The sequence below is a fragment of the Gopherus flavomarginatus genome, chromosome 9 (genome assembly GCF_025201925.1).
Source record: "Gopherus flavomarginatus isolate rGopFla2 chromosome 9, rGopFla2.mat.asm, whole genome shotgun sequence".
Lineage (NCBI taxonomy): Eukaryota > Metazoa > Chordata > Testudines > Testudinidae > Gopherus > Gopherus flavomarginatus.
This window is the reverse complement of record NC_066625.1, coordinates 57,585,842-57,712,379: the sequence shown is the minus strand read 5'-3', so window position 1 is coordinate 57,712,379 and position 126,538 is coordinate 57,585,842. Positions and strand designations below refer to the sequence as shown.

Here is a 126,538-nt window from a genome sequence, read left to right as displayed (position 1 = left end):
ATCCCGCCATGTTAACCCCATTCCGCTCAAACAACATGCAAGCACAGACTTTTGGACAAAACACCCACAAAGCAGCAGCAGCTGTTACTTCCAAGCTGGTAAAGTCTAAATCATCCAGACTTCCACTTCCAGATCAGCTTTAACATACATTGAAAAGAAACACCTGAGGGTGGGGTGAGATGCAGGGGAGTGTGTGTAAAACCTTTGAAATGGAAGAGGACACAATAAAATCCCCTTCCTGTCTGAACACAGCAAAAGGAGGAGATATGGGACAGGTAACTTATTGCTGGCAAACTCTGAAAACTCCCCCATGGGCTCTTTACTCTCTTTTCCTCTCTCCATAGGATGCTCCCATTCATCACCATGGCTGGAACTACTCTCTGTACATTGGCTGCCAATGACTAGTGACCCTTATAGGCCATGCATTTTCACCACTCTGCCAGGCTGCACAAAGGCTGGAGCGATTGCCCTCCGCCAACCCTCTCTCCCCAACTTCTCCATCTCTCTGCTGCGGAAGGTAAAAGAACTCAATTCTGAGGAGGAAACCAGCTGTCTTGAAATCCCTGGAAAAGATTTCAGAAGTGGACTTTGAAAAGCAGCAAAGCTGCATTCACAGCTCTCCAGTTGAGACAACGGAAGCTGTTCGGGCACAACTGGCAATATTGTTCTGTGCAAGGAAAAGATGCCTCTTTTGAGGAGGAGAGACAGTGCAGTTGGGTCTGTCGTGGCTTACGAAGTCTGTGCCAACTTGTCTGAAAACCAAAATCTTCCAATGCTTAAATATGTGCCAGCACTAAACTTCTATGCTTAAAAAAATTATATATCCCATTTGTGGATTTCACTAGTGAAATGCATCACACAGCCTACCCACCTTGCCTTTCTCCCTCTCTCTCCCTCTCTCTCTCTCTCTCTCTCTCTCACACACACACACACACACACACACACACACACACACATAAAGCAGCTCTAATGAATACTTAGGATGTTTTCACCAATACTGAGAGGGAAAATACATAAGCACAATCAACCCCAGCTAGGTAGCTCAGCAACACATCCCAAAAGCGAAGGTTCTCTGAGCTGGAAGACCAGGTGGATAAAAATTACCCACCCAAAATAATAATAAAAAAAAATTAAAAGTTATATAATAAATATTTATATATCTTAACAGGCTGCTTAGAACATGGTCATGTTCACCACAAAACACACACATTGCCTCCACCTTCTCCCCTCAGATTGTGAAGCCAATAATAAAATGGTCAAATGCCCCTCTCCGCACTGCAAACTGCATGCTGCATGGTGCCTTTCAGAACAGGAACAGGGCCGTGAGTGAGCGAGTGTCTTCCTCAATAAGAACCAAGACGTATTTTTATTTACAAATGAAAGGAGAGAAAAGTTTCCACACAAAAGCACTACAATGATAATTCCCTTTGGAAAAAAGTGTAATAAACGTCTCCATAGGTCTGTTTGTAGGTACTAACTCTCAAGCCGCCTGGTACTATGGTACACAAGAAGGTGGTACAGTTATGCTAGCACATCAAGCAAACTTCCTTTAATAAAAAACAAAAAAAACTGACAATATGTACATTTATTTACAAAAAGGAAGGGGAACATGTTAAAATTGTGTTGTTTCTGCTGTGTGTGCGTATGTGTATGAAAAGCTGGCGCATGGCACTAGGAAAGACTAGGAAAGAAGCAGGTACAAAACAATCCCACTGGCACTAGAAAGGACAGATCAATCTGAACTGGCTGAATCAGGAGTCCAGCAGGGGGAAGAAGGGAGGAGTCGAGGGTCAGATCCAGGAGATGGTGTTCTCAACAGCTGGACTGCACAGATGGGTGACCCCGGGTGAGATCCTGGCAAACCTGCAGCAGCTTAACAGAGGAGAATCCAGTTGCGATAGGCACTTCTGGGTTTCACGACATATCTGAGTATGTAACTTTAAATGCACCACTCCGGTCAGGATGTGCGCAACATCCAGTTCTCTTCCCTTGAAGCTCAGGCCATTGAGGAGTTAGTCTCAAAACTGCTGGTGCATACGAGCTAGCTGCATTTCTCTAGGATCACTCAGTTCTGAAAAGGGTCCTTCCCTCCACAGTGCACGCTGAAGTCAGAGGCCTGTTGGCAACAGTTCGAGCTTAGGTTTGTAGAGATTTGTTTTCCTAAACCAAATCACGCTGGTGACAGACTGTACCAGTTTTGCACTAGTCAACTGGCCATGTTACGGAGATACACAGTGACGGGAGAAAGGCATCTTCCTTGTTTCCTTGATACACACACACACACACACACACACACACACACACACACGATCTTCCCTCTTTCAGGGACTTTACGGTGTCTTGAATACTGTGCTGTATTTGACATGGTACTTGTTAATGCTCACAAAGTGCAGGGTCTCTGTATCACAGGTAGTGGTACAGGGCACCAAACCCTCCAACCCTTCTCCAATTAGCCACTTGTTTGTCTCAGCTGCCATTTCACGGGTCACATGCTCCTTGGTCCATTTGTTCACCCAGGCTTGGAAACACTGGTGCAGCCGCTTGCTCACTCTTTCATAGGACTACAGAAACAGGAGAGACAAAAAAAAAAAAAAAAAGGGCTATAGCCACCAACATTCAAGATCACGAAACACTTAAAAAGCAAAAACAAATCCACTTCCCGGAGGCAGCGTATGAAGAAGCAGGCACAGCCATCCTTATTCCCCAACTGGAAATCCCCAAAAGCCTAGTGTTAATGAAAATTAAGTCTGTGAAATCAAGTGCTCAGAAGTCATCAAATTCAAAAATCATCAAATGTTTGTTGAACTCTGAACTATAATATTAACTCTGCCACAGTGTCTATCCTGTATATTTTATTACATGGATTCAATGCTGTGTTAATGAACAAAACAGGGACACACAAAAAATACATGTGCACCAGAGCAGAATTAAACACTCAATAGAACTAACTTCCAGAAGTTCCTGACTTGACTGCTTGATTATAACCCTAACACTGCAATAATGCTAAGCTTCTCCTATCTTTTCCTGATTAATGGCAGTGTCAGGTGATGCAAGACTGTAGTCAGCCTTCAATGCAGGTGTTTATAAAAAACAATACAGAAAAAGTCTCACATGCGTGCAAGAATTCCAGCTGGATTAGAAGAGAGGGATGCTGAGATGGATATATTTGTTCCCAACCTCTCACAGCACATGCGTGCATGCACACAGCACCCCACTAAAATAAAGTTATTTGTGGACTGAAACAGAGCCTAAGAAATTTCAAACTAAAAAGGAATCTCAGTAAAGTTATGAGTAATTGAATAAAGGGTTAGTTGAAGTTTAACACTGACTTAATTACAGTGGTCAGTCCCGGTAACTACTAAATGTAACCCTTCTGGCCCTCTGAGTTGGCAGCAACAAGGGCCAGGTTCAGTACCTAGGGGTTCCGTTTCAATAACTCAATGCAAAACCGGCTCGAGCCCCCACCCAGTGACCTGGCACAATTACATACCACCCACCGGCTGCCTCTAGGAGGCAATACTTCCCCTCTCGCAAGCACAGAGTCTGAGGGTACGTCTAGACTACCCGCCGTATCGGCGAGTAGCAATCAATTTCTCGGGGATCGATATATCGCATCTCATCTAGATGCAATATATCGATCCCCAAAAGCGCTCCCGTCGACTCCGGAACTCCACCAGTGTGAACGGTGGTAGCGGAGTCGACAGGGGGAGCCGCAGATGTCAATTCTGCACTGTGAGGACGAGAGGTAAATCAATCTAAGATTCTTTGACTTTAGCTACGCTATTCACATAGCTGAAGTTGCGTATCTTAGATAGATCCTCCCCCTCAGTGTAGACCAGCCCTGAGTGTAGCAAAATCCTTTTAATAAAGGAGGGAAACAATGTGGCATTATTTTGGAGAAACACTACAAACAGGATTTATAACACAAACCATAAGCAAAAGACCCACCCCCAAGTAAGTTTGGCAGTATCCTTTTCCCCTCAGGGTCTTAAGTCCAACCACCCAAAAGATCACCCTGAAGTCCCAAAAGTCTCTTGAGTCCAGCAACCCAAAAATCACCCAAAAGTCTCTGTCCCTGGTCAGTGCAGCCCCAGCATTCAAAAGTTTATCTGCAGAGTTCTACTCCACCCCACCTCCAGCTGGGTGGAAATGGGGGGGCGAGAAAGGGGCACACAGGTGTTAAGAGGCACCTGACGTGATCCGAGGCCGACTGGCCTGCCTCTCTGTGGGGTTCTGCTGCAGCCTTCATCATGAGCCGCTCCACTCCACCAGCCATCCCGTGAGCCACTCCAGCCGTCCCACGAACTGCTCCACTCTGCCCCACTTCACTCCACTCGCCATCCCATGGGCTGCTCCAACCATCCCACAAACCGCTCCACTCTGCCAGCTGCTTAGCAATATATCTTCAGGCTCCCCCACTAGTTAACACAGCACTCAGTGATCTCAGCTCTTAGTAATTTTAGCTCTTTAGTGACATCTATGTGACAAAGCGGGGTTTGTTCAGACCCCTTCTCCTGAACATAATTCTGCACTCCACAAGCTGTGACAGACATTTCAGAAGGTGAGGCAAGAGGATTTTAATGCATACAGACATATCAACCAAGGGTAGATCTATTTTTTAAAATACATTTTTGTATTGAAAAGAAAAGGTGAAAAAATTGTGCATAGAGGAGTCTGATTCCTATCTTATATACATATATTAACATCTGAAATAAAGATATAACCAAAAGATATGTTGTGTAATATGTTCAAAAAAGGGAGAGAAAAGGAAAAATAAATCCCAATAGTCAAAATAAGGTGGTGGGGGGGGAGCTCCTAGTTGCAACACATTTTGTCTCTGCTACAGCATATCTGCTGTTCTTCAGGGGCTAAAACTCCAAAATTACTATGACCAAGAAGATTAAAAGGCAATGGTCATTTGTTTCTTCTGATAAGCCAGTAATGGGATTCCAAACCCACAGCAAATCATCTGAGGTCCTAAAGATATAAAATGTCCAAAGACATGAATCTGAGTAGTGTGGAGATGGTGAAGTCCTTTAAGCAAGTGTCTGTTCAGACAGCCTAACAACGGAGTAGCTGGTACACAGTCTCCTGTGGGCCACCTTCCATAACTGAACGTGGAGGGACTTCGTTGACAAAAAGTTCACTGGGGGAAGATTGCAATGGTGCAAAGAATTCACACTCTTGCATACTCCCAAGGACCCAAAATGGCATGGGGGCAATGTTGGTCAGGGAGGATGTAATTTACATCTGCTATTCCAGGAAAAACAGATCTGTCCCAATCTTTTCTACCTGGAAGCTCAAATATTTGATTTTGGACATTGCACAGCTGTGGGGAGGACATGAATTATGAACTCTTTTTTTCTTCACTCTGAATTTCAGTTCTTATTGACCTTACAAGTAACACCTCCAACTACTTTAAATTTGTTTATTGACTTGATTTCAAGGTGACTGTGTCCCTTTATTAAAAAAAACCCCTTTCCTCTGCTGCATTACTAATCCACTTTATTAAATTATAGAATTAATGAAGCTTAATTTACTAATTATTATCTATTCTTTTTACTTTTCACAGTCAATTCAGCTTGGCCAATGAGAATGGACTAGTCAATTTCACTTGTATTTAGCATGAGCTCCAGATCTGGGATCTCAGGTGATTGGACCACATTGCAATAGTTTGTGCATCACTCTTCAAGCAGATAACAGCAGGGCACAGAGCTCTTTGGTTTGCTAACATGCTCAGTGCTGGAGGAACAATAGAACATCCAGTCGGAGGGACAAGGGAAACATAGACTCATTAAGACGGAAGGGACTTCAAGAGGTCATCTAGTTCAGTCCCCTGCTAACCTGCTCTTAAAAATCTCCAATGATGGGAATTCCACAACCTCCCTAGGCAATTTATTCTAGTGCATAACAACCCTGATAATTAGGAAGTTTTTCCTCGTATCCAACCTAAACTGCCCTTGCTGCAATTGTCCAATTGCTTTTTGTCCTATCCACAGAGGTTAGGGAGAACTATTTTTCTCTCTCTTCCTTGTAAGAACCTTTTATGTACTTGAAAAATGTTATCATGTCTCCTCTCAGTAGTCTTTTCTCCAGACTAAACAAACACAATTTTTTCAATCTTCCTTCATGGGTCATGTTTCCTAGACCTTTAATCCTTTTTGTTGCTCTACTCCAGATTTTCTCCAATTTGTCCACACCTTTCCTGAAATGTGGCACCTAGAACTGGGCACAATATTCCAGTTGAGGCCTAATCAATGCAGAATACAGTAGAATTATTTCTTGTGTCTTGCTTACAACACTCCTGCTAATACAGCCCAGAATGTTTGCTTTTTTTGGCAACACCATTACACTGTGGACTCATAGTCAGTTTGTGATCCATTACGACCCACATATTCCTTTCCTGTTCTCCTTCCTAGGCAGTCATTTCCCATTTTGTATGTGTGCAACTGATTGTTCCTTCCTAAGTGGAGTACTTTGCATCTGTCCTTATTGAATGTCAGCGTACTTTCTTCAGACTATTTATCCAGTTTGTCCAGATCATTTTGCATTTTAATCATGTCCTCTAAAAAACTTGCAACTCTTCCCAGCTTGTGTCCATCACAGATTTTATATGTTTACTCTCTATACCATTATCTAAATCTTCAATGAAGATACTGACCAGAACTAGACCCAGAATGGAAGGGTCACTAAAAAGCAGTTTCCCCAAGCTCCTGGCAGCACCCACGGACACATGAAATGAAGCCGAGCACCCACCCCGCCCTCTGTGAAACGCCCAGCTGGATGTGACCTGGAAGCCGCCCTCAGGGCCACCCCCTTTCACCCCCAATGCTCGCTGGCTGGGGCATAGCTCAGGGTTCCACGCCCCGTCAGCCCCTCCCGCTCCCGCGTAGCCCAGCACAACCCCGGGCTCGCCAGGGCCCCAGCGCACGGAACAAGCGAGTAGCCTGAAGCTGACTCACGCCCAGACTCAGGCTACCCTGACGGGGCACCTAAGCCACCAGTAAAGACACTTCCTCCAAGCAACCCCACCCCCTCCTTTATTGAGCCTGGAACTATCGCGAGAGCGGCCGGCACAGTATCTTCCCCTCCCCCCAGCTCATTCTCACGAGATCCCCGCTGTTTTTCCTTTATTGCCAGGACCCAAGGTCTCGCGCGAGCTGTGTCAACTAATCGGATGGGCAAAACTCATTTCCAGTCTCGCGATGTTTGGTGATGGCTCCGCCCCCACGGCCCCCTCCCCGAGTCTTCCTCTTCCCCCTCCCCACGTAGAGTTAATATGGTCGCTAGCGATGGACCCTGCAAGGCCAGGTCAGTGCGAGCCGATCTTGGCGGGGGAGGGGCGATTCAGCTCCCGAAGGGCCCCGCTTCAGCCTGGCGCCCCCGCGTTCCTGGTCTGGTGCGACCCTCCCCCTTGCAGTTCGCGGCCTGGCTTGTACCTCAGCCCCAGCTCCCCCGGCCTGGGCCCGCGGCCCCTGCTCGCAGATGCCCCCGGAGGGATGGTTATTGCCCCCGGTGCCTTTATCGTCTCATCACCCCCCCGCCCCCCGGACCGGCTCCGCTTTCGACGCCGTCGCTGCCACCCCCCCGCAGCCGCCTCCACTATCTCCCGTCCTTTGTTCGGCCCCTTTCCGCTCTCACCGGCTTGCACCGGCAGGCTCGCAGTCCCCGGGCGGGGGGGCTCGGCCGAGTGGGGGTGAGTCCCTTCTCCTCTGGGCAGGGCCCGAGGCAGAGCCTGAGGCGGCGTGGAGAGCCGCCCGTGGGCACCACTGAGCGGCACCGCGAGCAGCTGCCCCCTCGCTCCTGGCACCGCTCCCTATCGATCTAACGGTGCTGCGTAGCGGCCCCTGCTGCTGCCCCACACCCCATCCCAGGGGAGCTCTTAGCCTTCACCCCCCCCCCCGTGCCCCTCCTTGTCTGCACGCCTCTCAGCTGCCGATCAGGGGCCCGGTGCTGCTGACTTCTCCCCCCCCCCCCCCCCCACAGCGAAATGGCCAAAAAACTGTCCTGTGATTGGAGGGGGGATGGTGACAGCTATACTGGACCCTGAGCTGAGATGGGCCCTCGAAACACCTGTTATGAATGAGCTGGAGGAGTCCCAGCGAACATGATGTACTGGGCCCCAAATTTCTCAAGTCAGGCCTTTCTGTGACCCAAGTCTCTCAACCCTTATTGGGCTCTTTTCCAAGTCATGGATCAGAAATGGGTTGAAAACAATGGATCTCATACTTGTACTCTTCTTGGGTACCTTTTACAATAGAGAGGCACAGAGCAGACAGGGCTTTGTTTTTAAGTCTTTAATTGAAAAGCTCACCGTGTAGATAACAGAGTCCTGTGCAGTTCATTACTTCAAAAGGTTGAAGGGTGTACGTTCATGCTGTTACTATTTATTAAGCTGCCTCACTTTAAATATTTGTGAATAGATGCCCTATCTCACTAAGTGTCTTGCTCCCTTTTTTAAAACTAGTATCTCCAAATCCTTCAGTTATTTTTGTTGACCATTTCTGGTTCCTCTTTAAGTTCATTGTCCTGCAAACATTTAAGCACGTGAGTAACGTTTTGCCCATAAATGGATTATTTGAGCATGTTTGCAGATTCAGGGCCTTACCAGAGATCTTACTATCAAAGCAAAATAATGTGTAAAGTACCCATGATGCTGCATTTACATTACAATGAAAATGTAGCAAAGTAGGAGGTGAAAATGTGGCAACCTACTAAAAAAGAGAAGCTTCTATTGCTGATACAGTCTTTTAAAATCAACAAAGCCATCTGTCTGCAAAAACTTATGCATATACTTAACTTTACTCACTGGAGTTATTCCATTGATTTCAGTGTAAATGTTTGTAGGACTGTGAGTGGGGTGGTGTCACAGTTTTAACTTTTGTTTTAAAACCAAATTTGAATTTCTTAAACTATATTGAGTTCTTTAGGCCTTCCTAAGAGATATTACTGATGTTCATTTAATTTAATTTTATTTGAGTGGCAATAAATATTATTTCTGTAAATTCCATTCCTTCTGAAAACAATTTCAAATTAATTCGCAGTTCTTTTCTACAGATTTTTTATCTTCACTTTTTAAATAAGGTCTGTTATAAAGTGCATTTCTGTCCATTATCTTTAGGTACTTATATGGCTCTTGTTACCATAGTACTTATCCTCACAACTCCCCTGGGAGGCAGGGAACAATCATTTTGCAGATGGGGAACTGAGACTAGATGCCAGATTTTTAGGCATCTAAAGATGCAGATGAAGTGGGTTTTAGCCCATGAAAGCTTGTGCCTAAATACATTTGTTTGTCTCTAAGGTGCCACAAGTTCTTGTTGTTTTTGCAGATTTTTAGTGCTATTTAGGTACCTAGTGGGATTTACAAAGTTTCCTAGGTGTCTAATTCCCATCGAGTGCCTGACTCCCTAAGAGGTTTTGAAAATCCCACTAGGTACCTATCTGCAAATTTAAATGCCTAAATATCTGGCCCTGAGTGATTTGTCCAAGGTCACACAGGGATATCTGTGGTGAAACAGGGAATAGAACTGCATTCTGTTGAGCCCCAGGCTACTGCTTGAACCACTGCACCATCCTTTCTTTCCATGTAATAATTTGCTGCATTATTTTTCAGAATGCCCGTTCCAGTACTTAATTGAAACATTAAATGACAATCCAGAGAAGAAGTTCTACAATATCGCTAAACTTGGGGGCACCAAGTATGGTAATACTACTTTTTAATAGCCTTTTAGTAGTATGGTTCCACTAGTAAATATGCATCAGTTATGTGACTACATTGTCTTTAGTAGGTTTGTATGAAAGCGTGTAATTTTACCCTAAACATGCTGTTTTATTAAGTTGATTAATAATTTGCTTTAAGTGAGATAAAAGGAATGATACTTTTCCCTTAGTGGAAAAGTTTGGTTAAGCGAGGGATACTTCTTGGCCTTTTATAGGCATAATAGTTAATATAGTAATAAAAAAAACATTTTCATTACAGAAAATAATCATTTCTGTTATGGAATTAACAAGCGGTGACAAAAACATAAACTCTGTATTACCTCACATGTAAATAAAAGTTTTTACAGAAATGTATTCATCGTAGTCACATACACGCAGAAGAATTATGCATCATTGACTCATTTACTTTAATGACAATCTCATATTTCTTTTGAGGGTTTCTTTGTGTCACAGTTTAGGGCCCAAAGCATCTTTATTTCCGTGCATGGTCCAACAAGCGTACCTGCTGCCAGGTTTCTGGCTCCCTCACTGTTGTCTTTCCTGGGTGGAGACCCATCTCTTTCTCCCTCCTGACTGGGTATTTCCTGCCTGAAAAGTTCCTTGATTATACTGTGAATTCACTGTCAAAGTCAGACTGCCTGCTTTGCCTTTTTTCTCAGAGATGGTTAACAGTGCAATTGCCACAGTCATAAGTTACTAAACAGCACTTCCTATGCAAGAATATTTATTCTTTGGGTATAAACATTACAGAGAAAACATTAAAGAAATAAAAGAACCTACATGCATGCTAATAAGCTTACCAGAGATCAGTCCAGCTGTCTTTAGGATGAGCTCTGGCAAGTGAGTCCTTCAGCACCCCTCCAAAGAGGTTTCTTTTGTGGTCACAAGTTCATAACAGCCTTCGCTCAAAACTAGTGCACATGTGAAGAATTTAGGCTCTCTTTATACAGTTTGGAGGTATTTGAACTGAAGTAGACAATCAGTAGACAATTGGTTTCTCTCCCTAGGGCTTAGCTTCAAAAGGATGGATTCATAGTGGGTCATTTGCATTCCTCTGACCCTCCCGCACCCCCCAGGTATTTCGTAGGAAATCCACTTCATGTGTATTGTTCCAAAAAGTCCTTTGAAATTCCTAATATCTCTCAGAGATTGCAGTAATCCTTCCACCTCCTAAAGAATTTCCATACAATTCCACGATAGTGCACAAACAGCATTTTCAATACAGTGGATCCTAAAGGTGTGAAATGTAGTTCAGTAAGGTTTAATTCCATAAGATTTGCCCATGATATTCAGGGGGCCATTTAGGGATCTGAGGCAAAAATCTGTCTGGGGATTGGTCCTGCTTTGAGCAGGGGGTTGGACTCGATGACCTCCTGACGTCCCTTCCAACCCTGATATTCTCTGTCTAAGTGTCACATCTTGATTTTAATTTTTTGGGTGAACTTGTGTTCATGAAAATGATGAAACCAGCTAGAGCCAGACAGACTTTATGAAAGTTTTCTCATAGAGTTCTTCAAGTACACCTTTGTCCTGACACGCAGTTGACTTCTCTCTCACAAGGCTGTTCATCTAATAAGTAGAAAACTACACATACATCACTCAGGTTTCATGCATTTTGTGAGGTGAACTTTGTCAGGGGAGTGGGCTTCCTCCAAATAGTCTTGGTTGCTGATGACTTTCCTAAGCCCAGTTCTGTTCAGTAGGACTACTGCTGTTAGCCTTGTCTCTTTTGCACTGTTTCTTGCTATCCCATATCTCTCCTCTTCAGCAATTCCAAAAAAACCAAAAACCTCTAGTTCGAATGGCAGCAAAGATATGAAGATAAACGTAAATGTGAACAGCAGACAGACAGCTCCTCTGTCTCTACTCATAGCTTTTCAAGCAGTATCAGTAGAGAAGAATTAAGAAAACCAGTCAGTTTCACCGGTGCTTTTCAGAGTCTTAAGGACAGCAGTGAAATTGAACAGAATTATTTCACTTTCTGTCTGAATGCTTTGGAAAGCTATGAGAAGCCGCAGAAATCACTGGAGCAATTTAGGGCAAAGGACTGTGTAAATGGAGACTGTGGAGTAGACTAATAGTGACTCTCTCCAACAGTCAGAGTGTTGAGTTGGGAGAGGGAGAAGGAGATGTCCCTTCAGAGTTATCAAACACGCATTAAAACAGACAGAGACTGTTATGAAAGATAGAATTCCAAAGCCGAGCCCCGAGACAGCATTCTGGTAGGAATCCTAGCGCCTGCATCTTACCGGTCATACATCCTGGATCTCCTTTGTGACTCTCTGTCCTGCAGTTTAAAAGTTCAATTGAGTTCTTTGATTCCAAATTGCTATAGAGAGTCTGATTGTCTTAATATTTAAAGTGGGAGCAGAAGTATTCAGTTATGAAAAAAAATGTAGCTAGGTGACTAAGACTGAAAAACCTTTTCTGGACAGCTCTTGAATGAACACGAACACACACACTCTGTGTGTGTGTGTGTGTGTGTGTGTGTGTGTGTGTGTGTGTGTGTGTGTGTGTGTGTGTATGGTAGTGTATTGGAATGCCTTTATTCTTCATTAAAGGGAAGAACACAACTGACAGGGAAATAAGATCACTTTGTTCTGGTAGTTTGAATATTAAACGCACTTAGTGCTGACATTACACCACATTTATTTTAATCAGATTTCTGTACAATTTGCTTTTCATATGAATCATCTAATTAGAGAATTACAGTGAGTGCCTTGTAAAATGTATCTAATGTAGCATAAGCCACCAAACCCTGAAGCAATAGTTTGTAGGCAGGCAAAGTCCATGGACTTGGTTGAAACTGCCATTTCATGTGTTTGTTAACATTCAGATCTGAGCTTTGGTCTCTAGAGCTGAAACACTAATACGTGAACCTGTTCGACCAGTTACCTAGCATCCTTTATTTCCCCCTATTACTGTACTCTCATTTGACCACCTGAATTATTGCTGAATGGAATGATGTTTGTGAGTGAATGATCGTACCTAATTTAGTACCTAAGAGCTCCTTTACTGCCTTCAGTGGTGACTGGCAGCCCTTTCTTTTTTTTAATCTGTCCCTCCCCTGTGTTTTCTCTTCCTTGAAAGCTCCCAATTTTTTACTTTGCTGTTACTTTATATTAATCAGTTTAGGTCTAGATATCTCCCACTTTTAGAGCCCACACCGAGATTATTTCTTGTCTTACTGTCACCTTCTGTGAATGAAGAGGAAACTGCACATAGCGATCCATATTCTGGCATTAAATTCACCCTATACATGGAATATCATTGCTTCACTGTTCAATCAAGCCATTATTCTCTTCCATTCAAATCCTCCTTGAAAACTCACCTCTTCTGTAGTGCCTACAATAAGTGACTCACTATTCAGTGTTTGTTTTATATATTTAAAAACAAAATCCCCAACCCTCCCAGATGTGCACACTCCTAACCATACTGCTGTAGCCTCATCCTAACTTGACTGTTTGTCACCCTCACATATTTTGGTCCATCTCTAATAATGTCCTGACCCTGCAATGAGCTCTGTACAATTGGACCTCTACACTTGGGTGGTATCCCATTGACTTCTGTGGGGCTCTGCCTGGATTCACATATTCAAAGATCATTTTTGGATCAAGGCCATTTTTTTCATAAGCTTTTATACTAAGGACCAGGTCTTCCTCTCTTCCGTGAAACATTGTTGCACCCTTCTGAATGCTATAAAATAATAATAGAGAACAAATGCACATTGATTTAGTGTTTCCTTGTAACTGGATTGTATTCTTGTGCTCTGATGGGGTTGGAATTAATTTCACTGCATGATTTGTCAAATCTCTTTAGTATAGTAAGGTGCTATTTGTTAAAACATATATAGGTTAAAAGTGTTTCCTTGACTAATTCATTTACTTTCCCATAACCAGATATTCTGCCTTATTCCATACGGGTACTGTTGGAAACTGCTGTCCGTAACTGTGATGGCTTCTTAGTAAAAAAGGAAGATGCTATGAATATTTTAGACTGGAAAACAAAACAGAATAATGTTGAAGTGCCCTTCTATCCTGCCAGAGTTCTTCTTCAAGACTTTACGTAAGTGAAATATTTTCTTTTTTTAATTACATTTTTCTAACAAAAGTTTTCGAAATCTGTCTTGGTTCACCGTGCTCAGTGAGGTTACCAGTCTTTTCTCAGGGCTGAAAACAAAATGAAGTGGCCCTTGTGAAGTTTAAGCATTCCATCAGTGAATGGAAATCCATAGTTTTTGTTGTTAGTGCACTTTCAGTGATGTTCCTACATTGTAAATAAAGCCTCTGATTCTGCAAGTTGGTCCAAGAAGGCAGATGTGTGTGCCCACATAGAACTTTGCTGGGACTCCATATGGGTGAAGGTTTCTGTCTGCATGGAGTAACTTGCAGAATAAGGGCCAAAGAACCAGCTTAGTGGCACTTTAACTGTAGCAGGATTATGTGATGATGCAATGAAATATTTAGAAATCTTACTTGTGATAACTTAAGGTCAAGTCCTGCTTATTTTACTGAATAAATTGATAAGTCTACTGAAGTCAATGGGACTTCTTACATGAATAAGAAAAGCAAGATTTGTCCATTACAATGTTACCTATGGATTATTGAGACTTGTGGATGTGAGGTGGCTAAAAGGGTTATCCTTAAGCAGCTACAGAATATTAAACTTAGCACATTTAATTTTGCCAAGCTGGGCAGTCATTTATTTGCCAAGAAGCCATGCAGAATAGAGAAGAACTCTGTGTAAGCTCAAAGCTCATCTCTCTGACAAACAGAAGCTGGTCCAATAAGAGATATTAGTTCACCCAACTTATCTCTCTAAGAAATATCCTAGTAATATAAAAATATATGGAAGTGATTTAAGTGTTTAGTTAACAAATCAAATCATAAGACTTTCATAAAATTTCAGTTTATATCAGTATTCTTTTCCTTTCCTTTAGTTTTGTATGTTGTCCTTAAAGAGTGTTTTTTATCTGTAAAATGGGATAACAGTATTTAACCGCTTTTGTAATGTGCCTTTCGATCCTGAAATGAATACTGCTATAATATAAGTGAAAAACACATATGCGTTCATTTGTATAGCAAAGTGGTGGTGTACAGCTACCATACATCCAGAAGTGGCCATTATGCTAAGGTTTCCTTACAGTTCAGGAGCATAACAAGACAAAAGGGCAAATACCAAATATAATCAGTTGGCCAAGGAATTTGCATGTTCCTATTTGACTCAGTTTTGAAATGTGTTGGATGGTTATGCTTGGGCTTAGGATGGCGCACAGTTTTTATTTAGATATATTTAAACAAACACAGTACACGAATACTTAATATTCCTTAAAACATGTTAGCCAAAGTAAAACGAGCATTACGAGATGGTATTCAAATAGGCTGATATGGAGGGTGAATTAAAAACAAGCTTCTACAATTAGCTTTATTTTAGAGAATTGTCAGTGCATCATAATACACGTAAAGTGCTATTTCTTTGTTGTTCTTTTGTTAGTGGAATTCCTGCAATGGTGGATTTTGCCGCCATGAGGGAAGCAGTGAAAAATCTTGGAGGAGATCCTATGAAAGTCCATCCTGCCTGCCCAACTGATCTCACTGTTGACCATTCTTTGCAGATTGACTTCAGTAAATGGTATTTAATCTACATAATCCAGTTCTGTTTAATGATTAAATTTTACGGGTGGTCAGTGTTCTCAATAGTGCTTTATTCACTGCTCCTTTGGTAGCACAGAGGTAGCCCATGCAACCATCGTGGAGTTACTGTGTAATAATTCACGAATATCATATGCTCTCTACATTTGATGTAAGGGGGTTTGCTATATGATTATAAAGTGAATTCATGCAGGGGTCAGTTGCATATATGTAGGAAAGAGGTCTGAGAGAACCACTCATTTACCCACATTTGAGGGACAATATTAGACCCATTTGCTTCTAACCCCCTCTCAAACCCATATCGTGCTCCATGGCCCTGTTACAATCACAGATTGTAGATGCATGGAAACCTAAGACAAAGGGCTTCTTGGCGGATAAAACACATTCTCAAGCTGTGAGGACAGTAGTTGTCAGGAGCTGTTCAGGAGCAAAAGGCTGACAGACACATCCCTAAGGAGGACCTCTGAAGCCATTGGACCTTTTTAAGCTTCCAAGTGATGGTTAAGTTTAAACAGTACTTTGCTTTAAGAACATAAGGACGGCCATAATGGGTCAGACCAATGGTCCATCTAGCCCAGTATCCTGTCTTCTGGCAGTGGCCAATGCTAGATGCTTCAGAGGGAATGAACAGAACAGGTAGTCATCAAATGATCCATCCCCTGTCTCCCATTCCCAGCTTCTGGCAAACAGAGGCTAGGGATGCTTCAGAGCATGATTTTGCATCCCTGTCCATCCTGGCTAATAGCCATTGATGACCCTCTTCTCCATGAACTTACCTAGTTCGTTTTTGAACCATGTTACAGTCTTGGCCTTCACAAAATCCTGTGGCAAAGAGTTTCACAGGTGGACACTGCGCTGTATGAAGAAATACTGTCTGATCGCTCAGAAAGCCATCTAGTCCCTGTATTGACTGAGGGTCATACCTCCTGAAGGGCAGACTTACAGGTGCCGAGCCCAGTTGGGCCTGCTGAAAAATCACATTGGTACGCTGGGCTGTAGCCCAAGACTAGGCTGAGACTGGCAGAATTGCAAAATCCCAGCCCAGGCAGCTAGAGGCACAAGACCTCATACCTGAGGAGGTGCATGCAGAGGGACTAGAAAAGGGGTCAGAGGCAGTGTTATCATGAGATTGTGTCTGGAAGTTTTGACAGCGTGGAAAAGAAAAGCTTTAAATTATACTTACCTTTTGCCTCACACATGTAACAGTATGTCTACACAGTAAAAGCTGTGCATGTGCTAGCCTTCTCAAGCTAGCTTGAATCCAACTAGCATGACTAACAATAGTGGGGAAGACATCACTGTGAGGGATAGCAAGCAGAGTATGTACCATGGGGCTGTGCCAGGCTTGTGCTACCCATGCAGAAGTCTGTACTGCACTGTCTTCACTGCTTTTGTTACTCTGCTAGATGGAGTGAAGCTAGCTTGGGTAAGCTAGCCGTGCTGTGTAGACATACCCTATGTGATTACAGCTCCTTTTCTTCTTTCAAAGCATGTAGCCTCCCAAAGGGCATATTGACTGGTCTAAACTGGTTAATAGTGATTTCAGTCTCCGGTGAATTGAAAAAGTTCAGAACTGCTGTGAAAGACAGTCTTGTGCATATTTGGTTTTTGGGTGAACCTTTTAAATACATACACAACTCCAATTTTGGCAATAGTAATTTAGAAGAATGAAAAGCAAGAAAGTACAGTAGAATCAAGTTAACCAAGCCTCTCTTATCCAGCTCTCGGTATTAACCAAATCACCAGCCATCCCAGGCTGACAGTAGCTGGGCTCGGGCTGTTAGCTCCAGGTGGCTGGGACTTCTGCTGTCAGCCTGAGCCCCAGCTACCTGGAGCTGACAGCCCTAGCCACCCATTCTCCAGTTTATCCATATTTTTGGTTATCCGATCTGCCTGCGGTCCCAATTAGACCAGATAATCGGGTTTCCACTGTATAGCTGTGAAATGATGATTATTTTGTGATATTGCTTCTCCAGCAGACCAGTTCTTTTTTTAACCCTTCCTTGTGTTTGAAGGGGAAAAGCCCAAATTGTGATTAGTTAAGTCTGAAATTATCAGAAAGGCCAAATGTTGGCAGGAGATCTCAACGTGCTGCTTTCTACTGATATATCCAGTTCCACTAGTTCACTGTTGGAAAGTCCACAGAAGTCTGTCAGCATCTGCTAAAGTGTGATATGAGGCCCTTCCCCAGGGTGCTGCGTCTGCATAGCTTCCAGTTCCCGCTAGCCGAGAGATTGTGAACTGAGCTTAGATTCAGACAAAATGCCCTGTGAGGTGGTATGGTATCCTGCCAATAGAGAATGGAAATTTGTTCTTTTTATTTTAGAGCAGCAGAAACATTGATAGCCCTGTTTTTCAATGTGGCAAATTATTGAATGTAACCATTAGAGGTAAAAAGTCAATCATCTTTCACAGTGGGTTTTTTCAGTGTGTTCCTGTTAAGATTGAGTGTAGTGTAAATAGAGTGTAGTATGGTAAACGGATAGATGATTTTAAAAATGTTTACCTACAGTGTTTTATGTATGTACTTATATTATTTTCTTGAGCCTGAAGTATAATAATTGTATATTTGTAGTAATAAAATGTGTTTATTGCTTGAGCCCTTATTTCCAAAACACAATTAAATATAAAATATCACAACTGCTTCCTTGAGTAAACTGTAGCAAGAGACGATTCCCCAGGGATCTAACAAATGTCGACAGTGCTGCAATAGAGAGTAAAACCAAACACAATCCCCAACCCTTCCCTGAGACAAGACTTTCGTCACATCCCTTCCCTTCAGACCTTGAGTAAACAGTGTAAGGACCATCTGTGTCCTGTTAATAAATGTGGTGTTTGGCAGACCAATCAGGTGAGTAAGTAGTTTATATGGCAGATATTACAGTTCCTTTTAGAAAAGCTAAAGGTCAGTACAGTGTATTTTTGTGTGGTCACCATGATGTATTCTTTGGTTAACTAAACTTACCCAGTGACACTTTACTTTGCACCAGGGTTGTAATAAAATGGTGACCTTTTAGATACAGTTGGTCATTTGTTGGGGGTATTTTTTCAGTAGGAAAATGTTTTTATGCACTTGTTTCATTTTCTGTTTAAAATGACAGTGCAATACAGAATGCTCCGAATCCTGGAGGTGGTGACTTACAGAGGCCGTTGGCAAAGATTTCTCCACATAAAGCGCAGCCTCGGAAGGTACCTTGCAGGGGCCAAACTGGCTGCAAAGGGCCATGTGATGCTGGAGAATCAAGTCGTAACTCAGGAAAATTTTCTGCGCAGATTGAGAATACTCCTATCCTCTGTCCATTTCATCTTCAACCAGTGCCTGAGTATGAAATGCTTTTATTGCTAACATTTAATTGTCAAATCCTTCTTTTGCTGGAGGGAATTATGGTTGTGTTTTACCGACTGGAATGCAGGCCCTTTTTGTGTGCTGTCTCCTAGTTCAGCACTTCCTTTTAGTTTGCAGTGCTTTTGATTTAAATTTAAGGTTGAGCAGAAAAATTGTACCATGCTATCAGATGATGCAGGCTTGTCTCCAGAGCAATAGTACAGCTTTTAAAGTGTTTGCCTGCCTTGTGAAAGCCTGTTGGCTAATTTTAGCTAGCTTTTTGGAGTTAATTGTAAAATTTAAATATTGCTTACAAAATACAAAAATAAGCTGTCTGTCCTCCACAAAGCAGGCAGTGTGCCTTAAGCTGCACTGAAGGAGCCTCTTGGTTGTCATCCAGAATGCCTGCAACAACTGACAGAGATGCTGCTCTATGCTAAATATGCCTTTCTGCATCTCCGTCCACTCTACCCAGAAACAGGTCTGAGCATTTAGGATGGTGTCTAACACCACAGGTGTTTGAACTGACCTAAAACAGGAGAAGAACTTAGGTAAAGCATTCTGCAGAGGGTCATTTATCCTAGTGGTTTGATTGTCTTTTCAAATCTGAGCTGGAGACTTGCCTCATTTCCTTGTAAGGGCAGTGATACATAGGAACAGTGCTCTATAAATTAGTTAATGTAATAAGGCACAGTTGAAACTTTGGTTTAAATCTGAAAGTCCCTATTGTTTTATATTTCATGTAAATGATTTACAGAAGGTTTAAACTCCTTTCTTTCCTGATAAGAATTGGACATCCCCATACTAGCTAAGAAAGCAGTCTATATATCATCCCCAAGGCCACAAATAACCTCTAATCCATCTGTCACTGAGTTGAAATGCAGCATTACATCTTGGCTGTATGTGACACCCCACAAAGGCCTCATCTGCTTGCCTTTTCCCAAGATTCATTTATTTATAGGTCCTTTTGCAGCACTCCATCTGTGACAATTGCATGCAATAACCCTCATCTTTCAACTGCCACCTATCTTCTCTGATAGATTGGCTAGATCTGTCTTTCTGTGGCTGACATATCTAGAATTCCAATGCTATATCAAAGAGGAGACCCACAACAATACAGTATTTGGATTGTGTTGCAAATTTTATTTAAAAAATATTTCAAACTCTTTTGCTTTTTCCAGACAGAAACAGAAATGTGATAAGAAAAGTTAAATGTTTTCTGCAATCTGGATGTTGCTGATACCAGCACACCCTTTTCTACCAGCAGTGGCATTCATTAAGCTGCAATTTGAGTGATGATTATCCCTTAGACCTTTGTAAAACAATACACTATATGACCGTCCTCTGTTGCAGAAGAGAAAGGGGGAAAGGTCATGATGTAAAATGCAGCCCTAAAATATAATTTAGAGAAGGGCTTTTATTACTTTCTCTCACAAAAAAGCTCCCAGAGAAGCAGTAGCTATAAAAACACAATCCAGCAATGAATTTCAGTCATTTAATAAAATGATGCTTTTCATTACAAACACATAGGAAAGTTAGTCATCTGCGTTCATGTTTAGACACTGTGGTGATGAGCGCCTATATATAAGTAAATTAATACAGTTCCTGGAAGACATTTACAAATAAATTATACGGTATCTTATTGGTGTTCTAGTCAGCAGTTAGAGGACTAGAGTTGAAAATGAGCAATTCTCTTGCCAGCAATAACATAAATCAGACACCTTATTTCTTTCCCAACATCAAATTGCTTGAGGTAAGCAACTCCTACGAATATCAGTTAGAAGTACCTTCCTTGTTTGACAGTGCAGTTATTGTTGTCCCTCACGTGCTGGGAAGGTATATTTTTCTGATGAGTGTTTTTTGAGGTTACTTGTTTCAGGCAAATTAGAGCTAAAAACTCTCATTTATGCTGTGTGTGATGAGAAGACCAGTCCCTTTCTCTGCTGTTTTCAGAGGGCATCTTCTCCTTTCTTCACTTCCTTGTTTGGAAGAAATTGCCTCAGTCGTGTCTAAAAGGATTTTAAAGAATTCTGCTATTTGCAGTGATGAATGAGCAGTCCAGCAAATAAAAGCAACAAGCAAATCTCACTGTTTATCATTCAAAACATGCCATTGTTTATCATTTAATTTTAATTAATTTCTAGGCCTGAAACAGTGTTAAAAAACCAAGAGGTGGAATTTGGCAGAAATAGAGAGAGGCTTCAGTTTTTTAAGGTATGCCATTTTTTTCTACAGCCCTTTTATTATATTTTTTCATTTGATTTGATGTTTTGTCAAGCTTTCAAATGGCCGTGGCAGTTCATGATGGTAGAGGGGGATTTATTATATCGCTTTCAAAATGTCAGGTTTTCAAGTCAGAATTTTTGAGTGTATATTAGTACAGCTGATTAGTGCATAACATGATGATACAATTTTTTGGAAGAATGCCCAAGTAATTAATGACTCTTAGGTAGTGTAGAGCCCTAATTAAAGTGTGTGTGGGTTTTTTAAAGGAGGAAGGGTACAAAATATTAATAGAAATAGTAAATAAGTTAATATTAACTGAAATACTGGATTTATTTGGATTTAAACTTTTCCCAAGTGTTTGTAACCCAAATATCGATAGTATGGTGTTCGAGCCTGAGAACCGGAAGTGATGCTAACTGGAAACAAAAGTGAAACTGACCAGACACTAAGGACTTGATACTTTGGGGTGCAAAACATCCTAAATTTCCATTGAAATGAAAGTGTGTTGAGAGCTCTCAGCACCTCAGAATTATCTGCCGCAGATTATCTGTCTGCGTCTCTACAGCTTAACTGCTTCATCAGTCCAAAAGTGTTTTCATCTAAAGTGTCATAGGAATTTTTAGCTGGTAGACAATAGAGCCCATATACTTAAAAGTTGGTACTGTCTGTTGAATCAACAATCATCAGCCTTAAGAGGACTGGAAAGAGGTGCCATATATGAGAGATTTTAAAGCCTAAATACAGCTGAGTTTCGCACCAGCCTTATCCCTAGACAAAGCCCTGATCCTGCAAATCTCTGTTTAAGCCAATAGTCCCATTTAGATCAGTGGGACTACTTCTGAATGGGATTTGGGTACAAGTCATTGCCACTCTGATAACCAGCTAGCAGTTATGGTGGGGTTGCTTTACTGATGTAAGTCATTTCTCCCTTCCTCTGATTCAGTGTGTTTCTGTAGTGCTTGCTGCTAGCCTAGGAACTTGTGACCTGAATTCTGATCACTATAAGGCAGCATGATGTGCTGCTATTCAGTCAACAAACAGGATACCTAACTATGTATGTTGCTGATTAGCTAGGGCATTTTTCTTCTGTAGTACCATTACATATAATTACAGTAAAAGCTGTTTTATCCGGCACTTCACCAACCAGAAAGCTCTATAAATCGGCATTTCTGATCTTCATTGAAATTCTGGTTTATAGTCCGGTTAGCATGGGGCTGGTGCATAGGAAGGGGTGCGGAGTGTGGACTTTGGAGGAGGGAGTTTGGGTGCGGGAGGAGGTTCAGGGCAGTGGGGTGGGGTGCAGGCATGTCAGATCTGGGGGGATGGTCACCTTGGGCGGGTCCCCCCAAGCGGCAACTTGTCCTGGCTACTCCTAGGTGGAGGTGCAGCAGGCAGCTCCGCACTCTGCCCCGCACCGAGCACTAGCTCCACAGTTCCTGTTGGCTGGGAACCACAGCCAATGGGAGCTGCTGGGCCGGCGCCTGCAGGCGGAGGCAGCGGGCAGAACTACCTGCTGTGCCTTCACCTAGGAGCAGCCAGGACAGGTCGCCACTTGCGGGGAGCCGCCCAAGGTGACTGCCACCCGGATCCAGCACTCCGCACCCCAACCTGCTGCCCCAAGCCCCCTCCTGCACCCAAACTCCCTCCCTCTTAGTTAACCCACATTTTTCACTTACCGGCACCCCTTATTTCCCCAACATGCTTGATAAAACAGCTTTTAGTGTAATTTAACACATAACCAACCAAGAAAGAAAGAAATTAACAATTAAAGTGCAGTTCTACTCTGAAAAGTAACTCTGAAAATTGGCTTTCCATGTTTGTGATCTGAGTTTACAAGTAAACAGGTGACATGGTAAACAAGAAGCAGGCAGCATTATTTCCTGAAAATGTAAACAAACTTGTTTGCCTTCACGATTGGCTGATCAAGAAGTAGGATTAAGGGGATTTATAGTCTCTAAAGTTTTACATTGTTTTGTTTTTGAGTGCAGTTATGTCACAAAGAATTCTACATTTGTAAGTTGCACTTTCATGATAGAGATTGCACTACAGTACTTGTATGAGGTGAATTGAAAAATACTATTTCTTTATCATTTTTAGAGTGCAAATATTTGTAATAAAAATAATATAAAGTGAGCACTGTACACTTTGTATTCTGTGTTGTAACTAAAATCAGTATATTTGAAAATGTAGAAAACATCAAAAAATATTTAAATGGTATTCTATTATTAACAACACGATTAATCACGATTAATGTTTTTAATTGCTTGACAGCCCTAGTAAAAAGATGTTTTTCTAAGTGTCAGCTTTGCAATCTCAGCCAAGTTTGTGAGAATTAATCTGTATTTTTTGCAATCTCATAAAACATAATCAGTACCAATGGTTCTGCTGGCCAAGTATTACCCTTGGTTACACTTGTGCTTTCCCATTGTCTCAGTTCAGTGACATCTGTATGAGCCCATTGCTTTCATTAGGTTTGTATATATAAGTGATTATGAATTTAGTAGATAATTTTGTTGATGAACAGGAAGGAATAGAATCCAACTCATTCTCTCATAGCCGTAATGGCTTTGCAGTACTAACAGGGGGAATGAAAACCACAGCCAGGAATATCAGATGATGTGTGTTTATATACCCCCAGGAAGCAGATGTGTGGATTTTTACATAGTCACTTTTCAGAGTAGAACCATGTATAAATGCTGAAATTGTGTATATCCCAACTTACTTGAACAGCCAATTGTATGTGAAGAGCAAGTACAATGATGTTCATTTTTTTTATTCTTTATTATGTGTTCTTTAAAGTTATGTGGCTTTATGTCACTAAACAGAGTTTAGCTCACCTTCTTTACAAATGCAAAACATCCTGGTTGATTTAAATATAACACAATAACCTTTTTTTTTTATATTCTCTCAAAAATATTATAGTGGGGTTCAAAGGTTTTTAGGAATGTTGCTGTAATTCCACCTGGAACAGGAATGGCACACCAAATGAACTTGGAATATTTGTCAAGAGTTGTTTTTGAAGTTAAAGATTTCCTATATCCCGACAGTGTCGTTGGCACAGATTCTCATACAACTATGGTAAATGGTTTGGGGATCTTGGGATGGGGTAAGTATTTGGTACATGACTTGATAATTTCAATTGCATTTGTAAGTTTTTGGTTTTTTTACTATCTAAATAGAAAATAATTACTATTTAATACTTTTTTCATATTGGATATTTCTGTTTCAAGCCTAACAGCATTTCAGAACTTGAAATTTTATTTAGGGAAAACATATTTTGAAGATAGAGTTTCATGACATACAAATAATGGACTGAAATTGTTTGCAGTTCTTCTAAAAGAAACTAGAAAGATTCCGTATAGTAAGGCCAGTTTCATTCCCAGGATAATAGTGATTCACAACCTAAACAGTTGGGTTTTTAAGACATTTATATAATGCATAGATGAACGTTTTGATGTTGTCACTGGAAATCAGTCAAGAACTGTGTATCCTGAGAAGGGATTTGAAGGAAATCATAATATTGCAAAGCTCTTGTTACTGTAGTTAGACACACATTGGCATGGCAGTGTGGGGAAGCTTCCATGGCTATTGTCCATGCTGCATGTGTTCTCTGGATGAATAGAAAACTTCTATACAACACCTTTCACCAGCAATAAATTCCTTTTTTTTCTAATTTAAAGAAAAATAATTATAAGGAAATTAATTCAGTGTTCAGATAAATACTTCTTTTTGAATGTGAGTGTGAAATTCAGATAAATATTAGTATAGTTGTTATATAAAATCAGTAGTAGATAAGGTACACAAGGCCAGCAGGATTAAAATGTGATAATTTAAGCAGTAGTTTTGCAAGATTCTTTCATGTCCAATCTTTTTAGTAGAAGACATCTATATTGTACATATTGTCTTTCAGTTGGAGTCATATACAAGTAAGGATGTGTTATTTTACAGATTATTATAGCCTTTAACTTCATTAGACTTTAATATGCACTTCAAAATGTTTATTAGGTCAGTTACTTAGCAGAATAAAACCAGTTTAATATTCTCCCTCCAGGTGTTGGCGGTATTGAAACAGAAGCAGTAATGCTGGGAATGCCAGTTGCACTCACTTTGCCTGAGGTAGTTGGATGTGAGCTGACAGGCTTAGCCAGCCCACTTGCTACATCCATAGATGTTGTTCTAAGCATTACTAAGGTAATTTAGAATTCTGTTTAATCCTAAATCAAGCAGACTTTGTTATTGTGGGAGTTCTACCCAAGATGCTTGGAAAGTGAAATAAAAGACATGCGCAGTTTCTGATGCAGCATCATTAACTGTAGCTATATGAAATGGCAAGATCTCTATTAACCCCTAAGTACGCATCTGCTCATTTAAGTCCTATTTATTTCCTTTTTACCAGTGGTCCCTTAGAGGCCATACATATAACTATGTATTTACAGACATTTTATAAATGAAACTAATGTCAGTGTTCCTAGTGAGAGCCTTTACGCAGTCTCTGCAATGGAAAAACCCTCCTGTTTGACTTTTGGCTCCAAAGTGTTTCTTCAAAACCCTGCTTTTGCTCTCAACCTAGGGTAAATCAGGAGTAACTTCACTGAAGTCAGTAATTACAGCAGTGTAACGGAAATGTAGTGAAAGGAGAATGCGGCCCTGTCTCTCGGGATCTCCACTCCTGGGTTTTGTGGCCTTTGGTAAATGGTATCAGAGTGATTCATGTTGGTATGGTGAACGCTTCCTTTCAGGTCAGATCCTTAGCAAGATTTAATCAGTTTGTATTTTTCAGTTTTTCACTACACTTGGAGTTTTGTCTTTATAAATCAGAAATTGTAAGAGGGGGTAAATATCAATGAGTCCCTGCTCTCCAAGCCCAATGAACTAGTTACAGTGGATTGCAGCATCACACAGAAAAGCCTTGTTTGATTTCTGTTCCCAGGATACCCTAGCTGTGAATGCAGCATGCTTGGCTCCAAGAGATGAGGAGAGTGTAATAATTGGAGATATACCCATCTCCTAGAACTGGAAGGGACCTTGAAAGGTCATCGAGTCCAGCCCCCTGCCTTCACTAGCAGGACCAAGTACTGATTTTTGCCCCAGATCCCTAAGTGGCCCCCTCAAGGATTGAACTCACAACCCTGGGGTTTAGCAGGCCAATGCTCAAACCACTAAGCTATTTCCCCCTACCCCCTTCACAGTTTACCAGCAGCCATGCTAGCCTAAGGAGGACAGGTGTTGGCATCCTGGAAGGATTAGTGAGGCAGCGTACAGTGCCTCAAAATGAATGGGGGTTATCCCAGGAAAATTGGGGGACCATCAGGGATAAGGCAGCACTTAGGTTTCAGTGACTGCACCCAACACATCAGTAGTGTCGCTTTGCTTAACTATGTTAGTTCCAGTGTGGTGGTTTTATTTTCAGAGTTGTTCCAGCAACAAGTGTTGCTGCTTAGATATTTGTGATTAGTCCTCTCATCCTGACCTCTACAAATATATTTTCCCTCACGCAGTTATCTCATTCTTGTCATTGCCATCCACTGTTCTCTAAAATTTCACTGCCTTCACAGCTAGGGTACCTTGGGGAACAAGAGAGGGGGAATAGTGTCTAACTAGGCGTTCCTCATGACAGTACAAAACACTGTCACTAGTTCACTGGCCTTAGAGTAGAGCTTTAAATTCCTTCCTCTGAATCTTTACCACCTTGACTACCAAATGAAAAGCCACATGTTGCCTTGTGAATTCCTGACTCGTCCTAGCAACACTTTAAAAAGCACGGTACACTTACTGCTTGAAAATCTGCTGAACTGAGTCAATGCGGAGAGATATCGTGAGGGTTTTTACCTCTGTCAGAGTTCAGTCTAAGTGATAAAGTTTTGAAGTTTGTGGACACGATTTAGGTATAAAGAAGTTTTGCACTGTATTTCATTTTGTAAAATTAGTAATGGTTACTAATTTCAAACTGTTGCACCAAACATTCCTTGTAGTATATCTTCTATTCAGATGTTTTATAGTTCTGCATTTCATTTTTAACAGCAACTCAGGCAAGCAGGAGTGGCTGGAAAATTTGTTGAGTTTTTTGGAACTGGCGTTTCCCAGCTGTCTCTAGCTGACCGAACCACAATAGCAAATATGTGTCCTGAATATGGTGCTATTCTGAGCTTTTTCCCTGTTGATAATGTGACGCTAAAGCACTTAAAGCATACAGGTAAGGATGAAATTAAGGTAAAACACACATGATTCAGCATATTAGCATTTTAAACTCACATGGCAAGTATTTTTGTCTAAAATTGCATCATGCGTTCCATTTGGACAGTATTTTTCTTCAGGATTATAACCTGCTTGATGGAGATAATGTAATGAGTTCTGCTGTGCAGTAACATTCTGTGTCATGGGGAGCTACTCTGCAGATCCCTCCCATGAATAGCCGCATGGACACAATGGAATTTTAAATTTAATAAAAATTATATTGCTTTAATGAATATCAATTACCTTTTCTGTGAAAGTGGCCATTGGGTCTTGGAGATTATTAGCATGTAAATTTCCTTGTGGCACTAGATTTCATTAATTACGGTTTTTCTAGTTAAGCTAGGAAATAATTTTTTTAAATCTTGATGGATAGCTGGCATGCCTCTGAAGCTTGTACCAAATCTGGTTATATTATGTCTTCTTTGATCAGTCTGATCATTGCCATCACTGTTCAGGGTCAACTTATTCTTGAGCATGCAGAGGTCTTCTTTGTCAAGACAGGCCATTTTCCCGCCCCTCCATGAGTTATGCTATAAGGCCAGGTATGGCAACATGGTAAAGTGGTTCCTCTTGACAGTTAATTAAATCTTCCTTTTATATGATGGGAAAAGATTTGTGAGCATATATTTGAAAATGGTTTCTGCCAGGATGGATTAAATGTGATTTGCCTTGTCACTGTGGACCTCACAAACCATTACTTCATCTAACCAGTGTTTGAAACAGTGTTAGAGACTCAGATATATGTGGTTCAGACCAACCAAGTAAACCATGTTTAATACATATAATCAAAATTGGTTTTAACCCATGTTTAAAATGGTTTATAACAATTTGAAAACAAGTTCAGACAGAGTTTGGTGGCTGCCGGGAAACTAAGCCTGCCGAGAATGGTCTTTTGCAGGATTATTTTAGTGTGTCTCAGCTTAGTTGGTTTTTGAGTTATCTTTTGATTTCTCCCTTGTCACCTCCTATAAAAGTGAAATTCAGTCACTCCTCTTGCCTAATTTGGCTCAAAGGATCAAGAAGTGTTTGCTGATGCTTCCCATAGACCATGTCATAGTGAGAAGGGTATATGCTGAATGAATGTTCCTTTTCTGAGGTCCATCTTAGGCTGCAGTTAGGTGATCAGATGAAAATGAAAAGAGCTCTTAATTATGAACTAATAGTACATATGTTTTCCACAAGCTATTCAGTTTGTGTAGCTTGTCCGTCCTTGTTTCAAAGATTGAAGTACTGTATTTCACTTTTAGATTTTGTGTCTTCTCAACAAGCTGCTAATAGAACAGAGGTAGAATGTATATGGAAGATTATATGGCAAGAAGACATATTCAGGGCAGTTATTAAAATGCAAAATCATAATTGTTATGCTCTTCAATAGTGCTTGATTCATGGAATCCATGGGGCAGCACACACATTCTGTGTGAATTTGTCAAAATATTTATTTCTGAGAACCCGAGTTACAAGTAAGTTATGCCTTTTTTTCAGTAGCATGCCTTTTCCCATGTCTGGAAATATTTTCCATAGGTTTTGACAAGGCCAAGCTTGAGTCCATGGAAGCATATCTTAAAGCTGTGAAGTTATTTCGAAATAATCAGATTTCTTCAGAGGAACCTGAATATACCCAGGTATTTATAAAATGACTTTTGCTTTTGCAAATATTTGTATTCATTATTCATAAATTATTTTTATTGTATTGTAATTGTTGCCATTTTTAATTGACATTTGTACATGAATATCTTAACTCATAGCTTTGGATAGTTAGATACTTTACCAAAAAAACCAACAACCTTACACACCATAATAAGTATAGGAAAGGCTGATTAATTCCTTTCATCAACCAGCTCTTTTAGGGTATCATATAAGTCTGACTTCATGAGAAATTTTGGCAGCTGGCATCAAAGCTCACAGATTGTTCACGATAAAGGGTTATTAGTCATACTCCATCTTAAAAATGGAAGTCTCACTTTTCAATGGAAAAACATCACAGAACATTCAAATTTACTAAACTGAATAGGCCCAGTTACCTTGAAAAACTAGGGCTAAATGTGCTGTTACCTATCGGGCAGTGTCTCCTAGCATGCATTACTGTTTTGTTTTGTTTTTTCTTTTCCAGATAATACAAATAGATCTGAGTTCTATAACGCCATATGTCAGTGGTCCAAAAAGGCCACAGGATAGAGTGGCTATTACTAATATGAAGAGTGATTTCCAAGCCTGCTTAAATGAGAAGGTTTGTACAACTTTGCTTTTATTGGTTTGGTAGGTAGATGTATTGTAACTCATTTTTTGGCTTTCATACTGAACACAATAGTTTATAAAGTTATAGTCCGTAATCTGAAGCATTTATTTTACAAATATTCACTGCCTCAGTGAGTGTCCCTTGGGCATAGCTCTGTGTGCTAACCATCATAGGAATGTTACTGGGCCTCAAACAGTAGAAAATTTGAATAAAAATTGCAAAAAGCCTCAATTCATATTATGGACCTAAGAATCCACTAAGCAGAAAAGTGAAAAAGTTAAGCAATCAGGTGTTCCATACTTCTACAGTTTGTCCATTTAAGTCATTTTTAATTGCTAAATTAGTTAGGTATATGAGTGGGGTTTTTTTTTGAGAATTTCTATTTTAAAGCAAAATTGGGGCAAAAATTATTGTACAGTGCCATTTCTTATGAATGAGTTAAAAATACCTCCAAATCAGCCTCATTGTTTGAAATTGAAACGATGATTCTCAGTGGTTTTGGGAGGTAAATTCAGTTTACCCCAGCTTAATATAACTGTAAATTTAAAAAAAACAAAAAAAAAAAAAACGTGCCTTAACAACCATGAGCCTCAGATTTCCAGTGCTTTTGAATGAGAGCTGAATTTTCAATCCCAACATCCTATCAGGGATCAAGAAGGGCTGGATCAGCACTGAGTCAGAAGTAGAACTGCAAGTACTATACAGTCAGATTCAAAGGCCACTGAAATCTGTCTACTGCTTCAGTGGGCTTTGGATAAGACCCACAGTGTGTAGCAATCAGCTGTGGTGGACTTGCCTTATGTGGGAGAAAAATCAAAGACTCAGTAGTGAAAAAAAATAGATGATCGCAGGGAAGCTGTTTGAACTGACTGGGAATGGTGTCTCTGGATGGGCCATGAAGACTTCTGGGAGATTAAATGTTACAGGCCGAGGCCCAGTTTATCTTTAATCCTCTCCCAGTCAAACTTGGTTTGACAGCTTACTGTCTGACTAACTCATCTTTATTATATTTCAGACTGTTATAAAATAGTGCTGAAGAAATGTAATTAATTAGGTTTAGAGCAGGGGTGGGCAAATTTTTGGCCCAAGGGCCACATCTGGGAATAGAAATTGTATGGTGGGCTATGAATGCTCACAAAATTGGGGTTCGGGTGTGGGAGGGGGTGAGGGCTCTGGTTAGGGATGCAGGCTTGGGGGTGGGACTGGGGATGAGAGGTTTGAGGTGCAGGAGGGTGCTCCGGGCTGGGATTGAGGGGTTTGGAGAGTGGGAGGGGGATCCAGGCTAGGGCAGGGGGTTGGGGTGTGGAGAGAGACTCAGGGATGCAGGCTCCGAGCGGCGCTTACCTCAAGCAGCTCCTGGAAGCAGTGGCATGTCCCTTCTCCAGCTCCTGCGTGGAGGCGTGGCCAGGCAGCTCTGCACACTGTCCCATCCACAGGCACCGCCCCTGCAGCTCCCATCGGAGCACTGGAGGGAGCCATTGAAGCATGTAGGAGCCGGAGCGGGGCCGAGCCACGTGGTCCAGCCCCCGACCCAGCACCTCGGATGGAGTGGGACCAAGCCGCATGGTGCGGCCCCTGACCCTGCTCCCTGGCAGGAGCTCGCAAGCCAGCTTAAAATGGCTCGCAGGCCGGATTCAGCCTGCGGGCCATAGTTTGCCCACCCCTGGTTTAGTGAGTAGAATATCTTGTATATGGTGCTGGAGGAATTGTTTTTAATGGACCCATTATGGTTTATATTAAAATAGTCTTGAGCCTTGCCACATGATACATGCATTTCTACTTTTGCAAACTACATATACTTGAATGAATGTCCATTCCTTTAAATAAGGGAATTCCCTTAAAAGAAGAGGGAAAACACTCTAGGAATTTGATCCTGCTTTTGATGCATAGGCACTTACTGCCACACATTTTGTACTATTAACAATGGCAGTTATAAAGGTATATGGATGAGTGCATCACTGTTCATTTGAGGGAAATGAGTCCTTGCACTCATCTCTGAAGACTTATTTGAAAACCTGTTAGATTTCATTCCACTCATATGACTGAAAAACACTTTTACAGAGTACATGAGTCTTAAGTGACAGTTCACATAATCGTGCTATGATGAGGTACATATCTGTTCAAGTGTTGAATCTGTTATAGTTGTTGAATTGTCTCTGTTCTTGACTTGTTATATATTTTGTCATCTAGATTGGCTTTAAAGGGTTTCAAATTGCTACTGAGAAACAAAATGACATTGTGCCCGTTGAGTATGAAGGAAATGAGTACAGACTGTCTCATGGATCTGTTGTCATTGCTGCAGTAATTAGTTGTACAAATAACTGCAATCCATCTGTCATGCTTGCCGCAGGTATGTTGAGACTGGTGACAACTAACTTTGGTTCACTGTTGCAATCTGGTGTTTACATGGTCTTCGTCAGTTTTGACCCAATTCTGCAAATGCTCAGTGCAGGGAATTCCCAGTGTCCAGACCTTTTACCTCAAAGTTACACTGTTCATTGTACTTTTAGGCCTGAATTCCTGTTATATGTATTGAGAACTGTGTTAATGAGAAGTGGCCTTTATTGTACACAGTGCTGTGTAATTTCAAAATTTCTGTGGCCTTATCAGACATCTATAAAAACTAGGTGCCTCTGAAGGTAGTTCTGATAAGTTTGTATTTGGTTATGTCAGATCATAAAGTGAACAGTCTGTTTAGGGCTCCTTTCAAAAGGCTATGGATATCGACATAACCATTGATAGTGTCAAGAGGTTTTGATCCCTGAATGTAAGGGTGAAGTTTAGCCTATAGTCAGATGCTAGCTGAGCTTTAACAGCAGGAATTGAAAAGTCAGTGACAGAACTTGGAATAAAACCCAGGCAGATCATCCTTCCATGCTCTGACCGCTAGACCATCCATTAAAACATGGAGAAGAGATTTTCTGTCAGGTAAGGACAAGAAAATGGGCATCTGCTTGATCTGAATAAGAAAACGAGTATGACTTATTATTGATAAAACAACTTTGTTATATTACTTGTCTCAGGAATATTACAAATATATACAGTAAATTGTGATTTCCTTTATTTTCCCCTCATCACAGTAATTTACCTACCTGACACCATTTTGGTAGTTATAAATCCGATTGCTCTTCCAATAAATATGCACAAGTCTTATTTAACTATTGCTTTGTTTTGCTTTAGGTCTTTTAGCCAGAAAAGCTGTCGAAGCTGGACTGATGGTTAAACCTTATATAAGAACAAGTTTATCTCCGGGTAGTGGGATGGTTACACATTACCTCAGTTCAAGTGGAGTGTTACCATACCTCAGTAAACTTGGGTAAGTTTAACTTCTTTATTCATACTGACAGAGGGAAAAGTGGATTTATGTATAGTCCTTAGATTTGGCCCCAGTTCCGCAAGGTGCCTAACTTTAAGCATGTGACTAGTCCCATTGACTTTGGGACTACTTGCATGCTTAAAATTAATCATACACATAAGTGTATGTTGTATCAAGGCCTTGGCCCCTGCACATACAATTTACAAGTTGCAGGTGATCTCCTGTGCCTGAGCAGAGCCCTGTTTTCTTTAACAGAGCTCCACAGGACTGGAAGCTTGGATTGTAAATTTTTCAGGACAAGAACCATGTCCTGGCTTGCTTGTCTGAGACACCTACTATACTTTTGACTGCTCAGTAGCAATAATAATCAGACTCAAATCACACTGTGTATTACCTTGTTTTTATGCATGAGCTTTACTGCCCTTGCTTACATTTCACTAAGTAATAGCAATACATCAGGAGATATTCTGGAGACCTGACTTAATTTTTGTAATTCACCAAGACAAATGAAAAGTAATGGGATTTTTAGCTCTTTTCAGTGTACTCACTATAAAATGCCCCGCTACCAAAAAAAAAAAAAATTTTCCCTCAGCTTCAAATGTTTCACTAACACTTATTTTAAATAATTGAATCTGCTACTTACTCCAGTTTTTCAATGCAGGTTTGAGGTTGTTGGATATGGATGTTCAACATGTGTTGGAAACACTGCTCCCTTGCCAGAAGCCATTCGAAATGCGATAAAACAGGTACAGCTTAAAGATTCTGACAGTGCATATACAATGTAGCAGATTCTTTTATACTCAAATAGTCAGGAAATAAAAGAATCTGTATAAAATAATATACTTTGTCCGTGGCCGGAATTTTGCAGTGCATTTGGAGATGCATCTTTGCATGCCAAATGGAGTATATAAAGTGACTAATTTGGTGTCTATAATAATAAGAAAGTTGTAGTGAATACAACTTTATACTACGCAAATCTCAACTGTAAGATGAAGTTTGTGTATTCTTGCAAGAATTAGTCATTGTGTATGATATATACATATGCTAACCTGAGTTTCTGCTATTTTCTTGTCATTGGCAAAGCAAAGTTAATGGGATGTGATACAGAAATGAGCCACTTTACTGTATACCTAGTAATTCTGTGAAGCACAAATGGGTTTTGGAATATTAAAAAAAAGTCACAAGAGTGAGCAGCTTTTAGACAGCTAAATGGTAAGCTGCCTTTAGCCATGTCATTGCTATAAGCTGCTGAGTCCTTAAGGCTGCCGTTAGCAAAGAAGGAGTAATAGAGGCATCAGCCTGGGAAAAGGTGGTGATAAAAAGTAAGAGAAAAAAGGGGAGAACCAGTCTGACTGACTTAAGAGGAGACATGAGAGGACCAAGAGTGAGTTCTGTTACTGGGGAGACAGAGTGGGAATAATAGTGGTAGAGAGCAAATTACCTTTTCCTTTAGGGGCCTCCATAAGTAGTTAGGGTGCCTTTAACTTTTTTTAAGACAACAGAAATCTAAGCAAACTGTCATGAATGCACCTATAAGTTTGTGAGGAGTGCTGAGAAATGTATTTGTTTCTACCTTTCAGGGTGATTTAGTTGCTTGTGGAGTTTTGTCTGGAAACAAAAACTTTGAAGGCCGTCTCTGCGACTGTGTCCGTGCCAACTACCTTGCTTCTCCACCTTTAGTAGTTGCTTATGCTATAGCAGGCACTGTTAATATAGATTTCCAGACTGAGCCTTTAGGTAACTATTTCTTTATATCTAATATTTCAGAATAGTACCAGGTTTTCTTTGGGTGCTTTGGCTTAGAATGTCTGCCTTTTAAATGGCAGCAACTTTTGCATTTTCTGTTTTGAAACAGGACTATCAGCCTTAGACCACTTCATCTCCTTTTATTTATACTCAGATATTTTGTCTCATGAGAGAAGGGGGAAATTAGATATTTCCCCAGTTTTTCACAACGTTTGTTTCATTTAACTGGTATTTGAGCATGCAGGGAGCATTACATTATTATAGTACTAGACAAAGAATGACCATGCTTTTCATTCATAGCGGCTAAGAAATAAAAAATCAGCTGATAACTTTTTTTGGAATCAGCTTTCGCATCTTTGAATAAAGTCTCAACATATATGGGGTTTTTTGTTTGCTTTTGCTTACAAAATCCTTTTACATAGGCATTGATCCTAATGGCAAAAATATCTACCTGCATGATGTTTGGCCCACTCGAGAAGAACTTCAGCAAGTTGAGGAGGAGTATGTGATATCATCCATGTTTAAAGAACTGAAAGAAAAAATGGAGGTAAGATAGGTCTGTCATTTTAAATAGTTTAGAAAACAGTGCTTTTCTGGATAGCTTTATTGTATCTTCTGGTTGAAACAGCAGATGGTATGGAGGGTTCTAATACCATTATTAAGATTAAGTGACGAAGATATGGCCACCTGTATTCTATTATACTGGGGTTCTTAAACAGTGTATCATATATACTTGTTCATAAGCCGAATTATTTTTTGTGAAAAAGGGAAGCACCAGGGAAGGGGGTCAGCTTATGAACGGGTATAGAGAGGGAGAGGTGGGACACAGCCCCTCCCTGCCCCCCAACAGAGGGAGCAAGGAGAGGCAGCAGAGTCAGAAGGGAAGAGGCAGGGCCAGAGTCTCTCCACTTCTGGCCATGCTGCTCTCCCCCTAGCCTCCGAAGTAGCCCAGCCCAGCCCACTGGAACATGCTGCAGCCACGCCGCCCGATCTGGCCCGCCGGAGCAGCTCCAGCCAGGCCAGAGGCATCCTCCCCTGACCCTCTCCAGATAAGGTGGGAAGGGATGGGATGGGATGGGGAGAGTGGGGAGGAGGGGTCCTGGGCTAGTGATGGGGTCATGTGGGGGGTGGTCATGGGTTACTTTCCTGACCCCCAGCTTCTCCCCTCAAAAAAATTTCCCCACCAGTTGCTGTCCCGGCCCGTCAGGGTAAGCAGCTGGCGCGCTGAGACACTTTGTGTACTTAGATTTACCTCCGTGCCTGCAGATGCTCGAGGTAAACAAACCATCTCGGCCCACCAGTGGCTTATCCTGATGGCCTGGGAGCCAAAGTTTGCTGACCCCTGAATTATAGAGTCAGCTTATGAACGGGTCATAAAAATTTTCCATTTTTACTTATCCATCTTTGAGGGCGATTGGCTTATAAACGAACCGGCTTATGATCGAGTATATACATTACATTACGATGGTATCTCCCACAATATAGTATAACCTCAGAAAAAAAACAGTTAAAGTTTTTGCTTTAAGACTGTATAAGATAATTGTAAATCAGTTTCCCTGATAGTCTGATTGGCTAATATACTCTCTGTTTATAGAAAGGCAATAAGCGATGGAATTTTCTGGAAGCACCAGAGTCAGTTTTGTTTCCATGGGATTTGAAGTCCACATATATCCGATGTCCTTCTTTTTTTGATAAGCTTGTAAGTACAGTGGTTCCATCTAAAATAATATTTTGGGAAGTGTTGTATACTAAAGCAAGGGGAAAGTTGTGTTTCAATAAGCTTTGGTTGTATCTGATCAAGTTGTGTAGCATTAACCATATTTAAATGTCTCTAACTGGTGTTCACCCCATTGGAATGAATGGAGCTTGTGGATGGATGCTCCATTTTTGTCATGAACAAACCAGTTTAAATATGTTTTGTTCTAGGAATCCTGCGGGTAAAGTATGTATTTTCTTTTTTCTGTTTTCCTCCCCCTCCCCATAGGCCAAAGAGCCAGTTTCACTACAACCAATTGAAAATGCCCATGTCTTGCTGTATTTGGGAGATTCAGTAACTACAGATCACATATCACCTGCTGGAAGCATTGCAAGGAATAGCGCCGCTGCTAAGTATCTGACAAACAAAGGGTATGGATCTTAACATATATTTAAGCCCCTTCATTTTCAGTTTAAACCAGTTTTTACTCAAAATCTCCTGGGTTTTACAAAAAGTATTAATCATTTTTTTTCTGATTTTCATCCTGCTTTTGTATCTTCAAATATATTTTAAAAACCTTGTTTTATTTGGAAAATACAATACATTGCATGAGATATATGTATTACGATAATACATTAGTTTGTGTATATATGCAAAGCTGTCTGTTGAAGTAAGGCTATGTATTTGTCTAGAAGATACACACAATAAACAAACAGGCACTCACGCAAACTCTGAAGTGTGTGTGCATCTGAATATACTGATGAATCTCACACCCACGTACACATTTCAAGCTGTTAGCAGATAACAGTTTAAAGATTTGACACACTAAAATGGAAAGAAAACAAAAATCTATCAGAATATGTTTCAGAACACACACAAGTATTCAAAAGGAGAAAAGGATGAAGTCGAGTGCGTGTGCTGCAAATGGTGTGGCCCAATTATTAAATGTAAATATTTATAGGTAATAGTTCTAACCCTACAACAGTAAACTGTTTATTCAAATGAAAAGTTTTATTTGGGGATAAGAGATGTATTATTTTCTTAAACTCAGAGGTGACGTTGTGTTTTGGGTTGTTTTAGTTCTGCAGCAAACCATGTTGATGAACAGAATTCAAAGCATTATTCTACTGAATACTTTTTCCCCCATCTTTCTGTCCAGCAAAATAAACCGCTATATTTACCCAGAAAAATTAATAATATATTTGCACTGATTTTTCACCTGTTTTTGTTGTGCTAATAAACACCAATAAATTCCCAGGAAAAATTAAATAAAATAAAAACTGAAAACGAAGGGCCTTACATATATTTTATGAAGCAAATGAATCTATTTTATTTTTTGTCTCAGTGGGGAACTTAATTTACCATATAAACAGCTGATCATCAAAAATTGCTTTGTTCTGTAAATGCCATTATGCATTAGAGAAATTGTGTATGTCCTGGTTAAAGTGTCAACTGTCATTGCTGTGATTGTAGGCCATCATCAGAAATGTATTTGAAATTTCTTTTGCCATCTGAACAGCTGAAATCTATTTTAAAATATCCCATCAATAAGATAGACCATTGTAAAAGGATAATGGTCTGCTGCCAAATCCATCTCAAAACATAGATGAATTGTTAATTTACAAAGCAGATAGCACTAGTCTTGTGCTAATGTTCTATTCTATGTACATTGATTTTACATAAGAAATGATGATGATGCTTTCACTTGATGGGTGTTGAACACAGTATAGGGACAATTGCTTACTCCACTACTGTTGCAAAATTATTGTCCTTGGCAAAGAGAGCAGACTGGCAAACAGATGCACGGAACACATCAGAGACCAGCTTGTTCATAACATGCCTCGTTTAAAGACTGACTTGCCCCTGTAAGAATGTGAATTTGGCTGAAGGTTTGATGTTGAACACCCTTAACTCCCAGTGAAGTCTGAGGGTACCCAGCTTTTCACAGGAGGTGCAGAGCTCCTCACAGAATCAGACCTTCCATTTGGTAGCACTTTACACAGACTAATTGTACTGTACTGCACCAACAAACTCCAGTTTATCAGCCAAATATCTCAAAATAATGGCTTCCGGTGCCCACTGTTTGCCCATAACTATCTCCCTCAGTCTAAATGAAGGGTACTCTGTAGAATGAATTCACCTTCACTGCCAACTCAGCTATCTCACTCGTGAGACTAAACGTGCAGATACTGCTCATGTTGATTTCTTCTATAGACTGCTTAACCCATTTTTGTTAGAAAATTAGTCCTCTAGATTTTCATCAAAAAGCCACTTAAAACTCAGTTCAGTTACGGTTGTGATGTTCATTAGCTAGTGCTCTATACCACCTAATGGTAAAAACCCTCCAAAACAATAGAAGTAGACTTTCTGTTGAATATTAAATACTGTCTTACGATATTTGTAGCCTCACACCTCGTGAATTCAACTCTTACGGAGCTCGAAGAGGTAACGATGCTGTGATGACCAGAGGTACCTTTGCAAATATCAAGCTTTTGAATAAATTCATAGGAAAACCAGCTCCAAAAACAGTTCATTTGCCATCAGGACAAACGGTGAGCATGTATTCGTTCAAATGACTCAATTAAGGGTAATGGGTTAGAGCTTGTCTAATGATTTCACTTTCTTTTTTCTGCAGCTAGATGTGTTTGAAGCAGCAGAGTTGTACCAGAAAGAAGGCATTCCTTTGATTATTTTAGCAGGGAAGAAGTATGGACTGGGGAGCTCAAGAGACTGGACTGCAAAGGGGCCTTTTTTACTGGTACTGTTATTCTCATTAAGTTAGTTTCAAATGTATTGTTTTAAGACAGTCTTTAAGCATCAATTCATGTTAGAAGCTGTCTTCAGTTTAAATTTAAATATTTGCAAAATACTGTTTGCTTGAAAATCTATAATCTGTAATTTTTCCTTGGTAGGATCTGCATAGAAGAAAACAGGTGGTTACAGGGCCAGCCTATTAAATTTCAGAAATGTATAATTTATTGGGTTTGACCCACAAAATGGAGATCCAACATAAGAAATTCCAGACTTAGCTAGATAAATCACACACTCACTCACTCACTCACTCACTATTGGTCATGGGCCCCTGGTCCTGTGGAAGTGCTCTGTGTGCGCACACAGACAGACATACACACACACCCCCACCCACCCAGCTCTCATAGGGGTTAGTGGGAATGAAGGGCAGGTTTTGTAGTAGGTAAGGTAAGAACCAGGCAGTTATTTTTGTGTGCTTGCTTTGGCAGCAGTATAAGTAGCTAGGGTAAAAAGTACATTGAGGTTGTCTAGCTTATTAATTATCATTTACCTTTTATGTAGTTTCTTAAATTTAGTTTAAACTTTTTAAAGTTTCATTCTCTCTCGTCACTTCCCCAAAATCATCACTCTCACATTTTAGTCTCTGTTAATGTTTTTCAGGCAAAAGAGGAACTTCCTGCTCTCCTTTTTTTTCTTTCCTGGAAGCTTTATTTAAAAATTCTGTTCATATTTTTTAAACGTTCAATTTTCATTTTTAAATTCAATCCACATTTTGCAATCTTGTGAGTGGAAAGCTGCGCACCATTATTTGGAGTTGAATTTCCCTAGTGAGCTAGATCACGGCCCATTTTCAGCTGCTATTGTAAAAGTGCAGCTCTTCCTCAAGAAAGGAAGCATCTGGACAAACTAATGCTCTCGTTACCAATGTCTGCATTTTTTATGGTTTTCTCTGTTTAGTTTGTGCATGTGGTGGTGACAGCCATGGGATACATTGCAGACTATTCTGATAAACTGCATTTATCATAGACCTCTTTCTGTGTCACTTGCTCTCTGCCCATCTATATTCTCCATCTCTCTCTGGGAAAGCATCTAGAATTCCATGCACCTCAGCAGCTTCAGATAAACATTTTTTAAACTCTCAGAGAAATGTTTCCTTTTGTCTTCAACTGTCAGAAGATCCCCCTAATTCCTACAAAATAACAATGAACTCTGAAGCCCTTGGTGGATAGTGTTCGGTCCTGCACCACTAATAGATTTCAGTTTCAGTAATAGTCTGAAAAATAACTAAAAACAACACCACCTTATTGCATTGGTCTGCTTCCTGGGTTTATTCACTGGTGTCTGCTTGTTCTAAGGCCAAAAATAAGTTGTTACTGCATTTTACTCCTGCTAACATTGCAGAGCCAATAACAAGGCATGTCCAATAAACCAGACTTCCGCCAGTTTATGATACAGGAGTCTGGAAGTCGCTGCCTCTGGGTTGATCAGAAGAATATTTGGTGTTCATTTGAATGGTTGTTTTCATTAAACTTCATTATTATGCATACTGCTGGATTGAAATCGGAAACCAATTATTTTATTTACATTTTATAGGGGGTTAAGGCAGTCATAGCTGAAAGCTACGAGAAGATTCATAAAGGTCATTTGATTGGAATTGGCATAGCTCCACTTCAGTTCCTTCCGGGGGAAAATGCAAATGTTTTGGGCCTCACTGGCAAAGAACAGTTTTCTGTATCATTTCCTCAAGAGCTGTTTCCAGGAATCACATTGGATATTAAGGTATTTTAAAAATATTACATCTCTATCTCAAGGTGCACACAATTGGAATTATGAAGTAATATGCTGATTTACTTGAAAAAGCAAATATAGTCTTTCCTTCTGCTTAAACTGCTAGTGAACATAATTTGCCAGAATATCTTGAAAGTACATATAATTATAGTTGCCCTCTTGTTCTGTTACTTGTCTGCATGTGCAGCCCCTAATCACTTCTATTTTTCCCCGACACAGAAACTTTGTTAAAAGCCAATTAAAGTTGAATCAAATCCCACTCTCATAACCTGGATTAAAGCAACAGTCTGCATGATTCCTTTCCACCTAGACATCGTGTTCAATGCCAACAGTGACACACTTTACACAGGCACAGGAAAATCACTCCTACTTCTAGCAGAGAATGCAGCACAATATGCTCCCCAAAATTATCTAAAATTGTGCACTAATCTAAAACTTAATACTGGCTTTAGCGATGTGAACATCTGGAATGGATGGCATATGCAGATTGAGTTTTTGTCTCATTTATGGTTTGTGGGTAGAGTATGAGTTCAAAAATTGGAGACAAGTTTCTAAAAGTAACACTAATTGTTGTTTTTTTATTTTGAAGACTAACACTGGCAAAGTGTTCAGTGTGATTGCCTCGTTTGAAAATAATGTGGAAACAACAATTTATAAACATGGTGGAATTCTAAACTATGTGGCTCGAAGATTCTTATAGTAGCTACGGACTATATGGATACCTTGCATAACTGGTAATTCTGAAAATGCCTTGTGTGAACCCAGGAATCCATACTATGGAACTGCAAACAGTCCCAGTCCGCTCAAAGTTATTTCGTCCATGGATGTAGAAGATTGTGAATCATTGTAGTGACAGCAACAAGATCCTTCCTGATTTTAAATAATATTCGAATGGTGCTATTAACATTGCTAAAATCGACATACGTGTTTTGTGGCAGAAAGCTGTAAGTATGGGGAGATATTTTATCACACCATTTTGTAAATAAAGGATGTGAAATCCAAAACTGAATTGTGCTGAAGATTATTCTGTAAGAAGACTCTTCCTGCAGTTGTTTTCACTTAGTTTTGCACCTGTAAATCTGTGTACTGCTATTTGTTGGTTTAAGGGTAGCAGATGGTATGGAACGTTAAGAGGCAAGAGAGATGGATTCTTCCTCGTAGTAGCTAAGAATACAGATCCGAAGGTTTGAATTCATTATCCTTTAGGGTTGACCAAAGAAGGTCCATACAAAGCCCAAAGAGTTCTGTAACATAGGCCGTGGCTCTCTTTACCTTCACTGTGGAGATGGTATGCTCCATCTGAGCCACATCAAGCACCACTGAGAGTAAGATGAAATATTGCACGCTGGGGATATGAAGTCTCCATGGGCCACACCTCTGTATTTAAAAATGAGGATGGCTGCAATAAGTTCTATTTCATGGAAGTAAGATGCAGCTCTGAAACTTTGGGCGAGTTCCTATGTCCCTTTGCTGTAACTGGAGCAGCATGGTTGTCCCCCTTGTGTGACACTGGGAGTTAATGTGTACTGTTTGCAACGTCGCTAACCAAAGTACTAAAAAGCTGAGTTGTGAAAACCTACTTTTAAAAAATGTACTAGGCTTTTAGATTTTCTTCTTTGCTTTTAAGTGTGGCCAACAATTACTATGTTTTGTTCCTCTTAAATTACATTGTAAAGCATTACATGGCTGAGATAACCATATTGTCTTTTAAAACTTCTAATGTGTGCTTTGAATACTCTTCTCTTCCCATGACACCAGAACTCTGCTTAAGATCCCAGTTTTTGAACCAAAGCTAGCTGTTTTGGCATTGCCATTTGAGCTGCTGTAGTTTTGGTTGTCTCAGCACTTCTGTGGTAAAAGCCTATTTTCCATGAGTTTACAATTGGAAATATACTGTCTCAGCACAGGAACTTATGTGGTGTCATTAGTTTAAAAAAAACATTTTACAACTTTTAAATTAAACAATTTCTAAATCACTTGTATAAATCAGAATTTCAGATTTTTTTTCCCTCTTGAAGCTCTTTTCAAATTATATTTTAAAAATTGGCTTTGTGATTTATCTATTATGGTTTATAGTTCCTTTTGGGAGAGAAATAACATTTATTATCATTAAATATTCGCTAGTCCACTGCACGTGCCCAGTAAATTATTTCCATAATTATGCTTCAGGATTTCTACTGCAAATAACATGCATATCAAAACTCCTAAGAGAACAATTTCAGCTTTATTGCATAAATAGGGGGTTGTATTTTAATATAAAGTACTAATTTATACTCAGGCAATAGACTGTAGTGGTCTTTCAGTAAAAAAATATAGGGCATAAAAATACCTTTCAAGTTTTTACATGAAAATGTAATTTTTAAAAAAATCCTGTTTAAACCATGTTACAGTTTTGACAAAGTCCTGAAAAGACATGGTTAAAACTGGCAAACTTGTAGCACTTTCAGGTGGTGGTAATTTTCATGACATGAGATAACAGCTGTCAAACTGAACTTTGAATTCCTTGGCTATTTCATTTTATGTCACAACCCTACTGGCATTTAAACACCTTTGTGTGTAATATGCTTTCTGAAGAAGGAAAGTTCTATACAAATTCCAAAATCCTGAGTAATCTTTTACTACATTTTACCAGCTGAGCTGTGCTTTCTTTTAGCAGAGAAAAAAAGCATTGACAATTGCCACTGCTTAATAAATTAATTTAATACAAAGACAAAAAATACTCAGCTGTATGACTGCTGTGTTCATTAAGTATTCAAAGATTCATTTCTATCTTGGACATTTGTAATGACAGTTGTGATTGCGGAGCAAATCTTGTTTATTGTATAAAACTGGCCTATCTTAATCTCACTCTGTTTTTCGGCTGAGTGGTATATTTTCTCTGGGTTCAAGTGAAGGGGAATGTGTGTTCATTATTGGGGAGCAAGTGGAAATCCTGTTTGGCATAAGAGTTTAAACATCTCTCTTGTCCAACTACCATTGCTTCAGTTCCGCACACAACCTCCCAACGTCTGCAGTTTTTCAATAAAACGCTTGTTGCTGCAGCAGTAAAATACTCAAGAGAAGTGATATAAGACACACCAGAAGTAAATCAATATTGGGACAGAAAATGCAATTTAACGAGACATTTATCAGCTTACAGTTTTTCCAGCATTAAAACAAGTAAATTCTGTTGAGGCATTCCGATGTCAGTCCTGTAGTGACTACTTTAATTCTGCTGCTCCTATGCTTTAAAATCAATGAAAGAATATTATGAATGCCTCAAAGTAAGCTTTGTTTTCATAGTTCAGGTCCTGCCATTGCTATTTCACTAAGGCCGATCCAAAGCCCATTGAAGTCAATGGGAATCTTTTCATAGACTTCAGTTGACATTGGATCAGGTCCTCAGTGCCCACAAGTTTGAAGCATGGTGAATGCTGAGAGAAAGGGCACCATAAATGCACCAATCTGTTTTGCTTGTCACAAATTAGCAAACTGCTGTAGAAATGAAGGAACTTGCTTGGCTGTCTTCCCCTGTCCCCATGTCACGTGCATGTGATCACAGGCGTTACATAACCCTCAGCACAGCAGCAGGGAAAACAAATTAATTTTGACATAGTGCTAGGATCTAGTAGTTTGACATGCAATAGCCCGATTAAATGATATCCATCTCACAGCAGTGGCAGGATACGGTCCAATTAGAGGACTCCTTTGACCATAGAAAATACAATGTTCAATAAGCTCTCTCTTGTATTTTAAAGCATAGGAGGAAAAAAATACCAGTGTGACTCTTCAAGTGTTAGACATATTTAACTTAGAATTTTTTCTTCAGTTTGATTTGGAAAAGAACCTTATTCTGACTTTTCTAAATGTTTTCCCCTCAAACTTTGGGATAGTGTTGATGTTTATAAATTTTACACATGCATATAGGGACATGAAACAAAATGTATATTAATCACATTTAAGCAACTGCAAATCAGTGTCTGCTGTTTAAAGCCAACAAAACAGTATAACAGTTTTAAGTTCAATAATAAGTATTGTATAGAAATATTATCTTGAGACAAAGTTCATTTGCTGACAATTGTGCATAAAGTTACTGATGTTGTAAATTATTTTTAATAAAGAAAATTGTATCACACTACTTGTATGCAACCATCTGTTTTAAAACAAATCACATAGAATGTGTTTAAAATGCCAGCATAATTCCTTATAAAATGGAGGGAAGAATATTTCTCTTAAAATTTGGGAACTGTTATACATTATATCACTGGCAGTGCAAACTGCAACTTTCGTGTATGGAGTACTCTGTCTGCAGCGAACTGAACAGCTCAGAAGTAGTAAAAATTAGGCAAAGGACTGCTTCCCTCCCTCTCTAATGGCAAATACCTCTGAGATTCTGCTTTCCTTCTCCCTAAATTAAAGGGAGGGAATTCAGATTAAAAACTACATTTTAAAATAAATGCCCCTAGAAATAACACCCTAGAGTACCTAAGGAAAGAATTCTTAAAATCTGGTTGACTTCAGAAAATTCATGCTCTTAATTTGGAGGGGGTAGGGGGTGTTTGCATTTCTCCTTATGAGTCCTTTTCGCTTTTGTTTCTAATCACTTCACTTTCTTGTACTCACAAACTCAATGCTGCATCACTGAGGTTGTAAACATTGCAGGGAATGTTTTTTATTATTTTAAGTTTTTCTTTGAGATTTCAAAAGCAAAAACATACCCATCTTCAGGGAGAGAGTCTGGTATGTGAGTAATATTTTAAAATATTGTTAAAGCTTGTTTTCACAAAACCTATAAGTGGGGTCAAATTTGACCAGTCACTTGAACTAGACTAGATGTGTACTCTTCATTTGAACACTTTGGTACTCTAAAGGACATATCCCAGATATGAGATGCCTCAGATTTGTTATAGGGACACCATACCAATTCACAGAATTGTCTTTGGGACTTGTGTTAACCTCGTTCATAAAGAGTATGATTTTCAAGCACTCAGTGTTGGCATTTCTGCTTCCACTGTAGTCAGCGGGAGTGGTTGAGCACTTTTAAAAATCCTAACTACATTTTTTAGCCTTTTTTCATCCCGGGGTGGGGGGGATTTGAGACTATAAGAAATTACAGAAAGCAAAATAAAGATGATTAATGATGCTTACAAAGTTTTTAATACCCTGATTTAAATTCATTTTTATGTGCAAAGTGTAACAAAACTATAAAACAAATATATTTTAATACTTTTTAATTATCAATTGGGTATATGACCTTGATCACATTCCTATTGAAAATAGTATTATCCAAGCAACTTGAAACACATGGTAGTTTAAGGTTGCTTTGGCAATGAAACTTCTTCAAAATGTGAAAGGGCACAATTGTAGGTCACTTACTAGCTGGATCACATTTATTACATCTCTTTTTACCTGCTAATACATCATTATAATTTGAATCAAATATAACAATCTGCTTATTACACAGACCCTCAATTACTGAGCATATAATAAGAAAGAAAAAAAGTAACCATAGTGCTGCTTATCACATCATAGTAGTGTGGCTGGTTTATCTTCCTACCCATTTAATTAGCTCCTGGCTTGTTAGGGTTACTCTGCAAAATTCTCAGGATTCTGCCTGACATTTTTAGAAACTTGGGCCTCAAGTAGGCTCAAGATTACTGGAAAGTGCAGTTTTATTAATCACTTAAGTCCATATTCTGTGCTGTCAACATCACAAGTGACTGGTCTTAGCGTATACACAATGTGCCTCAGGTGGCACATGACCGGGACACACCACTGAATTTGATCCGCTGGTTGGATCATTAGCTTTCCCGGCCTCAGCTGGGTACTGATGGGGAGTGCGATGTGAACGCTGATCCATGCCCCCAGCTGGCTGGTGAAAGATTATTAAGGAAACAGCAGAGATTTGCAACAGACTTGAGTCCCCAGAGTCTTCAGTCTATTTAGAAAAGGGGATGAACCTGCAAGTGCCTCAGTCTGGCTGTTAGGTATATATCCCCCATTACTGTAGTATCATGATCGTTAATGTAGTTGTCCTCCTAATGCTGCTGGGTGGTAGGAAAGTGCTGTTATCCCCATTGTACAGAACGGAAACAGGCAGAAAGACACTTAAGTAGCTTGCCCGAGATTCTATTATAAGAAGTCTGTAGAGGCTTAGGAAACTGAACCCATCTCTCCCAAATCCGAGGCCTTCAGCCTCATATTGTTTTTAGTACAGACTAATTCAAAATTGGCCTGGGAATTTCCCCTGGATTCAACACAGGGAATTTGATATTCATAATCCCATACTGCCTGCCTGTATGTTGACATCCAGGAAATGAACTCAGAGCCTTTCAGGAATCTGATAACAGACAAAATTAGGAGACTCCAGACCCATGATGAGCTACTGATGTATGATGTCTGTGAGCAGGGTCCTAGTGGGAAGCCAACTATGGACACTCAAGGTGAACTGCAACGAATGGGGCAGACAATCGTGTTAAATCTGGTGGATATTCCAATACTTAGATTTACCAAGTCAGCACAAAACAGCTTCTTTATTACCTTACTGGTTACTCAGAAGTCCAAACAACACAGTTCCCTTAAAGCAGGGGTGCCTAACCTGTGGCTCTGGAGCCACATGCAGTCTTCAGAAGTTACTATGTGGCTCCTTGTATAGGCACCGACACCGGAGCTAGACTAGAGGTGCCAACTTTCCAATGTGCCAGGGGGTGCTCACTGCTCAACCCCTGGCTCTGCCACAGGCCCTGCCCCCTCGCCTCAGCCTGCCATGCCCTCACTCCTCCCTCTCAGAGTCTCCTGCATGCCACAAAACAGCTGATTGGGAGGTGGGAGGGAGGAGGAGGAGGTGCTGATCCGTAGCCTGTGGGCAGGAGGCACTGGGAGAGGTGCGGGGAGCTGATGGCGGGCTGCTGACATATTACTGTGGCTCTTTGGCAATGTACATGGGTAAACTCTGGCTCCTTCTCAGGCTCAGGTTGGCCACCCCCGCCTTAAAGTGATCCAGCCTCAGACCTCCATCCAGGTACCCACATCAAATATGATATACATTTCTGTAAATTTATTTCATCATAGAAAAGAAAAGGTTCTACCAATCCCAAAGGATTGGACACATTACCTCCCAGGTTATGGAATATTTCAAATCTTACCCAAATACACACTACAGCCAATTCTTATTAACTTAACTAAAATGTGTTAAAAAACAAAAGCGAGAGAGTATGGTTAAAAGATCAATATACATACAGACGTGAGTTCAATTCACTGAGGTGCAGATTCATAGCAAAGATGGTGAGCTTTGTCTTTGCAAAGAGTTCTTTCAGAATTAGTTCATAGGTTATAGTCCAATGTCCAAATAACATATTCAGGGCATACCAGCATAACTGGGACCTCAGTCTTGCGACTCAAACTTCCCCTGACGAAGCCTGAGCAGATCTGAGATGACAGAATCAGGACCCAAGGATCTTTTATACAATTTCATGTCTTTTGACAAGTTGGAGTTCCTCAGGGAACAAAAGGTAATTAGGATGACTTTGAAGGAGGTCCATCATCGGTACTTAGCTAAATGAATTAAGTAGGCTGTCAATTAGTCACAGTTAACTCACATGATTAACTAAAAAAAATTTATCATGATAAAAAAATTAATCTCGATTAATCGCACTTATAACAATAGAATACCAATTGAAATTTATTAAATATTTTGGATGTTTTTCTACATTTTCAATATTGATTTCAATTACAACACAGAATACAAAGTGCACAGTGCTCATTTTATATTATTTTTATTACAAATATATGCACTGTAAAAGTGATAGAAATAGTATTTTTCAATTCACCTCATACATGTACTGAAGTGCAATCTCTTTATCATGAAAGTGTAACTTATAAATGCAGATTTTTTTTTGGTTACATAACTGCACTCAAAACCAAAACAGAGTAAAACTTTAGAGCCTACAAGTCCACTCAGTCCTACTTCTTATTCTGCCAGTCGCTAAGACAAACAAGTTTGTTTATATTGACTGGAGATACTGCTGCCTGCTTCTTATTTACAATGTCACCTGAAAGTGAGAACAAGTGTTCACATGGCACTTTTGTAGCCAGCGTTGCAAGGTATTTACATGCCAGATATGTTAAACATTCATATGTCCCTTCATGCTTGGGCCACAATTCCAGAGGACATGCTTTCATGCTGATGATGCTTGTTAAAAAAATAATGTGTCAATTAAATTTGTGACTGTATTGCTTGGGGGAAGAATTGTATGTCTCCTGCTCTGCTTTATCCACATTCTGCATATATTTCATGTTATAGAAGTCTCAAATGATGACCCATCACATTTGTTTTAAGAACACTTTCACAGCAGATTTGACAAAACGCAAAGAGGGTACCAATGTGAGATTTCTAAAAATAGCTACAGCACTCCACCCAAAGTTTAAGAATCTGAAGTGCCTTCCAAAATCTGAGAGAGATGAGGTGTGGAGCATGCTTTTAGGAATCTTAAAAGAGCAACACTCTGATGCAGAAACTACAGAACCCAAGCCAACAAAAAAGAAAATCAACCTGCTGGTGGCATCTGACTCAGATGATGAAAATGAACATGCATCAGTCCACACTGTTTTGGATCATTATCAAACAGAACCCATTATCAGCATGGAAGCATGTTAGTGGTTGAAGCATGAAGGGACATATGAATCTTTAGTGCATCTGGCATGTAAATATCTTGCAACGCCAGCTACAACAGTGCCATGCAAACACCTGTTCTCACTTTCAGGTGACATAAACAAGAAGCAGGCAGCGTTATGTCCTGCAAATTGTAACCAAACTTGTTTGTCTGAGTGATTAGCAGACCAAGAAATAGGACTGAGTGGACTTGTAGGCTCTAAAGTTTTATATTGTTTTATTTTTGAATGCAGTTTTTATTTTACATAATTCTACTTTTGTAAGTTCAACTTTCATGGTAGAGAGATTGCACTATAGTACTTGTATGAGGTAAATTGAAAAATACTTTTTTTTTACAGTGCAAATATTTGTAATCAAAAATAAATATAAAGTGAGCACTGTACACTTTGTATTCTGTGTTGTAATGGAAATTAATATATTTGAAAATTTAGTAAACATCCAAAATATTTAAAATAAATGGTATTCTATTGTTTAACAGCGTGATTAATTGCAATTAATTTTTTTAATCACTTGACAGCCCTAGAATTAACATAAAGCCATTTGCTTGTTCCTCCACAATTCACAGCACATTTCAAAGGGAGATGAATACTGAGATATCCCGTGTTTGCAATTCATTGAAATGATAAGATGCTTTTTGACCTCTAAATTATCAGAATACAGCATAGACAGGGACTGTTTATTACATTGTTGACCCTACTCATACATATGTAAATACACAAAAACACAAACATTATCTTCCCTCATGTCTTTTGAGGGTTATTTATTTTGCAGGATGTTTAACTCCTTCTAGCCATGCATCACGTCACTGAATAGGAAAGACAGACTCACTATGTGTGTTAGAAAACTACAGACACAAGCCAAGACAACCTATATCTTCCTTGACTGATTTGTACTGCAGTAGTGCCTAGAGAGGCTTCAGCCACATTGTGCTAGGTGCTGTAAAAACAGGTATGAGTGAGTCTTTCTCCAAAGAGCTCAAAATCTACATAGACAATGCACAAGAAAGGATTATTCTGTCCATTTTATAGGTGGGAACTGAGCCACAGCCTGATTGTGACCTGCCCCAATCAAACAGAAAATCAGCAGCACAGCCAGGAACTGATACAAGATCTCCTGAATCTCACTCCACTGCCTTAACCACAAGATCATCCTGCTGCTAGTTGGGAGCTCAGTTCAGGGCTAGCTTAGCATTTGAACAGGAACCGGTACTGTCCACCTCCACTACTTTCAGGACGATGGCTTCCCTGTGACTATGAACTGCCTTGAGAATGTTTGTTACAGGGCATTGCAATAGCACAGACAGTTGTCCCCCGCCACTAGCAGTAGCGATGCAGGCTTGTCTACGTTACTCGCTGGATTGATGGGCAGCGGGTCTAGTCTAGACACGATAAATCAACCACCAAGCACTCTCTCATTGACTCCAGTACTCCACCAGGGCGAGAGGCGCAGGCAGAGTCGATGGGAGAGCATCAGCCATTGACTTACCGCAGTGAAGACACCACAGTGATTAGATCTAATTACGGCAACTTCAGCTACGTTATTAACGTAACTTGAAGTTGCACAACGTAGATCAGTTCCCCCCAGTGTAGACCAGGCCTTATAGAGCCTTGCACCAGTATCTTTACAACCAACAAGTTATTCAGCCTTCATGTAGTCCATGGGATTTAGGCCTGGTCTACACTGGGGGGGATCAATCTAAGGCCTGGTCTACACTGGGGGTGGAGGGTGGGAATTGATCTAAGATACACAACTTCAGCTAGAGGAACAGCATAGCTGAAGTCGACTTACTTTATGTCCTCGTGGCGCGGGGTCGACAGCCACCTCTCCCCCGTCAACTCTGCTTCCGCCTCTCACCCTGGTGGAGTTCTGGAGTCGACGGGAAGCACATTGGGGGATCGATGTATCACCTCTAGTGTATTCATACCCTTAGTTACCTAACTTCAGCTACATGAATAACACAGCTGAAGTCGGTGCACTTACATCAACTTACCAGGGTGTCTTCACTAGGGTGAGTCGACTGCTGCCGCTCCCCTGCCTGCGCCTCTCCTGGAGCTGGAGTGCAGGAGTTGATGGCAGAGTGCTCAGGGATCGATTTATCATGGCTAGACTAGACTGGGTGATCGCTCCCGTGGAGCCAGCGAGTTAGGTAGCTATGAGGGTAGACAAGCCCCTTGAGCCTCCTTGCCTGGCCCCTAACCCCGGTAACTAACTCGGGCTGCCCCTCCTCCAAAGGCGGGGCGCACCCAGCAGCCAATCAGACGTTTCCTTACAATCCGCCCCCGGCGAAGAGCCGCGGAGCTGGAGGGACTCATCCGGCTGCCGAGGCGGCCAGCGGAGCCGTGCGCTGTGTGCGGTATGGACCCGTTCCGCTGAAATCGGAGCCAGTCCGCTTTGCGCTGGCGGTGCGGGGTGGCCGCGGCGGGAGAGGAGCAGCGTCTCTCTGAAGCAGACCCGGAAGGCTTTGCCGCTGTAAGGGGCCAGGATCAGATAGACGCAGCGTCCTGGCCAGCAGGGCTGCTTCTTTCCGATGTGTTGCAATGCCGCTTGCTGCTAGGGGGCTGGGAAACCTGCCGTAACGGTGCAGACCGTTGGGTTGGCTGAGCTCGCTGATGGAGCGTTTGGAAGGGGTGGGGCACGCGGCTGTCAGAGGCTGTATTCTGAGCCGGGACTTCCTACCTCGACTGCCAGCTGCTGTGAAAGCTGCAGTCCCTCCTGGCAGGGCAGCGGCCGCGCATTCCCGCCCCGCCGGAGAGCGTGGGGAAAGAACCAGTTTGGAAGATGGACGGTAGCAGGTGTAAGAACAAGGGGGCCTAGAGCCCGTGTAGGCCATAGGAGACAGGCCAGGGCTGTGGCACAGGTCAGAAATGGCGCTAAAACGGCGTTTGGTTCTAATAGGATCGTTACTGGGGAGCATAGTTTGGGTGCTGTGGATGGGCCCTTGAGAAGCACTCACTCTCCTGTCCCTCCCTCTGTACCCAGATGAGTAGTAGTATGTCCCATCCCACACCAAAATGTAAAGGCAGGGGCAGATCTAGCTTTTTTGCTGCCCCAAGCACAGCAGGCAGGCTGCCTTCGGCAATGTGCCTGCGGGAGGTCCCCGGTTCCACGGATTTGGTGACGCGCCTGCAGGAGGTCCCCGGTCCCGCAGATTCAGCGGCGCGCCTGCGGGAGATCCACCTGTCCCATGGCTTCGGTGTACCTGCTGCCGATTGCCACTGAATCCGCAGGACTGGCGGAGCTCCCGCAGGCATGCCACCAAAGGCAGCTTGACTGCCACCCTCACAGCGACCAGCAGGGCACCCTTGTGGCTTGCCACCCCAGGCATGCACTTGGAGCGTTGGTGCCTGGACCCGCCCCTGTGTAAAGGACGGTGCTGTTGACTTCAACAGAGTCCAAGGTTCATCAAGCAACAAAGAGTCATGTGTCGCCTTATAGACTAACAGACGTATTGGAGCATAAGCTTTCATGGGTGAATACCCACTTCGTCAGACACAAGGTTCATCAAGGCTCTGCAGAGGTTTTGAGGAGAATTGTTTACGTAGCACTTTCAACAGAAAAACTGACAACTGGCATTGGAAAAAATTGAAAGGAACCTTTTGGGAATGGATTGGATGTTTTTAATGGTCCTGCTGTTTTGAATGTATTGCTTATATTGACACTTAATATTTCTTGATCGTTAGTTGAATTTTGAAGGATAGCCTCTGGCAGAAGGATTACACTTATTTTTTTACCAAGTTCACATTGGTTGAAAGGGTTATCTGATCTTGGATCTGAATTTAAGAGCCGTGGATAGCATTTTGATCCCTTTTTTCCTTAGGAAATTGTTGATACATTAGCAATATGCCTGGTGACCTTGACATTGACTGATGATATTTTATATTTTGTGCTTATTAATTTTACTAGCTAACATCCACTAAGTTCATTTTTATGTTTTATTTCTCAACAAAAATTGTGTGTGTATAAATGCCAGACTGGACCAGCTTCCCCGGTGGCGATTTAAAGGGCCCAGTGCTCCAGCCGCTGCGGGGAGCCCGGGCCCTTTAAATCACCACCGGAGCTCCTTTAAATCACCAGAGTTAAAGGGCCCGGGGCTCCCCACAGCAGCTGGAGCCTTTGACCCTTAAAATCACTGCCTGAGCCTGGCTGTCAGAGCCACAGCAAGGATTTAAAGGGCCTAGGGCTCCAGCTGCTATGGGGAGCCCTGGTCCCTTTAAATCATCGCCAGAGCTCTGGCAGCGGGGCTCAGGCGGGGATTTAAAGGGCCCAGGGCTCCCCACTGCTTTACCGCATTATATCCAAATTCGTTTTGTATCGGGTCGCATTCTATTGGGGTAGAGGTGTGTGTAGATAGATATAGATATCCTTATGGAAACTGCAGCAAAGGATGAAGTGAAGTTACAAATAAGAAGCGGGAGAAGAAAGAGAATGCACGTGGAGAATCCTGAATGGTTAAACTTTCATTAAACACAGAAGCTTTTTTCCCCCTCACTAATAAATGTATGAAGCCTTCTACCCAAGAGTTTGTTTTGTTACATTAACTTCTGCCCATATTAAATGGCATAATACAACTGAAATCTTCTAATCTCTCTGTTTTCTTCTAGATATACAATGTCTTCTGGAAACATCCAGAAATCCCAGACATTAATTAAACCAGCATTCAGTGAAAAAGAAGCCATTGAATTAGTTGAAAGGGTATTTGGATTAAAAGTATCTGCGATCAGATCACTCCCCAGCTATGATGATCAGAATTTTCACCTTCACATTTCAAGAAGTGGGGGAACAGCAAACTGTGCTGACGAGTATGTTCTCAAAATCACCAACTGTGAAGATAGCCAGAATCCTGAACTCATTGCAGTGCAGACCCAGATCATGATGTTTTTGAATGTTGAAGGGTTTCCTTCAGCTACGCCCCATCTTACTAAGGACGGTAACATAATGTCTCTAGAATCATTAGGTGAGAGATTACAAAATCATCCAAAAAATTACCCTCTGCTTTGTCATCCTCGTGCCACAACAAGCTACCACTGAGTATCCCAAAGGATTTGTCCCAGTGATTGCAATTGGGCCGCATTCTCCTCTGTTACACTTGTATAAATCTGGAGTAATGCCACTGAAATCCACACCAGCATGAGTGACCTAGAGCAGCTGCATATCTGTAACAGTTGCCCTCTTTCAGGTGCTCAGCTTGCACATACAGCATTCTCTGAACTGTTGCAGTAGCAGTGTGTTGTAGGTACCTGTCCTACAGGTCCAGACACTGCTTCCAATCCACTGTCCCATCAAATTTTCTATTTCTGAAATGTAAGCACTTAAACTTTATAGGTGAAATATCACCTCTGCTCTGGGGAGGAGAGCCTTGACCAGAAAGCTCACTGCCAGCATATCCGGTGCACTGTAGAACTGTGCTAGGAAGACCAATTGCACCTGTGCAAGTGAAATGCCAGTGCTTTCTGTTCTACACTGGCACTACCATGGTGCAGGGAGTCCAAGGGCAAGAGGCAACTTAGGTGAGTCTTGCTCAGAATAAGTGCAATTGATAAAATGCTTGTGCACCCGTACAAACACTTTTGTGTGTAGGCATGTGAAGTGTATTAAAAGAGATGTTCAGGTAATTAGGCTAAAATTCTCTTGGTAGCTCTAGCAGGGTGTGACAAGGTGCTGGACAACAGCAGTAGTACCCGCCTTCTGATCTCTGAAGCACCAGTTAAATTGCCCTGGAGTAAACTTGAGGGACAAAGCTGTGTGTAACTGATAGTGTGGGATGGACTGAAGAAAACCTAGAAGACATTGGCCAAGAAAGCAAAAAAGGCATGAGAATGAAGTGCCCAGGCCAGGGGGAAGAGACAGACAGGCAGGCCTGAGAGAGCCAGAGCCAGGGGAGATCTCTCAGGGGAAATATCTCCTGTCTCCCCCCTCTCCTTGGCTGAGTGAGATAAGTCTTCTATGCTTGTAAATACAGAGTTGCATGAATTTGTAAAGATTGTGGGGAGAATGCTGTGAATAGATTGTATACGCTGTTTCACCAGAAGAAAGTCTCTGAGCATAGATGCTGGAATTAGGGGTTCAGGGGATGCTGCTGCACCCCCCCGGCTTGAAGTAGTAATAACAACCCAAATCCATGTTTTCCATCTTCAGCACCTTCACTATAAAAATTGTTCCAGCACCACTGTCTCTGAGCAGTTTATGCCTAGAAAACAGACAGGAGTGGAATGATGCCTTGTCACACAGGGTCATAGCATGGTTTAACAGAGAACTGTGAATTCTCCAAAGGAATTTCTTCACATATTAATTCTAATTTTTCAGTTAACTTCCATTTTTGTATTTGCTTTCTGCAAATGTTCTAATGTGTTTCTGGCAGGACTGTTTGTAGAAACAGCAAATATTGCAGTGAAGGAATCACCAACAAGGAATTTGGAATTCACAATCATGAGTATTCAGACCAGAAACTTAAGCGTATAGGCTATCCTCATCCATTAAGGGAACAGAAACATGCCATGTGGCCTAGGTGGTCAGTCAAAATAACTTGAACTTCAAATAGTGAATGCATCAAACTGTTCACAAATAGAAACAGAACAGAAAAAGACTTAACCATAAAAATTATTCAGAAAATACATTCAAATTAATAGATGTGAGAAAATGCTGATCTGCTTGCAGGCAAATCACAAACAAAAAAAAGGCAAACGTTGTTAAATAAATCTTATTACAAGTTATTTCCCCAGCTCCATGGTTGGGGGATGTAGTTTCAAACACAGTTCAGACCCATCTACAATGCAAGAACATGCATGGTGGGAGAATACTCTATTGAACTTGGTTCCCCCAGCCCTGTAATTTCAATATGGTAACCAGGGCCATTGAGACTCGTCACTCTGATAGAGAAACCTATTATTTTAGGTTCTCTTTAGGCCCACTGCAATCAATGCAAAGTCTGACATTGGTGTTGGATCAAGCCCTTTGTGCGCATGAAAGGGGAACCTTCCCAAAGTGTGTCACTCTCATACATAAAGGCAAGGAATTTCACTTACACTCCACATGCGCTGAGTGTTAGCCTTTCCTAATGTCACCTAGTAAATCTGTTCTTTGAATTTGTCTTTCTTTGAGCTGAGTTTGATTTCGTTTATGATGGGAGAAACCTCCTTGTCCTTGCACACAACGATCTTCAATGGAGTATGTTGAAATGATTCACAATCTATCTCTTTGCCTATTAGGTACTGGCTCTGTGACAAAAAAGTACATGGTGAGACTGCTGACCTACCTCCCAGGCATGACTGTGGCAACAATCTCTACAAATCCTCACATTTTATATGAGATTGGGAAACTAGCTGCCAGATTGGATAAAACTCTCACAGAGGTGGGACTTTTTGTTCTCAGCATGCAAGTGGGAGTGATCTGTTCCCACCTAGTATTTTATGCACTTCATAACACGTATAACTAGCGACATCTCACAGTAACATCAGAGCCATTCACGAGTCCTGCAGCTTCAGAACTACCTGCAAACACCACCTGAACACTGCAGACATAGAGTATTCAACACACAACAGTGCTCTTGTGCGTGGCTCTGTAGTACGTAACTATGCCCTAGCCATGGCTTTTGTTATTCTTTCCAGGCTTGAAAAGAGAACACAACCATGTTGTTAAGTACTACAAATCTGCATCCACTTAGGACTTCACGTTTTTCACTATGTTTTGTATTGTGACCAACTGGAATGCCTCAGCGAACCAGGGTTAGAATTCGGAGTAACAGCCGTGTTAGTCTGTATCCGCAAAAAGAACAGGAGTACTTGTGGCACCTTAGAGACTAGCAAATTGATTTGAACATAAGTTTTTGTGGGCTACAGTCCAATGAAGTGGGGCTGTAGCCCACGAAAGCTTATGCTCAAATAAATTTGTTAGTCTCTAAGATGCCAAAAGTACTCCTGCTCTTTTTTCAGGGTTAGAATGTGGATTTTCCTGCTTGGACCGAGCTGTCTCCTCTGCCAGCTGCCTTCACCTCAAATAGCTTGTGGTTCCTATGGCTGCTCTGTTTTATGCCGGAACTGGTGCAGTGCAGCCCAGCCCAGAGGACAGGGGAGAAGTATCTAGCTTCCCCCAATCCTGTGTTGAATGGATCTCGAATGCAAGATTGAATCTAGTCCTTAGCCTTCAGCCATGTTCCTCAGTGCACATAATAGTGGATTATATTAGACAAGGTCCCCAAACCCACCCGTGGCTTTACTGTTTAACAGCATGTCTGCCCATTATTTTACCTTGTACTTTAGGGGACATGTGATGCTCTTGTGGTTAAAGCACATAACTGGGAGTCTAAAGATTGGGGTTCTATTCCCAGCTCTTCCACAGACTTAGTGTGATCTTGGTCAAATTACTTCACCTTCCTGTCCCTCTCAGTAATGTTGAAGAAATGTATATACTCCATCATGCTGGCGTATAGCCAGTTAAGGTACATCTATGTCACAATCGGGAGGTCTGACTGCAGTTCATGCAGCCATACCTATGCTAGCAGAGCTGGCGCTAGGCATAAGCAGACCCGGGCAGCTCAAGGAGAATGCTTCCCGCACACAAGAGCTATGAAGCTGAATATGTAGATGTGTGTAAAGTTCTCTGAGATCCTTGAATGGAAGGCACTATAGAAATGCAAAAGACTTCATAGCAATGCACTCTGGCCCCTTTACATAGGGTTAAAGGGCCAGAGCACTATTAAGGGGTCCTAAAAGCCTCAATTCTGGTGGGGGGGGTGATTTCCCTGGCAGAATCACTGCAGCAGGCAGTGATGAGGCTGCTTCTGAGGACTCCCTTGCAAGCTCTGGTGTGTAGGGGGGAGAGGGGCAGTGCTTCAGAATCCGGTAGTGTGGAGATTCTGGACAATGCTGCATCCTACAGGGAAAGGCTGTCTGCCTTATTCCAGGGCCTCTACAACCCCTGGGGCAATCCAGGACCAGGAGGATACAGAGGAGGCTTAAAGCTACCATAGACCCCTACTGCATGGGCTGCACATTTTAGGCTGTGCCTCACAGAATCTTGCCCTATATGTCTTTCTTACTAATAGAGACACAAGGTGGGTGAGGTAATATTGTTTATTGGACCAGCTTCTGTTAGTGAGAGAGACAAGCTTTTGAGCCACACAGCTCTTCTTAGTCATATTCTTCACAGAAGTTGGTCCAATAAAAGACATTACCTCACCCACTTTGAGTCTAGTATCCTAGGACCAATATGGCTGCAACTATACTTTCTTTCTTATAGTTATTTGCCTTCTCCCTCTGGCTATTGTCTGTAATTTTGTTGATGGTGTAAAGGAAATGTGTGCATTCCCAGTTTTAGATGTACTTTTATGATGGAGTCACGGTATTTTGAAGCACATTTCACTGTGTATTCAAAGTGAGGAATATTTTATCTCTTTGAACTTTCAAAATGCTGAACAGAGCAAAAGTGATGGTGTCTGCTCTTCAATATGATTCCAGCAGGTCAGCTATTTTCAATTTTGATATGTCCTGAATTAGTGGAGAGTGTATTAGGCAGGAGCGATTCATGTCTAATGTGTGACGCAGCGACTCAGGGAGCAGTCATTTTGCGACACCACATAAAAAATTCACTCACCTCCAAATAGCCTTCCCTTCCCTTCTCCACCCACTTAATCTCCTCTCCCTCACTTAAATTAAAAATTCTTCCTTCTCTTCTTTCCTCCCAGTGGAGAGATGTTCAGGCAAAATCACTTATGGCCAGCTAATGAGAACATCCTTACTTTGCTCCTTTTCATCAATTTAATTTGGCTTTCAGCTGAAAAATACGTATAGGAATTCTCAAGTATGATGATTATTGTTAAATGAGTCCCCCGGCAGTGAGCCTAGACTGGTGGGTCAGATTATGACTGTGAATGTGAAGGTATGTCTGCTCTGCACTCAGGAGGTGTGATAGCTGCACTTGTTGGCAGTTCCAAGTTACCTTGCTAAAAATAGCAGTGAAGTTGCAGTGGCATGGGTTAGCTGTTAACATGTACTCAGGTGGGTAACTTGTGTCTCCCCCCGTGTCGCTGCAATTTCACTGCCATTTTTAGCAAGTTAGGTCAATCAAAGCTAGCTTGCAGAGACAGTGCTGCCCCATTGGGGTCCCTAAGCAGGAATATTTTAGGGGGACCTCCCACACATAACACATAATAAAAGCAAATAGGGGGCCCTCCTTGAGCTGCCTGGGTCTGCTTATGCCTAGCGCCAGCTCTGCTAGCTTAGGTATGGCTGCATGAACTGCAGTCAGACCTCCCGATTGTGACATAGATGTACCTTAACTGGCTATATGCCAGCATGATGGAGTATATACATTTCTTCAGCAACATACCTTCCTATTTGTGATCTCGTCCAATCCCCCTTAACTACACTGAAGAATCATTAGCCATAACTTCACCTGGCAATAAGAACAAAAGAGAATCTCCCCCTATTCTTTAAAATCCCTTTTAAATTGAATGTGTGTGCTGATGATTAGTGCACTGTTCTATGGAGTTCATTGCAGCTTTGGAGGCCAAAAAACTTTCGGATCCAGTGTGCCCCACGGTTGTGCTAGACCTTTTTCAGAGGGGGCAGATAAAAACTCTGATCTAAATGCCTCTGGACTTTGTGAGAATTTGGATCTGAATCCAAACTTTGCAGCTCATGAGCCAGCCATCCTTAGGGATTTTAACAGCTAGTGACTGGGACTATGTACATTTGCAGCCTGAAAATCGCTTTCATTCATCATTACAGCTATATCAGGCACTGCCCAGTGCATGAGAGATGATTTAAGAGATGGTTTCTGAAGGTATCGGAACAGAGGCATGCTCTTTTTGTGAGTGAATAAAGCTAGCACGCAGGACAATACTGTTAGAGAGGAAGGATGGTGCACTGGATAGGAAATCAGGAGATCTGAGTTCAGTTCCTTGCTCTGGCACAGACTTCCTGTGTGACTTTGAGAAAGTCACTTTTATTCTCTCTCTGCCTCTGTTCCCCATCTGTAAGATGAGGATAATAGTACTTCCTTACCTCACAAAGGTTTTGTAAGGATTAAATACATTAACAATGGTGAGGTTCTCAGATACTGGTAACAGGAGCCGTAAAAGTACCTAAGGGCTGGTCTGCACGGGGGGGGGATCGATCTAAGATACGCAACTTCAGCTACGCTATTCGTGTAGCTGAAGTCAAAGTATCTTAGTTCGACTTACCTGGCATCCTCATGGCGGCTAGTCGACTGCCGTGGCTCCCCCGTCGAGGCTGCTTACTCCTCCTGCCAAGGTGGAGTACGGGTGTCGATTCACGGATCGATTTATCGTATCCAGATGAGACGCGATAAATCAGTCCCCGATAGATCAATTACTACCCACCGATCCGGCGGGTAGTGTAGACGTACCCTCAGATAGGTAGATCTATATGGATTAAATATATATATATACACCCAAGGAAAACTGGACAGAATCAGCCTATTGTATCTGTCTGCAACTCCTTTCTCTATTAGTGCTAACCTCCCAATGACTGTCTTCAGAGCCAGAGTTCAGCTATGAGGTCTTAGCCATGCCCATAATTAGCATAACCCTTCATGTAGGAAGAGCTTCTTCTATTAATAGATTGTCCTCCATAATAGAATTGCTGCTTGACCTTAACTGCTCTGTGGCTCATCAGCAAAATGGAGATACTATTGACTACTAATGAGTGTTGTGAGGCTGATTTCATTAATATTTGTACTGTGCTTTGAGATCCTCACAGGGAAGGTGCTAAAGAAGGGCAAGGTAGTATTACTATTATTTATTTATTATGTGAAGTGGACATCCCAGAAGCTCAACTGGCTGAATTTTTTGAAAATTCATTTTGACCTGACTCTTTTTATAGTAACCATTTGAACCATGACCAGTTAACACTGGTACAGATTGGTACACTTGTAACAGAACAGTTGTGCATAATATGCAGACATTTGTGACAATTCCCTTAATGTGCTGTTTCCAGTCAAATAAATTTTAAACCAGATGGAATGCAAAGTAAGGTCTTCCTTTCATCTTTGATTAAACAAAGTAACGAAGGCCAATAAATCAGCTAGTAATTGAGTTTCTGTTACATAAGAGAACTTTGTGCTATGTAGTACTTTTCATTAACCTCTACTTCTAATTTTCTTGCTACAGACTTCAGATAATTGTGCTACTGAAATTTGAATGCCAGTATTACTGACCATGCTTTTAAATGTTAAGCGCATTTATCAGTGTGGGAAAGATAATTTAGTGTTACAAGAGTCCATGGTGTTAAAATGCAATGCGGTTGAAACAATTTAAATAGACAAGCTGCTCTCAGACTATATATACGTTACATTATCTGAAGAGAGAGAGAGAAGTAGATGATTAACTTTAATGGAGAATGGGGAAAAATCCATATGCCCTATATAACTTCAGTTATACAGTTTTATTTATTTAAAAGGAATAACCTTCTTCTTGTCACTCGAGACACACAAAATCTAAGGTTACTATAGCTGATAGATAGTAGAGGAAAATAATTTTCTTTTTTTCCCCCTGTTAGTTTCCATGTACATTTGATAGCACTTTGTATATAGTAAGTTTCACTGTTTCCCCATTAGATTCTCTGTTTACCTACATGGGTCTTACAGAGACTCAGGGGAGAGAAATACATTTTAAAAATAGCAACCTGTTATGGTAAAACCATAAACATTAGCAAGGGATACTCATAGGAAGGTATAGAACCTGAATACCGTATAACTTATATTTTAAAACTGAGTAGAGTTCACACTGATGGTGTCCGTCTCTCCTGAACAGCTGACATTGCCTGTTATAGAAGGTTAAAATTGCAATGTTTGATCACCAAGTGGCATTGTTCTTACTAGTGCAGTGCTTCTTACTGCATCAGAGATGCTGTAATAGTATGTAGTCACATTTTAGTTTTGAGGCAGTATCCTGTTCATTATCTTCTCTGTGATTTTCATCCATATTTCTATTTTCAACTATCCCAAACCAAATAAACTATATCAAACCAGCTGGGGGCTAGATTTGCCACTGCAGTGTGCTTTTGCACTGCACCACTGGCAGAATCTGCCCCTAAAACCAGCTTAGCGAAGCCAACCCAAGGAGATTGTGCCAATATAAAAATGGCGAAAATTAAGAAAGATACTGGCATGCCACTCCTCCTCTATGCTGTTTTCAGAATTACCTGTGCATGTACAAGAGAGAGAATGGCTTAGTGGCCTAAAGATTGTTTGAAATACCTAGATTCCCTGGATACACAGGGTCAAATCAGAGTACAGTTGACTTGGCTGTTCATCTTTTCCAAGTAAATAAAACAAGATGCAGTTAATTTACTGCATACAGATCTTATGGGTGAGCGTCTGCCTGTGTTGAATGGACATTAAAGGTCCCATGATACTTTTTTATAAGCCTAGAGCTTTGCTCCATTATCATTGGACCAAGTTTCCTATCCCTTGCACTGTTGTGCAGTATGCTGAGAGCCATCTGGTTGGCCGAGTCTGTCCCAGAAGTGGTTGCATTTAAGTGGTCAGATTGTATCCACTTTTGGTAAATACCTTCAGATTCTGTCTCTTTTACACTTTGGCAGCAGTTGTATGTATAGCTTGTTGTGCCCAAAAAGTATTATTGAATGTATGCAATTTGAGAGGCACTGTGGGATTCTTACAGATTAAAGTTTCTGCGTGTATGTAAGATATTATCATCACCAGCACTTCTATAAAATTTTAAAGAATGATGAATTGCTTAAATTAATCTTTGTTACTAAAAGATGTGGGTTGGGTATCAATGTACTGAACCAATCATCTTCCAGGACACTGTTGGTATTGTTTCCCTGATCAGCTAGTCAAATTTTGGGGTACTGGGGATGTTCCTGGTGAAAGTAGAAATTGATGGAGTCTGGTATTTTCTTTGATGCAATCTTAAGTATTTACAAGAAATGTACCAAGTCCTGCTTTTCCAAATGCAGGAGGAACCAAAAACAAAAGGAGGAGTTTCTTAGCTTACAGCCCAAGCCCCTTTAGCCAACAGCCCCAAAAGCTCTCTCTCTAGCTTTTTCCAGGATGACACTGTGCTCAGATGCTACTGCTCGGCTTTTTTGCTTTTTTCCTCTGTCCCTCTCTCTGTTCTTATCTGTCCTCAGTTTCTGTGTTCTCTGCTTCTCTCTTTTTAGGTGTGGCCCTTAAGTGTTTCTTACAGCTATCTTAAGGGAAAGATTTTCACACTTCGGCTTGAATGAGGCTTTAATTTCAGACCATCACAAGGTTTCACATGGTATGAATGTCAAAGCAAAGCCCCTTCTCCATGGACTTGATCCAAAGCCCATTAAAATCAATGCATTCTAACTGACTTCACTGAGCATTGGATCAGGCCACTTCTTCATTGTAGCAGAGCTGTTGTGTACAGTCTTTTTGTCTTTCTTGTGTTTTCTTTAAGAAATTCCATCATCCATCAATAAAAAGTCTGCATCGAGGGAAGTTCATTTGGAACTTGGCAAATGTTCCTCTTCTAGAGCAGTATATTCATGCCCTGGGCCAGAACAGTTATCGTGAAGTTGTGGAGCAAGTTATTCAGCAGTTCAAAGATAAAATAGTACCCAAGCTAAGGAATTTTCGAGCCTGTGAGTATTTTTAATGCAATTATACTGTAATGTGATGTAAGACATTTTTAAAAGGGAATGTGTTTGTAAGAGGTGGCAAATTCAGGGGATAAATTATTTACTTTATCCACAGGACATGTACAGATTTCCACACAATGCACCATGAGCAAGCCTCAGAAACAGGACTGGGAGGGAATCATCTCCATGAATGAAGGGGGAGTTCAGTCTCAGGGCTTGTCTACACTGGCACTTTACAGTGCTACAACTTTCTCACTCAGGGGTGTGAAAAAACATCCCCCTGAGCACTGCAAGTTGCAGCACTGTAACATGCCAGTATAGCCAGTGCACCAGCGCTGGGACCTACACCCCTCGTGGAGGTGGGGGTTTTTTAGTGCCACGACTCCACAAGCCACGTTAAAGGGCTGCTGTGGCTGCGCTTTAATGTTGCCAGTGTAGACAAGTCCTCTGAGACTGCCACCTACAGTGAAGGTTTTCATTAGGTAGACACCAAATGGTAGAAACAGGCAGAGACTACTAACTCATTTAATATAGGCCACCGGACAGCTATCAGATAGCAATGTCTTTGAAGCCCTCTGTGCGATCCATTGCATTTGGAATGCACTTAGCATATTGTGGGTGTTGCCACAAGTTAAATAATAAATTATCACAATCCCATTGCCAGTTGGCATCTAGTCACCTATTATGTAGGATTAATGAAGCTAAGGTTCTTATTAGGAAGCAGTGAGACAAAGCAAGGCATGATGGATTACAGGAATATTGTCATGCCTTAGTTTTGTTATGAGATAGATAAGTATATATATCCATTTACACTCCGAGTATTCACATATGATGAGGAAATCAAGTGCATATTTTCAGAGTGGTTTTCTTAAGAGAATGAAAAAAGCCAGAGGAAAGTTTCTTCTGCTTATTATTTATACATAATACTTTTCCCATTTTTTCTGCATTTAGGTATCAATCACGGGGACCTCAATGACCACAATATCTTATTAGATTCCAACACTGCTTCACCAGAGAATCCACAATATAGAGTGTCTGGTATTTTGGACTTTAGTGACATGAGCTATGGTTACTATGTATTTGAATTGGCAATAACTATCATGTACATGATGATTGAGAGCAAGGATCCTCTCAGTGTGGGAGGGCATGTTCTTGCAGGGTTTGAAAGCGTTGTACCATTGTCAACAGAGGAGAGAGATGCCCTATTTCTCTTGGTAACTGGTAGATTTTCTCAATCACTTGTAATAGCCTCATACACTTCCCTCTTGTATCCTGAGAACAAAGAATACCTAATGATCACAGCAAAAACTGGATGGAAGCATTTATTAAGAATGTTTGACGTGGGCCAAGAAGCTGTAGAGAAGATTTGGTTTGAGACTGCAAAAGCATATATGAACAATGAACCTGTGTAGCTTTCATACCTTTATTACAGACACAAATGTTCATATACTTACAAGTAAAGATGCACCTAATAATTTATGTAATTGTACAATTTGTATTCACTACATTATAAAAAGTAATTTTAAGATAAAACAATGCCTTGTGAATGTTTTCAGAGATGTATCAATGGCTCTTAAGACAGTGATTTTTTTTAAAAACTACAAGGTGTCTGCTCATGTTCAGTTACCAGAGCAGTGCATGCACACTGAATACTTACACACCCAAACAGCCAGTTATTTATATGCCTAGAGACACTTGGCTTGCTAAATGTGCATTGAAATTGTACATTTTTTTCACAGGTAATTGTCCGTGTACAGTTTAGAAAATTGGGCTCAACATTGTTACCTAGCAGCTCTGTGTTCTTGGGGAACCAGGGCACAGTACCCAGCCTGTCTGACTCATGGAAGACCTCCCCCGTTTTCTCCTGTCTCCCCCCACTCCCCGAACCAAAACCAATCAGAAGAAAGACTTACAAAAAGCAATGAAAAGGCAGTGGGAGACACACCTAAACCCCTGGGATAAGGGTGACAGGATTAAGGAAATTCCCCTAGCCCCATTTGCATCGAAGATGGGACAAGGAAGCATCTCTATTGGCATACAGAATGGAGAACAGAGATTCCAAGGCAAGAACCACACAGAACTCTGGGCCCAGAAAAGCAAGGAAACGGTGCATCATGGGAATCTCTGCTCCAGATGTTAATGAACCCACACCTGCACACACCCAGCTCAGCAGTTAACAGACCAATTCTAGTATTGGTATCCAAAATAGTGAAGCTCCCTAATTGGGTTGTGAGCTCCCTCCCAGGAACACGGCCCATAGCCAGAAATAATCAGCTCCTGTTGTCTAGCCTGAACAAAAAGACTTTGGTATACTCCCCTGAGCCATCAGTTTACACATAAACAAATCTAGTGTTCTCTATTGAACCATTGCTGTTTCTCTACAAAAACCCCTACCCATGCTCAAGTAAGTGTTCTGATGCCTGGATCCAAAATCTGCATCAGTTCCATTGGGACTTCATCTTCTCCTAACTGATCGTGCTGAGGGCTCTGCCTGTCTTCAGCACTACAGACCCTGAACTACCACCAGCATCTGGGACCTCTGATAGATTCAAGCTTCACAGAGTGGTGAGAACCCATCTTTCCCTCTCTCTCTCTCTCTCTCTCTCTCTCTCTCTCTCAGTTTAGCCTTCTGACCCTGACTTGTGTGATTAGTTATAATTTTCTAAACCTGATTTTTATAATCAAATTTAAGTTAGATTTAGTATAATAACTGTTTTGTTTGGTTGGTTCCCCTATGGTTATTACCTGGCAATAAATAACTTTCATGATTAAGCTGGTTGCTTTCTCTTTCTTTCTCTCCCCCCTTGGGTGTTTTTTGGTTTCCTCATTTGCTCTGCAGCAACACTCCTCGTACCTAAGCTAAAAGATCCCTGCAGCACCCAAAAACCAAGGGCCTATAGGGTGGCAGCTTGGAAGTGCTGTTTAACACACTCTACTGAGTCCAGGGACATATTAGGGGTCAGCTTGGGAGTGCTGATTAACCCAGTCCTCTCAGTTAATGTGTGTGTTCGTCTGATTCTGGGGCTGGAAGAACCCAGCCCTGGGGAACGTAGGTCCTGCAGGATAGTGCCATTGGGAGGGAACTTGCAGCAGGGAGAAGTAGAGCTCCATATGAGGACACAAGCACTACACTGGTAGAAGTACAGAATCCTCCCCCTCCCCCTAAGAATAACCCTAATAAATGAGCATACCCCAAAGTAACAGACAAAGCTGGTAACAACATGTTTCTACTCCAGTTTTGGGCTGCCAGTACAGAAAAGATGTGGACAAATTGGAGAGAGTCCAGCAGAGAAAAATGAAAATTATCGGGGCGCTGGGGCACATGACTTATGAGGAGAGGCGGAGGGAACTGGGCTTGTTTAGTCTGTATAAGAAAAGAGTGAGGGGGGATTTGATAGCAGCCTTCAATTACCTGAAGGGGGGTTCCAAAGAGGATTGAGCTCGGCTGTTCTCAGTGATGGCAGATCACAGAACAAGGAGCAATGATCTCAAGTTGCAGTGAGAGAGGTCTAGGTTGTATATTAGCACTGTTTCACTAGGAATGGGTTACCTAGGGTGGTGGTGGAATCTCCATCCTTAGAGGTTTTTAAGGTCAGGCGTCACAAAGCCTTGGCTGGGATGATTTAGTTGGTGTTGGTCCTGCTTTGAGCAGTGGTTGGTCTAGAAGATGACCTAAGATCTCTTCCAACCCTAATCTTCTATGATACTCTGTAAATCTAGCCAAAGGCTATTAAAATCAATGGAAATATTCCCCTAAATTTCAGTGAACTTTGGATCTAGTTCTTAATCGTACTTGTCCATATTTGCCTGATCACATGAAGTATATTTTCAGATAAATTCCCCATGTTTAATTTTGGCACAATACACTAAATTAATTTTACCCTTTTAATCTTTGCCAGTTGAGATTTTATTTCATATGGACTTTTTTACAATGTCTTTTGGAGAATTCAAATGTACTGCAAGGACACAGCAGTAATTCCACCTGGATACATGCAAAACTAAGTGGTATCAACGTGCCAGTCCTTCACACTAATACTGTGGTTGCTGGCATAACCTTGTTGAACATAAGAACAGCCACACTGGGTCAGACAAAAGGTCCCTCTAGCCCAGCATCCTGTTTTCCAACAGTGGCCAATGCCAGGTGCCCCAGAGGGAATGAACAGAACAAGTAATCATCAAGTGATCCATCCCCTGTCACCCATTCCCAGCTTCTTGCAACAGAGGCCAGGGACACCCTCCCTGCCCATCCTGGCTAATAGCCATTGATCGGCCTATCCTCCATGAACTTCTCTAGTTCTTTTTTAAACCCTGTTATAGTCTTGGCCTTCACAACATCCTCTGGCAAGGAGTTCCACAGGTTGTCTGTGTGTTGTGTGAAAAATATTTCTTTTTGTTTTAAACCTGTTGCCTATTAATTTCATTTGGTGGCCCCAGTTCTTGTGTTATGAGTAAATAACAGTTCCTTATTGACTTTCTCAACACCAGTCATGATTTTATAGACCTCTATCATACCTCCCCTTAGTCATCTCTTTTACAAGCTGAAAAGTCCCCATCTTATTGATCTCTCCTCCTATGGCAACCTTTCCATACCCCTAATCATTTTTGTTGCCCTTTTCTGAACCTTCTCCAATTTCAATATATCTTGCGATGGGGTGATCCCATCTGCATGCGGTATTCAAGATGTGGGCATACCAGGAATTTATATAGAGGCAACATGATATTTTCTGTCTTATTATCTATCCTTTTCTTAATGATACCCAACATTTTGTTTGCTTTTTTGACTGCTGCTGCACATTGAGTGGATGTTTTCAGAGAACTATCCACAATGACGTCAAGATCTCTTTCAGCTAACTTAGGCTCCATCATTTTATAAGTATAGTTGGGATTATGTTTTCCAGCGTGCATTACTTTACATTTATCAACACTGAATGTCATCTGCCATTTTGTTGCCTAGTCACCCAGTTTTGAGAGATGCTTTTGTAGCTCTTCGCCATCTGCCTGAGACGTAACTATCTTGAGTAGTTTTGTATCAGCTGCAAATGTTGCCACCTCACTGTTTACCATTTTTCCCCAGATCATTTATGACTATATTGACCAGGACTGCACCCAGGTCAGACAGCTGGGGGACACGCTATTTCTCTCGCCAATCTGGTTACTGAAGAAGCATTGAGGAGCCTGCAGTGCCCTGGCGCCAGGCTGAGCAGATTCAGGGCCTCCCCAGGGCTGGTGCATTCTCAGCGACAAGGGGGTTAGTGAGGCAGTGCCAAGGCCGCCCGGGGGGGGGCAAGTGGGGCAATTTGCCCCAGGCCCTGGGCTCCACAGGGGCCCCAAGAGAATGGCTGAGTCTCCCTCCCCAGCCCCACCCAACCCCATCTCTGCCCCTCTCTCGGAGCCTCAGCCCATCCAGCAGCATCCCGGACACCTGCAGCATGGCTCCGGCAGGGCCCCTGAGCTCCACCCCACTCAGAGCCGTGTGGTAAGGAGGCGGGGTTGCGAGCTCCAGGCTGAGCTCAGCTGCCTCCGCTCGGCATGGAGCTCGCAGCCCCACTCCCTTACTACACGGCTCTGAGTGGGGCGGAACTCAGGAGCCCCGACGGAGCAACGCTGGAGCTGTTGAGCGAAGCTCCTGGATGCGCTGAGGCTCTGGGTGAGGGGGGAGCCGGGGCCAAGGAGCCGGGGCCAGGGCCGGGGGTGTTGAATAAGGGGCAAGAAGTCCCAGGGACAGTCAAGGGAGAGGGAGGGGGCAGAGGTTTGGGGAACAGAGAATGGGGTGGTTGGATCGTGTGTGTTCCTGGGGTCTGTCAGGACTCAGTGGGGGGTGGATAGGGGTCGGGGCAGTCAGGGGACAGGGAGCAGGGGTGGGGTCCCGGGGTGGTGGTTGGGGGTGGAGTATCTGGGGGATGGTGAGAGGACAAGGAGCAGGATGGGTCTGGGATTCTGAGGGGGGCGGGCAGTCGGGGGCAGGAAGTGAGTGGAGGTCAGATAGGAGGCAGGGCCAGGCTGCTTGGGAGGCACAGCCTTCCCTACCCTAAAGCTCATTCAGCAGTTTGAGGCTTGCAGAAGAGCCAAGCTATTAGCTTTTCCATTAGGGCTACCATCCCTTTCACTTCTCAAATGCCAAATTATAGTCTATATTTAATTTCAGTGCCATAGAGAGATTCATGTCAGGGGAGGGTAGTTTCATTTAAAATTAGCCACTGAGGGGGGAATCACATGAGAAGAGCAATATCATACACCACCTACCTCCTTCCCAACCCTACCATGGGAGACCCCCCCCCTGCATTCCCTGAGGCTCCAGAGGGGTTAATTCAATAGTTCTCAAACTTTTATACTGGTGACCCCTTTCACATAGCAAACCTCTGAGTGTGGACCCCCCCACCTTAAAAATTAAACACACTTTTTTATATATTTAACACTGTTATAAATGCTGGAGGCAAAGCGGGGTTTGAGGTGGAGGCTGACAGCCCACGACCCCCAGTAATAACCTTGTGACCCCCTAAGGGGTCCTGACCCCCAGTTTGAGAACCCCTGGGTTAATTTAATTTTAGCACCGTGTGTCCATTCACATGCATGTGCTATTTTGAGCATTTAAGTTTTCACAACATACGCTCATCCCAGATTCTGGAACAAGCTCAAATGCTCAGTTCCTGGAGTATGTACATAAGCTATAGTAAAGCCAAACCCACAGTAACAGTCTCCAGTTTGTGAGGGACCCCATGGAGCCAGTCTCTAGGAAACAGATAAATGCATGGAGGTTAAATCCATTAATGGCTATTAGCCAGGATGGGTAAGGAATGATGTCTCTAGCCTCTGTTTGTCAGAAGGTGGAGATGGATTGCAGGAGAGAGATCACTTGATCATTACCTGTTAGGTTTACTCCTCCTGGGGCACTTGGCATTGGCCATTGTCAGTAGACAGGATACTGGGTTGGATGGACATTTGGTTTGACCCAGTATGGCCGTTCTTATGTTCTAACCTAAATGAACCCAAAGTTATGGAGACAGATATGAGTCAAGGAAGCCAACAGAGTATCAGAAACCTGGAATAATCTCTGACTGGATGGGCTCAGATGTTTGGTCACAAGCTGAGTTGGTTCAAAAGTTTTGGATTTTTTTTATTGTTTCTTTAAACAATCAAACACAGCAAGCTGCAAATATTTGGCCACACACAGCTGAAACCCCAAACCATATTCAGGTTTTGGCAGACTAATTTCAGCTTTTAAATTAAAAAAAAACACAACAAATTTTGAAGGAAAGCAGACGTCCATGATTTTTTTCTGCTTTTTAAAACCCCTAGTTTTCAATCCAGAAAAAGTTTTGACGGAAAATATTTGTCCAACCCTTTTAATGAGCTTTAGTGCCTTTTAGCGCTAGCTGATGTTGAGAACCAGTGATCCCTTGTAAAGAAGTTTTGTCAAAACTGGCTTTGTGCCGAGAAGCAGAAGGTTTATTTTTCCCAGGGCCACCCGTGGGGGGGGGGGGGGAGGAGCAAGTGGGGCAATTTGAGCCGGTCCCCGCAGGGGCCCCCACAAGACTATAGTATTGTATAGTACTGCAATTTTTTTATGGAAGGGGCCCCTGAAATTGCTTTGCCCCAGGCCCCCTGAATCCTCTGGCTGCCGTGGCCAGTGCCCGAGCTGTTTAAAGGAGAGACACGTTGAAGGGGCTGGAGCCCAGCCGTTGCCTGTGTGACTGCGCGCGCCCTGCTCCAGCTCGGAGGCGCCTGGCCACGGGAGCCGCTCGTAGAGCGCAAGCAAGAGGCCCGGGCTAGGAGCGGAGCGATCCCCCGCCCGATCTTCTCTCCGCAGGCAGCGAGCTCTGCCCCGGACGCTCAGCCTCCCGCCTCACCCCGGCAGCGCCTTGCTGAGCCGGGACTTGGGAGTGCCCCGGCCAGTGGCCAGGCCATGCTAGCGCGCGTGCGCGGCGGCCATTTTGGCAAGCGGTGAGGGGTTGAGTCAGTGGCCGGTGGCAGGGCGGTCTCTTCCCGGTGGACGGGCCCCTCAGTGCACCTAGCGCGGCGGTGAGTGCGGGGGGGCCGCACGAGGGGTGGGGGCTGGGCCGGGCCTGAGGAGAGTAGCAACCCCCGGTGTGAACTGAGAGGTGGTAGGGCCTTCCCGTGCTGTGGGGGGAGGGGGATGACTCTGCAGTGCAGCCGCCTGCGAACTGGGCCGGGGGAACCCCATAGCTTCTCACGGGACGGTGGTTGTCCCCGGCCCCTCTCGGTAGGTCGGAGCGTAAGGAGTCTGGGCAGGGCCTGCCTCCCCCCCCCCCGCTCCGCACAGCCCCCAGTGGGCCGGGGTGTAAGTGGTGCGGGGGGTAGCTCCCAAGTTCCTCTCCTGTAGGGAGTGGTGTCTTGTCTGTCCCCAGATTTCTCCTTCTGGAAATATGGACTTTGCAGGGAGAATGAGGGGCAGAAACCTGCCCCAGCCTCAACACTTGCCCAGTAGGTACAGTCTCTGATCTGCTTCATTACAACGATCTCTACTTTGACAGAATGCATTAAAAGGGATCTTTTTTATCAGGTTTACTTACCACCTGTCGAGGTGATTCCCACTACCCCCGTTTAAATACCCCATCACTGAGATTCATGTATATTAAAAACTTAACTGCCACATTTTAAAAGACCCTTCTATTAGAATAATAAAGAAATGGAGGTTCTGCTCTTGAGCTAATTACTGTAATTAGTACTTCTGTACATTATTTGTCAATGTCTAAGTGATAAATATATGTAGTTATGTTCTACAAACCTATTCTTTATAGTGACTGTTTTGTTTTTTTTTTTACAGTGTAACAATAACAGTGTACAAGCAAAATGGTGAGTTACTATGCATGAAATAGAGACCTTTTTGTGCCTGAGTTCAGCAGTATCATTAAGCTCTCTGCAGCTAAATGACTTTAAGTAACAGAGGCCCCAGTCTTGAAAATACTTATACACATGCTTAACTTTACCCACCTTAAATTGGGATTTTTTCCTAAATTAAGCATGTGCAAAAGTGTTTACAGCATTAGTTGTAAAGCTTTGTGAGGAAGACAATGATTGGGATAGGGATAAGAGGAAAAAGTGTTGACATAAATGTAAATTGAGCGCTCATCCTTTGACTAGAAACAAAAGGTAACTTATACAATAATGACAACAAAACTACCTGTAATGGTATATGTCTCACCGATATTAAACTGAAATCACTGTTACTGCTGAACATGATTGACAATATTGCTGAATAAATTTTCTTCTGTTTAAAGGGGAAAAAATAACTAGAGTTGTTCTGTTATGTTTTTGTTACAGTCTCGAAGATATGATTCCAGAACTACTATATTTTCTCCAGAAGGTATTGTTCTGTAAATCGGAACCACATGACCAATCAACTTCTCTCCTTATGCCTCCCTAAAAAGTTTAAATAGCAACTGAAATATGTAGAAGTCCTGAGTGTTGACAATTCGCCTGAGTTCATTTGTGACACAGAAATCAGGTCTTCACATTAAGAGGAACACCCCAAACTATAAGGGAGTTCATGGCCATAGTGGAGATATGCTTTTAATTTTAATGCAAATTGAGATAATTTTAAGAATAAAATATAAAAGTTCCTCTACCTTTACATTTCTTTTTGAAGGATCTCCAGCTTAATTTATATATGGTTCTTTCCTGTTCCATTGGCAGTGAATTACATGGTCATGCCCAGAGGGGCTGACTGCCACCACTCTTTTGGTAGTAAGTTAGGAGTGTTTTTGTCAGTCCAGCTTTGGGCAAAATTCAGTCAGATTTTGCAGTAAACTTTGTCAGCCAGAGGGTTGCTTGTGCCAGCCTTGATACACTCCCAGTTTCCAGAAAGACAACCGCATTCGTCCTTATAACTCCAGAAACAATGCACAAAAGTGTGAATTGCAAAACCATAAGAATTTTCATGTAGGAACAGATCCAAAGGTTTATCTACTCAGTATCCTGTTTCCTTTTGTCAACAGTGTTTAATGCTGAATGTATCAGAGGAAGGTGTTAACCTTCCAAGATTCAAACCATTGTTCAGTACTGTCCTAGGCAGTGGAATGACAAGGAAAACATTTCCCGGCTATTGACTAAGCCCTGGCACATGAGTATTAATAGCCCATATAATAGTATGCTACCTAGTGTAACATTTGATGCTACTTATTCATAGAAGTGTCTAAAACTCCTTTTTGAATCTTGAAAAATCCATGGTTTTTGTCTCAGTTTCTGCTTCAGTTAGTTTTGTAGATCAGGGTTTCTCAACCCTTTTCTTTCTGAGGCCCCCCACATGATAGTATAAAAACTCCAGAGCCCAGTGGGGAGAGAGAGGGTTCGGGGGCATAGGGAATCAAACCAGCTCCCAGCGGAGTCCGGGGAGGGAGCGCCACGTCCATCTCTAACTCTCCTCGGCAGGCCACCTGCCTGTCTGGATTGGGAGGAAAGGGGGATGAGGAGGGAGGTGCAACCAAAAATTATAACTCCGAGGTGGAGGCTCAGCTCAAAAAGTTTGAAAACCGCTCGTGGTGCAGGGAGGTGGTAGCTGGAGGCTGTATGCGGGCAGAGGGGTAGCTCGGTGCTGGGAGAGGGGGTAGCTAGGGGCTGTGTGCTGGCAGGGGAGTAGCTCAGGGTGCAGAGAAGAGTGTAGCTAGGGGATGTGTGCTGGGAGGCCTCCCTTGCAGTCTCTGTTCCCTGAGGGCTCTGCCAGCCATGAAACCAGGTCCCCTCGCCCAGGCGGCTCTTACCAGCTGTGTGAGCAAAGGGGCTGGGAGCTGAGGAGCAGCTTCAACCACTTGCACTAGCAGCAGCAGCAGGAGATGAGGGAACGACGCAGCTTCCTGCTCCATGGCACCAGCCAGAGCAGCAGCTGTCCCACACTGCCTGGCTCTGGCTTGCCACCTCTTACCTGGCTGGGAGAGAGGGGTGGAGCTGCCCCAGGACTGCCCTGCTCTTGCACTCTAGTTTCAGGGATGCAGCACATCTGTGTCCTCCCAACTCTGCTGATGGGCTCAGGGCTTCTGCCCCTCTGGAATTCAGCCCTGCTGCTCCAGGCTTCAGCCCTTTTGGAGGTGCTGAGGATTGGGACTTCAACTCCGCAGTTCCTGGCTTCAGCCCTGCGGGAGCTGCTGGGGCTCAGGCTCTGAGTTTTATCTGCGGAGTCCCGCAGACCCCCTGAAAGAGTTGGTTCGTGGACCCCCAATGGAGAACCACTGTTGTAGATAAGTTGCATTTAAAATTCTCTGCAAGGGCAAATCTTTTTTCTGTCTGAACCTGCCACTGTGTGTGTTCATTGGATTTCTTACTTGATTCTGACCAATTAACTTGCCATCAGTGACAAACCTAGGACCTGATCCTGTGATGTGATGACTTCAGTGAGAGTTAGTTAAGTTATGCTTAGTATGTTGTGTAAGGTGCTCAACACCTTGTAGGATTGGCCACCTTCAGAGTTAAATGATTGAATTTACCAATGTAAACGTCTTTTTCTAGGTCGCTTGTATCAAGTTGAATATGCTATGGAAGCAATTGGACATGCAGGCACTTGCCTGGGAATTTTAGCAAATGATGGTGTATTGTTAGCAGCAGAACGGCGTAACATCCACAAGCTTCTTGATGAAGTCTTTTTTTCAGAGAAAATATACAAGCTTAATGAGTAAGTTGAGATGTTGGTGAAACATGTTCCCTGCTATTATAATTGCTAATAGGGTATTTAATTACCTCTGTCATTCAAACAACCTGAGTAGTTTTGAGTTCTTGAATGAAATTATTTTATCTGTGTTACCTTTAACAGCTCTCAGAAATTATGGTTATAGCAAAATCTTTCTTTTCTAGACAGAATAACCCATATGTTAAAGCTAATATGGGAATGTTTCTTGCAATCAGAGCTGGTATTTCCCAATACGGGGTGCTATCACTGCATTAGCATTTATGTGATAACGCTCTGCTCTCTGATTTCCTCATTTCTCCTCATTTTCAGATTTACTCGTGAACAAATTTACCTGTTGCTTCTATTGCTTATCGGTTTTCATATTTCAGTGATGCGCACTCTGTTATGTACATTACATTCCACTTCCTGGTTTTCTTCATTTGCTCTCTGTTCTGTTTTAAAACTGAACAATTCTGCACATTATTTCTGAAATAACATTGGTCCCTGTCTTGTTCAAATGTTATCTTTAGTTCGTATAGGCTGTAAGTCACATTTCAAATCATGCATTTGTTTTGTCTTTCGTATTTTCTGTGGATATGAGTAAAGGATGCATTAATATTCTGTGACATAACTGTAGTAGAGGTGATCCATATCTCCATTTCTCAATCTTTTTTTCCTAATTATTCAGATTTTTCTTACCAGTGTTATCAACAAGAATCATACTGTGGATTGTTTTCCACTCTGCCCAATAAAGGTCTGGATACTCATGTTCACTGGAGTTCTGCTTGGTGCACGTGAGGCAAAAGTGACTTTGCCCTCTTTCCCCCTTCCCTTTCTGCCCTGATCCTGGGAGCAGCCAGGGGCTTATTTAGCAGGGGAAAAAAACTGGGTTATTCAGGAATCATGTTACCTACAATCAAAGGAGTGATTACTTTTGTCTGCTCCTACTTTTTTTTCTCTAAATTCACTATCTGGATTATTTTTCTACTTATGCATTTGATCCTGTCTGCTTGAGCAGTGGATATTTTATAGCCATCTCAAATTCAGCAGGAGAAACACTAAATTTAAGCTACTTGGCGCAGTTAAGGATATTGCAATACTCTTTGCTAAAAATAAATACAGTTAAGAAAATTGTCATCTGTTCTCATCTGAATCAGTTGTTTCTCTCAAATAGTTTTTCCAGTAACAATTAACCAGTTTGTCAGTTGTGCACACAATGAATATCCTCTAAAATCTCTTAATAAGAATTTAAAGTTTTGTTTTAGTTGGTCATTGCACAGTATGTTTGACCCGAATAAAAGGTTATGTCAGAATGATACTGTGCTGTTATGGGAGTGGTTACAACATGTATCTGACATAATGCAGTGGCAGGAACTTATGGCCTTTTTTGTTTAAGGGTATGGCTACATTTGAAGTGTGAGTGTAGTCGAAGCGGCAGCGCTGGGAGAGAGCTCTCCCAGCGCTGCATGTAAACCACATCCTTTATGGATGTAGCGTGCAGCGCTGGGAGCCAAGCTCCCAGTGCTGCCGCCCTGATTACACTGACGCTTTACAGCGCTGTATCTTGCAGCGCTCGGGGGGAGGGTTTTCACACCCCTGAGCGCGAAAGTTGCAGCACGGTAAAGCGTCAGTGTAGCCATGGCCTTACAGTGTGTGGGTTTCATCGTAGGTATGAAACTGTTCTTCCTGTGCAACGTTGCATAATGATATAACTATCGCTCAGGAATTAATAACAACCCAGTGAACTTGTGTATTTATATTTCAGGGATATGGCTTGCAGTGTTGCAGGGATAACTTCAGATGCTAATGTTCTAACAAATGAACTGAGACTTATTGCACAAAGGTATGAGCATAGATTTTTGTAGCTTTACATAAGAGCTGTAACGTGTGACAGTGAGGACTTAAGACTAACCCTGACTTCAAATTTAATCCTCTAACAAGGAAAATGCTTCTCTTTTGTTTTCTGTATATGTATTAAAGTTTAATCAAACAAAAGGAATAAATGTTCTACATTTTTGCCCCTGACTAAATAAAGTTTTGCTTTTACTTTCGTGTATGGTTGGCTCACGTGAGCCAAAAGGAGTAGCTCTAAAAGAGCTTTAACATTTACCAGAACCTAACCAATGGTTTAATGAATACCTGGTACCAGTCAACAAATTAACTTAAGAATTATAAAATAAGCCGATCCATATATACTATTCTGGTCCAATTATATACATGTTATAAAATGTAATGCCTTGCATGTGAGCCTCTTTTTATTTTTTTTGTGGGGGCCTATATATATATGGAGCATATACCCAAATTTACCACTATTCGGCTAATTAAATATACTAGCAGAAGATGAATTTGTTCAGTTTTAGATGATTTAACAAACCAGGCCAAGAAAATGGAAAATAAACTATCAAACTCTGTTTTACATTATCTTATGTATTCCAGACAGCTCTAGTTTATAGCTGAATCTCTAGTCATTTAGAACAATAAAGGAAACAGTATAGTTTCCCCGTTTGTTTACATTGCATAAAATAGATAACCAAAATGGTTGGATTACATCCACTAAGGATTTACCCTGTTCCAGTGAAATGCTAATCAATTTATTGTTAATGTGTTAGAGGTAGTTAGTGTACTTACTTCAGAAATGTCCTTTTTTTTTAAAATGAAACACTTTTAACTACTGGATAGCTAAGTAAAGTCCTAATAAACATGTGCAGCTTCAAGGTTGTCTGATTCCTTAATTAAGGAATAATATATAATTACAGAAAGTGTTCTCAAATATAAATTTGGTTTCTTTTAAAGAAACATTTTATTTGCCATATCACCTCATGGAGTACAGAGCCGTTCATATATTTTATACTACGTTTGCATACTATCACCCAGACCTGTGAAAGGATGCACTTTCATTATACCCAAGGATCTGGTTCATTACTTTAATACATTTTTCTTAATTTATTATTATAGCTGTAGTCTTATAGTAAATTTACAGAGGTTGTGATGGTAATGTCACAAGTAATAGAAGTGTTGAAATTTAAAGTTACAGGCATGTGTACTCTTTACTAAATTGCTAACCTCGGTCCTTTCTGGATAACTGATAAGTTGTTCTTCCATTCTTATAGCCATCCTTGTAAGATTCATGCTGCTTTCATTTTTTAATTTTTACAATACACCTGTCTTGCCAACATGTTTTCTCAACTAATTTATCCTGCTCCAAAAAGATTGTTCCAGATTCATTGGTCTCTGTTCATGGGCCATCATCAGGTAATATACTGAGCCCACTCACTCTTGTGACAAATGTGCAACCTAATCATTATGGAAAAATTCAAAGTGATTTTTTTATTAAGTCTTGTGAAACAACTCTGGCACATTTTCTATTCGAAAGTTTGGTAATAAAGACATTGATGCCAGGGATCTTGTTCAGTGACTTGTTTTGTGTTCCTTCTGCTCGTTCTCATCCTTCCACTAGCTAATTTTACTTTTCATTCCCCTGTTGCAAAAAAGTACAGTTTCCATGGAGGTTGCTATCACACCCCCATTGCAAATTGGATGGAAGAATTACTAAATAATAAGGAGACCTAGTACTTTATGCTGTGATACCAACTGTGTGTGTGTTGGGATTTCCATTCTCATTCTGATAGAACTGTGAAGCAAAATAATATCTTAAGCATTGCTGAGCTCTGTACCTGAATTATGGAGCTGAAAAAACAAAAATCTATTATTTTTTATTTCTTTTGAATATTAGGTATCTATTGCAGTATCAAGAACCAATTCCTTGTGAGCAGTTGGTAACAGCACTATGTGATATCAAGCAAGCTTATACACAGTTTGGAGGTAATAAGGGGGAGGGATAGCTCAGTGGTTTGAGCATTGGCCTGCTAAACCCAGGATTGTGAGTTCAATCCTTGAGGGGGCTATTTAGGGATGTGGGGCAAAAATCTGTCTGGGGATTGGTCTTGTTTTGAGCAGGGGGTTGGACTAGATGACCTCCTGAGGTCCCTTCCAGCCCTGACATTCTATGTTAAATAAATGAAACATACTGGAAGTTTTAAATGTCTAAAGAATGATTTTATGAAGTTATTTACAATACTTGGTTACTGGCCTATAAAATTACTAAGCACAAATGACCCCTGAAAAATTGCCAAAGGAATTAACTTTTGTTTCCAAATGATGGCATTGAAATGATAATGAATTTATAGATACTAAATGTGCTGGTATAGACACAGCCATTAATCACTGTTGAAAATTTGGTGGCTGAGATGTAGGGCTTTTTGATCACAGCGATGCCCAGAATCCCAACAGGAAGAAATTAGTTCTGTGTGTGTGTGTATTTATTTATTTTATTAAATCTAGGACCCATATATTGTACCATTGTAACTATGGACTAGCAGCTGTGGCTAGGGACATCCGTCTTCAAATACTTTTTTAAATTATTAGTGTGGATCAGACAACTTGGTTTTGTGACTGTTAGATAACAATGTTATAGCCTAGGGAGTGTTTCCAAATACACAGAACTGTGATGTTTCCACAAACACAAGCAATAAAAGTGTTAAAACGCAGACAACCCTAACTGGCTGATAAACCTCCATTATATTTGTAGTGTGACTTGACCATTAATGTACTTTGGTTTCTGGAGCTCTTATGGTAAAAATTTAAGGATGGTCATAGAAGATTTGTTTTAAAATACTAAGATGGTAAATTCTAGTTTGTTTACATGGAAATAAATTGCTGGTAGGGTAAGTGATTGAAATAAGACTACAGCAGCATTCTTCCTCACATCTTAGAAGGAAACAATAAAAGGATTTATAGTAGAGCTTATCTAAAATACCAGAAGTACAGAGCAGTCTATTAAATCTTAGATCAGAGGAAAGGATTTAACATTTTCCTTGACTTTTTTTTTTTTTTTAAAGCAGCGTTGGGGACCAATCTAGTTACTAAATTTAGATCACTAATACCCTTGTATTTTAACAGGAAAACGTCCTTTTGGTGTTTCATTGCTGTACATTGGCTGGGATAAGCATTATGGATTTCAGCTGTATCAGAGTGATCCTAGTGGAAACTATGGAGGATGGAAAGCCACATGCATTGGGAATAATAGTGCTGTAAGAGATTTTTTCTTAATAAAACAAAATAAATGAATTTGTTCATGATAAACCATGTACTAACCACAATTCCATATTCATTACTACCACAGGCAGAAATAGTTGTAAAACATTTCCTACAGGAATATTAATGCCAGCAGTATTAATGATCTCTGACAACTGACGCCAGAACTTTAAATTGCCTATATGCATTGCTTTGCATTAAATAAATCTCCATTCTTTGTCTGACAGGCAGCTGTGTCAATGTTAAAACAAGACTATAAAGAAGGAGCAATGACCTTGAAATCTGCACTTGCTTTAGCCATTAAAGTGCTAAACAAAACCATGGATGTTAGTAAACTCTCTGCAGAGAAAGGTAAGCAGTACTGCTCTCCCATATTTAAAGGTAAACCTGCTTTAACTCCTTGCTGCTGAAAAACCCAAACACTTGCTGTAAAAAGATTACAATAAACTGGATGTGTTTCAAACAATTGCTTTTTAATCAAAAATAAGTCAGTGATAATGGAGTTTTAGAAAACAAACTAGTGTATTATATTGCCACACAGGATAGTTGTAGCCGTGTCAATCCCAGGATATTAGAGAGACAAGGTGGGAGAGGTAGTATCTTTTATTGGACCAACTTCTGTTGGTGAAAGAGATAAGCTTTTGAGCCACACGGGGCACCATCTTGCCTCTCTCACCAACAGAAATTGGTCCAATAAAAGATATTACCTATCCTACCTTCTCTCTCTCTCTCTCTCTCTCTTATATTGCCACTCAGTTTCAGTGGACAATGGCCAGTTTTGCAGATGCAGGAATTACTAACTCTCAACCTTGAGCCTGCGAACAAGCACATGCTTAACTTTGTTTATATGAGCAGAGCCGTCCCGGGGTTATGGTGAATCAGGGTGACCGCTCTGGGCCCTGCGCTTTGGGAGGGCCATTTGCTTCATGGCAGGGAAAGGCGAGGAAGAGCCCACCGACCAACCTCCTCCTCATCCTCCCAGTGCATTTGGCCCACTGGCAGGCCCCACTGATCAGCACTTCCCCCTCCCTCCCAGTGCCTATCACTGATCAGCTGTTTCCCAGTGTCTGAAGGTGCTGGGTGGGAGGGGAGAGGAGCAAGGGGCAATGTGCTTGTGGGAGGGGGCAGAACTGCGTGGGGAAGGGGTGGGGAGGAACGGGTAGGTGGGGAGCACACACCCTCCCCACCCCCCAGCAGATAGAAACTTGGTGCCTATGTCCCGGGCCCTGCGTGCCCCTAGGGACAGCCCTGTATATGAGATTAGTCCATTTATTTTTTTTACTGCTCACATGAGTAAGTAACACATGTACAAAAGTGGTGACAGAATAAAGGCCTTAAGTTGAGATTTTCAAAGGAGACTGTTTTGAGTTTGGTGCCTAACTCCCTCAGGCTCCTTTGACAATCCTAACCATAAAAAACCTTGTCTATTAAATATTACTGATTTAAGGTAAAAATAACAATGCAAATATTTTCTGTCTGTTTCAGTTGAAATTGCAACATTGACAAGGGAGAATGGAAAGACAACAATTAGAGTACTAAAGCAAAAAGAGGTGGAACAGTTGATAAAAAAACATGAGGAGGAAGAAGCAAAATCTGAGCGTGAAAAGAAAGAAAAAGAACAAAAAGAAAAAGATAAATAGAACTTGAAATCAGGCATTTTATAGATTATATAGGACCTGCTTCAATGAAAGATTTGGATTTCCACTTCATGAAAGCCTGCAAATCGGATACAGTGGAAAAGCCAGAAATATTACTTATTGAGCCAGGCCCTCAGTCGTCATAAAATTTAATACTTGATGTACGACCTCTTGCATTGAATTACTATTACTTTAATTCTAGAATGCATTTATTTCTTACATCTTTTTGTTTTGTATTACAGAATAAAATGTAAAAAGAATGGCAATGGGTATTTTATTTCATCAGTAACATCTAAATACAGTGATTTTTGACGGAAGTTAAATATTTTAAATCAGTCTAGAGCCTATACTTGGCTACTTGGTAAGTAACAGTTATGACATTACTGTGAAAAATAAAGCCTTTCAGAAGTTTAGAACACCCTTACAGAACATTTCTTATTTAAAATTCTAATACTGAATGAAAGTATACTTCTCACAAGATCATCTATATTTTTTTGGCATATTAAGTTTTTTATAATATCCATTAAGGCTGCTCTGCTAATATTCCTGTAAGCAGTATGAGTACTTCTAATTTGTGATAAATACTGTTAGTTTAATATAACCTTCCAGAAAAGTATACACTTTCAAATAAACTAATTGCCAATGTTTAAATGACTAAGATATCAAAATATGCTATTTTCTCACAAGTAAGTAACATGACCCTCCCTAAGGAAGTTTACTTTTTCTTACATCTTTAAATCAACCACTTCCACTGAACTTAGGCTGTTTGACTGATTTTTGTATTCCATGGGCATTAAACAGTTTCTTCTTTGTTTCATGCCATAGCTTGATGCTACTGGCTTTTCTGATGTTGCAGGGAAGGATTAAACCACTCCCAACAGCTGTATCCATTTGCTTTAAAATTTATGAAAACACTTTAAAAAAAATCTGAATAAATCTAAATCAATGTGCAGTGCCCCTTTTTAATACTCCTCACTAAGTACTGACAAACTGGACATTTAAATTATTGGGAGAGGTAAAAAAACAAACAAAAAAAACCTTGCCCAAACTTAAAGTTCTACCCATTAAGTATGAAATAAAAATCCATATGAAACAAATATACGTTGAAGTCCTACAGCTTAGAAGAACTAACTTTTCATTCAATGCTAAAGGAATTTCATCTAGGGTAAACAGCCAGATAGGTATTGTATAAGTGGTGATATGCCTTTTTACTGTCCTTTCTATTCAATAGTCTCAGTTCTCTGACACATCCCAGAATATCACTGGTAATTCCTAAAAAATAGGACTAAGTGATTGTTCCTTAACTGAGGGGGCTTTAACTGATGGATTTCAAGCTGTAATATTGGTCGTTGGGCCTTTTAGTTTAATATTCAGTATTTCTTATTGTTCCTCTAAAGAAAACCGGGTTCACAGGATTGAATGTGATCTGAAAAAAGCTGAGTTCAGTTTCATGAGTCATTTTATTTTGTATAATCTATCCCAGATAGTTTTGACTGGTAAAGTACCTCCTCCAAATGTGGCCAAAAATTGCCTGCAGTCGGAACAAAAGTAAATTTATATAGCCTGTTGCCTCAAAGGAACATAGAATTCTATCAGATTGTTTCCAAACATCCTGCATTAAAAGTTTAAATGATTTGGGGATCATAACTATGATTTATTTTAAGATGCATTTGTTCCCATATAATATATAGCTTTCTTCCTGTTTGTTTTGTAAGACTTATCTAGTTGATACCTACAGGTCATACTGAATTCTGTCAATTTTTAGTAGCATATTATATATCAAAGTGGATTTAAAAATATTTTAATCCCAAGATTTTTCATTAATGGATTTATGTACTGATTTACTACTAACTATAACTCCGTGTAGTTAGAGTAGAAAGAATTTTTGACATTGTTTCAGCTTTAACCAAAAGAGCAAGTTTGCTGAAAAAATGGAATCCTGACTAAAACTGTTCATTATGTAGACTAATGCAAAGTATTAAATTCCCTTCATTATATATGAGCATCATAAAAATGAAGCTTAAACTCTTGTACATAATGGAGTTGCTCCTGGTGCATTAGTCTAGACTAGTGTAGAAATGCCAGAAGTTTTGAGCCTTTTCACTTTTTAAGGTTACAGAAGTGCACATATTACAGTGATGGGGGCCATATAAGTACCTAGTATCCCAATAGTCATAGTTCCAAAAGTAATGGACTATTTTTGAAGACATTAACACCATCTGGAAAAGATTAGATACGCACAATAAGTGTTCTCTCTGGCTGCAGGGAATCTAATGCAGCAGTTGGCTTGTGTATGCTGTATAAATGATGTACACACAATTATTGGCTTAGCATAAATATAGTTTGGAGGGGCTGTCACAGCACACCCCACTTAAGTGTCAGATGTCTAGTCTAGCTGACACCTTTCTCAGGATGGGGTCTGACAAAATGGCTGTCTCCATTCAAGGGTTTTAGGCTCCAGGCTCATGAAATGCCTTGTGATCACTTCAGCAGGTGAGGACTTCAACAGCTGCAATTCTTGTCTCTCCGGGCAATAACGGTTATTCAGTGACCAAGCTAGGTTCATGAAGCAAAGTACTATTTATTTAGAACCAGAGTATTTAAGACAAAACATCTTACAAACAATAAACAGCTTTTTTGCATGCCTGGCTTACCTGGTGATAAAGACCATATACTAAAGTCAGGGCTGATATTTTATACAGTTTGAAGTCCTTTGTTGCTTTGTCATCTTAAACCAGGTCAAACCAGTTGCTTCAGGGGGGTGTAGCTTCAAAAGACTTAATCTGCATTGTTTCAGTATTGGGAATTTGCATTATTTAACCGCAAGTGTCTTTAGTTCCATTAGTTCACCCACTGATCCAGGAAAACAATCACTAACAAGCCCATAAATGTGCCTGTAACATTTTATAAGGTTGATAAAATAGTCTTTGGCCCAGATTTTTAAAGGTATTTGGGCATTACTGCTCTTAGCATTGCAATGCCTAGCTGATTTACTAACCTAAATCTCATTTGAAAAGGGATTTAGGCACTTAGGAGCCTAAATCCCATTGATCAAATATCTACTTTAACTTGTACTCCCATCTGTTAGTATTCATATACTGTCTCCTGTCTTATAACTAGATTATAAGTTCTTTGGAGCTATCTTTTTGTTCTCTGTTTGTGCAGCACCTTAGCAGAATGAGTTCCTGGTTCATGATGGGGGCTCCTAGGCACTATAGTAATGCAAATAATCAGAATAAAATGACGAGTAATACTACATTTTTAAAAGTTTGTTTTTTTTTAATTTAAACTGTTATAGTAATAGAGAAAGCCAATGTCCGTTAAAACACTGAAATGGATGCAGGCCTGCAGCATTACCAAGGCTATGTCAAGACTACCCGCCATATCGCCATATCGATCCCCGAGCGCACTTATATCGATTCCGGAACTCCACCAACCCCAACGGAGTTGCGGAATCGACAGGGGGAGCCGCGGACATCGATCCCGCACGGTGAGGACGAGTGAGTAATCCGATCTTCGATATTCGACTTCAGCTGCGTTATTCACGTAGCTGAAGTTGCGTATCTCAGATCGATTTCCCCCCGTAGTGTAGACGAGCCCCAAGATGTTCAATAACCAGCATTCCTCTAACATCTGAAATATACAGGAAAGTTATAGTACACATGAGTCAGCTTCCTCTCAATTTCTGGCTGTATTTTGATCAGAAGTAGAAGGGTATATTCAACACTAAATGTATGCCAGATAACCTGGTAGAGGTCTGTTAACACTATGCCCAAACTCTTACCTGCTTTTCCCAGAAATATATGTAATATATGACCATGCTAAATCTATCTTCTACATTCCTTAGCCTTGAAAGAATGTATTTCTTGTTCCCACCATAGTATCTGTGCCTCTTTCAGAGCTAAATTAGGAAAGGGTTATAAACACCAAAAACAGATTTTAACAAAGCTCAGTGGTTTGAGCATTGGCCTGCTAAACCCAGGGTTGCAAGTTCAATCCTTGAGGGGGCCACCTAGGGATCTGGAGCAAAATCAGTACTTGGTCCTGCTAGTGAAGCCAGGGGGCTGGACTTGATGACCCTTTGGGGTCGCTTCCAATTCTGTGAGATAGGTATATCTCAATATATATTTTAATGTGTTTATTTCAGGTTTAATAATTCCCATTGTCTTTCTACCTATTGACATATTTATTTTTCGTGCACAAAGTAGGAACAGTTTACAATATACTAGTACCTAAGTATTCTATTTAGCTGTCCCTCTAAATGTAGGGTTGTTTTCCAACATGTAAGTTCATGTAGTGTTGTCTGGTAAGGTGCACGTTTCAAATGAATATATTCCCTCTCTGGAAATGTTTGCATTATATGAGAATACTGAACAATAATATATAGAAATAAAATGAAGTGTAGTTCTCATTTCAGTGGATGCTGGAACTGGTTAGAGTCAGCATTCACTAGTGAGTTGTTAGAAATGTGAGGCTCCTTTTGTAATCACAAAAGTTATTTATTTAGTAGCAAATTAGGACTAACTATAATCAGTGTATCATCTGAATAAAATGCAATCTTTCCCTGTATTCCTTGTAATCATTCCTAAAATATCTCTGCTATCGTTGGCCTATACATAAACAGTACCATAACAATTACAAAAAGGAGCAATGCCAAGGGCTCAGTAAACTTGTTCTCCAGATTATTATGCTCTTTATTTTTTTATGCTCTATTCCAGGGGTCGGCAACCTTTCAGAAGTGATGTGCCAAGTCTTCATTTATTCACTCTAAGGTTTTGCATGCCAGTAATACGTTTTAACGTTTTTAGAAGGTCTCTTGCTATAAGTCTATAATATATAACTAAACTATTGTTCTATGTAAAGTAAATAAGGTTTTTCAAGATGTTTAAGGAGCTTCATTTAAAATTAAATTAAAATGCAGAGCCCCCCGGACTGGTGGCCAGGACCCGGGCAGTGTGAGTGCCAATGAAAATCAGCTCGTGTGCTGCCTTCGGCACACGTACCATAGGTTGCCTACCTCTGCTTTATTCGCTTTTATGGAAGTTCTTTGACCTAGTGTATTTTGCCTGCATATAGCAATGTATCTTAGGTAGACGACAAGAGCTTCTCTCAGATCTACCCTCTTGGTCCAATCAAATATCTATTTGGTGTCCAATTATAAAAGCATACAAATTAAGAAGGCCATCCCAGCAACTTATATAAATAGGTAGTCATGTGTATCATAATGCTATATAAATAATGAAAATAACATTGTCCATTATTTGACTTATTCTTATTAATCATGTTTAATCCCTTTGGTACTGGGGAAGTACATATCTTCTATCAAGGCCAAAACTATTCAAAATCAATAAGTATTTGCATTAAGGAAGAGAGGCAAAGTACAAATGTCATGTGGTACTGTAAGTTACACATAAGTAAGTGGGAGTAAGGAGTTTAAATGACAGAAAGTTAAATTAAAGTGAGAGAGAAGAACTGCTTGAATGTATCCTTCTGTCTTAGTTTCTTTTCCTGCTGCACTTCTCCCTTTTTGTATGAGTTACACCAGTTAAGTCCCTGATCTTGCAGGCTGATCTGTGCAGAGGATCCTTTATGACCTGCATAGAGACCCATTGATTGTAATGAAGCTCTGCATGAGTACAAGGGTCCACCTGCACAGAACCCAGTAACATCAGTGGGTCCCTATACAGATGCAAGGGACCATTTGCGCTGATTATCTTGCAGAATTAGAGCTTTAGTATCAGACTAAGGAGAGGAACGATGGGCCAGTTGTTAGGGCACTATCCTGGGACTCAGGAGCACCAGGCTGAATTTCCCACTTTGCCACAAACCTCCTGTCTGACCTCGGGTAAGTGATTAAGTCTGTCGGTGCCTCATTTCCCCATCTGTAAAATGGTGATAATAGTAGTTGGTTGCCTCACAAGGGTGTGCTATGAAGACAAATACATTAAAGATCATGAGGCACACAGATAATATGATAATGGAGACTACATAAGTACCTAAAATAGAGAAATGATAAACTCCCTTACATCCACTGACAAGTGAGTAGTATAGATCACCTTGGCACAATGAGCTTATGTTTCCAGATAATTGTTGTAAAAGTATTCTCTCTTTCTTGTAGTCTCAGACGAGACTTCTAATTAAAAAATGTCATCCAAATATTTTCCCAATTTCTTTCAAAAACTTAAAATACTCTCCATTAGGACTTTTCAACTCTAAAGACCCCTGCTTTTCAGGTTTTAATTGCTTCATTCACTTCTATTATAACAGATTTTTCAGACAGGGCTTTTAAATTAGTGTTTTTAAAAGGATTGATTTTAGTATCCCATTTGCTAATTTCATACTACTTTGCTTTAATCTGAAAAAAAAATGCACTTCACAGAATTTTGTGTAAAATATCTTATTTTACACATAGAACTGAGCAGTTTGCTATTTTTATCTGTAATTAACTTCCAATTTACTAAAAGCAGCAAAGAGTCTGCATCTGAGGAAGTGGGTATTCACCCACGAAAGCTCATGCTCCAAAACGTCTGTTAGTCTATAAGGTGCCACAGGACTCTTTGCTGCTTTTACAGATCCAGACTAACACGGCTACCCTCTGATACTTCCAATTTACTGGTTGCATTACTGGCTCTGATGGAAGATTCATAGAAGTCACTTTAGTGGGGACTTTTAGAATCTCCATTTCCGGTTAAGTGGATCCTATTAAAGATACCAGAAATTAAAGTATTACTTATGCAGTTATTTTGATATGCTTAATGCTAGCTATTGCAATGTTAACATTTTGTTCAAGTTAAAAATACCAGTGGCAAATTAGTTTGTTTATGTTATTTACTATCATAATAAAAATATATACACATGCACCAGATGCAGGAGCGGATTTACCATGAAACAAACTGGTGGCACAAGGCCGCCAAGACAGGGGAGCCCCCAAAATGCAGGACAAATATCTGACAGCCTGCCCCCAAGTCCGAGCCCGCAGTGCAGCAGGGCTCAGGCAGGCAGACTGCCTGCATGCCATGGCTGGTGGCCCCAAGCCGCTCCTGGAAGCGGCCGGCTGCTGGCATGTCTCTCTGTACCCCTGGTGGGTGGGGCACATAGAGACAGGCAGCATAAGGAGACCCTCTGCCCTCCTTCCCCAAGGGGCATTCAGAGACATGCCAGCAGTAGGGCTAAGGCAGCTCCCTGCCTGCTCTGCCGCCACCTCCTCTCCCTTTGCGCTGCCTGAGTTAAGCACCACCCCTCTGCCCCCCTCCAGCACCCCAACCCCTGCCCCAGCCCAGAGCCTGCACCCAAACTTCCTCTCAGAGCCTGTCCTCCGCACTCTTGCACCCCAACCTCCTGTCCCAATCAAGGTCTCTCACTTTATTTTCATTTACTTCCCATTACTTATAGGAGGAAAATGAAGAAAAAAATAATGAAAAAACGGGGGAGATAAGAGAGAATGTTCTTTTTCTTGGCTGGATCCCAAGGGGGGGCCCCCCAAAAATGAAGCTGTGCACAGGGCCCCACTAACTGTAAATATGTCACTGACCAAATGACGCTCAATATATTTAGTATAATAATGGGCACGTACCTAGACTTTAATCTTTTTCAATCTTACAACATCTAATTACTCAAATGGCACCCATTTGCAAGCAAATTCATGGTTATGAAGAAAAAATAATTTGTCTTTTATGCCCTGAAAAGTCAATAAACTACATCCAATACCTTAAACCAGAAACTGTCATAAAATCCCTTTCCTGCAATTCCTACCTAAGGTTAGTATATATATAGCTCTTAAGAAGCAAATTTGACTTAGGAACACAGACAGTGCAATGTGGTCATAGACCAATTGCCAGCTGAACCTTAAATTTGTGATAAACAATAGAAATGTTGCAGACTGATTTTTGGAGTGCTCAGAAAATTGCTTGCTCCAAATTTAAATTGATATTAAACATGAGAACAGAACATATTTTCATGATGTTCATAGGCCAAAATGCCTAATTTTATAATTTTATGTTGAATCCTGCATGTAAACTACAAATTGCAAACTAAGGATTAAATCCTACATCTTGAACACCTAAAATTAATGGGCGTTCTGGTGTGCAATGAATGCAGAATCAATCACTCAATGTGTGTAAAGCAAGAGATTGTCAAGACTAAACAAGAAGATATATGTTCCCAGTGTGTGAAATGTCATTTTTTACTGCAAAGCATTCTAATCCATACAATAGGACACTGGAGGACTACACTAGAAAAACTACCGTGAAAGCAATTGCTCTTTGGATGGTTTATGCTGACTGCATTATGCCTACTGCACACATAAGTAACCTCAATATGACATTCAGCATATTAAAACAAAGAGCATGCAGGAAAAAATTAATTTAAAAGTGTTGAAGTATTGATTTTCATTAAGGTAAACCCTTGTCTGACATGATGAAATATTGTTTATTATTTTGGATGGTGTAAAAAATGTTATGATGTATACAAATAGGCACACTTATCTATTCTCTTCTGTAAAACAAATAATAGACATAAAATAGTTTTGATCACTGACAATATGTATAACAATGAAATTCCCAACACATATAATAAACATCTTGAAAAGGAGATAAAGAATTGCTAAAAATGATATGAGTTGAAAATGTTCTTCATTTTCTGAGAATAGTGTGTCTGGAGACACAGATACACGCATGTACCCCACCCTAGTACTCAAAACAACTTTTAACATAATGGCTAATAAATATTGCGGCTAATAAATATTGTGTTAAAGTCATTTAACCTATTTTTTCCTCTGCTTCTGTCCACAAACTGAAAAGTATTATCAGGTAATACCTCAAATCAGAAATATATTAGTTTGAGTATGTCAGTTACTTCTATTTTCTGTTTTCATATGTATCTTTTAAAAAGTATATTTATATTATATTGATATAGGAAAAATCAATAACAGCATTTAAAAATTAGTTTTACTCCAAGCCCCCACTCAGGGCTGGGAGGAGAGTGAGGACCCACTGGAGTTGCAGGAATATCAGAAGTGTGGACAGAATTATTGGGTTGTTTTGGGGGGCAGAACTGATGTGGGGCTGGGGAGACAGGATTGATCTGGTGTTGTGGGGGCAGAATTAATTGCTGGGCAGGCAGATGGACAGATGTGAGAGTGACAGCTGGCTGCTGCAGTGGGGGCCAAAATCAACACCTGGGAGAGACAGTCACATTCTCTCACACATACACTGGAGGGGTAGGGGGAATTTAAAAAAAAACAGAAGACCAAAAACAACCAAAAAGCAAAACTCAAAGTAGAATGTTTTTAAAGGTCTCATGGCTTTGGAAGGTCTAACTCATGATTTTCGAGCTTTTGGAGTTGGCAGTAGGTGTCTATAGCAGAACAAGGAATAGGGGGCAACAGGATGGTACATGTGTGGCATGGTGTCCACACATAAGGCCATCTGCAGTGCCTGCCATAAGCTCGTACACATGGCATACAGCATCTGCCCACGGGCCGCAGCTGTGCAGCACAGCGGCCAAACACGGACAACCTCATTGTGCCCAGTGTTAGCTGCCTGCCAGGTCATTCTTGAGCTGCATGAGGAGCAGGGCTGCACCCACGCCGCAGGGCAAGGAAGAGAGGGCTGAGAAACGAACCCCTCATTACCTCGCTGTAGCAGGTGTGATGCCCCTGCTGTGCCAAGGCCATTCCGGGACCCCCCAGGCAGGGCTATAGACAGATAATCGGGCTGAGGCGCGCACATTAAGCACAAAGCTTCCAGATCAAGACAGACCCTCCACTTTATTCAGCGCACTATAAGCACCGTCCCCATGTATCTTCAGTGAGACCCCTCCCCTCCCCCAGGGCAGGAGAGCAGCCCTGCCCCCGCGCCCGTCAGAGGAGGAGAGCGCGCGCCCCGAAGGGAGGGACACAGCGAGCCCCTAACGGGCGTGTCTCGCGCCGTGCCCCGCCCACTGCTCCCGGCGAGGGGCAGAGCAGGGAAGCCCAGCCGCGCTGGGCAGCTGCACCTGCCCGGAGTGTGAGGCGGAGCTGCCCGAGGCTGGGGCTCCGCGCGCTCTCCGGACTCCCAGGCGGCGCCGCGCTGTGCTGAGCGATGGCGGAACGGGAAAGCCAGGCGCGCCGCGTCCTCTCCGCCGGCAGCCGCCTCCTGTTCCTCCTCACCTGCCTCTTCGTGCCCCTCCTTGGGGTGCCCGGTCCGGCCGGCAGAGCCACCGCCGCCAGGGGCAGCGCCCGGACCCACTACGCGGGTAAAGGGACCACGGCTGCACCCTTTCCCCATGTGCGCGGGCGGGCGGGCGGTGAGGGTGTCGGGGAGGCAGTCGAGTGCATGTTAGGAGGGAAGGTGAAGTGGGGCTGAGGAGAGGGATAGCGGGTATGTTGGAGCTCGTGGAGGGGTTTAGGAAAGGGGGTCGTGGAGGAGTTTGGGGGAGGAGGATGTAGGAGAGGGGGTCGTGGAGGGGTTTGGAGAACGGGGATGTAGGAGAGGGGGTCGTGGTGGCGTTTGGGCGGGGGTCTCAATGAGGAATCACGAATTATGATACTTTTTTTAACACTGGGTTTCAAATAACACAAGCTGTGTGCAGGGGTAATTTGCTTCCAATGGATAAAAGTCTGAAACCTACAAGGGGTGGTATCAGGGTTATGCTCATCTTCTCTCCTCACTCTTTGTTCTCCCCTGCCTTTAATCCCACATCTCAGAATAGTTCCGTTTGGGATTTTGTGAGATAACAGTGGTGCAGCATGGTGCATAGCTGCCAGAACAAACGCTGTTCAAGAAATGACAACGGATTTTGGAGTTAAACACAGTTTACTTGGAAAATCCTGCAGGGATTTAAACAGCAACACATTTTGTTTATTTTGCATGCTATGTCAACTTTTTGAAAGACCAGACTCAAACATTTTAAATCTGATTTGAAGGACAAGTCAAGGCTTTGCAATCCTTAGAGACAGTGCAGAGGTAGAGCTCAGAGGAATTTTTTATTTGATTTTTAATGAAAGTAATCTAGAGAGATCATGATTAAACAGATACAGCTTTATTTAACAGAAGAGGGGGGGGGGAAACCACAAACAACCTTGTTTAGAAGTTTTTCTTTGCCCTTGTCAAGCAAAAGTTCTCTGGGCACACACATACGTGTTTACAAATACTGACCACAATGTCTCATTAGGTGGCTGTACAACTACTCCAAATAAGGAAGAATGCTATTGTTGTCATTATATCAGACCTTAGGGTTTTTTTTGTTTTGTGTTTTTGTTCTCTGTAAGGTGTATTGCATTTATTCACAACTGATGTGGTCATGGATTAGTGATGTATTTGCTTTGTGTGTTTATCTATATGCCAGAGGCAAACAATATATTTTAGTAATTCTTATGATACATGACAATTATTTCTTATTATTGAAATACCATTCTTATGGATTTATGATAAAATTCTGCTTGACTTATTCATTGAGTTAACCCTGTTGAAGTCCCACGGGTAATCTCAAAGTAAGGATTTGATTTGTACAGTTAAATGTATAAAACACTCCACAAAATAAAAATGTTGATAAAATTATGCAAATTTGAAAGGGTACAGTCAGCTCAAGCTTGTCCTAAAATACAAATGTTGTAAAATGTTGCTTTCATAGAATTTAAGAGCAGCAGAATGTACGAGTCTTCCAAACAGTCGCTTTTAGATAAATATTCCACCCATGGCAGTATTAAAAGCCTGAAAGTTAAACTCACTTGAAGCAAAAGTGACATTGGCTTAATTGATTTTCATTTTCTATACTGGGATGCAAAAAAATAAACGAACAGTGCAAATAGTGCAATTTAAACTGGATTAAAACTTTGAATTTTAGTTTGAAACGTAACAAATCCTTACCTATGTTACTATCATGCTAAAAATGATTTTTAAAAAGGTTACTGTCAATTATAGTAGTTGGAAGAATACATTTTCACTAAATGAGTCTCATCGCAATAGAAAGAATAATTATATAGAGCTGTTGAAAAAGTCATAGTCAAGTACTTGTGTGGAGCTGTCATAACATTTCTTCCCAGATCTGGACCTTAGCGTCCAAAATATGGGTGTTAGCATGAAAACCTCCAAGCTTAGTTACAAGCTTGGACCTGGTATCGCTGCCACCAGCTAAGAATTATACAGTGCCTAGCTCACTGTGGTCTCCCCCAAACCTTCCCTGGGGGACCCCCAGACTCATATGCCTTGAGTCTTACAACAAACGGAAATAACCCCCTCCCCTTGTTTCCTTGTTACTTCCTCCCAGGCTCCCCTCCCTGGACGACCCTAGGAGATTCCCTGCTTCCAGTCCTGGAAACACAAGTACCGAGAGAGCTAATCTCTCTTCCCCCCTCACCCAGAAGGTATGCAAAGTCAGGCTTAGTAAATCTAACACAAAGAGATTTTCCCCCTGACTTCTTCCTCCCACCAATTCCCTGGTGAGCTGCAGACTCAATTCCCTGGAGTCCCCACTAAAGAAAAACTCCAACAGGTCTTAAAAAGAAAGCTTTATATAAAAAGAATGAAAAAAGGACATAAAATGGTCTCTGTAATAAGATGACAATATACAGGGTCAATTGCTTAAAGGAAAAAAATGAATAAACAGCCTTATCCAAAAAGAATACAATTCAAAACACTCCAGCAACTACACACATGTAAATACAAAAGAAAACAATATAAACCTATTGTCTTACTATCCTTGTACTTACAACTTGGAAACAGAAGATTAGAAAGCCAGGAGATAGAAAAATCACTCTCAGAGCCGAGAGGGTCAGACCCAAGACAAAGAACTCGCACCCAAAACTTCCCTCCACCCAGATTTGAAAAAATCTTGTTTCCTGATTGGTCCTCTGGTCAGGTGTTTCAGGTTCCCTGTGTTAACCCTTTACAGGTAAAAGAACATTAACCCTTAGCTATCTGTTTATGACAGGAGCCAAATCTTGCCCTTGGGTAGAAGCATGCAACTTTGCCTTCAGTGAGAACTGTCTGTATGTATCTGAGGGGAGAATTTGTTTCTCTCTTGGCCATTTTAACTAAAATAAAACTGTAATTTACTAAAAAAATAGAAATTGGTGGTAGATATTTAATTGAAAAATGTGGTGAATTGGGGCAGTAAACTATATTATAGCATTGGTTTAGAATAGTATATTAAAATTGTGGGGGAAATCCTTTACAAGTTATATAGTAAACTTTACAAGTTATTTATCAGATGTAGGTGAACTAAACTCCATATGACTTGGTTATTATGTATACTTTCCAAAGCCTTGAAAATTAAACTTCAGTTTTCTATTCATTACAATGCAGCTGTGTGAGTGTGTATGTTGTAACTTTCTTCTTGGAGTATCCTAGTTTTACAAAGGTTAGTTGTTTGTTGCAGAACAAAATAAATGAAGTATTTTGTAATATAGAAGAATTTAAACCTAAAGGATAAGAATTAGTTTTCTGAAGTGAATTCTGAGAGAAGTTGCATCTATTAGAATTGTAGAACAAAGTTTCCTGTATTTATCAGGTTACTTATATCATGATTCTCCTTTAAATGATTTTGCTTTTTTTTTGAGAATATAAAAAAATTGAATCTTCCAGTAGATTGTAGAGAAATTTGGGATGGGAGGTCTGGTATAGTTCCACTCTGTCCAGAAATGAAAACCTTAATTTTGATATTCTGGCAAAAACATATGGAAAACATACTGGCATATCTTCTAAAATCTACTACTGTTCTTGCATACTGAAGAAGAGTACCTGATTTGTACAAGCCATGGGAACAATACATACTTATGTATCTGGGATTAGGATCTAGTTGCATGAGCAGAATTTTGCTGTCAACAGGTGATGTACCAGTGCACAACATCAAGGGCTGTACTGGCAACTTGCCAGGAGCCTGAGGGCTGTACCTTATTTGTATAAGTATTTACAAAATTGTCAGTTTAATTCCATGATGCATACAGAATCAATGAAACTTGTATAAATAAAATGTTTCTAATCTTAAAATCCTTCATTATGGCTTTTCCTTTCTCTCCTTCCACTTCCCAATTTACTTCGTTTGTATGCTTTTCCTACTTTTCCTCTCTCCTTCAACCTTTCAGATGTTTTTTTCCTTCCAGATTTCCCCATCAGTTGTTTAGTTGCAGCCTGCCCCAGCATTCTGCATGTCCCTTCTTCTGTCCTCACTGCCAGGTCCCTGGTCAGCAAGAACTATGCTTTTTCCCCCATACTGTTCCTAGGCTATCCCATTGACTTCAGTGAAGCCAAGATTGCCACAGTGGCTCTGCCTCCCACTCCTAGGCTGCCAGTCAGCCAGCATCTGGCATTTGGTTTCTTCATCTACCTTAGCTGTTTAGCAGGAAGTAGACATCACTTCTGCTCCCCACTGAATTTATCACTGAGCAGAAGAAACTAATGCTAAACCAAAAAAGAATGTTGCTAGGGCTTTGCAAGGCAATGCATTTTATCATATGCACAGCAGTGCTGCTGGTATTCAGCAACCCTGGAGATTGGTGGAGCAATAAACATCTTGGCAAACCACAGGTTGAGACATTGTTTATCATTTAATATTTACAGTAGTGCCCATGCTATGCTAAGCACATTACAGGCATTCAAGAAGGGGGGCAGTATAAAGTCTGAGGAGCTCTTAATCTAAGGACTGATACATATGGGCCAGGGAAAGAATAGGCAATCTATATACAAGTCATTCTCTGTAAGCATCATGGCCATATACTATGATGATGCTGGTTATCAGCAAGGCTTGCAAAATCTACTAACCAGTGGTAAATAGTAAGCTTTCCCTGGTGCCAAGCCATTAGTAGATATTTTGCAGAAGTTTTGATTTAAAAGTTCCTTGCTTTTCTGACTGCAATAATAACCTTCTAAATGTGAACGTAAAAAAAATAAGTGTCACCTTCTTTACTCCGCAAACACAGTTCTGTTCCTCTGCTCATGTTCATAACTTTGCCAAGCAGTACCAAGATGAAACAAATCTAAAAAATCTGGTCAGTCACACAGTTGCCATTCAAACTTTTGCAGTTGGCCGTGTGAAACTGTCAAGTACATCCATTTCCCTCTGCTGCTGCTGCTGCCTGGGAAAAAGGAGTGGTAGAAGTATGCTTTGGAGTTATTCGCTAGGATAGAAGATAACTCTGCTCCCGCAGTAGCTAGAAGGCTTGATGGTGGGAGAAGAAACAGAAGGCTCTTTCTTTCCAGAAGCTAGAGAGGATGAAGCTTCGTACTCAAAAGACATTTACTGGCCAGAGGCTGATACAAAAAACAAAGTCTCCCCCCTGCATCCCATCTCAAAAAAGGAAAATAGAAATAGTAGCATGCTTTTATATCAGGCATGAAGGGGAGGGATCACCCCCCTAGCCAACGTAGCCATACTAGCAAAAGCCCAGTATAAACAAAATTATACTGGGGAAAAGGTCCTTTTGCTGGTACAGCTTATTTCATTTAGGGATCTGTTAGTTGGCAAAAACACTCTTAACCGGTTCAGAGCAAGTCTACACTACAAAATTAAGTCAACCTAAATTATGTCACCATACAGCTGCTACAGTAATTAAATCTCTTTGCATGTCTGCACTATGCTCCTTGTGTTGGCAGTGCGCATCCTCACTGGCAATGCTTGCATCAGTGCAGACAGCAGTGCACCTGGGTAGTTATCCAACTGTGGAACTCTCAACCATCTAGCGCCGGGTGTTTTGGGAAGGGTTTACAATGCCACATTGGGGCAAACAAGTCATGCAGGGGTTATTGGGAACATCGTTTCAGTGGTCCGTGATGTAGTTTTCTCCATCCCAGAACTTTATCTGTATCCCATAATGTTTTGCACATTTTTTTCAAAAGCTGTGCATCCACCATCTCTCTCAGAAGCATGCACAGTTCTGCACTATTGTGATGAGCGTTGCAAGCACAGCACACCTGATCCTGCAATATCTGCAGAGGAGCCATGGGGAACATGACAGTTCTTTGGAGATCAGCTTGTTGTGGGATATGCAAAGAAACAATTCAAGGTTGTTGGCCTTCATGGAGCAGCTGCAGATGGTAGAGCTTTGGTTCTGGGCCCAAGAAACAAGTACTGACTGGTGAGATCACATCGTTATGTAGGTATGGGATGACTAGCAGTGGCTGCTGAACTTGTGGCTGTGCATGGCCACGTTCCTGGAACTTGTGCGGAGCTTGCTCCAGCACAGTGACACCAAAATGAGACTGCACTGACAGTGGAGAAGTGAGTGGCAATTGCTGTGTGGAAGCTTGCAACGCCAGGTTGCTATCTATCAGTCAGGAATCAATTTGAAGTTGGGAAATCCACCCTATGGGTTGCTGTGATGCAAGTGTGCAGGGCCATTAATGGAGTCCTACTACCAAAGACTGGGCAATGTGCAGAACATACTGGATGGTTTTGCAGCAATGGGGTTCCTGAGCTGCAGTGGAGTGATAGATGGCACGCATATCCCTATTTTGGCATCAGACCACCTTGCCACAGAGTACATCAATAGAAAGGGCTACTTTTCTATGGTATTGCAAGTGCTGGGTGATCACTGGGAACGTTTTACCTAGATCAGTGTGCAATGGTCAGGGAAGGTGCATGACGCACACATCTTTAAGAACACAGGTCTGTTCAGAAAGCTGTAAGCAGGAACTTTCTTTCCAAACCAGAGGATCACCACTGGGGATGTTGAAATGCCAATAGTGATCCTTGGAGACCCAGCCTATCCATTACTGCTGTGATTCATGAAGCTATACATTGGCCACCTTGACAGCAGCAAGGAGCACTTCAACCACAGGCTCAGCAGAAGCAAAATGACATTGGCACTGTCTACTCAGAAGATCAGCCCTCAGTGAAAAAAAATATTGCAATGGTTATAGCTGCCTGCTGTGTGCTTCATAATATCTGTGAGGCAATGGGGGGAAAGCTTTTGCCGGGGAAAGAGGTGGAATGACTGTCTGCTGACTTTGAGCAGCCAGATACCAGGGCTATAAGAAGAGCTCAATGGGGAGCTACAGGGCTCAGGGAGGCTTTAAAGACCATTTTAATTGTGAGCCACAGTAATGTGTGTTGCTGTAGTATGCTGTGCCTGGCACTGTTTTTTTTGCATCCCGGTATGAACCTTGTAATGAATGCTATGTGTGCAGTAATATAACATTGCCAATGCACTTATTGCTATTATCCGTGAGTGATGTCAGCCCCAGCCAGCATATGTTGTGAACTAATAAAGATTAACTAAGTTTCCATAAATAGGCTTTTATTCCAAACCCATGCTAACAGACATATTTATAATTGAATGAAACTTTATAAATACAGAGAAAAGAACCTTTGAAGGGGAAAGAAAAGTCATTTTCATTTCACAAACACATATACCAACCGTGTCTCTCACAGGTCAGTGAATGTGCGGCTGTTACTGTCTGTACTCTCCCCCGGAGTGGAGTGGTAGAGGTAGTGCAGCAGCCCCAGATACCATGTAGGAATGAGGGGTGTAGGGAGGTCCTGGAATGCAGCTCTCTACGGGTTGCAGAGGGAGGCGAGCACAAGTCTGTTGAACCTGGAGATCAACAATAATCTCCAGCATGTCTGTTTGCCGTTTGAGAAGTGCTAGTATATCCTGCTGCACGTCTCTCCCTGTTCTGTTTTGCAGTGCCCTCTCTGCCTAACTCTACAGGGGAATGAGAAGCAGATAACTAATAGAACTGCTATTTCACTACTTCTTCTAGCATGGTTGAAAAAGGAGTAAATGAACAGATATGTCCCTGCAATATCAAAGCAAATTACATACTTACCAGAGGTTCTTTTCCCCTGCATCAGACTTGCCTGTGCTGGCTCTAAGGACTGGCTTAACTGCTCTGGAGTCAAACACAGGTCCTGGGTCACTGTGCTACTGAATACCTGGTTGCCTATCCCCCACACTCCTCCTCCTGCTCTTCCTCATCTGACAATTCTTCCTCACTGTTCACTCTGGGGTCTGTGACTCTGACTCCTCTGAAGTATCCATGGGGGTTTTGGGGGTGGTCGTGGTGTCTCCGCTGAGGATGACATGCAGCCTTTTGTAAAAGCAGCAAGTCCGTGGCTCCTCACCAGAGCGACTGTCAGACAGCATTGCCTTCTGTTACGCCTGCTGCAGCTCCTTGGCTTTCATGTGGCATTCCTGCGGGTCCCTCTTGTAGCCCTTCTCCCCCATGCCGCAAGCAATTTGCTCGTAGATATTAAAATTTCTATGGCTGTATTGGAGCTGTGCCTGCACAGCCTCTTCTCACAGATTCAGGTCACCCACCATCTCCTATGTATGGCAGGCAGGAGCACATCTGCAGAAAGTAACCAGCACGGTCAGCTGGGCAATTGCTTGGTGAGCTCTCCACACCAAGCAAACAAGAAATGGAATTTCAAAAATTCACATTGATTTAGAGGAGAGGGGCATATACTTTGGTAGGGATGTAAAATAGCATTAGTCTTACTAGTTAACCCGCCCTAACGGTTAACCCAAGCCACGCCAGCCAGCCACTGGCCAACCAGCCAGAGCAACCCCAGGCCAAGCTGCGCCAGCTGGCCGGAGCGACCTCAGCCACACGGGCCCGCCAGAGCAGCCCCAGCCATGCCAGCTGGCCAGATGGAGCAGCCCCAGCCCTGCTGGCCAGCAGGCAGGAGCAGCCCCAGCCCTGCTGGCTGGCCAACAGGAGCAGCCCAGCCCCAGCCGTGACGGCCGGCTGGTGGGAGCAGCTGCGCCGGCCGGCCAATGGGAGCAACGCCAGCCCCAGCAGTTAACTGGTTAAATGATAGAATTTTAATTGTTTAAATGATTAACTTTTTAAAACAATATTTATATCTCTGGTGCCTGGCCACCAGGCTGCAGAGCTCAAAACGGTGACCAGAGCAGTCATGGTAGGGCACTGTTGGACACCTCCTGGAGACCATTAAAGTTTGACATAAATAACACAGTGTCTCCACTGACATTTCATTGATCTAACTACGTCGACCTAAGCGCTACATCTCTTGCAGAGATAATTATTAAGTCGGCATAGTGGGCAAGTTATATTGGTGGGAGCAACATTTTAGTGTAGAGGCTTACAGAGTTAGGCGACATAAGACGTGCAGGCATAAACTCTCTCTCCACTAGGATTGGCAAACCCTTTCTAGTGTAGGTAAGGCCCGAATAACTGTGGGGATGGCAGGAATGCCTGATTTTTTCACTGCCTTCCAAGTGTATCAATAGTCCAGGAACACATACTCAACATTGTTTATTTCCATTAGAACATATTATAAAAATTACAAATTACCATTCTGAGTCGTCTTCTGTTTTCCCTAGTGTAGTTATTTCATGGCATAGAATTTTTTGTCTGTTGTTTTCTTTCTAGTTTGTAACTTTGTTTTTACAGAGAAAGGAATTAATGATCTACTGATAAATGGTACATGGATTACCAAAGATCTCTTGCCTCGCCCAAAAAAAGTGGGGGGGAATGTCTTTATAAAAAGACAGGCAGCAAGGATTGTCGGAAACAATTCTATAGTTTTCCCTGGAAAGGAATTTTCTTTAGAAAGTGAAGGATTGAGTTTCAATCTACCTTCAATTTTTGATTAAATACTTCTGATTTTGACATGAATGTGGGGGGAATTCAGCATCCAGGACATCATTAGGTGGGGACAATGAGTTTTGTTTAGAATGTATGTTTATGTGGTTATATAGTCTAAAGTAGTTTAGGGCTCTTGGCCTTGAACAAAACAATTTTTTCAATCGGATTACAGGAATGGTCTAGACCAGTGGTCCCCAAACTTTTTGTCTGGCGGGCGCCAAACCAAGGACCATGGCGGCGGTGGAGCATCAGCCAAAATGCCGCCAAATTTCTGCGGTGTTTCGGCAGCAACGCCTCTCGACGACGTCTCTTGTCGGCGGCAAGTGGCGTCATCAAGAGGCGTCGCCCCCAAATGTCTGCGGTGTTTCGGCAGCAACACCTCTCGATGACGCCACTTGCCGGCAAGTGGCGTCATCGAGAGGCGTCGCCGCCGAAACGCTGCAGAAATTCAGCGGCATTTCGGCGGATGCTCCACCGCTGGCCAGGACGCAGGTGCATTTAGATGGGGACCCCTGGTCTAGACAGTATTTGGTCCTGCTAGGAGGGCAGGGGACTGGATTTGATGACCTCTCGAGGTCCCTTCCAGTCCTAGAGTCTATGAATCTATGAAATTGACAGGCATCAATTGAATATTAAATTCATTGCCAGTCATGCTCCTTTATTCAGGAGCTTGAATCTGATGCAGTGGAATGAATGGAGAGACAAAAACTACAGAGATCTCTCTCTGGGCAAAGCATGGTAAACTGCTTCATGCATTGTACCCAATAGTGAGATGTAAATTCTTTCAGGCACCTCTTCTACCAAGCATTGAGTTACCATCTTTGAAAAACTCATCAAGAAATAAAAGTGGAAATTCAGTTTAACCCAAAATTACATTTGGAGGTTGTGATGAAAGTGTTTGTGTAACCCTAAAAATACTTTTCCTATCAACAATTGAAGTTTTTCTGAAATAAGGGGATACAAGTTGGACTGAATCTCTAAATAAGTAACTAAATTACTATGTTAAAATTAGGGCAAAAGTGATACAGTAGAAGGAAGTTAGAAAGAGGTGTAATGATTGTTTACTATAACTTTTTCCATACCATGACCAGGCAGAGGTGCTGGAACAATTTGTATAGTGAGGGTGCTCAGAGCCATTGAACCAAACCGTAAACCCTGTATATGATGGAAGCCACTTCAAGCCAGGGGCTGGTGCAGCACCCCTAGTTCCAGCTCCTATGTGACCAGGAAATCATCAAATCTGTCTGAAGATGTATCTCTTATACTTACAGTTATATGACCTCTGTTCCTCTTTCACTGCTGCTTTACCAAATCTGCCCATAGATTTAGTATTTATAGTCTACATATTCTGCGTGTTTGCATTGATGGCAACTATAAGGCTTTTTACTCTTTTTTTATGAGTTGCAGTACAGAATTTGTGTAATTGAGTTTCTCATTCATTGGCACTGATGAAACACTTTCTTAAATATTTAGTTTTAACAACTGAGGTAAGGGCATGCGAATTTCAGTATATTTTGTTAATACTAAGATTTACAAAATTTGCAAAGAGGCTTTATTCTAATTAAGTTTCATGACCAAACCTTTATATGTTATCAAATTTTGTTATGCAGTAAGGTATTTCCGGTAGCAATTTTCTTTAAACATCATTTTACTTTAGTTTCTTTAAGTTAGTACTAACACTAGTTATTGGAAGACTGGATGACATGGTGTTTTTCACCTCTGGCAGTTTGTGGAGAAGCCAGAGATTGAAATAAATGTACAGAGTAAACTCTTCTCGCCACTACAGGCTTTTTCTGAAGAACTGGATTGTCCCAGTAGTGTGGGGAAACTTGTGCTGCCCCACCATGTGTCATATCTATTCTGTGGCTAAAGGAGGGACTTTGTTCTTTGGGACTGACAGTCCATCACTGCATTCTGAAACACTTCAGGATGTGAGTTTATGACGAATAAGATATCACAGATCTATGTAAAGTTTGCTGTGCTATAGTTGATTATACCATTATTTCTGTCTCATGTGAGTACTCACAGTGAGCAATACATTGTCCCGTTTTTGTTGAAAATATTGTGCTCAACATCTCTGAATCTCAAGGAAAAAAATTATTAGTCAAAAGTTAGTTCTTCAGACTTGCTGTTATCTACCCACTTAAAGCACAAAAATGAATCTTTGCAATATTTAAATGTGTTTATAGCTACTTCATAAATACATTTATTTCTGAGTTGTTACTTATGTTTACAAATACTGAAAATAAGATGTGTATACCACTTCAATATGTTCTAATAAGATCAGAAAGTTTAATTTTAGGGTTTATTAAATTGTATTTCTTAAATACTTGTCAGAAAAACAAATAGGGTAAAATTTTCAAAAATGCCTAAATTCCATTTTCAAAAGTGACTTAAGTACTTAGGGGTTCAATCCTCAAAGTAAGTAAGTGGGAATTAAACGCCTAAGTCACTTAGGAATTAAAAAATCTGTTTGGTGTTTGTGCCTAGGTACAAAACAGACATCTCTGATCATAAGGATTTTTAATAAAGTGTTATTGTTAATTATTCTTACCTTTTTTTTTTTTTTTTTACTTTGTCCTGTTTAAAGTACAGCTTTTGGATTCTAGAACTTTTTCACCCTTTTTAAAATATGACTCTTGCTTGGTATGAAGCAGAAGTAAACATGGCTCTTTTTAAAAAAATTTTTTAACATTCTTGATTCTTTATACGCCAGTATCAATAAAATCAGAACAGTTTTCAAACACAAAACCATGTTAGGCCTCTGTCAACACTGACTACCTTGTTGCTGGCAGTAGTGGATGAACCAAATAGGTAGATTTAAAAATGTAGAGCATATGTCATCCCAAGCATCAGTTTTAAAGGTGACCTACAATGGACTTGTTTTAAAAATTGGGGTTGTGCCCTGTTCTCAGCCCATATGTGCTCCAAATTCAGTAAAGGTTTTTTCCTGGTAGTTTTGTAGTTTTATAAGTATATTTATACAACTTAGAACAACATCAAACATCCATTGCATTTGGAAAATGAATGTTAAAAAGGAAATGGCAAACAGATACTTTACTCAGTGACCAGAAAAATTTGCTCATTCATACTCTTGTTTGCAAATATTTGAAGTGGTGGCAACAGAAAGCTGATGAAAATAATCTTGCTTCTCACTTCCTTAGTACAGAGTTGTTGACAGTAGGTTGACATTTTAAATAATGTCTTGATCAGCTTTGAACTAAACTGGATATAATAAACAATTGACACAACATTATCACTAGGCACTTGAGCAATTAGATCCTTCAGAAATAGCTTCAAGTTTAACTAGAAGCAGGAAAATTATCTTTTCACTGAGAATTGAAATATACCAGTTATAGACAGTATGTCTTAATTAGTAGCACACTCATATCTTAACAAAAAAAAAATCAGCATGAGATTGACAGCTGAGGATACTGACAGCTTCTTTCTACAGAATAGGTGTCATGTATGTATGTACCAGATATGGATTAGAGTTGCCAAATTTGATTGGACATATTCCTGGAGGTTTCATCACATGACATAATCTTTAATTCAAGATTAATCTGTAATTCCTAGAGACTCCAGGACAATCCTGGAGGGTTGGCAACCCTAATATAGACTGATCACAGAGTTTGCTTATACACATCACATGGGTTCATCCTTTAATGCTCTGCCAGACATGGCTGAGGTTCATTTAAATAAGGTATTTACTCGTAACACCACCTAGTGGCTAAATTGTATAATACAGTTTAGCATTCCATTACACCTCCCATTTTATGTTCTACATTCCTGCCATTTACAATGTGTGTGCTATCATGCTGTCTTTGAAGTATGTATGTCTGCTAAGTGTCTCTGAATCATGCTGGTTTTCTAATTACACGACCTGCACTCGTAACAACTTATCATCTGGCTAGCCATTAGTTGCAACAACTGGCTGTGGTCAGGCCAGAATCCTTGAATCATCATCTTGTTCTACATCTGCCATCTGTAGAGTTTGCTTTGTTGATTGTTCTCTTTGAGGAGCATACTGTAGATGTCAGCTGTTTCTGTTGAACTCTCTACTGTTGGTCTTGATGAAATATGATCTGGATGCTGAATTATTTTTCTTTACGACAGCTAGAGTTGTCCATCCCTTTTCTCTCTCCAGTTCGACAAGAACACAGTCACCAGGTTCTAGACCCAGCAGTTCTCTGTGTGATGTCTGTTGTGAAAGTGTTCATAAGCTCTTTTAGCCCTTGTATCCAATTTGGCTACTCTCTTCAAGTCTGGCCACTTTGGAGATGGATTGTTTTCCAAAACTGGAACAGTAGTTCTGAGCTGTCTTCCCAGCAGAAGCAGGGCTGGACTCTATCCAGTAGCTGCTATATGTTCATCATAAGGTCCTTTAATGCTCTGCCATGTATCACTGAAGTTTATTTCAATTAGGTATTTTCATCCAGATCACATCACACGATCCATTGTCTACAGCCAGGCTCAAAGATACGACCGCATTTGCTCCAATCCCTCAGACAGAGACAAATACCTACAAGATCTCTATCAAGCATTCTTAAAACTACAGTACTCACCTACTGAAGTGAAGAAACAGATTGACAGAGCTAGAAGAATACCCAGAAGTCACTTACTCCAGGACAGGCCCAACAAAGAAAGTAACAGAACGCCACTAGCTGTCACCTTCAGCCCCCAACTAAAACCTCTCCAGTGTATCATCAGGGATCTACAAACTATCTTGAAGGACATTCCCTCACTCTAACAGATCTTGGGAGACAGGCCAGTCCTCGCTTACAGACAGCCCCTCAACCTGAAGCAAATACTCATCAGCAACCACACACCAAAAACACTAACCCAGGAACCTATCCTTGCAAGAAAGCGCGTTGCCAACTCTGTCCACTTATCTATTCAAGGGACACCATCATAGGACCTAATTACATCAGCCACACCATCGGAGGCTCATTCACCTGCACATCTACCAATGTGATATATGCCATCATGTGCCAGCAAAGCCTCTCTGCCACGTACATTGGCCAGACTGGACAGTCTCTACACAAAATAATAAATGGATACAAATCAGACGTCAAGAATTATTCAAAAACCAGCTCGAGAACACTTCAATCTCCCTGGTCACTCAATTACAGACCTAAAAGTCGCAATTCTCCAATAAAGAAAACTTCAAAAACAGACTCCAACGAGAAACTGCAGAACTGGAATTAATTTGCAAATTGGACGCCATTAAATTAGGCTTGAATAAAGACTGGGAGTGGATGGGTCATTACACAAAGTAAAAACTATTTCCCCATGCTATTTTTCCCCTACTCTTACTCACATCTTCTTGTCAACTGTTTGAAATGGGCCATCCTGATCATCCCTGCAAAAGTTTTTTTTTCTCCTGCTGATAATAGCCCACCTTAATTGGTTAGTCTCATTAGAGTTGGTATAGCAACACCCATTTTTTCATGTTCTCTTTGTATATATATCTTCCTACTGTGTTTTACACTGCATGCATCTGATGAAGCAGGTTTTAGCCCATGAAAGCTTATGCCCAAATAAATTTGTTAGTCTCTAAGGTGCCACAAGTACTCCTCGTTCTTTTTGCTGATACAGACTAACACAGCTACCACTCTGAAACCAGTATAATACAGTTTAGCATTCCATTACAATAGGTATGGTACAGGCAGGGCTGCCCGGGGGGGGGGAGGGTAAATGGGGCAATTTTGCCCCAGGCCCTGGCCCCCACAGGGGACCCCACGAGAATATAATATTCTATAGTATTACAACCTTTTTTTTAATGGAAGAGGCCCCTGAAATTGCTTTGCCCCAGGCCCCCTGAATCCTCTGGGCAGCCCTGGGTACAGGCATTGCAATCTTTCTCACGCTGCTCTGCCTATGTGCCTGAGCACTGATTTTCAGTAGAGGTCAGAGGATTTTTCAGTCTCCATTGTGCTGTTCTTTCAATTCTTTGCCTTTCTGTTGAGACTTGAAGAAATCAAGCTAATCAGGTGCTAATTTTAAGATGTGGATTCTTGCCTTTTAGAAACCAAATTATTCATTTCACACGCTCTTCCAAACTACTCTGGACTCTCTCAGCCTTTAATGGTCTGGGCTGAATTTGAATGAACAGCCTGGACCAGCCTCATTACTAGCGCTATGTGTCATCCAGTCCAGCTTGATTTAAAAAAAAAAAAAAAAAGGAGTATTGGCAAAATGATACGGAGTGTTATCTAAGTTACTATCTGGAGGGTATTTAAAATATTTTGTACAAGCTGCTACCCATACAACCTGTATGAGTACAAAAGAGGGCCAGCATAAAGTTTGTAGACTTGGGGTTTATAATATTGCAAAAAAAATTTCATACTGAAGCTCAAGGTATTGCATATAAATATGAGTAGCCGATAACTTGAAAAAAGTACTGATCCGTGGTCTTGAAAGAGGAAAAGAATTAAGAGGCATCATAGAAACTATTATTTGCTTATATACTCCCCCAATGAAATAAATTAGATCTTTGGAAAATTTTGTACACCTTTGTTTAAAATGGAATGGAATGCCAAATAAACAGTTAAAAACATAAAAAATCCCATCTACAATAGTGAATAAAATTTCATGTTTAATAGGAGTTCCATGTGAACATTTAGAGGCATGTGTAGCCTGAAGATAACAAATTTCTGTTCAAGGTATCTCTTTACAGAAATGTAGAAGATAATGTGAAGTACCAAGCACCACCAGTGCAAAAACTTCCTGTGTCCCTGCTCCAAGGTCAGTTCATGAAGAAAGAATGTCAAACTGCATCATCACTCAAATTGTATGACAAATTCAGCAGATAATTGTCAATGATAGAAAAGTAAGTTGTATTAATCGTAACACAAAAAAGGATATTGCATGTATTTTCAAAGGATTAGACTCAAATGTAGAAAACACTACATGATTCAATGAAGAAATGAAAAATATGAAGACAGAGGAATAGTTCTCTCAGTATATTGTGTTTTCAAGTGGTATAATTTTAAACTGCTGTATAAACTGCTGCAGGGTTTGACAAATTCACTTGTCCACTTACCAGCCACAAATAGGAAACATTCCCTGGCTAGTGAGGGTTACATTCAGCTTCTGCAGAATATAGGATTTCACTTTGAAAAACAACAACAAAATTTCCAGCCCTTTGGACATCTGCAAAGATAATTTAATTCATATTCAGAAAGTTAACTTTAAACTGATAAGAGTTGTATTCTGAAACTGAGGTGTTACCTGCCTTCAAGCCCTAATCCTGAGAGCAGCACACAACACGAGGCATTAAAGTACTGTTGGAGTTGGTGGAAGAAAGAGTCCTTTCCTCTAAACTACTCCCTGGCAGCAGACTTACACCGTAGCTGCTACTCCAGCTCTGAGACTATAGTAGCATTGTTGCTGCTTGTGCTCCTGCTGAGGTTGAAAGAAGAGCTAGTTAATAGCCATAGTGGCAAATCTGCTCCAAACCTGCACTGTGCAGAAGAATGCAGGGTATCCCCCTGGAGCTGGGCTCTGTAGTGCACAGGTTGTGTGCCTTCTCTTCACAAGTTCCTCAGATTCCACCTCCCATTCCTACACAGCGGAATGTCACTGATTTTGCCACAGGAGGACCCTCCACTGTTGAGTAGAAGGGGACAGAATTGTTTGCCTCCAAGTGTTTGAACTATTCCATTCAGATGAACGGGGTGTTAATGCTGAAACCTTGCTCTTTTTTATTTAGTTTTACCCCTCAAATTGATATGCCTGGAACTTTGGGGTGAACTTAACCCAAACCTTTACATGCTGTTGACAAATAGGGTAGATCTTCTGTATTTAATGAATACAGAATGGATTGTTGGAGTTTAGGCTCAGTGAGATCTCATACCTGCTTACTGAAAGAGAATTTATGGCTTAGGGGAAGACTACTGAAAGGTATTAGGTCTAAGGCTCCATTTCATATCAATTTTTTGTACATGTCCGTTCATACAGGGGGGTTTGGAAGGAAATTCAGATTTAAATACAAAATATTACTGATGTTACAGTGAACTACAACTGAATTTAACACTATTTCTAGGATTTCCAGGATACAGTCTGTGATCTACAAGGCAAAAATAACTGTTGCTTTCTCCTGTTGGTGGCAATAATATTTTCCATAGCTTGTTGTTGAAAGAAGAAGATCCTCCATCACTGATACTTGTATTTTCCAAGGTTTATATATTAACAATGGAAAAGCCTGTATACTGTATCAAAGAAACAAAATTCAAAGGGATTACTGATTGTATACTCTATGGCAGGCAGCCATATTGTTACTGAGGTAGATGACTCTTAACCAGTCAAACCCACTTATCTTTTCATTCGTTGTGTATTAGTTTTTATAAGATCATAAAAATTGCAGCATTGATCAGATCAGTGGTCAGTTTAGTCCAATAGTCAAACCTGACCAGCAACAACTGCAGCAAAGGAAAGTGAAAAAATGCTATTATGGGCTTAATCCAAGGGAGTTAATGATTGTCTTATGTCCTGAACCACAAGTGTTACTAACATGTATATTTTTTCATCCTGGTTAGTGTAACTGAGGCCAGCATATTCATAGGAACATCTAATCATCTTTTAAATCCTACTAATCTCTGCCTCACTAATAGTTTGTCACAATGAGTGTTGTGTGTTTAATTTTTGTATTAAAATATTTGTGATTGGTTTTAAGTATTATTTTAATTGCACTTATTATCCCCTTCCGCTTCTATTATGAGTTAGGGTATATAGGAATATCTGAGTGACTTTCTCTGTAACATTCACTATTTTATTTACTTCTGTATGTTGGCTAGAGTCAACTCCTCTCTAAACAAAATAGTCCTAATCTTTTTAATCTCTCCTCATATGGAAATCTTTCCATATCTTTAATCCTTTTTGTTGCCCTTCTCTGGACCCTTTCTATTTCTGTAATATCCTTTTTAGATGGGTACCAATATGGAGCACAGAATTTCAGGTGAGGACAAGCCATGAATTTATGTAATGACAGTATAATATTTTTAGGCTATATTAGGAAAGGAATAGAGAATAATACTAATATCTTACTTGGGTTTTTGGATTGTTCGTTTGTTTTTATTCCATTTGCCTTGAACAGGCCACAGTGATGTCTAGATATTTTTCCTGAGTAGTTTCAGTCAATCTAGAACCCCATTGGTGTATATGAGCATTTACATTTTCTTCCAATGCATATGTTCAGTTTCTTAACCACAAACCACATTACTCTCCCCTGCACAGTGCCGAAGGTGGCATAATAGAAACCAAACCAGCAGAGATGAGGATGAGAGGGAAGAATTGCTGCTCTACTTTCTTCCTGGCCCTTCCAAGCTGGTATGGGAGGTTGGGAGGGATGGGGAAGAGCCAGAGCCAGGCAGCATTTACTTTCTGCTGCCAGTTTCCTTGAGTTTGGGTGTGTTTCCAAGTTATTGCTGGGTTATTTTCAAGCCAGTATTTCCTTTCCCCCTCCAAACAACCAACTCCTGCATTCCAAATGAGTTAATTAAGTAAACATTAGGGAAGTAAAATGTTAACGAGTTAACCGGTAAGCATTAGTCTTACTGGTTTACCTGCCTTAACCGTTAATCCCCGGGCCGGCTAGTCTGCTAACCCCAACCACACCAGCCGGATCAGCCCCAGCCCCTCTTCCTTTAACTGGTTAACCTTTTAAACAAAATATTTTTAATTGTTTAAATGGTTAACTTTTAAATGATATTTTCATCCCTAGTAAACATGAGTTCTTAAATAAACTAGAAATACAGGGACAGTTTTAAAACTTGACCTTACTTCATGTTAAGAAGAAAAATACACAATAGTCTTTCATTTTGCTCAGATTTGAAACTATTACACCCAAGGGTCAGTAGACTAGGACTTATACAAGCACATTAGTGAATGTTTTATATGATGCTGTTCTGACCACTAGATGAAAGTATTCCTTTTGCCTGAATCCCTTCCACCTTACTCCACTGAAGCAAGAAGGCAAAAAAACAAACAAACAAAAAAAAACTGTCAGTCATCCCACCTATAAAGGATGCTGCCATTCTTTTCTGACTTGTTTTTTATGTTTGCGCCATGGGAGGATGAGACTTGCATTGATTGGTGCCCATTTAGAGGAGAGCATTGTTAATATGGTTAAGAGGTGTTTGGAACCACACTATTGTGAATGAGCAGCTGTAGTTAGTTTAGTGGCATTATCTAGTTTAAAAAAAACTCTGTAGGATTTTTAGTTACCTGGTACCTGGATGATTTGTAAAAATGGCACAAGAAATTTTTGACTGTTTCACTTTTTCCAGTGTTACTCATAGATGGTGAGATAAGGGTCCTCTGTTCCTGGGCTTCAGATTTGGAAAGTATGATGGTGCTAACAAGAGTAATGAATAATAAAATCAGTGAATTTTATCAAGCTAACCCTAGGTGGCTTAACCTCCGCCACCCTCGCAGACAAAAATGGGGATTAGATGAGAAATAAAATTCTACATGTACATACCTGAATCAATATACTGTATTTAAATATCAAGTTGTACCAATATTCGTGAAAATGAGTACATTGTATTTCACCATATATGTATATTAAACATATTTCTTTTGTTGTGTAGGTATATCAGAACCTTCTTTTATTGCTAAAAGTGAAGATCGTTTGTTCAAACACTTATTTCAAGACTATCAAAAATGGGTTCGCCCAGTCCAGCGCTTGAATGACACAATAAAAATAAAGTTTGGTCTTGCGATCTCTCAGTTAGTGGATGTGGTATGTATGGTAAATAATATTAAAACTAAAAGCTGATCAAAGCTTTTAGATTAGGAAAGTGTTTATGAAAAATAACTTGATATTCTGTTGTTAAATAATTGTGTGTGTGTGTGTGTGTGTGTGTGTGTGTGTGTGTGTGTATATATATATATATATATATATATATATATATATATATATATATATATATATATATAAAATAAATGAAACATTTTAAAAGGAGGCTTATATAGATAAGGGTGCAATGAGAAGGGGAGCCTCAGAGAAGTGAAGATGAAGGAAGAAAAATAAATTGTTAGAAGCCACAGAGAGAGTGATTACAATAAAAGCAGCAAAGAATCCTGTGGCACCTTATAGACTAACAGACGTTTTGGAGCATGAGCTTTCGTGGGTGAATAACCACTTCATCAACTGCATTCTTTGCTGCTTTTACGGATCCAGACTAACACGGCTACCCCTCTGATACTTGATTAAAATAAGTGGCCCTTGCACATATTTTTGTTTTCTGTAAAATTTGTTACCTAAAGCTTTTAGTATATGTAGAGTTATTGGGTTTCCTATTGTTTAAAATTCATTTCAATGAATAAATACAAAAATATATGTTTTTAAATTATAGCAATCTGTTCTCTTGTTGGTTCTATAAACATAAAATATAGAGATGTTATTGCATAAAAAATAAGAAATAAAGATGTCCTTGAACATGTCATTTCCATAAAAGAAGAGAGAATCTACTGGCATGGCATAGTTTAGAACATTAAAGATTTCAACTTGATTTTTTTTAATTTACTAATTTTAAAAATGTTTCCTAATTGAGCACTTTTGAAAAGTATATTCTGAAATTAAACAGAAAAAAAAATCTGTAAGGCTTTATCTGTTCTCCTAATGGTTTTAAAGAGTATTTTCCATTAGTTATTTTGTTCCTTCATGACTCTACAGGGAAACAGTAGTACTATACGTGAAATGCTGTAAAATATACAAAGTAAATCAACGTTGGATGTGAGGGGGAGGGGAAATCACTTTTTCATTAATTTATTTTGGTTACTGTAATCTTAGCTGGTGGCTGTAAAAATAGTAGTTAGAAAAAAATAGACAAACGGGCTTTTCAAATTGAGTCCTTCTCAATTGATATATTTGTATTGCAATTTAATGAGCCTCCTTCGAACAAAATCACAGTTGGTTACAGTCAATAAGCAGTGTAAAATCATTGTTCCCATAAAAACATGATGTTTAAATTTTTTATAGGATGAAAAAAATCAGCTGATGACAACAAATGTTTGGCTGAAACAGGTATGTGCAAATGTCAACTCAAGAGTCCACTGAATGACTAAAATGTAAAGTTGTAAGCAGATTTTTAGGTGGTTGTATATTTATAGGATCTTCATCTAAAAACTATATTAACCTTTAGTTTATATAGCATGTTTAACACAAAAGGCACATCATAATGCTCGAAAGAATTAATAGCCACAAAATTCAGTTAAATAATTAAAAAATAAATCGAAACGCTTTTTCAAAAAAGAACATTCTAATAAAAGTGACATATTTTAGATACATCTATTAAATGAAAATACGTATATTCAGACATATATTTTGAAATTCCTATAATGAAGCATCCAGTTTTTAGTCAGAAACTGTCACAAGCACAAGATAGTATAGCTTTGTATAATTGCTTTTAAAAAGTTATTTTAAAATTATAGTGTTAAGATATTTTTATCCAATTTTGATTAACAAAGCTCAGGACTTTTAATTTCATGGCCTGTAATCTGTCTGGAGGTCAAGGAGGAGGGGCTTGCTGTAAACACCTAGTTGGTTTATTCTGCCCTAGGTATAGGTATTAGAGCATAAGCAGGAAGTGCCCTCAAGTTATAATCACAATCCAGAACTAAACTTTGACGCAGTTATTATCTTTAGATATATTTGTCACTGAGTTACCCTTAAATTGTTACAAAGTGTTTCCTTATTTCATCCCACTTACCATCTTCAGTCCTCTAACTCTTCCCTGCACCTTTATTGACTTTGAGAAAAGTTTAGGGCCCCTACCTGCAGTGAGCACACGCTTTACTAAATTATATTTGTAGAACTTTCTCAATTTTCTTCTTTCCCATAATAACTGCCATATATACTCAGTTGTTTTCAGTGTTGTTGCAGTTGTGTTGGTCCCAGGATATGAGTGAGACAATGTAGATGAGGTAATATCTTTTATCGGACCATCTTCTGATGATGGAAAGTATAAACTTTTGAGCTACACAGAGCTACTCTTTCCTTCTACAGACTAGACCAGGGGTAGACAACCTATGGCACAGGTGCCGAAGGCAGCACACAAACTGGTTTTCAATGGCACTCACACTGCCCAGGTCATGGCCACCGGTCCAGAGGGCTCTGCATTTTAATTTAAGTGAAGCTTCTTAAACATTTTAAAAAACCTTATTTACTTTATATACAAAAATAGTTAAAAGTTTGTACCTTCCACCAATAGAAGTTGGTTCAGTAAAAGATATTACCTCACCTTTCTTGTCTCTTATTTATACTCAAGCATTTCTTTTTAGATTAGCTATTAAATAGTTGACTGAGGTGGGGGAGTATGTGGGACTCTCTTACACTGGTTCTTGAAGCAGCAGCCTGCCCTTACCAACACCTGCTACTACTTCAGAATAGCAAGAAAGTTTGGTGAAATCCACTTATGACCTCCCCAACTATCACTGTTCAGTACTTTTAACTAGATTAACCAGTTCAGTTAAAATAAGTGGCCTAAACTGATGTTTAAAGCTCTAACCAAATAGTGAATCTTTTGAGATCCTATTTTTTCTTGCACTTCTACATTTTCTAGTTCAGAAATAAAACTACCAAAACGTTAAGGTGGAGTTATATTATTTCTAGTGCGGACAGATCCAGAAAGCACTGGCAATCTCATGAGACAGCAGGATCTTCTTTTCTGACCCTAAAGTTCAGATCAGATTTAGATAAGTTTCCAAACTTTTGGATGCTTTTCCAAACCAAACTTTTTCATCTTTGCTCATCCTTATTTTGTAACTGCTTTAATGTATGTGAATATATTGTTTAAGAGGCTTTTAATATTTTTTAAAACTCCATACAGAAGTACTGTGGAACTAAATGGCTCTTAAAATTGAAGAAAGACAAATTGGACCCAGTAGATAATGATTAACTGCGTCACCATGTTCACTTTAATACGTGAGATGTGGAAGCAAAAAATCTGATCTCTTTTACATCCCTTCTACTACTTCTTCATCCTAAAACTATCTATCTATATATTGCCTGTTTTAAGTCAGTTTTAAAGATACTATAACATTTATCATGTATTTATAGGAATGGATAGATGTAAAATTAAGGTGGAAACCTGAAGACTATGCTGGAATAACATCTATTCGTGTCCCATCAGACTCTATCTGGATTCCAGATATTGTGTTGTATGACAAGTAAGATTTGAATGTTATTCTATAAAATAAATCTACCCTTGCCACATTGACCATCCACTCTCCATATAGAATGAGGCATGGGTTCTGCGGATAAATACTGTGTGATCACATAATTAGACTATATTATAATACATGCACATAAGGTGTCAGAATTAAAAATGCATGGACTGCCTGACCTTTGGCGTTTCCAGACTTCTGAGTGCTTTGCTTTACAATCGTAGTGTCTTTTAACATTCCATTTTTCTATGGAATTTTCTAGGATTTAAAAAAAAATAGTTAAATTCCTTCATATGAAATGATTTGCTAGTCAGAAGTAGAACACAGTCCTGCACAAACATGCATTCATTTATGCTGGGGCTTCTGCAGAGTCCTACCAGAGTGCACAGTTCTGAATACAAACTAATAGATTGAGGCCATCAATATATATCCTCATATATATAATACTCAATGTACAATGATGCTAAATGAAACTTTACTCACCTTTCTTATATATCTATGCAGAGAGGTAATAGAACTTGGAGAGACTGAATTTTGAATTAAAGTTTTTGCTCAACTTATATTTGCATAGACAGTGCCTGTAGAACACTGGTTGATTGTTTAGTAAAAAAAAACCCTGTTATTGTATTTATAAAACAAAAAAGTTTGGAAGTGCTAAGTGTATTGTTTGGTTTTTGCATGCATAATTAAGTTACAGTAAAATTGATTTTCACCAGTCCACAAATATGCACATCTGTTAAGCAAGAGTGATTCCTATCACAACTCAAGTTTTGACCCCCTCCTCTGAGGCACTAGAGCAGTTCAGAAAAGTTGCACAAATATTATGATAATGGGAAAAATGTTTTTTCATGGTTTGCTTTTCCTCAATCAGCTTAAACATAAGAAAATAGAGCCATGATCTGAGGCCAAAAGTGCAAAATTTCCACTCTAAAGTGATAAAGCATCTGAAATGACACTTTGGAATGGTGACACTTAATAGGAAACCTTAACTAAAAGCATCTGGTTGTAATGTGTGTAATAACGTAGCCAAATATGCATATTTTTTCCTTTCAGTGCAGATGGTCGTTTTGAAGGAACAGCTACAAAAACAGTAGTAAAATATGATGGGACCGTTGCTTGGACTCCCCCAGCAAACTACAAAAGTTCTTGTACAATAGATGTTACATTCTTTCCATTTGACCTCCAAAACTGCTCCATGAAATTTGGTTCCTGGACCTATGATGGCTCACAGGTTGATATTATTCTAGAAGATTACGATGTTGACAAGAGAGATTTCTTTGATAATGGAGAATGGGAAATAGTAACAGCAACAGGGAGCAAAGGGAAGAGAACTGATGGATGCTGCTGGTACCCGTTTATTACATATTCATTTGTAATTAGACGGTTGCCTCTTTTTTACACACTGTTTCTCATTATTCCGTGTATAGGACTTTCATTTTTAACTGTCCTTGTCTTTTATCTCCCTTCAAATGAAGGTGAAAAAATTTCTCTTTGCACTTCAGTACTGGTGTCATTGACTGTCTTTCTTCTTGTTATTGAAGAGATTATACCATCATCTTCTAAAGTTATACCACTTATTGGAGAGTACTTGGTGTTTACCATGATTTTTGTGACATTGTCCATTGTGATAACTGTCTTTGCTATTAATATTCATCATCGTTCCTCTTCTACTCACAATGCTATGGCACCTTGGGTCCGCAAGATATTTCTTCATAAACTTCCAAAGATACTTTGCATGAGAAGTCATGTAGATAGATACTTTGCTCAGAAAGAAGAAACTAGCAATACCAGTGGATCAGAATCATCTAGGAACACCTTGGAAGCAGCTCTAGATTCTATCCGATACATTACAAGACATATCATGAAGGAGAATGACGTTCGCGAGGTGTGTGTATTGGTGATGTTGCACTCATTTGTTCAGATTAGAAAGTAGAATAGAAATCTAAACAATGTCTCTGTTCTTATCTAGTATAGCAGTGACCAATTATTTCCTGAAATAGCTAGAAATGCTAGCCTTGTTTCAAGATGTCCTGCTTTTGGGAAGCGATAAAAAGGCCTTCCAGTAAACAAGTACATTTTTGATAGACTCCATATGAGTACTGTATGCTTTCTGCAATGGTGATCAAAATCTGTCTGGCTCCCTTTTACAGTTAAGCCTTTTGTGGTCTTTCTGAAAATATTTTCTTATAATTATAAATCCCTTGGAGATGTTTGGTCAATTACAACAGTAGAGTGAATGAATATTCTAAATCTTATTTTGCCTGTAGGGTTGCTACTGGACTGTTTCATTATCACATTATTGTTGGGGAGTATGTATTCTTAATTTTAACACATGACAAGATATCTTTATCATTTTAATTTTAATTGATTTTTATAATTTAAAAAATACACATTAAAACTATCTTATGTGCAGTTCAGCAAAAATAGAACTAAACTTAATTTTGCAGTCTTAAATCCAAACCAGAACAATTCTTGTTATGAATTATAATAGTCCTTCTCTAAGTATTACCATAAGTTATAGTTTGATTAAATTTAAGTGGTAACCAATGTGTATTTTGTATGAAAGTATGCTAAGGCAGAGCATTTAAAAAGATTTATTTTAATCAATATGTTTAATCAACCAAAAATACATTTCTTAATAGACAGTAATGACACTTCAACATCAGTTGAATGAATCTTAAATGTGCTGTTTTAGTTTTCCCTTTTCCAAAAACCACTGGTTCTTCTATGACCTAAGCACTATTTTCAAGGCACTATTGAAGTGTCTGGGAATATGAGCGCATCCACTTTGCTGTCTGGCCATATGGGACAATCATGCAGTGTTTTCTGGCAGCATGGGAGTTTCTTCATCCAGGGGCGACCTGTTGGGAAAACTGGCCTGCTTGCCTCCTCTCCCATGTCTGGCCCTAGTTGCAAGCTGGATTTTTTCCTTGTGCCCCAGACATTTGCTCTCATGGGAGACTTATGCGAATAACTCAGTACATATGTATTATTATTAATTATTTGTGTTACTGTAGTGCCTAGGAGATGTAGTCAGAGACCAGAGGCCCATTGTGCTAGGCACTGTACTGGTATCTTATCTTTGTGCATTTTATATATAGTATCTCTGTATGAACAGTATTTCCTATATGTATTATGGCTACTATATTGTTACTCTCAGAACCACAATGTTGAATTTTATATGTCTGATTCTTCTCTCACTTTCACTGGTGTATCTTTGTTGATTTAGATTTACACTAGAATAAGTGAGTGGAGAATTATTTTTCAGCTGTGATGTTGCACCAACATACGTTTTTTGCATTGAACTACAAGTGAAGGGGTATTTGTAAGGAAAAAATGTGCAGGTGTATTTATGCATCAAGCAACCACACATTCAAATAACTGCATACCTGAATGTGTGCTAGGGGTTCAACAGTTGCTCTGGGTCAATTTCCTTTTTATCACTTGCATTCTTTGCCATAGTGTTACAATATCTTGAGTTTAAATATATATATTTATAAATATAGTCTATATATTGTGAGGGAAAACACTAATAAGAGAAAAAAACCATAATCTAAGGTCTTGATCCTACAATGAGCTTCCCCTAGGTAGGGCCTAGTGCCTGCAGGATCAGGGCCTTGGTCAAGTAGCTGGATCAGTTGTAAATATTTTACTTATCTTTCAATAAGTGGGGAAAAAAAACAGAACTAATTTGATTTCTCGTTGTGGATCCAATCCTGCTAACGGTTGCTACGAGTGGAATTTTGGTACTGTGAATATTGCTATTGAAGTATGCTAGTAAGTACTATGGTAATACAAATAATGAACAGTAATAAGGCCCAAACCTGAAAACAGTTACTACCTTAGGAAAACACTTCTTGACTGTGGTCAACAGTATCATACCTCTTCAGTTTTAAAGGTATACATAACTTGTTTAATTTTAATAAAGTATAACAATATAGGAATAATACAGAAATATTAGATTTCACATCTGTCATCTTTGATTTACCTTAATATAAGGCAGTATAAATTTAAATTTTTGGTCTTGCCTTTAAAATTGGACCAGACCCCAAAAGTTTGTTCAGTTTAGAGTTGTGTGGTGAAGATTACTTGCACAAAGAAATTACAAACATCAGATATGACAGAAACCAATTTCTGTATAACACCCGTACTTAGAGATTTCTGATAATTTCTCAGTTTGAACTATTGGCTAATTGTCCAAACCCTTCTAGATTAACCATATTGGACTTTCTCTTTGATATAGATATAGAAAAATGACAGTGTCTTCTGGGAGATAATTTCCATTAGTTGTTGGCAAAACTGCTGTTTAAAAATAATGCAGATTAATTTAGTGCTCATCCAAAAAACCTGAGGTACACAGGTTCCCACAACTCTGCAAATGTACCTCTCTCCTAAACTGCAAAATCCATTCTATTCCAGTTATAATCTTCTTGAGAAATGTCTACTGTGATAGTTTAGTGACATGGACAAATGTCCATTTAAGGCAGAGGTGAAGGTAATAATAAATTCTTACCGGTACAGGGGCAGCTCCAGCTGCCAGAAGGGGCAGGGCCTCAGATGGAAGGGGCAGGGCTGGGGGGATCAGCATCCCCCAGCCAGCCCATCCACACTGCTTGGCCTCTGCTGCCCAGGGCTCTGGCAGCGATTTAAAAGGGCCCGCATCCGGCTGCTGCTGTGGTAGTGGCGGCAGCGGCTGGGAGCCGTGGGCCTTTTAAATCGCCAGCACTGGGGCAGCGGCCCTTTTGCCTCCCCCATTGGCAGCCCTGCCGGTAGGGTCTCTACCAACAGGGCTGCTGATGTGGGGGCAGAGTGCTGCGGCGGCAAAGGACCCTCCTTAAACTGCTGCTGCGGCAGCACTTTAGTGTGGACTGCATATGGGCCAGTACCGGCTTCTTACCAGTACGCTGTTTCGGCCCATACCAGCTCACTTTCACCCCTGATCTAAGGCTTCTGCTATTAGACCATCAAACTCATTTGTCATGTATCCTGAACTGGAACTCAAACCTAGATCTCAGGAGATGCATTACTGCTTTGGACCTCTAGAGCTTAGTTTTTGTTTCTTCCTCCCAGCAGAAATTGCTTGGGCCATGGATTGCCACTCAGATATAAGGGTAGAGTACTCTACTGGATATCACATACTAAATGGAAAGTCCTATTTGCTGACTTATGTGTTGATAGATGATTGAAGAGTTGATAAAACACAATTCTCTCACTCTTTAGTTTCAACCCCAAAAAACATTATTTACTAAATCAAAAATAATTGGCTGATTTAGTTTAAAAAGAGTACAAAATCAAGGCAAAATTATGGTTTTATGAAACTTTGGGGAAAATAATATTTATTTTTTCTAAAATGAAATGCTATCAAAACAATTAAAAATACTATTACTTATCAAAATGTTCACTGTTGTTGCAGAGTCACTCAAAAGTAATAAAGTATTTCAAAAAGACTCTGTAGTCAGTTAGCAGATCTTAAAGTTGTTTTTAAGAGGACATATTTTATTGAATGGTTATTGATAACTACCATATAATTCTGTAGAAATAGCCATTAATTTACCAAACTAACTTATTTCCATGCATCAAACATTAATATAGCATACTTAAGTTTGTTTCCGTGCTTGGACTGCAGAGGAACACAGAAAAAGACACTATTACTAACCACAGTAAAAAAAAATGTCCTCATTTTTATATTGAAAAATTCCAACCCTGGGTGTTGAATTCTGAGTCTGTCTGATATAGTTTTCTCGCTCCCTTCTGAAGAATGCTTTTATTTATTTCTTTATTTGCCCTTATGGTTGCAAAGAAAACTTTGCCTAATGGGAACTTATGTAACCTTGCCTTTTCCGAACCTATAGGCCTAATGTCACAGGTAATTTTAATGACATGCCAACTCTGAAATCTAATAACCACCTTGAAAATGTTTAGTTGTGTGCTTAATTTGCATGCACCACTACAGCAGTTGTGTGCGCAAAACTGATAGACCGCATGTACAAATAATCATATTAAAAATGGCAAAGAAATGGTAGTTCTGAAAATGCCTTGCACATTTTTTCCCTGATGTGATACTCAATGCAACAATAACTTTACTTACAAGTAGGTATAGCTACTATAGAAGAGCCATATTCTACCCTGAATATTTGTACAGGCCTCTGACTGATCTCTGGGAATTGTGCTGTAGATTGAGGTTAGCATGTTTCCCAAAAGGTCTAGTCTTCTGAGGTGTTGAATACTTTCATCTCCCAGGAAATAGAAAGTGTTCAGCACCTTGCAGGGTCAGGCCTTCATTCTTTGGCTGTAACTAAAGTATTCGGCCCTCTTTCCAAAATGAGTTTGACAGCTTTGCTCTAACTCAAAGTGTAACAATAGAAAGATCTTTAATGTTTATGGAACTGGCATAATAGAAAAATTTATACTATGTGCTAGCTTCTTCAGTCCTTATTCAGGCAGAAGTCCCATTGACATCACAATATCAATAGGACTTCTGCTTGAATCAGGACTATAGGACTTGGCCCTGTATTTGTAAATGTTCTAGAATATTGAGCAATTCTTGTTTTGTTTGTCTTTTAGGTTGTTGAAGACTGGAAATTTATAGCTCAGGTGCTTGATCGAATGTTTTTATGGACTTTTCTTCTGGCTTCAATAATTGGATCAATTGGGTTGTTTATTCCTGTTGTTTATAAATGGGCAAATATAATAGTACCAGTCCACATTGGAAATATGCACACATAAAATATTTGTGGGGTACCACTTCTGCTATGAACATGATTCTTAAAAGGTACATGGTAGTTCTATGTTCATGCAAATAGTGTGTATGGCACACTTTTAATAGAATTATAATCTTAAGTATAAGGAATCATGCCTATATTTAAGCATGGTATTTTAGAACGTGCAATACCTACTGCTTAGCTATTAGCCTACTAATTCATTTCTAAATCTGGACAAAATCAGACACACTTGCATGTATTGTATGCCCTCCCCCCCCCCAAAAAAAAAATACAGTACATAGATAATTGCTGAGAACTAGAGCGATTTTAAAAACTTTTTAGATGCTAGTTGTTTTAGAATTGGCAAAACACTATGTAAATTATACAGTGTACTACTGAGTGTTATAAGTATGTAGATATTTATGTATTAGAGTATTGTGGTTGGTTACGTAACTTACCACAATGAGCAGAAGAGGATTTTGAGACAATAAATTCTTCTGAGTGTTCTGAAAATTTGAGTTTTTAGAGTAAATTACAAATATTAACCATCTATTCTAACACACTAGGTGTAATATGTACATTAAAATAATCTATGGTTCCATATTTCTTTATTTATACATTGTCAATGAAAAATACTATTAACTTTAAAGACATATCTCAATTATCAGTTTTAGTTTGGAATTAATACTATTTTGCACTTCTGTAATTTACCAAAAATAAACCTCACAACAGGTATATAGTATTGTTTCAGATAGGGAAAAAGAGACAAAGAATGAAATGACTTGTCCAAAGTTGCACATGAATTCTGAAATCATTCTGATTCCCAGTCCTGTGCTATAACCACAAGACTGTACTACCTCTCTAACATGCTTTGTTTTTTCAAAATGACGTTTGTAAGCACTTATACAAAACAAGAATTTGAGTCCTGGTTTCTGAAGAAAACTCACTGAAAGCTGTACATGCCTTTATAACCAAATTCAGTTAATTCAATTCTTCACTTTTGGACTCATGCATAAATCTGAATTATAAGAATTAAGCTTAGGTGGGAACACATTCTTTGTTTTTTTATCGGTTTTGGCAACTAAATATATTTGCATAATAAAGCATCTTTTTTAGTTTTTTATTTAAAAAAAAAATAAACCTGTATTTATTTAACATCTATTCAATGCACAGCCATCTGGTCTGAAGCAAAGTTCTGTCTCTGGATTTAATTTTTTTTTAATATAATTCATAGATTACAAAGCCAGAAGGGACCATTGTGAAGGTGTAATTCAGTGGTGGGCAACCTGTGGGCCACGGGCTGCATGCAACTCGTCAGGGTAATATGCTGGTGGGCTGCGAGACAGTTTGTTTACATTGACTGTCCGCAGGCATGGCCGCCCGCAGCTCCCAGTTTGCTGTTCGCAGCCAATGGGAGCTGCAGGAAGAGCCGTTGCTTCCCGCAGCTGACATTGACCAGGAATGGCAAACCACGGTCACTGGAAGCTGTGGGCGGCTGTGCCTGCGGATGGTCAACATCAGCAAAATGTCTCACAGCCCACCGGCGGATTACCATGACGAGCACTCACGAGCCACAGGTTGCCCACCATCTAACTTCCTGTATAACATTGGCCATATAATTTCCCAAAAATGATACTTAGCACATATCTTGAAAAAAGTCGTCTGATATTGATTTAAAAATTTCCAATGATGGAAATTTACCATGACCCTTGGTAAATCATTTCACTGATTAATTACCCTCACTGTTCAAAAATTTATGCCTTATTTCCTGTGTGAATTTGGCTAGCTTCAACTTCCAGCCATTGGATCATGTTACACTTCTTTGCTAGATTGAAGAGCTTGTTATCAGATATTTGTTCCCCATGTGGGTGCTTATAGTCTGTAATGAAGTCACCCTTTAACCTTCTCTTTGAGCTAAATAGATTGAGCTCCTTGAGTCTGTCTCTGTAAGGCATGTTTTCTAATACTTCAGTCATTCTCATGGTTCTTTTCTGAATGCTCTCCAATTTTTCAACATGCTTCTTGAATTGTGGACACTAGAACTGGATACAGTATTCCAACAGCTATCACCGCAGTGCCAAATGTTAAGTGCTGAGAAATGTTGCTGCTGCAACAGTGCTTGTTACTGGTCTTGGAGCTCTGATGTCAGCTGAATTAGCAGACATTGAAGCTTGTTAATTCAGTAGACCTCAATGTTATTCATTAGGAAGCCCACCAGTTTGGTTCAGTGGTGAAGGCACTTGGTCAACAAACATGGTACTAGGGCCCCATAGGAGCTACATGTACACTAATGCATGTATGCCTGCGACAATGGTACCAGCTCAGCCAGCACACCAGGACACTGCCCCTAGGCTGGTCAAAGATGCCTCTCCTATGACGTCTTATATACACTGATACAAACAAGTTACATATTACATGCCAAATGATGTTAGTTACCTACCCTACACCTTGTACCTGCTAGTTCAAACAAAACACCATTATCCTGTCATCCAATCCTAATCTTATGAGGGGTTGGTGTGTTCCTGTGCCATCTGTTAGGAATGTGTTTACATAGTTACTTGAGAACTCTCAATGTCCTGCACCATCCTCTCAGGTCAGGAATGTGCTTACTTGGTGTTAGCTAATACATAGGATGTTGTTACTTTGTCAAGGCCAGGCCTACTCTAGTTCACAGCCTTTGGTTCACACTGTTAGTTATGCCTAGGGCTCCAGCAAGGCCTATACCAAATACAGTAAAATAACCTCTCTACTGTAGGAGATTTGTGGGGGAGGGATGAAGGGTCAGGTGCACCCCAGCAGCCAGCCTGTGTGGGGAGTGGAAGGGGCAGGGCCAGAGCCGGGAGAGAAGGGATCAGACCAGAGCCTCTTTCAGCCATGCTGTATCAGAGGGGTAGCCGTGTTAGTCTGTATCCACAAAAACAATGACCAGTCCAATGGCATTTTAAAGACTAACAGATTTATTTGGGCCTAAGCTTTTGCGGGTAAAAAGCCCACTTCTTCAGATGCATGGAGTGTAAATTTATAGATACAGGCATAAATATATCTTGGCACATGAAGATAAGGGAGTTACTTTACAAGTGGAGAACCAATGTTGAAGGCCAGTTCAGTCAGGGTGGATGTGGTCCACTTCCAATAATTGATGATGAGGTGTCAAAACAGACTTCAAAGAAAAACTGCTGAGCTACAAGTCATTTGCAAACTTAATACCATCAATTTGGGCTTGAATAGGGACTGGGAGTGGCTGGCTCACTACAAAAGCAATTTTCTCTTTCTTGGTATTGATACCATCCCTGCCCAGCCAGGCTCTCACTGTTGAACACAGAACATGCCAGGGTTTGGGGGGCTGGGCTCTAGCTTGCTCAGCTGCTGTCGCAGAAGCCAAGCCCGGAGGCAGCCCACCACCACCACTGCAACTGCCAGGTGCTCTCCCAGACAGCTGCTGCGCTGCCCTGGGCAGCATCTGGTAGCAGTTCGGTCCCGCTCCCTGCCTGTGTCTGGCTGCCAGGGAGAGCAGCCAAACAACCAGGAGAGGGGGAGGTCATGTGTCCTCCCCTTTAGCAGGTATCCTCCAGTATAGAGGGCACCTGTCGTCTACTTTAGCTTCCCCTGTTTATGTCTCCACTGATTGGATTAGCGTTTTTGGCCACAGCATCTCACTGGGAGCTCATGTTCACCAGATTATCCATCCCCCTTCCTCCAAATCTTCAGAGATCCTGTTTCCCAGGATGGAGTGCGCCATCATGTAAGTATGGCCTACATTCTTTGTTCCTAGATGTATACATTCACATTTAGCCATATTAAAATGTATATTGTTCCCACATACCCAGCTTTTATCAAGTGATCCAGATAACTGCATCA

General features: G+C 40.7%; 4 protein-coding genes and 1 long non-coding RNA gene across 18 annotated transcripts; 4 read left to right on the top strand and 1 right to left on the bottom strand.

Moving 5' to 3' along the window:
- The first annotated feature begins 7,081 nt into the window (after nucleotides 1-7,081).
- Nucleotides 7,082-44,806, top strand: IREB2 (iron responsive element binding protein 2). Of its 2 annotated transcripts, XM_050966980.1 has the most exons (22): nucleotides 7,090-7,311; nucleotides 9,617-9,706; nucleotides 13,623-13,788; nucleotides 15,217-15,354; nucleotides 18,476-18,697; nucleotides 20,844-20,913; nucleotides 23,848-24,031; nucleotides 24,977-25,116; nucleotides 26,947-27,118; nucleotides 28,681-28,781; nucleotides 29,270-29,386; nucleotides 31,586-31,745; nucleotides 32,576-32,711; nucleotides 33,373-33,457; nucleotides 34,292-34,448; nucleotides 34,880-35,004; nucleotides 36,052-36,156; nucleotides 36,442-36,584; nucleotides 38,558-38,705; nucleotides 38,789-38,911; nucleotides 40,498-40,683; nucleotides 41,282-44,806. In XM_050966980.1, the coding sequence occupies exons 1-22, from the start codon at nucleotides 7,206-7,208 to the stop codon at nucleotides 41,390-41,392; spliced, it is 2,985 nt and encodes a 994-aa protein (XP_050822937.1). In that variant the 5' UTR covers nucleotides 7,090-7,205; the 3' UTR covers nucleotides 41,393-44,806. The 2 variants fall into 2 exon arrangements, 1 of the variants encoding a protein (XP_050822937.1); XR_007776195.1 differs by lacking the exons at nucleotides 38,789-38,911; nucleotides 40,498-40,683; nucleotides 41,282-44,806 and having other exon boundaries at nucleotides 7,082-7,311; nucleotides 36,052-36,155; nucleotides 38,558-38,656.
- Nucleotides 20,181-51,449, bottom strand: LOC127057897 (uncharacterized). 6 transcript variants are annotated; one of them, XR_007776218.1, is made up of 4 exons: nucleotides 51,333-51,449; nucleotides 51,131-51,208; nucleotides 36,878-36,978; nucleotides 34,578-34,986 (listed from the first exon to the last, which is right to left on the bottom strand). It is a non-coding gene; the product is annotated as an uncharacterized LOC127057897 (long non-coding RNA). The 6 variants fall into 6 exon arrangements; XR_007776215.1 differs by lacking the exons at nucleotides 36,878-36,978; nucleotides 51,131-51,208 and adding an exon at nucleotides 20,181-20,708 and having other exon boundaries at nucleotides 34,909-34,986; XR_007776219.1 differs by lacking the exons at nucleotides 51,131-51,208; nucleotides 51,333-51,449 and adding an exon at nucleotides 20,181-20,708 and having other exon boundaries at nucleotides 34,909-34,986; nucleotides 36,878-37,103.
- Nucleotides 51,450-51,503: 54 nt separating this feature from the next.
- Nucleotides 51,504-66,702, top strand: HYKK (hydroxylysine kinase). Of its 5 annotated transcripts, none has more exons than XM_050967039.1 (5): nucleotides 51,504-51,811; nucleotides 53,944-54,296; nucleotides 56,548-56,690; nucleotides 63,750-63,933; nucleotides 64,882-66,702. In XM_050967039.1, exons 2-5 carry the CDS (start codon nucleotides 53,951-53,953, stop codon nucleotides 65,340-65,342), a joined length of 1,134 nt encoding a protein of 377 aa, XP_050822996.1. In that variant the 5' UTR covers nucleotides 51,504-51,811; nucleotides 53,944-53,950; the 3' UTR covers nucleotides 65,343-66,702. The 5 variants fall into 5 exon arrangements, with proteins under 5 accessions (XP_050822996.1, XP_050822995.1, XP_050822998.1 ...); XM_050967038.1 differs by having other exon boundaries at nucleotides 51,504-52,199; XM_050967041.1 differs by lacking the exon at nucleotides 51,504-51,811 and adding an exon at nucleotides 54,665-54,849 and having other exon boundaries at nucleotides 54,204-54,296.
- Nucleotides 66,703-71,834: 5,132 nt separating this feature from the next.
- Nucleotides 71,835-82,538, top strand: PSMA4 (proteasome 20S subunit alpha 4). The gene is made up of 9 exons (XM_050967100.1): nucleotides 71,835-71,949; nucleotides 72,716-72,744; nucleotides 73,213-73,255; nucleotides 75,391-75,553; nucleotides 77,313-77,390; nucleotides 79,281-79,369; nucleotides 80,507-80,637; nucleotides 80,869-80,992; nucleotides 82,127-82,538. The coding sequence occupies exons 2-9, from the start codon at nucleotides 72,742-72,744 to the stop codon at nucleotides 82,279-82,281; spliced, it is 786 nt and encodes a 261-aa protein (XP_050823057.1). The 5' UTR covers nucleotides 71,835-71,949; nucleotides 72,716-72,741; the 3' UTR covers nucleotides 82,282-82,538.
- Nucleotides 82,539-92,282: 9,744 nt separating this feature from the next.
- On the top strand, nucleotides 92,283-123,841 carry CHRNA5 (cholinergic receptor nicotinic alpha 5 subunit). 4 transcript variants are annotated; one of them, XM_050967021.1, is made up of 6 exons: nucleotides 92,283-92,511; nucleotides 112,400-112,551; nucleotides 113,794-113,838; nucleotides 115,873-115,982; nucleotides 117,033-117,210; nucleotides 122,544-123,841. In XM_050967021.1, the coding sequence occupies exons 1-6, from the start codon at nucleotides 92,358-92,360 to the stop codon at nucleotides 122,703-122,705; spliced, it is 801 nt and encodes a 266-aa protein (XP_050822978.1). In that variant the 5' UTR covers nucleotides 92,283-92,357; the 3' UTR covers nucleotides 122,706-123,841. The 4 variants fall into 4 exon arrangements, with proteins under 4 accessions (XP_050822978.1, XP_050822976.1, XP_050822979.1 ...); XM_050967019.1 differs by having other exon boundaries at nucleotides 117,033-117,864; XM_050967022.1 differs by having other exon boundaries at nucleotides 117,033-117,326; nucleotides 122,544-122,660.
- The last annotated feature ends 2,697 nt before the right edge of the window (nucleotides 123,842-126,538 follow it).

What these genes read in the sequence shown, in the direction of transcription:
- IREB2 (XM_050966980.1), top strand. Translation starts at nt 7,206, where the DNA reads ATGTTTGGTGATGGCTCCGCCCCCACGGCCCCCTCCCCGAGTCTTCCT. An exon ending in CATCTTCAACCAGTGCCTGA is followed by an intron (nt 18,698 to 20,843) that starts GTATGAAATGCT and finishes ATTAATTTCTAG; the next exon opens with GCCTGAAACAGTGTTAAAAA. An exon ending in TTGTTCTAAGCATTACTAAG is followed by an intron (nt 25,117 to 26,946) that starts GTAATTTAGAAT and finishes CATTTTTAACAG; the next exon opens with CAACTCAGGCAAGCAGGAGT.
- HYKK (XM_050967039.1), top strand. Translation starts at nt 53,951, where the DNA reads ATGTCTTCTGGAAACATCCAGAAATCCCAGACATTAATTAAACCAGCA. An exon ending in TGGATAAAACTCTCACAGAG is followed by an intron (nt 56,691 to 63,749) that starts GTGGGACTTTTT and finishes GTTTTCTTTAAG; the next exon opens with AAATTCCATCATCCATCAAT. An exon ending in GCTAAGGAATTTTCGAGCCT is followed by an intron (nt 63,934 to 64,881) that starts GTGAGTATTTTT and finishes TTCTGCATTTAG; the next exon opens with GTATCAATCACGGGGACCTC.
- PSMA4 (XM_050967100.1), top strand. An exon ending in TACTATATTTTCTCCAGAAG is followed by an intron (nt 73,256 to 75,390) that starts GTATTGTTCTGT and finishes GTCTTTTTCTAG; the next exon opens with GTCGCTTGTATCAAGTTGAA. An exon ending in AAAATATACAAGCTTAATGA is followed by an intron (nt 75,554 to 77,312) that starts GTAAGTTGAGAT and finishes TTTATATTTCAG; the next exon opens with GGATATGGCTTGCAGTGTTG.
- CHRNA5 (XM_050967019.1), top strand. Translation starts at nt 92,358, where the DNA reads ATGGCGGAACGGGAAAGCCAGGCGCGCCGCGTCCTCTCCGCCGGCAGC. An exon ending in CGCCCGGACCCACTACGCGG is followed by an intron (nt 92,512 to 112,399) that starts GTAAAGGGACCA and finishes TTTGTTGTGTAG; the next exon opens with GTATATCAGAACCTTCTTTT. An exon ending in TCTCTCAGTTAGTGGATGTG is followed by an intron (nt 112,552 to 113,793) that starts GTATGTATGGTA and finishes AATTTTTTATAG; the next exon opens with GATGAAAAAAATCAGCTGAT.